The sequence below is a fragment of the Lontra canadensis genome, unplaced genomic scaffold, assembly GCF_010015895.1.
Source record: "Lontra canadensis isolate GAN:19392208 unplaced genomic scaffold, GSC_riverotter_1.0 scaffold33, whole genome shotgun sequence".
Taxonomy (NCBI): domain Eukaryota; kingdom Metazoa; phylum Chordata; class Mammalia; order Carnivora; family Mustelidae; genus Lontra; species Lontra canadensis.
In genome coordinates, this window is record NW_022631027.1 from 3,719,935 (window position 1) to 3,827,326 (window position 107,392).

A 107,392-nucleotide genomic window follows, 5' to 3' on the forward strand; every position below is an offset into this window, starting at 1 on the left:
ATATATATATATATATATATATATATATATATATATATATATATATAGATATATATATAGTTATATATATATTTATATATATAATAATATATATAACTAATAACTAATATATATATTAGTACCTAATATAAAATTAGTATACAATATAAAAATATAAATGTATTAATATATAAAGTGACTACATTCATATCTGGAAATAAGTACATTTGTTATGTACCTACTAAAAGCACAAAGACTAATAACCCAGGGTTCTTGTCCTTAAGAAGAAGTGAACTAAGATTCATGGAGTCCTGCTATGACCCAGGCCCTGGGTAACCTTGCAAACAAGATATTATAATTATGATTTTCACTATACAGCTTGACTCCAGCTTCCCAGTTCTCTTTATTTGGGGGCCAGAAAGTTTGTTCAAACTGAGATGAGCATAGGTACCGTGATCTTCTCTACATCCTTAGTCATAAATACCCTCCTTCCAACTCTGGCCTGTATGTCTTAGTCATTTGGGATACTATAACAAAATCCCACAACCTGCGTAGCTTCTTGCTGTGTCCTCACATGGTGGAAGGTGCAGGAAGCTCTGTGGGAGCTCTTTTTTTAAATATATATATATATATTTTTTTAACACATATTATTTGTTTCAGGGGTACAGGTATGTGATTCATCAGTCTTGCACAATTCGCAGCACTCACCATAGCACATACCCTCCCCAATATCCATCACTCAGCTTCTCCATCCCTCCCAACCCCCTCCCCTCCAGCAACCCTCCATTTGTTTCCTGAGATTAAAAGTCCCTTATGGTTTTTCTCCCTCTCTGGTTTCATCTTATTTCATTTTTCCCTCCCTTCCCCTATGATCCTCTGTCTTGTTTCTCAAATTCCTCTTAGCAGTGAAATCATATGATAATTATCTTTCTCTGATTGACTTATTTCACTTAGCATTCCATCCATGTCACTGCAAATGGCAAGATTTCATTTTTTTAAGATTTTTTTTGATGACTGCATAATATTCCATTGTACATATACACCACATCTTCTTTATCTATTCATCTGTAGATGGATATCTAGGTTCTTTCCATAGTTCGGCCATTGTGGACATTGCTGCTATAAACATTGGGGTGCATGTGCCCCTTTGGATCACTACGTTTGTATCTTTAGGGTAAATACCCAGTAGTGCAATTGCTGGGTCGTAGGGTAGCTCTATTTTTAACTTTCTGAGGAAACTTCATACTATTTTCCAGAGTGGCTGCACCAGCTTGCATTCCCACCAACAGTGTAGGAGGGTTCCCCCTTCTCCACATCCTCACCAACATCTGTCATTTCCTGACTTGTTAATTTTAGCCATTCTGACTGTTGTGAGGTGGTATCTTATTGTGGATTTGATTTGTATTTCCCTGATGCTGAGTGATGCGGAGCCCTTTTTCATGTGTCTGTTGGCCATCTGGATGTCTTCTTTGCAGAAATGTCTGTTTGTGTCCTCTGCCCATTTCTTGACTGGATTATTTGTTCTTTAGGTGTTGAGTTTGGTAAGTCCTTTTGTGGGAGCTCTTTTATAAGGGCACGAATCCCATGTATGAGGTCTCCCCCCTTATGACTTAACCAACTTCCAAAGGCTCCACCTCCTAATACTATCACATTGGGAGTTAGGATTTCAGCATATCCATTTGGCTAGGGTGTGTGTGGAGGGAGGGGGAGTGGAGATACAAACATTCAGATTATATAGCACCATGTAACTTTCATAAACCAAATGAATGGGTGGGTGGATGGGTGCTTTCTCTCTCTCTCTCTCTTTTTTTTTATTAGAGAGAGAGGGAAGGACAGAGGACATGAGAGAGAGAGACTCTCAAGCAGGCTCCACACCCAGCATAGAGACTGATGTGGGGCTTGATCTCACGACTCTGAGATCATGACCTGAGCTAAAATCATGAGTCAGACGTTTAACCCACTGAGCCACGCAGGCACCCTGGATGTGTGCTTTCTTTATTGTATGTTCCCATGACAAGAGCTTCCTTTACCTTTAAATTTGTGAACCTTTGGAATCCCTTTAGATAATTAACTGCAAGGAGATAACGATAATAGTGACCATGCTAGGAAAGCACAGAAGCTTCATTTCTCAAAATGACTTACTTCTCAGGCATCTTGACTTCTCACCACACAGTGAGAAGACGTTGCTCTTTTTTTTTTTTCTTGAAGACAAAAGCAGTCATTCTTTCAGATCTAATTCATTTGATTAAGTTTTACTGTGTGTTGAGCAGCATGTTTTCGTTGTATCCATTTGGATTACCTATTGGCCATTCACACTTCCCATGCCCGCAGCTGAATTCCAGATGTGCCATGCCTCCCCGCTTGTCCCCCTAAACTACTGTCAGTCGCAGAAAATGAACACTCCTTTCTTCCTGGTAACCAGGCTAAAAACCATGGAGTTGGCCTTCCCTCCCTTATTTCTTTCCAACCCATCTCTCCTCTGGCAGCCCCAGCAGCTCTACCTTTGAAATAACATATAGGCTACAGTTCAAGTGCTTCTCACCACCAGATGCCAAGTCCCCGGGTCCCGCCCATCACGGGGCCTCCCTTCAGTTGTGGCGATGGCAGCCCGACCCCGTCACTGAAGCGGGACAGCCACAGTTACCTTGACACAACTTAGAGCATAGCTCCCCTGCTCAGAACCCTCAGAGAGCGACCACAGGCAAACCCTCGTCGGTGGCCTCTGAAACCCCACCCTCACAGATTCTAGCCATTTTGGACTTCTTGCCATTTCTCAAAAACAGAGGTAGTCCCCGACTTGAGGGCCTCCCCTGCAAAATGCTCTTCCTCTGCCATCCCCCTGGTGCACCTCATACCTGCTTTCGGCCTTTCGTCAGCGGCCTCCTCTCTTAGGAGGACTTCCTACCCCAGTGTATTTCTCATTTGCAATCATCCTGCACAAACACTCCCTTGCCCTGTTCTGTGTTACTCCATGACCCCTATTGTCAGCTAATGTATTATGCCTTTTACTCATTTGCATCGCTCCCCCACAAGGGTTTTAAACTGCACAAAGGTGGGGATGCTATTTTATTCATTGTTTCCTTCCCAGTGCTTAGAACAGTGCCTGCCACAAAATAGATGTTCAGTAAATATTTGGTAGGTGACTGAATGACATTTTCACAATGAGGAAAATGAGGACTGCGAGCTGTTTTAGCCCAAGGTTACAGAACTTGTGAGTGCAAGGGTCACACCCAGGACTAGGCTGGGGCACCTTCCACTCTCTCCATCTGGGTCAGGAGGTAAAGGGGGCAGCTGCTCTGGAAGAGAGGCACCCACCAAAGTTCAAATGTGTATCTTGCTGGAAGCACGGAGCTGCAATAGAAACAATGATTCTGGAAGCATTTTGGACAGTCTCTGAGATTAGAGAAAGTCATTTGAAGGCATATGCGGAAGCTTTCCAGTTTTAAGACTGGCTTTAACTATTTTTCTTTCAGCTGTAGCTTTCTGGGGTAATGAATGTACCATATGTCGATATCTCCAGGTTCTCATACAAATTAGGGAACTAAAAAAATGCCAGATGACTAAAACAGATTTCTGCTTGTTTCCATGGGAAATCAACTGCTGGGGAACCTTAGGAAATGGGAGGGAGAATTTGTTCAGTTCAAGGTGTTCGTTCTCTGGTGAGTGGTGACCCTCTACCTGCTGCCCAGGCTCCAGCCCCCGGGTCTGTTCAAAATTTTGGACAGGCAAGACACTGTCCTAGGCTGCTGCTGTGCTGGTGGCCAAGTAACACCGAGAAGGTCAGCCAGCATGTCTTGTGTGTCTCAAAGTGTCCTTTGAGCGTCCACTACCAGAGTCTGGCGCTACACTCCAGGCCCCCAAGTGTCAGGGCCTGGCCAACCACGCTACAAAGGCACCTGCTAATGACTCATAGACTCTTGATAATGTAGGTCCTCTAGCCTCAACCTCCCAGGGTGGTTTCAGCATGTTTCGAGCCTTCTAGAGAATTTTCTGGCAGTCAGAGTGATGCACCATCAAGGATTCTTGCTGAAAGAGTCACTGTTTGCTACTTGCAAGTAGATGGAGCTAATTCAGGGGAATGGGGGGAGCACTCTGGAAACACGGCCAAGTATGCCCTGGGAGGCTGTGCCAGCAATGTCTCCAGGAGGCTGTGAAGAGGACTCGTTCCCGCCTGCCCAGAATTAGCACCAATTACTTCAGTGAGAGAATGCTGAGAGAAAAGACTGCAAAAGATTTCAGTATTTTTTTGCCAGTGGCAATCTCTGGCTTGTCTGGGGGAAACTGGTTCAGGAGCATACTCTTGACTAAGCTGAAAGGGAAAAGGTAACATTTCTCTGCTTTCTTCACCCAGAGTGTAAGTCAAGCCTGCCAAGTAGTGGCCCAAAGCTGACACGTCCTCTGTCATCTGTAACAGAGAATGGGGGGTTTAGATTTGGGTTCAGACAACGCTGAATTCTCCTGCTTCTTCTCTTACGAGTTGGGAGACCTCCAGAAACTCACAGATACATTTTGGGTCTCTGTGAGGTGGGATGATCAAGCCTCCTCCTCCTCCCCAGGGAGGTTATGAGGATAAAATCACCTAATTCAAGTCAAAGCACTCACTGGTAGGCAAGAGGGGTGCAGTGCATTGGACCTTCTCTTTTCCTTCCCTCTGCCACCATGTTTTACTGCCAAAACTGGAAACAGATACCTTGGCGAGCAACAAATAGACAGTGGCCTCTCTCTTGCCATAACCACTCTCACTAGCACCAGCAGCTCGATTCTTCTCAGAAGTGCTACTAGGATGTAGACAGCCCAGAAGACTCCAGATCTTCACACAGAACATACCCATTGACTTATAACTTGTCAGCCAGGCTCAGTTGTCTTGCCAAAGTGGAATGTTCCTCAGAGAAACTAATGGAATCAAGACCATAGATCATAATGCATTTCAAACGCCTTCCCCTAGGCTAGTCAAAATATTTTGATTCTTCTTTCTTCAAATGACTCACAGGCATGGTTCCTCAGCATGAGGCCAACCTAACTTCCGGGTTCTGCTTAACCCAGAGCACAGGAAGTGGTATTATCATTTTGTGGCCCCAGGAGCCTTTTAGTAAATCAATCTTTCCATTACAGCTATGATATCCAAAGTCATGCTCTGGTTCCATGGTCTATTTCTGTAGATTCCAGTAATAGCTACTTAATACTGGATTTTGTTTCTACCCAACCCAGTTCTGACACCAACTATCTGGAGTTGGTGCAGACTCCACAAGTTCAGGGCAGAGCCCTCCACAGGACTGCCCTCCCATTAGATGATAGTCACAAGTTTCAGGGAGTCCCCGGGCCACCAAAACTTCTGCCCAACTGCCCAATGTGAGGGTTCCGTGACTCCTTCAGGTTTGATAATTCACCAGAATGACTCATAGAACTCAAGAAAATGCTATACTTATTACAGTTGTATTTGAAAGGTTACAGCTCAAGAAGAGCCAAATGAGGAGAGCCTAGGACAGAACTCAGCTTATGTGCCCTCTCCCCATGGACTGAGAGAGAATGTGTCACCCTCCAGGCACTTCTTTGAGTTCACCAACTGGGAAGCTCCAATGAGCCTTGATGTCAGAGTTTTTATTGGTGTTTCATTATGAAGACATGACTGATCTCAAACTCGCCCCTCTCCAACTCCCCGTCCCTACAACTTTCCCTCACCCCATGTGAGGCTGGGCCAAAACTGCAACACTCTAATCACATGGCTGGCCTCTCTGATGTCCAACCCCCATCCTGAAGCTATCTGAAGGCCCAGGCTGATGAGTCATCTCATTAGCTTAACAAAGACACTTCTATCATTTGGGAAATTCCAAGAGTTTTAGGAGCTCTTTTACCAGGAACCCGGGGCAAAGGCCAAATATATTCTTTATTATATCATAGTCTCTTATTATTATTTACAAAACATTAGGGCTTTGAGTTTAAGCTTTTTCCTTTGGGCAATGTGGAATCACTTAAAGCAAGTGATTTACTGAGCAGCTACTATGGGCGGCTCATAATATACATGCTGAGAGCTATACTTTTGGAAGATAGATGATTGTATGGAGGGTGGTCTGCATGAAGTGAAGACAAAAGACTAGGAAGGAGCCAGTAGCCCCCATGTACACATAAAGCGATGAGAGCTAACTAACCTAGGGGGTACAAGTGGAAACGAAAAATTTTGGAGGCATTTGAGAGAGGTTTTGAAGATTTCAACTCGCAATCTTTTTTGTTTTTGTTTCTATAGAACATCCATCAATCTTTGTTAGATTGGATAAAAATTTGCATTATTAAAAGACAGGTAATACAATTTAAGCTTATGTTGAACCTAACATACTAAGTTCTGTAGTATTTAGAATAATACATAAGAAATGTTAGCTGGGGAAACGGGTAAAAGCATCACTATATCTGCAGGTGTTGTCCATAGTGTGCAACCACATAAAAATAATCCCAGGGACAATGCAACGGACTTGCATTGTAACGTGTTTTTCCTTTTGGGGTGAAGAAGGGTGGCAAAGAGGAGCAGGAAATGAAAGGCATAAGCAGAATGGCTTCTCCCATTTCAAAATGATAATAAAAATATTTAGATCGTGGCACTAGGATACCTTTGAGGAAAAAAAAAAAAAAACACCTTGATCAGAGTAGGCTCATTGCATAATTCTTTAGTAATATCTATAATTTTTGTGTAATGGAGAGGGCTTAAAGAACAACTTTAACTGTGTGCTATCTACTTTTCTTCTCACTCTCTGGGGCTTGATCTATTTCAGCATCACACAGATACTTCTCCACACACTTTCTAGAAAAGCAGACTCTTATTCTTGAAACACCTTCTATCAAAGGAATCATCAAGAATTTTACCTCTAAGCAATCAGTATCATAACCATCTCGTGGCTGAAAAGAACTCCCCTTTCTATATCTTTATTTGAAGCTCTTCAGTAAAGGGGCTTGTGAAGAAGGTTTTCATTCCTTTTGATTCCTTTAGTCAAAGGATAGCAAGTACCCCTAGAATCTTCTACTGCTTTATACTGAAGGCTTCTTCTTCTTCCTTTTTTTTTTTTTTTTTTTTTCCCTAGAGTCCATGGTGGGGAGCAGGGAAGGAGAAAGAATCTTAATCAGGCTCCACACCCTATGCAGAGCCCAACCTGGGGCTCAGTCTCATGACCCTGAGATCATGACCTGAGTGGAAATCACAGGTCTGATGCTTAACCAGCTGAGCCACGCAGGCTCCCCCAATTCTGACTCTTTTATCTGTTTTTTGTCTCAATTGTTCTACTGTTAAGTTCTACTGGTGACAGCCTTCTGTAATTGGCCACTCTAGCCCATCTCCTTCAGGGACCCTGACCATGTAAATACCCATTTAAAGTTCTTCCATCTACTTCCATATCGTAAGGTAAAACCTCATCTAGTTGGTAATATTGAATTTAATCTTTAGCCTTTTCTTCAACCTAGGATTCAACAGTTTTGTTTGTGAAAATTGTTTTCATCTGGTTACAAAATAACATCCCAACAGCAATGGTTGTTCCTAAAGCTAATCTCAAGGCAAACAAGGTGACCACAAATGCTGCTAACTCGAAGGGAATAATTGGAGAGGATCCTTGGAGAGGATCTCTCCAAGCTGCATTCATATCAATCTTCAGCGTATTTCTCCCAAAGGAGAGCCAACTATAAAGCTGTGTAAACATAGTCATAACAAAAAATGAAGGCAGCATGAATACAACCCAGGGGTGCTCAAGGAGAAACAGTGTGGAGGAAGCATGATTTTGGGAACTATAGCAGTTGTTCATCCAAGGAAACCAATGGTACATCTTTATCACACACCTGTTAGATCTTCGGCAGTGACGCAATGATAGTGCCTTATATCCTTGGCGGGCTTTACTATCCTGAGAATTTTCTGGTTTCCACCCCAAAGGGACAAATCCAGGACCCATAAACATAGCACTGGAGTAATTAAAAATAATTTTATAATTTATAACTCATCAACATGATGAAATAAAGTCACACTTCCTCCAGTGATATGCAAAGGCCAGGACCACGATGCAGGGTCAATCATGGCCATGGTAGAATGTGTTGCTATATCCCTAAGGGCTCTGATGGGACTCCAGGAACACAGTCTTCTCCTTAGAAATTTTCAGATTTGATAACCAAGCAGAATGTAGACATTTTGGTGGGAAAGAATGAATGTCCTCCTATGTTTAGAAAATCATAGGTCTCCTTTTCCTGTGCACACATTTTCCATGTGCCAGAAATCTGTGTGTTCTTTCATCATCATGCCTTCAAACTATGGGATGTTAACACAGATTATGCCATTTTCACTTTTAACATGCACAGAGCTCTTTATCTTGACCAGAGGAGTCCAGGATCTTGACTTAAAACCCAATCTCTGGTCCCTGGTGCCTGTCCCTCAGCCATTGCATTTCCTGTTCCACCAGGAACAAGTTTTCCCCTTCTCAGATAACTCCATCTGGGTACCTCAGACCAGTGCAAGCCAAAAGCAAATCCTTGTTGCAAGAGGGCAGAATGTGGAAACTGCCCCGCCAATCTCGTCTTCCCTCCAGTTTGCTCCCCAATTCAAAGTTTTGTCTCTATTACAAACTACTATGTGAAGACTAGAGGAGACAAGTTGAAGGGTTAAACTACTTTCTAAAGAAATCCAAGTAATACTGATAAACTAGCTCCTTTGTGATTCACAGAGCTTTGTGTTCTAAACATTGAAAATTCAACTAGCAGAAAAGATCTTAGTATTTTAGCTCCTGAGCAACCTTCAGCACCTCTGTCCTGGTTTTTAATGCCGTATTTCCATTATTCTTCTGAACAAAAATGTTGACTCCTCTTGTCTTCAAATGGCTGAACTATTTCTGTTTTAAAATTAACGTGGTCAGTTTTTACCCTTCAAACGGACTTTTGAAATTGTGTTCTCTTTGGAGCACAAGGCCCTCCATCCCCCTGCAGATCACAAATTCCTGAAGCGGCTGTGGGAATGTTGGAATGCACCCCTGTGGAAATCAGGTACAACAAGAACCTGTAACATTGATATGTTAAAACTGGCTATTTCTTCCTACATGCAGATTTCGGTTAACAATAAATGTAATATTTCAAAATGTTCAGTGAATACTTTTTTTTTTACATAACATTAACAAAAGACACTGAATCACTTATATTCACAGAAGTTCTGCAACATGATATTTTACACAAGAATTTCTCAAAAAAATAATTTCATGGGTTTCGATTGGGGAAAGAGAACTAATTATTATTTTATATATCATGGGTGTTATGTTGAAATAGAAACAAAAGTATAAAAAATATACTTTATTATGTTTACTTTTTAAAAAAATTTATATATCAAGCATCAAGATTTTGGCTTTTAAGAAAACTGGCAACTGGCAGTTCTTCATGTTTATCAGTTCATAATTTTCTTTTTTTAAGTAGACTCCACACCCAACATAAAGCCCAACATGGGGCTTGAACTCACGACCCTCAGACAGAGAACTGAGTGGAGATCAAGAGTCAGACGCTGCTCAACAGAGCAATTTATTTATTTTTTATTTTCTTTTTTAATTTTTTTAAATATGTGGTTTATTATTTTAAATAATTTTTTATTTTTTATTTTTTAATTTTTAATTATTTTTTAATTTTTAAAATTATTTTAAAATTTAATTTATTTTTTTAAATTTATTTTTTTAATGTGAATTTATTTTTTAAAAAATGTGAAGGAAATACTCCCCCTTTGACTCAATGTTAAAATAATTAACTCAACAAATAAGTTTTGAACCTCAACTATGTGGGAAACGAAAAAAATATAAAGTGTCAAAAAAGAGAAGATATAATTAACTGTTGAATATTAATAAAAATTGACACATTGCATATTTATGATCAGGCGCACATATTAAATCACCTCATCCTCTCAACACACTATAAAGTACTGTAATTATCCCCATTTATCTATGGAGAAACTGAGGCTCAGAGAAGCTAAGCAACTTATCTAAGTTTTCACAGCTGTGGAAGCTAAAAAAATGATTAATTACTATAAGAGTTTTCAGAAAATAAAGTGTTAGAAACACTTCACGGAGCTAGGATTTGGATAGGGCATTTAAAGACCAATACAATTTGGAGGGGAGGAGAAAGAGGAGAGAAGAAAAGTGAGAGAAATTAAAAGGGGGAGTAAAGATACATACAAAATCAAGGAGGTGGTGAAGAGCTGTGAAGCCACGGAAGGCACATGCAAATCTGATGGCGGGGTTCCCTCAGAGTAATCCAACTGTAACATTTGGGAACTTGATTTTGCCAAAAAAAAATTGGGTTTGTAAGAATTCGGTTATATGGGTTTTTTGTTTGTTTGGGGTTTTTTTTTTGTTTGTTTGTTTGTTTTTGTTGTTGTTGTTGTTGTGTTTTTTTAAGCAGTGCTAGTTAAAATCAAGATAGATCCAAATCCTTTTAGTTAAGGAATTACAATACTTCTGTGCAGCTGCTTGGGGTCCCAGAAAGATTGGAAGATGGATTCATCTGTGCTTCTCTTGAACCTCTAGCTTCACTCTATTTATCAGAAGCAGACAGGCAGGAATCTCCACTCAACTCTTGGCTTTTCAAGGCCTTGACAGGAAGAGGGAAAAATCTCCACAAAAGTTGTTCCGCAAAGACCATGCTGACTCCCTCATTTTCCTCTGAAAATGTTGGCAGGGTGCACAGAAGCGTATTTCCCTCTCACATTTGAAATTTGTACCATGCCATTTGTCTTCAGAACTCTGAACAGATCTAATCGTGCAGAAAGTTCTGCCTAACTTTGCTATCACTAGTTTTCAGAAATATTTTGGAATTTCAGAGGCTGGGCAGCAATCTATAAAGGCTGTCCTCACCATTCTAAGAAGCAGTCCTCCAAGATTTTGAAAATTCCGTTCCCCTTCAAGCGTGCCAAAGTCCCCTAGTCTTCCCACCTCCATGCTCCTTGGGAGATTGGAGGGGATAAGGCCAGTCTGATTTGAGGAAAAGCATTGTGATGCTATTGCTGGTCTAGACAGAGTCACAATGTGCCCATCTGGGGACTGTGGCAGTTGTGGTTGATTTGGTATTACCTACCACTCCTGATCATGAAAGATTAAAGCTTACCCAAATAAAGAACTGATAACCTTTAATATATTGTTGCTTTTTTCTTCTTCTCTCAATACAGACTTAAAGAGAAAACTCTCTTTTAGATTATTAAATCTATAGTCTTTTAGATTGTTAAAAGATTTTTCAAGGAATTCAAGATAAATCAAAATCTTGGTTTGGAAATTGGAGAAGATTTCAGAAGATTTCAAGGTGGCTTAACTGTAGTGTCTCCCCACTCAAGTGGGCTACATAGTATCTCCTTTCTCTGTCCACATGGGCTGATGACAGACATAATTCACCCTTAGTGGTCCTGAGGTATATTCCTCATAGAAAAATGAAGCATTATATCTGAGAAAATAATAATCTAGAGATAAAAATCAGAAGAAGTAAGAAAATTGATGTTGATTTCTTTTAAGAATTCTAAGGGGGAAAAATCACTTTCCAGCAGTTTAAAACATTGTGATGTTATAGTAAAAAGGGAGTAGTTAGAGTATAGGCTTTGGAGTCAGGTTGCCTAGATTCTGTTTTTGGCTCTGCCACTTACTAGCCACGTGACCTTAGGCAAATGACATTACCCATCTGTGCCCCATCCTTTCCATCTGTGAAATGGGGACAGTGACAGTACCTATTTTATGGTATTATTACATGGGTTGAGTGAAATAATACATGTGAAATGCTTAAATGGTGCCTGGCATAGAGTATTAAACAAAGCTTACTTTATACCCTATCTGTGGCATTCAGATCACTGTAGCACGTTATCAGATTACCACTTATGATTTCTAGACTGGGTTTCCAAACCAATTTCTAAAGTCCCTGCAAACATTTTCTGATTGTTTCAAAGCAGCTGATCGGAAGCGTTGTTATAGAAAGCACAATTTTGACTTCTGGTTTAGCCAATGAGCTCAACAGTTAATGTGAAATGACATCAGATCAGACTGTTGTCAGGAGCATTTTATAAGCTGAAGAATATTGAGGACGTTCAAGAAAATCTGGATATTTTCAGTCTCCTAAATAAGACCATGATTATTTTCATGTTGTGGTAAAATGATCCTCCCTTTGGTCACGTAAAGCAATTTATCTTATCTGAACTCGTCTTTTTCTACATTGTTTTTGGAAGCAATCAGTGCAATTAACTCGGAAGTTTCCCTGACACCCCCTACCCCCACCCCGCCCTGTGCTCACACACACACACACACACACACACACACACACACACACACACGTCCATTCTTTACTATAAGATGGTACTTCCTTTTCATTGAGGACTAATTTTTCAATTTCTTTTGAAAAACGAGATCACATGTAAAATAATTTCTAATCATTTTAATGAAATGTTATCATGCTGAGCAGAATTCCTAGTGTCTTTCTTTGAAATTTCATGATCAGAGCATATCACTTCTAATAGCCCTCTACTGAAAGGACCTCAGAAACAAGGAGAGACAACCATAAATGTTACAACAGGCCTAGAAAGGCAGTCAGAGAAGAGAATAGTCACAAGACTGGGGATGATTCGGAGAGGGAGAACACCTAAGGATATAAACTTATTCTATCAATGTCCAATTCATAGGGGGAGGGAAAAGCCAGTTATTGTCAGAACTGTGGAGGATCTGAGACTTTATCCCTTGCAAGCTTAAAAAAAAAAAAAAAAGGCCACCACAGTTTCTTGGATGGTGATAGAAGACAGGAAACTCCTGGATCAGATGAAAGTTCATTACTCAGCAAAAGCAGAAGCCAGAGTATTAGCATTTTTGTGTCGGTTACTGGAGTCCCAATACAGTAATAGGTTGTGCTATAGGAGTATTAGCATTTTTGTGTTGGTTACTTGGGTCCCAACACAGTAATAGGTTGTGCTATAGGAAAGGAACTATGAGCTTAGGGAATGTGAATGTTTTATAACAAGTGTGAGTACACCTGCCTCTTCCTCTGAAAAGAAACATTATTATACTGGACAGTAGGTTTGATTGCCTTTTGCTCCAGAGGGAGACGTTTTCTTTATCTTCAAAGGCTATTCACTCTGTAAGTATCCCTGAATTTTACAGTCTGGAAGAAAGGGCCTTGCTTACAAGACGGGCAGTGCCTTGTTCATAAGATGTGTGAAAGTACTAGAAACCGATGGAGAACTGTCTTCCAAGACATTAATAGATAAACTATTCCACGCCATGCTATTTGTTATGCTCCACAAATAAGTGAAACCATATGATAACTGACTCTCTCTGCTTGACTTATTTCACTCAGCATAATCTCCTCCAGTCCCATTCATGTTGCTGCAAAAGTTGGGTATTCATCCTTTCTGATGGAGGCATAATACTCCAGTGTATGGAGGACATGGGGAGATGGAGAGAAGGGAGTTGAGGGAAATTGGAAGGGGAGGTGAACCATGAGAGACTATGGACTCTGAAAAACAATCTGAGGGTTTTGAAGGGGCAGGGGTTGGGAGGTTGGGGGAGCCAGGTGGTGGGTATTAAGGAGGGCGCGTATTGCATGGAGCACTGGGTGTGGTGCAAAAAACAATGAATACTGTTACGCTGAAAAGAAATAAAACAAACAAACAAACAAAAACTAGATAAAACTAAAAAAAAAAAACACAAAAAAACAAAACAAAACAAAACAAAAAAACTATTCCACGCCAGCCCTTTAAGTACTCAGAATGTTTGTGTTTGTCTTAAACCAGTTTCAGATTTCTAAAAGGTGTCAAAGAACCCAGGGACTAATAAGAATATGTAAAGGCAAGGAAATATTCCTCAGTGTAAAGGAGGAAGGCCACACTTACTGGTGAGAATGGGTGCTCTTTGTCCTATTAGAGATGAAAGGCACTCTATTTAGGGCTGATGTTTGGAAGGAAAGTAGCTATGGAAAACATCTACCAAGAGGGCTTATATTGGTAAGCATTCATTAAATGAATTAATAGGGCTGATAATTTCCTGTGCTTTCCAAAGAAAAAAGGTCACACAAAGGTTCTGCAGTCTTCAACTCTGGAATAACAGTTCAAATGTTCTATTCTGAGAGATTTTGTTCTTCCTGGAATGTTGGTAGTTGTGACAAAGGAAACAGCTCCATTATCAAATAAAGCTAGAGAAATGCTAGGGTCAGCAAAATTAAACAAGTATTTTTAACTCAGGACTACTCAGAGTGCTAAGCGTGTTAGCACACATTGTGAATCTCCAAAAGGGAGATAGTATCTTCCAAGGGAATTTGACTATGGACACCCTATTTCTCCAGAAGCTCAAAGGTGAGAGTTCTAAGGAGAGCTGCTTGGAAATGCCTCAGCAGAGGAATGGCCCTAGCTCACTGGCCATGGATGGTGAATGACAACAGTGCTTTGGGAAGATGTTGCCTGATGGGTCTGCCATGCTCCAGGCAGATTTCCTATGGAGAGCAATGGGAGACCTTCCCCTTTCCTTGATCAAATGTTGGTGATTATATCCATTACTGACTGAAATCTAGGGAGGATAAATATGTTTCATTTTAAGATAGATCTGAAAAGTTTTGGCACTGAATAAGCCCTAAGAAATTACCTATTCCAACCCCTTCAGTGCAAGTAAGGACACTGAGGATTCAGAGACATTAAGAGACCTGACCCAAGTCCCAGAGTTAGTTAATGGCAGATCCACACCTGGAATCTAGGTCTCATTAATCCCGATTTACGCTCTCTTCACTAATAGCAATAAAAATGGCCATTAATGACCACTACCATTGATACTGAGAAGGAAAACCAGGCTTTCTTAGTTTTTTGTTTTGATTTTGTTTTTTTTCCCAGAGAGGTAAACAACATGGGTAAATTCAGGAAATTGTTAAATGAACTCGGGAAAATGCATCATATATCAGTATGAGTGATGGCTTTAAGAAGAGATCATCTGGGCGTGGTTTTTAACATTTTCTAAATACACAAAGCACCTTTCATGATCGTTTTCCTTTTTTTTAAGATTTATTTTTATTTATTTATTTATTTATTTTAGAGAGTGAAAGGGAGGAAGAGCCCATAAGTGGGGGGAAGAGCAGAGGGAAAGGGAGGGAGAGAATTTCAAGCAGACTCCAAAGTCAGCACAGAGCCCGACACAGAGCTTGATCTCACAACCCTGAGATCATGACCTGAGCCAAAATCAAGAGTGGAGTGATTAACTGAGTCACCCTGGGTGTCCCCATGATAATTTTCCAAAGAGAGTCATGTTTATATGAGTAACAAGAGCATCTTCAATTTCACTACCCTGGTAAGGTTTCTTGAGCCATCGATAGCCATGCCTCAGGGAGCAAGCAGCTTCTTAGTGAAAGGGAAGAAGCAATTCCTTAGGCTTGAAATTAGGTGCTTTGTCAGGGCTGATGTCACTGAAATTTGAAACAAGTCAGTGTTAAACTGTGATCTGAGATGTTCTATAGTACATTCTATATGCACAATAAGATATGGAGTTGAAAGACTGGAAATGTGGAGTCCTGGGAAAATTGAGTTACCTTCCTTAGGAGGTACAGCTTAGTGTTTTGTTCTGTTTTAATAAATAAGGATGTTCCAAACCCCTTAAGGATGTTTCATTACCTTCAGAATAATTCACTGCATGGCTACAGCTAGTCATTTCAGATTTAATTAATGAGTTCACACATGTAAAGTTCTTCAAGCAGTGGCTGCACGTGCTTCATAAATAGTAGCAGGAAGGTATTATTTAATATTAGAATTATAGCAGTGAGATTCAGATGCAAAAAATAAAAGCCACCATTGAGAATGTCAAACTCATTTTTTACTGTAAGCTTTTATCATATATGTATTACATGAAAGTTACTTACTTATCACTGGCCCATATGAATAATAATTGTAAGAATGAGTTTCTCTAGCTGGTATATTTCATATTGCCTAAACTCAAAGCCACAGACACTTTATGATCTTTCATTAAGAAGTTTGTTTTCAGTCATAAAATGCTTTTCAGTTAGAGTAAGCTGAAAAAATCTCATGAAGACACATTTGGGATGTGGGTAGGCTATTGGGAAAAGCACAAACTAATGCCATTTCAAAAACTCCTTGAAAAGTACCTTATCGAATATACTTGATGTATTCAATTTTAAAATATTCATTTTCCATCTGATTGAGCAGTGGTTAAGCAGAAGAACTCTGAAATTGGACTTGCCTGGGCCCAAATCCTAATTCTTCTACTCAGTGGTCATCTGACCTCTGATTAGTGACTTGCTTATAATGTGCTTCAGTTTCCCCCTCTGTCAGTAGGAGGAAATAACACTGCTTGGATAGCGAGGTTAAATAAATCAGACAATACGTATAAAGCTAGTACCTAGCACACAGTATGTACCTAGCAAGTGTTTATTATTATTATTTCCAAACTATATCACAGATTAGTGGGGCTGACCACTTCAATCTTATGTGTCTGTGTGTGTTGACGGTGGGTGGGGGTTGGAGGAGTGATGGTAAATAAACAAGACTGATTTTAGAAGAATTTGGCCCATAATTTTGTAGTATTTTATTTTTAAATCCTCAGCACCAACAGCCTCTCCTCTGGCACACATTCAACTGCCATTTTAGGGTCAAGACCACATTTGACCACATTACCTCTTGGGCAACTTCCTGCTCACACGACATTTTCTAGGGGATGTTTTATTCTCCCGGTCTTCACATTTTTAATGGCACAGAGTCAAGGATTTCACAACTGTTGCTAAAGGTGGATTTTAACTGGCAACCATTAATTCAGAAACTGTTAATTGTTGCAACAGTGCTATAAGAGCTGAAACTTAAAACAACAATGCTTTCTGTTAGCTCAGGACCTTCCCACAAAAACTCAGAACCGCTCTGGGGAACAGATGTGCATAGGGTGGGTAGAGAATGCTGGGTTAAACCCTGCTGGTGGTTTTGGTTTAGAATTTAGATTTTACTTTCACTATTACTAGGCAGGATCAACTGACATCAAACATAAAACAAAACAAGCATAGCAGGTTGGTCTTCAAGAACAGGCCCAGCACTGAAAAAGCAAGGTTTAAGCACATGCATATACATAATACATAATGTCAGTATAAATTCTATGAGCTAGAGGATTTCGCATTCTAGAGCCTGATGTTTAATACAAATTACTGTATACTGAAAGTCAGAACCAGTAAAAAATTTCTGAAAATTTAAAAAACACATTCTTTCAACATTTAATTCCAAGCTCTGTGCTAGGTGTTGACAAAGAGATTGAAAAAAAAAAAAAAAAGTACCGTAGTGAAACAAAAATGCAAAGAGATAAATAGTACCACATCATGGTAAGTGCTAGGGGAACACAAAGAATGGAGAATTACACTCGCCTGGAACCTATAGAAGCTTCACAGAGAAAGCAACTTTTGAAATATGCCTTCATGGAATGTTATATAGCCCAGCCTGCATTTTACTGTAGCTAACAGCAAAACGATATAATTACCACTTCCGTACTCTTTCTAAGTCTCACCAGAACCTTAAAAAAAAGTAGGTACTGATGTTCAAATAGACAGATGGAGAAACTGGGGTTCAAAAATTAAGGTCAGGGCCACATAGTTAGTAAGAGTGGACTGAGGACTTGAGCCCAGATCCGTATTACCCCAAATCTGTTACCATGCCCCCACACTACCCAGAAAGATCCACTTCAGCTCCCTACTGCCAACCAGTGCACAGTGAACTTGTAGCTGTGTGGAATCTTGGTGTGGGAACTCACTTTTTTTTTTTTAATTTCTTTTCAGCATAACAGAATTCATTGTTTTTGCACCACACCCAGTGCTCCATGCAATGCGTGCCCTCCATAATACCCACCACCTGGCTCCCCCCACCTCCCATCCCCTGCCCCTTCAAAACCCTCAGGTTGTTTTTCAGAGTCCATAGTCTCTCATGGTTCATCTCCCCCTCCAATTTCCCTCAACTCCCTTCTCCTCTCCATCTCCCCATGTCCTCCGTGTTATTTGTTATGCTCCACAAATAAGTGAAACCATATGATAATTGACTCTCTCTGCTTGACTTATTTCACTCAGCATAATCTCTTCCAGTCCCATCCATGTTGCTACAAAAGTTGGGTATTCATCCTTTCTGATGGAGGCATAATACTCCATAGTGTATATGGACCACATCTTCCTTATCCATTCGTCCATTGAAGGGCATCTTGGTTCTTTCCACAGTTTGGTGACCGTGGCCTTTGCTGCTATAAACATTGGGGTACAGATGGCCCTTCTTTTCACTACATCTGTATCTTTGGGATAAATACCCAGTAGTACAATTGCAGGGTCATAGGGAAGCTCTATTTTCAATTTCTTAAGGAATCTCCACACTGTTCTCCAAAGTGGCTGCACCAGCTTACATTCCCACCAAGAGTGTAAGGGGGTTCCTCTTTCTCCACATCCTCTCCAACACACGTTGTTTCCTGTCTTGCTAATGTTGGCCATTCTAACTGGTGTAGGGTGGTATCTCAATGTGGGAACTCACTCTTGAAAACCCATTGAGAATGTCAAATTTTGATCTAAAGAATTGGGTGAGTGAAAGGTGAAGATGGTGGGTCTATATACATAGTTCACCGAGGTATAGTGCCCTCTCCTTACTCTGAAAAGCAATCACATTTAGTTTGAAACTGTTTGCTCTGACTCATGGGCTGCCAGATTCTGTCTCTCAAGCTCTGTGAATACCCTGAAGTCAGGGAATAAGCCTCATACAGCAGTACCCCCCTTATCTGAGGTTTTTTTCCATGGTTTCAGATGCCCAGTGAACTGTGGTCCAGAAGGAGATGATCCTTCCTCTGACAAACTGTCAGAAGGCTAACATTACATCATAACACTTATGTCCTTCACATTACTTTATCTCGTCACGTAGGTATTTTATCGCCTCACATCATCACAAGAGGAAGAAGGGAGAGTACAATACAATATGATATTTTGAGAGAAAGGCCATATTTACATAACTTTATTAAAGTATATTGTTATAATTATTTTATTACTGTTGACTCTTACTATGTCTAATTTATAAATAAAACTTTATTATAAGTATGTATGTACAGGCAAAAAAACAGCATCTATAAGGTTTGGGACTATCTGCAGATTCAGCTATCCACTGGTGTATTGGTGCTTCTTTCCCACAGATCAGGGCCTCTGTGGTGCTTCTTTGAGACCCTCAGAGGTCAGCACTCATAGGAGTCGGCTGTGGATTTACCGGATGGTTTTCCAAGGGCTTGATAAGTGTGGATGTTGGTTTAAGTTAGGTTGACTGAGGTGAGGTGACTAGACTTTGGGTGTACATGCTCTAAAATAAGAAGACATGATCTAAGCAGTATAACCGTGGTTTTCAGATTAGTGCCTCTCAGACTTTACAGTGCATGTCAATCTCATGACTACGTGTAGCCCTACCCAATACACCCTATTTAAAAAGAAAGAAAGGAAGGAAGGAAGGAAGAAAGAAAGAAAGGTCATGTCCAGACAAAAGTATTGCAATTAAACATGAGACGGAGGCAGGAGACTCAGTTTTCAGGGTTCATATCCCATTTCCAAACCTTGTTGCCATTGCTCATCCTTTTGCTTTCAGGTCTATGAAGAGTAGATTAAGTCCATAACAGCTACCATTTATTGTGTACTTACAAAGCGTTTGGCATTGTTCTTGCTGCTTTAAGCATGTTATCTAATTCACACAGCATCCTAGAGTACTATCCTTATATTGCTGATGATGGGGAAAAAAATAAAATTAGCAGTAACTCCCTTACATTTACACAGGAAGAGTAGGGATTTATTCCTGATTCACCTGAGTCCAAAGTCTAGTCTAATAGTTCCTTGCCACTGGGTAATGAGGAAGCATTTCAGGGATGTGTAGGCTTGAAGTCAGGATGGGATGGTACAGAAGGATGGAGATGCTCAGAAAGCGCTTGCATAACAAAGCCCCTGACAGGAGGTTTGTGCCCTTAGTATTTGCCTCATTAGAGCGTTTAAATCCACGGGGGGGGGGGGGGCAGGGGGGTTGCTTAAGAGCGGGAGCTACCTCAGATAGTATCTGGTAGCTTGCAAGGTGCTTGCAATTTTAGCACATTGCTGAAGCCAACCTCTCCCTTTCCCCAGGAACTCTCCACGAATTTTTCCTCTTGCTATCTAGGAGGGAAGCTCCACCCTAGATTTTTGTGAGGATCTATGGAAGTTAAGGCTGGTGGAGTTAGAGTCAGAGGATTTAAGGTTGACTTCCACAACATACTGGATTGGAAAAAAGTGTGCTAGTTTGCCCAGCGAGCGGGGGCGGGGGGGGGGGGGGAAACACCAGAAAAACAGTTGAAAGCTTAAGAGAACAACCTCTAGACAAATTGTCTTTTCATTTTGACTTGGAACTAGAAATGGGGTTAAAGGAGGTGCCTGCTTTGTTAAGGCTTGCTTGTAAGCACCAGTCAACTAGTGAAAGAGGATTAGGAATATCAGCCTTTTCCTGACTGCCAGGACAGAGCAGTAGGTTCATTTTCAGTACTCTTGGAATAACTAACATTGAGAAGGCATCCCAGGAGACTTTATATAACCTAGTAATGTTGTCTGCACATTTTTCACTGGGAAGAAGATTTTCCATAGGAATAGCTGTCAGCTTTCAAGAACATAGTTTGCTTTTTCATCCTGAAATTGGGTAGGAGACTGTGGAGAAGAAAATCATGCTTCAGCTCAATCAATAGGGAGAGCCCCTCCCCCCATACTCTTAATAACAGGTGGTTTTGATGAGGACGGTCAACTCCTTTATGCACAGTTCACAATTGTAGGCGGAGCGTTCAATTTCAGCTTCTCTGAACCTGTTGCTGAGAGACGAGGGAGCCCAGCTCTCAGGGTCCGGGAACATGGGGTTTCCTGCTGGAGAGGAGACGGAGGTGTCCGGGGAGATTGGTTTTAACCATTCTCCTCCGTCTCCCTCAATGCCTTACCACTCCACCCCAGCCCCGACTCATTTTTGTGTTCCTCTGGGGTCCTTCTGTTCTCCTGAGGAGCGGGAAATGAGGAGGAGGGATGATCTCCATCCTGACCCCAGTCCTGCAGGGGAGTTGCCAGAAGGGCTATTTTTAGTGGTAGCTGCTCCCCTCTAACACCCGGGGGAGGAGCTGCGGCAGTGGAGCGGCCGCAGAGCGCAGAGGAGGCTCGGTTTTCCGCGTCCTGTTGGGGATGGGGGAGGTATTAGGCGCAGCCCGTTCCCCAGGCAGAGGCAGCCAGGTGGCCGCCTCAGAGGCCCGGGCGGCCCCGCCGGGAAGCGCAGGAGGGTTCGTTTTCCACATCCAGGGGAAAGCCTCCGGCGGCCAGCGGCAGCCTCGCCGGCCAGTCCGGGCGCGGGGTGGTCTCCGCAGAGGAGGAAGTTCCCGGGCACGGCGGCCTGCGTCACAGCGGGGCTGGGACCGCGGGGCGGGCGGGCGGCGGCGGCGGCGACCCCGGGGCCGGGCGCTGGGCGGCGCTGGCTGCCGCTGGCCCCGCTGCGCGCGGGGCGGCGCTGGAGGCGGCTCCGTCCGCGGCCGGGGAGGCGGAGAGGAGGAGGGCTGCGGGGCTGGGGCGGTAGCTGCGTCCCGGCTCGGAGCCCGCGAAGAGGACGAGGAGGAAGGCGCCGCGGTGGCCGCGGCCGCAGTGCTCCGGGAGCCACACGCCATGAGCAGCGGCCCCGCCGACGACCCCGCTGTCGCTGGCCGCCGCTGAGCCGGACCAGGAGACAGCTCGCCGCTCCCCAGCACCCTTCCCGCCGGCACCCTCGCGCCCAGAGGTAAGGGCGGGGACCGCCGAGGGATGGAGAGGGGTGGCCCGCCGAGGACCGCCGGGCTGGGTCCGCTAGGTGCGCGGGAGCCACTGCTCGCCCCGCCTCGCTCGCGCCCTGCCTGCTCCCGCTCTCGCGCGGGCGGAAGGTGGTCGCCTGCCCGGTGTTTGGTCCTTGCAGCCCCCCGCTATTGGGGCTTTGGGACCCGCCAGCCTCTACCCCACCCATCCCAAGCCAGCCCCAGCGTCGGGGCCGGGGACCCCAGCCTGGCGCGCAGCACCGCGCGGCAGCCGCAGGTTCTGCGGACTTGGTGGGGGGTGGGAGGGATTGGGGGGTGGAGGACGAGGAGAAAAGGCGGCCACCGCCGGGGCTCTCGTCCTTCTTCCCTACCTGATAACCCGGTGAGACCCCATGGCCTGTCCCTCCTGGTCTGCTCTCCCTTTGTACCCCCGACTCCCTGAAGTTAGCAGTTTCGGGGGGAGAGGAATTTGATGGTCTCCGACGGGAACCGGAGCGCCGTGTCTGCCCCCTTTGCAGGACCCGAGGGGAGAGAGTGTTTAGCCGGGTCGGGAGAGCCCCAGAAGCCAGGTGTCTAGGCCGGCGGTTGAGACCAGGACTGCCGCCTTCAACCCAAACCCAGGGTCGCCGGTCTTTCCCTTTCCAGCTGGTTCCAAGCAGCGAGATGCCTAGGGATGGAGTTAGCAACTCCGGAACCTTGCTTGGGATGTGCTCCTGTAGACGCTAATTCTATTCTTTTCTCCCCAGACAGTTCTTCCCTCCCCCACCCCACTCTTGCCGGTTTACATCAGATTACAGTTCCTTCAAAAGCTCGCACGGTACCTAGCTCTGAATAACCACAGACACCTAGCCCACATCCCAGGACGGGTATTTCAGAGTGTGAAGATCAAACTTCACTTGGTTTCAAATTCTTTTTAAACATTTGAAACTCAGCAAACCCGTTAGGTAAACACTTGCAAGTCCCCATCCTCCTTAAAGTAAAAAATAAGAACCAGTCATATTTGTGGGAGTGCTGGCGTTGGGCAAAGGGAGGGTTGAGTGGCCCTATTTATTGTAGCTTTATGGGGGAGGAATAGATCAAAGAAATGGCAGTCTTATTTTATTCACATACTTCTTATAATGTAAGAAATGGAGGTTCGCCCACGGGCACATTTACGGACAGGTATGGAGGGCTTTCCTAAGGCATCTGTGAGGCTTCTTCATGGACAAGTAAATAAGATGCCATCTAGATGGGAAAGGAGGCAAAGTGATGGTAACCCCCTTGCTTGGGCCAACACTGCAAAATCGCTAGAACCAAGGAACTTTATACGTGTGTACGTTTTTAAATTTTCTAACGATTTGTGTAAACCCAAAATGTAGATTTAACTTCCCCAAATTTGCTCAGATTCATAAACCGTGTGTTGGGCATGTGGATATAGATAACCCATTAGGTGTATACAGCTCTAATCTATGATATTTGTATTTCTTCTGAATTGCTTAATTAGGAAAGACCAGGGGGTGTAACCCTGACTTACTTTACTTTTGAGTGATTAATTTAAATACAGTGTTGAGATCAGCTTGTTTGTTTGCTTTTGAGGGGCAGTTAGGGACCAGCTTTGCAAGAACAGCTACTTTTCATGGTTCACATAATAGATTGACCACAGATGGTTCCTACCACTTCAACAGTGCTATCAGAGACAGCAAGCATGTTTAACAATTTTCTTAGTAATAAAATTATCAAAGCCTTTGTTAATGGTACTAATCTTTTATTTCTCAGATTGACTAAGCACTTTGTTTAATGGAATGCTTTTAGAAGAAAATGCTTTTAGTGGAAAAAAAAATATGAGGGAGTATAAAAGAATGAATAATTTTCCATTTATGTAAATTTTAACTTTTAAAAACAATACAAGGTTAGCAATTTTTAAAATGCCTAAGGTGTCTAATTTTTACCAAATTGCTGTTACGATTTTCCAATAGTCTGTAGTATTTTTAAGTTATAGTCACCAGGAACATTGTAATAGAGCCCAAGTGTAAAACAAATGGGATGGAAAGTTATACAAATTTTGCCAAGCATTGTGTTAATGATTTAATATGGTGAGTACATTGTTATATAGTCGAGCACTGTAGGTACCTAACCTACATTACACTTAGATTCATAAAACAAATTCTTTTTTTTTTAAGATTTTATTTATTTATTTGACAGAGAGATCACAACTAGGCAGAGTGAGAGGGAAACAGGCTCCCTGCTGAGCAGAATGCCAATGCGAGGCTCCATCCCAGGACCCTGAGATCATGACCTGAGCCAAAGGCAGAGGCTTTAACCCACTGAGCCACCCAGGCGCCCCCATAAAACAAATCCTTAAAGTAGATGGTGCCATCAACTTTTTACAGAAGAAAGAGGGTCAGAGTTTGTGACTTGCCCAAGACAAGATAGCTAGCTTAATGCCTGAATGAGGCCAAGCCTCTTTAGCCTTATTGATGTATTTTTTGTTATCCAAAGCTGCCCATCTTTTTTTCTACAAAAATGTATTGTTAGCTTGCTGTAATGACTCTGTGAAGAAGCTGAGATTGAAGAAATAGAATCACCTGTCCAAGGTTTTCCATGGAACTAGTATATAGCAGAATTCACATCTGGAATCAGGACCATCGATTTCCTAAACCCCTCTTCTTGCCACTGATCTCCATTAAATGACAGATTAAGAACTTAACCTAATGGACATTTCACTTTTTTTCATCAGCTGTTCTCATCCACATGACAGTGACGGTCTCATAGGCTCCAATACACTCGTAAGGTTTTATACTCAGTCCCTGGAGTGCTGGCTGTATCTCCAGCCCGATATCAATGATGAAAGCATATTTGCAACCAATGAGGGTGACATGACTATAAAGGTATCTTTGAATGGACTTCATTTCTCTTAAAATATAAATCAGGCTATGTTGGCATGGGGGAAAGAGCATGGTCTCAAGATGGGAAAAGCTGGTATCAGATTTTGGCTTTACTGTCCAGTAGGAGTGTAAACTAATTCCTGCCGTGGAACTTTCCTGAGCCCATTTCCTGACATATAATGGAGTTAATAAAACCTACTTAGTTGGAGTGTTATCCGGACTAAATAACAATCCATATAAAGGACAGCTCCTGTCACCTACTAGGTGCTCTGTAAATGGTAGGGATTAGCACCCCTGTATCCCAGTACTGAAGAAAATTGCTGCTGGATTTTGTTCCATCTATATTTTACATGCATATAGTGATTAGTCATTGCTATCAGTGATTCATTCTTCATATGGCTAGACAAAGGTCTAATCTGGTCTCTAGCATCTTTAACTTTTGAATCACGTCCTTTTTTTGTAGTCCTGACTTACAAACATTTACTCACCTTACATAGTTTTTCATTTGCTCCACTCTGCATTTTTTTAGAACTTTATTAGCCATACTTCAGTGAGTTGGAATTTGTAATTTTTGGCAAGCACACTTTCCTGTTTTCTGTGTCTTCTGATTTCTCAGCCTTGCTTATCACCCAAGGCACCATGACAATCCCACTATCTTCCCACCACATACCTCACCCCTGACCAGATCACCACTAGCAGAAAAATTCCCTTGCCCTCAAAGAGTGTACAGACTCTTTGAGGGCAAGGGAATTTTTCTGAGCTGAAATCAAGAGTCTGTTGCTTAACTGACTGAGCAACTCAGACATCCCTGGAAGACCATACTTCTTAAAGCCTTGGCCATTTGGGACCAGATAAGATAGCTATGTTTCATTAATAAATGGCTCCTGTGGTGGTATAGAAAACTCATTAACTTTGCAAGTACTGAGCCCATCAACAGTATTTGAGTAGTTTGGTATTTCCAGTGGTCCAGATGGATTTCTTTAATTAGGAGTAGGATTTACCGAGGGAAAAGAATACCTACCTTGAGAGAAGGTTGAGGTAATGAGCAAGGAGGATTTCAAATCCCTTTGGTTGGTAATAGGACTAACCATGGCACAGTGCAGAGACTGCAACCAGAAGTGACCTTCATGAGAGAATCAGCACAGGGTGAAGACGCAGACCATTTCCCACCAATATGAGAGGTGGGAAAAATGGAAGTGGTGACAGAAATGAAGCACAACTACAATAGTATATGACTGAGGCCTGCTAGATAGATAGTATTCCTGGAGTGTAGAAATAGGAAAGACACTGTGAGGCAAGATAGGCAGGAGACGAGAGGAACTATGGTGGCCTCAAACGCCCAGTACCTTAATATATTCTCATTTGCTGCCTGGGCTGGCCCAGAAAGACAAGAGAATAATCTCAGAAGTTTGCTTACAGTAGATAGTTTGGCAGGAACATATTGAAAGTTTCCTAATATCAGGAATAGAGAATGACTGAACTCTTCAATAGAGAATCTGGGCTATCTGCTTAGAAGTGTAACACACTCACAAGTTCTGGGAGTGAAAATAGGATCACTTTATGGTGTTGGATGGGTATTCCTCTAAAATATGGTTCTATAGGGGCTCCTGGGTAGCTCAGTTGATTAGGCATCTGCCTTCGGCTCAGCTCATGATCCAAGGGTCCTGCATCAGGTTCTCTGCTCAATGGGGAGTCTGCTTCTCCCTCTCCCTCTGCTCTCGTGCTCCTACTCATGCGCTTTCTCTCTCTTTCTCTCTCTCAAATGAATAAAAATTAAAAATAAATAGAATAAAATAAAATATGGTTCTGTAGTATGTGGTGTATCAAATTGTGAATGGCAGCTGGTAGAGAAATGGTAATGTGGATTCAGAAAATGAATAGGATTTCGAAAAGGGGCAACCGGCAAAATTCAGAAATCATTTTTAAGAAAGATGCCTTAAAGCTTAGGGAAGTATCTGAAGATGTTTCAGATGACTGAAGTATTTTGAGTCAAAGGAATCCAGAAATATATGTTGTTTGAAGAACTCTTCTAAGAACTGGGAAGAACCAGAGCTATTCTGTTGGAGAAGGGCCGGAAGGTAGAGCAAAGAGGAGCTATTTTGGCTAAGCCATAAAACTGCCTGAATGCTTGAAACACTGGGGAGAACATAATGGAGCTCATAGAAAAGTGTTTCCAACCTTTTTTTTTTTTTTTTCATTATTACTCTCCCTCCATGAGTTTTTTTTTTTTAGATAAATTGTAATATTGCAGATATGCTGTATATCTGTTCATGAACTGTGGCCTTTTGGCAGGCTACAAACAATTATTTAAGATTTTTTTTTTACCCTGCCTTTCAAAACTGATTTTTGACAGCGACTAGATTCCCCCCCAGTTGAGAACACCTGCTGTGGCATGGTTCTATATTATGCCCGAAAATCACAAAAGGGCCAGAACTAAAGACATAAAGAAAAGTCAATATATGTATTTGTATGACTGTGTATGGTAACTTAATTCACAAATTCTCTGGAATTAGATTGTTCTTTTCTTTTTTTGCCTTTATAAAGAGAAGCAAACTCTATCAGCTCTTAAGCTGAAATATACTTGTAAAAAAAATAAGGCTTCTTGTTGTCCCAGTTCTCCCTTGGTAAAATTATTAAATTTATAAAGTTATCTTCCAAAGCCCCCTCTACCTGCACTCTTTTCTTTCCTGGATAGGAAGCCCTCCCCAGACTTTAAATGCTCAATACTCTTTATTTACTTATGTTATGCTGGGAAAGCTCTGCTATTAACTATTCATTCTTGTAACCGGTCATTTATACATGAGCATAAATTAGTTTGTCTTTAATAGAGCATTTGTATTTTAAGCCATTTATTTATACTTAAGAAATACTACGTTCCCTTCCAAAGAGATTTCAGTTTGTAACAAGTAGATATTTGCAGGGGAGTGGGGCTGTGATGTCATTCTTTGCTTTTTCATGTTCTGTTCCTTACTCCAGTTCCCTAGGGAGCATAAGGCTGGGCTTCTGGTGTCCAGTCTCAGGAGCTGCAAGCATTAGAAGAGCTTGGCTTTTTTGTATATTGACTTCTTTCAGCATTTGGAGCCCATCAGCCCTGGCACGGTCCCTTCCCTGCAAAGAGCTCATCCTCATCTCCTCCAGCTTTTGTTTTAACTATATTGTTCTTTTTTCCTTTCCTTCACCGTCAAACCTCCAGTAATTGTTTTTCAGCATCTTTTCTTTATCATTTTTGGAGCTGCACTGAAACCTCCCTGAGGGCAGAGACTATATCTGTCTTGTTCAGTTCTGTACCCACAGTACTTACACGGAGTCTGGACATAGCTGCTCAAGACAGTTGTGGGATAAATATTTACTGATAGATGTTACAGTAACATTTCTAAGCTACCAGTTTGGAGTGTATCCTTCTCCCTTTCTGTTATTTTAAATTCTGATTATGAAATTTGATAGTGTAACTAGAAGTTATCCTTCTTAATAGGGTCATGAAATATGTACAGGGTAATATTTCTATATGTGATTGGAAATGAGGGGCTAGCATTACATAAAATATATCTGAGGCAAAAGTCACTAAATAAGCTAAATGAATGAAAACTCAGGAGTCCTGTGATTTCATTCTGTGTTCTTGAAGAACTTATCAAACCAACAAAAATTAAGTACTCTTTCTCAAATATTGTTGAGGTTTATGAAAATTAGGAAAAGGTTCAGGGGGTTCCTGGGTGGCTCAGTCAGTTAAGCATCTGTCTGCCTTCAGCTCAGGTCATGATCTCAGGGTCCTGGGATTGAGCACTGCATCAGGCTCCCTGCTTGGTAAGGAAACTGCTTCTCCTTCTCCCTCTGCCCTATTCCCTGCCCATGCTCTCTCTCTCTCTCTGAAATAAATAAATAGTTTTTTTTTTTTAAGGTTTAACTATTTTTTTTTAAATGGGAAATATAACCAATAAATCCAACTTCCGGAAAAGTATTATAGAAGATTCTTAAGCTAATAACACCTTGATTTTTCTAAATAACTATGAAAATAGCTTCATTAGAAAAACACTCCAAGGCTAATTTGTATTATCTCCCTTGACATTAGCTCTAGGATAATGTTCTTATCAGCAAAGTTGGGAAATACTGTCCAGCACACACAACTTTCTAGTTTGTTTGAATATGTTCATTTCTGTATCACTAGTATTTAGAATAGTGCCTCACATGTAGCAAAGGATCAATAAATATTTGTTGAATGAGTAAATGAATGAAATCCAAGATGGAGAAAGACTAACCAGCATGAGGGCAAAAGCAAATTCATTCCTAAGGAAATGGTGCCGGATGACTAGTAGACTGAATAGACTGTTAGAAAAACTTTCTAGACAAATGATTTATTTATGAGCATACGTTAAAGTTCTATTCCAGTCTGACATATAAGAGAAAAGTTTTCTGGTAAGACAGTTTGAAAATTCATTCTTACTAGGGACATCTTATAAAAGTAATGGATGGTTAGACATCATTATGAGACTAGATAAAGAATGTGGGTTGAAGGTTATTAGACTGTGGAGTAACAGTTGGCAGTTAACTGGGTGGCTTGGTAGCTGGTTTCCAAGGACAAGCCTAATCCCTATTCCACATTATACAGGAGGCTAGCCTGTGCAGTAAGGATGAAAAAATTAAGACATAAAGATGAGAAAGGGTGAAATAAAAGTGTCTCTCCTTATAAACTTTGTGATTAGAAATTAGGATTTCATATACTAAGGAATCTACAAAGCAGCAATTAATAATAAGTGCCTCACTAATCTCTAACTGACCTGCAGGTATTTAAAATTTACCCCAAAAAACTTAGAAGTAAATATGTTGACAGTCATTATTTCAGTCAATCCTTGTACATAAACGTGTAGAAGATTTTACTTGTCCCAAGAGTGTATCCTAAAAATGTAATCACATTAATAACATTTTGTCTAGTAGCTTTTTTCCCCCCACATGACAGCTTTCCCCATAATGTGATTATAATAAACAGAGCAGCCTACTATTGACCTAATTAAGGAATTAGGGAGCAAATCAATTAAAACTAATGATCTCTAGCCTTCTCTTTTACTTATGAATGCCATGTTCTGGATTGTAGGAGAGGTAGGAAACCTTTGATGCTACCTAGAGACTGTCTAGTGTATATCAGATATATTCTGAGTATAAAAAAATCTCCTATCTTTATTGCTCTAAATTTAGAACATAATCTTAAGACAACATTGTAAAATGTTGTCAGAGAAAAATATAGATGTCCAATGATAAGATAAGGCCATATTGTTGGTTGTTACATTAACTACTAACCACTTAAATACTAACCACTTAAATAAACCACTTAAACTACTAACCACTTAAATAAGTCTATTTTAAAAAGTCAGAATTCTAATTTCTCTAGAGGTCAGGAATCTCTAATTATTCTGCTTGTTGACTTTCATATATTTACAATTTCAATTCCGAAAAACAGTATAAAAGCAAAAAAGCTGGGGCACCTGGGTGGCTCATTCAGTTATGCATCTGCCTTTGGCTCAGGTCATCCTGGGATGGAGCCCCACATGGGGCTCCCTGCTCAGCGGGGAGCCTGCTTCTCCTTCTCCTTCTGTCGTTCCCCCTGTTTGTGCTCTCTTGCTTTCTCTCTCTCTCTCAAATAAATAAAATTTATTTAAAAAAGCACAAAACCTAATTGCTTCTTTTGAAAGAACACATTGGGTTGGGTAAAGACAAAAATAACTTTTGCTACCTGGGTAGGATATATAAGTAAATAATTTTACAGCCTCATATTGATAAAAGTCCATCTCAAAAGTTATTTTGAGTTATTTATTCTATTAAGTTATTTATTTTATTAGTTATTTATTCTATTAAGATACTTTAAAAAGTAATTTTATCTCAGTATGTGTTATTTTTTGGATAAATCACATAAGCTAAGCTAAGCCATAGTGGATGACAGTATTTAAAATGTTAGACTTTACTTTTTCAGATAAAATTAATTTTATAGACCATGTTATAAAATGATTATGACCTTCTTTGAGTGTTATGAAGAACAGATAATGTTTGTATTTATGATATGTAAATTTAAACTATCCCTTGATAGTATTTTGTCAAAGATTATTCATTCATTATCTAATTTTAATATTAGTCCCAAGCTTTAAAATTAATTATCTTGAATTACAATTTACACTGCCATTTAAAAATAGTATAAGGGTGTCTGGGTGGCTCAGTCAGTTAAGCATCCAACTCTTGATTTCAGCTCAGGTCATGATCTTGGGGTTGTGAGATCGAGCCCCAAGTGGAGCTCCATTCTCAGCCCAGAGTCTGCATGAGATTCTCTCTCTCTCTCCCCCTTTGCCCATCCCCGCATGTGTATACAGGCTCTCTCTCTTTAAATAAAGAGATAGGAGCGCCTGGGTGGCTCAGTGGGTTAAAGCCTCTGCCTTCGGCTCAGGTCATGATCCCAGGGTCCTGGGATTGAGCCCCACATCGGGCTCTCAGCTCAGCAGGGAGCCTGCTTCGCTTCCTCTCTCTCTGCCTGCCTCTCTGCCTAGTTGTGATCTCTGTCTGTCAAATGAATAGATAAAATCTTTAAAATTAAATAGATAAATAAAGAGATAAAATCTTTAAGAATAGTATGATTCCTATTCATATTAAAAATCTATCAAATAAATATGACATTCCACAGTTTCACTTTACTGCAGCATTGCCTAAAATTTATAACCACCATTAAAAAAACATACTAGCTGTAATTCAATTTTGTTGAACATATCTACAAACACTTAGATTTTTAGTGTAAATAATGATCTGACCTATGATATAAATACAAGGAATTTAGTAACTTCCAATTAAATATGCATCTTATCAGAGAACAGATCAGTCATGCATAAGCTAAAATACCTTTTAACCGCTTTACTGAGATATAATTTCCATACTATAACACTTAGTTTAAAGGATACAATTCAGTGTCTGTTAGTATAATTACAGAATTCCTCACCATAATCTAATTTACATTTTTGTCACCCCAAAAAAGAAACCTGTACCCATTAGCTGTCCCTCCCCACCAGGCCCCCCCACTCTCCCTCCTCCCAAGCTCTAGGCAGCCACCAATCTGTTTTCTGTATCTATAGATTTGCCTATTCCAGACATTTCATGTGAATGGTATCCTACAGTACATGGTCTTTTGTGACTGGCTTCTTTCACTTGGCATCCATTTGAGGTTTATCCATGTTGTGGTATGTATCAGTACTCCATGCCTTTTTATTGCCAAATAATGTTTTATTGTATGGATATACCATATTTTCTTTACCCATTTATCAGTTGATGAATGTTTAGGTTGTTATAAGGAATAATGGTCTCATGAATGTTTGAATACAAGTTTTTGGGTGGACATATGTTTTCATTTCTCTGTTGGATAGATTTATGTAGAAATGGAATTGCTGGGTCATGTATAACTTTGTGTTTCAAATTTTGAGGTGAGTTTGATGTAAATGAGGTATAATTTTTGCATCATGTCCCAAACTAGAATAAAATCAGGGCTGAGATATTAAACTCACTAATTTTCATTTAAAAAAATAGTTTAACTTGTCCAAGTATTCATCTTTAGGAATATCCATTGAACTTTGAATTTTAGTATACTTCAACCACAGTTTGCAAAGTACTATTAAAGCACCGCTAGCTCTCTTTAAATTTTGGATTAAAAATTCTGGTTAAGAAATATAGAAAAGGAGGCACCTATGTGGCTCAGCTGGTTGAGCATCCAACTCTTGATTCTGGCTCAGATCACAGTCTCATGGTCCTGGGATCAAGCCCCACATTGGGCTCTGTGCTCAGAAGAGAGTCTGCTTGGGATTCTCTCTACCCCGCCCCCTGCTCATGTTCTCCATCTTTCTCTAAAATAAATAAAATCTTAGGAAAGAAAAAAGAAATATAGAAAGCACGACTGAGGGCTAACTCTATAGCTATTTTTATATTTTTGGATCCCTGATCCTTAGGAACTGAACACCACCGGTTAATGCCAAACTTCTGTGCATTTTCCCCCTTTTTGTTGTATGGTGTAGGAGGGATATTTTTCATACCCCTTACTCTAGAAATAAGTGTGTATTAGCTTCTGCCTAGAAAATGTGAACTCCATTCATTTGAAAGTCTACTGTCTTGTTAATTTCCCTCTGGAAAGGGGTAAAGTCACCTATAAAATTAAAATTTTTCTTATTGGTTAAAATTTCTTTCAGATACTGCTCTTTTGCCTGGGATGGTGATAGAGAGGCTGTCTTGATAAATTGGATCTGTTTCAGTCTATTTCACACTATTCTTCTAATTCACTGTCAGACCAAGAGCTGGCAGAAATTTCCCTTAACCCTTTCTCCCCACACCCTTGTAAAATCACCTAGACAGATTTCCCTTTTCCCTTCTTTTCAAAGTGAATCTGTTTGTTTAAGGAAGTATTCTCCTAACACACAAGAGACAAACTCCTGCAACCACTTAACCTTCATTCTTAGAGGTGTCCTAGCAAGTGGGAAGGAAGCTAAAGGTCTAGTAGGGGCTCAAGGGACTCACTCACCATAAAAACAGAATACTATAAATAACTGCTTCCAAACACAAGCGAATGAACAGAAAACCTCTGAAAAAAAATTCCTATGTACAATTTTCACTGTTAGACAGATGCAAATATCTGCACATTCCGACCTCAAGCAAAACACAGAAAACTTAAGACTTCTATGAATGTTGTCAAAGGATAATTTTCAAAAAGTTGAATGTGACTCTTAATATAGAATGAACATGTTAAGGATTTATTCAAGCTCTTAATAAAGAATCCATCTGGTTCAAAGAGCATTCAAGGAACTATCTGAAAAAAGAATCTTAGAATAACATTGCTAGATGAGATAGAAAAACTAGGTAATGTCCTTCAGGGCCATGAAAAATAAACAATATTTGGGATTTTCTTTTATACTGGGAAAAAATCTACAAGTCTGGAATTTAATCAGCAATATTTAGCAAGTCCAAGAAAGTTATATTTCTCTAAATTTTTGGGTGAGCCTATCAAACAGGTCTTTAGTATTACATCAAAATGGTGTACTGCCTTCCCTTTGTCTCGTTTCCAAGTTTTGGTACTTTTTTCTTAATAATGCATACTTTTGCTCACCCTAAATTTTCTTTTTAAGGGCTTTGACTGTTTCTTAGTAAAGTAACAGACATTTAGCCATGGAATGTGTCAAATACAAAACGCTAGCCATGGAAATCCTTAAAACATGGGACAGAAACTTTGGGTACTACACTTGACTCCTTGGGAGTCCTTTATGTCTCTCAGATGTCAGTGAACCTCTTTAACCTCGTTCTGGGAAGGAGTTCTATTTGAACTTCAACCCCATGTTCAACCACTTCATAGGGCCTAGACTGCTCTCCAAGCTCTCAACTTGGATGGCAAGTCATCTAAGCCCAGTAGAATGAGAATCCATTCAGATGGTCAGTAGACTTGGGCATTCAAGTGCTCAAATTGCCATAAACCAGCAAAAACTCCAAGGCTCAGGAAGAGAAACACAAAGCATGTCAATAGCATGCATGTCATGAAGTCTCTTAATCCAGAGGCCACTTGCAGCTCTGCCTCTTCTGAGCTGAGTGAGTCTCCATTGAACCTTCAAGAATCATTACACTAGGCATTGGCAAACTGATCCACATAGTTTGGGTCTGCAACCTGTTTTTTATCTGGCCCACTTGCTGAAATTGGTTTTACGTTTGTGAAGGGTTGTTTAAATTTTTTTTTAAAAGAATATGCAACATAGACTATATGTGACCTGTAAATCCTAAATATTTACTATCTCTCCCTTTTTAGAACAAGATACTTATACCTGCACTTTAAAAAAAAAATACAACTTTGTTGTTAGTATGTATCAAAGTTCTATAACCAACTTCCTGTAAAAGAAAAGCTTTCTCATTGGCTAATTTAAAGATTTGCTCTTGATAGGGACATTTTGTGGGAAAACAGAATGGTTAGAAAAGCATTAGATTTAACATCAAAAGAAAATAATATTTGTTAAAGGGCACTAAACTTGGTTGACAGTTGGTCAACTGTGTGGGTGGTAACTTCCCAGAACAAGTCTTAATGTCATTAAAGTTCATGAGAATCAGTTACTTGAGGTTGTATTGAGAGCACATTTCTTTCTGGAAAGAGGTTGCAATTTATATCATAGAAACAGATTAGGAACAGTTTTTCTTTTACAAGGCAATGTATTGTGTATTTTAAAAGCATACACTGGGATGCAGTAAAAGAAAAGTAGGCTCTAGGAACCTTTGACGCCACACTAACTCTTACAGTTTAATTTAGGGCTACATAAATAAATAGGAAGATGAAAAATTTGGAAGGGAGTCAGAAGACCATCACAAAGAGGATTAAAGCATTGAAAAACTGAATCTATGTGGAAAAAATGAAAGGAATTGGATGTTCCAGCTAAGATGAGGATGACAAGGAGAAATCTAACAATTACTTCCACTGGTATAAAGGGGACTCCAACTGAACATGAAGAGCAATTATACATCTCTTCTTAAAAGAGGTAAAAATTTAGGGCACGTGGGTGGCACAGTCAGTTAAGCTTCTGATTCTTGGTTTCAGCTTGAGTTATGATCTCAGGGTTGTAAGATTGAGCCCTACACTGAGCTCCGTGCTGAGCATGGAGTCTACTGGAGATTCTCTCTCCCATTCCCTCTGCACGTCCCACTCATGCTCTCTCTTTCTAAAACAAATAAATCTTAAAATAAAAAAAGAAAAGAGGTAAAAAAAATTAACTTGCAGCATGAAGATGACATCAAGACATCATCCTTTACACAAATTTTCATAGAGCCTGGGTCTTTAAGACACTTTAAAAATAGAGTAGAGTTGGGGCTCTCTGCCATGGGTCGAATATGGTCTTGCCTAAAGGCTTAGTCAGATAACCCCTTGAGTTCATGTATTTTTCATTTAAGACCATACTGGATACAAGTCATCAGGTCTGCTATCCTTTGAGGAGATTAAAACCAGCATTGTCCCTGAGGACTTACTCTGTGCTGGAGAGGGTAAGGTAAACAAATATATGAGTGGCAAAGGTAAGGGGTAGCACTGCCACAGGGGACAAGGAAATATTTGCAAGTATTTTAAATATCTGGAAAGAGAACCAATGAAAAATATGGCTTAGAAGGCAAAGACCTGAACTCAGGGAGAGAGCCATCCCTATCAGAAGAAAGAGCAATCCAGGCAGAGGGAATAGTGAATCTAAAGGTGTATCCTTGGCATGATGAAGAACAGTAAGAGGGTCAGGGTGAGGGAAGGGCACTGAGGGGGAGAATAGCAGTAATTAAGAGAGGATATTGTAAAAAGAAAAAAAAGAGAGAGAGAGAGGATATTGTAGGCTCATGAGTGTCTTGCCCACTTTTTTTTTTTTTTTTTAAATAAGAGTTTATTTTTAGGTAATCTCAACACTCAATGTGAGGCTCGAACTCACAACCCAGAGATCAAAAGTCAAATGCTCTACTGATTGAGGCAGCCAGGTGCCCCCCTACCCTTTTTAAAAGATTTTATTTTTGTCCACTTCCAGTCTGAGTGAACTGAGGAGCTGTTAGAGGATGGCGAACAAATGAGAGGGAAAATCTAACTTAACTTTTCAAAAGATCATTCTGGCTGCAGTGTAGAGAAGCCCTTAGCCAATTTTTTTTGGCCTTGGGGCCCTTCACTCTTACAAAATTATTGAAGACCCCAAAAGAGCTTTGTGTGTCTTATATCTGTAGATATTTCACCATATTAGGAATTTAAAACTAAGTATTTATTTTAAAATGACAATAATGAAGCCACCACAAGTTAACACAGATAATGTATTTTAATGAAAATAACTGTATCTTCTTCCAAAAAATAGGTAATAACATTGTTTACGTTTTTATAGTTTCATCAGGGTCTGTTCAGCCTCTACACTGTCAGATGTCATGTAGCTTCTAGAAAACTCCACTGTATACTCAGGAGAAAATGAGAATTAAAAGGCAAATAATGTGTAGTAGTCACCTTACTGGTCCCCTGAAAAGGCACCCTTTGAGAAAAAGAGGCAGAGAATGGACCAGACTAGAAGAGGCAAGTGGAAGCAGGGACTAGTTAGGAAGCTGTTGCAATAAACCACGAGATATCCACTGGTGGCTTGGGTTGTAGCAGTCAATGTAGTAAGAAATAGTCCTATTCTGGAGATAATGTAAAGGTTGACCCCAGTAGGCTTTGTGGACAGAATGGACCTGGTTGTGAGAGAATAAAGTCAAAATTCCAGGTTTCGAACCAGAAGAACTGAAATGTGGAAGATTGCAGGAAGAGCAGATTTGGGGGTGAAAGGAAGAGTTCTGATTTGGACTTAATAATTTTGAAGTATCTATTAAACATCCAATTATAAATATGAAGTCTGCAGCTGGAGATTTAAAGCTGGGATTTAGAAGGATTTTTAAAAATTGCCTTTAGATCCCTCAGTACTTTTTATTTATTTTATTTTTATTTATTCATTTATTTGTTTGTTTGTTTTTATTAACATATACTTTATTATTTGCCCCAGGGATACAGGCCTGTGAATTGTCAGGCTTACACACTTCACAGCACTCACCATAGCACATACCCTTCACAATGTCTATAACACAACCACCCTCTCCATACCCCACTCCCATGGCAACCCTCAGTTTGTTTTGTGAGATTAAGAGTCTCTTCTGGTTTGTCTCCCTCCCAATCCCATCTTGTTTCATTTTTTCCTTCTCTACCCCCCAAACTCCCCATGTTGCCTCTCAAATTCCTCATATCAGGGAGATCTTATGATAATTGTCTTTCTCTAATTGACTTATTTTGCTAAGCATAATACCCTCTAGTTCCATCCATGTCATTGCAAAAGACAAGATTTCATTTCTTTTGATGGCTGCATAGTATTCCATTGTATATATACACCATCTCTTCTTTATCCATTCATCTGTTGATGGACATCTAGGTTCTTCCCATAGTTTGGCTATTGTGGACATTGCTGCTATAACCATTCAGGTGCACATGCCCCTTTGAATCCCTACATTTGTATCTTTAGGGTAAATACCCAGTAGTGCAATTGCTGGGTCATACAGTAGCTCTATTTTCAACTTTTTGAGGAACCTCCATGCTGTTTTTCAGATTGGCTGCACCAGCTTGCATTCCCACCAACAGTGGGTTTCCCTTTCTCTGCATCCTCGCCAGCATCTGTCATTTCCTAACTACCATTCTGACTGACATTAGGTGGTATCTCATTGTGGTTTTGATTTGTATTTCCTTGATGCCGAGTGTTGTGGAGCACTTTTTCATGTGTCTGTTGGCCATCTGGATGTCTTCTTTGCAGAAATGTCTGTTCGTTTCCTCTGCCCATTTCTTGATTGGATTATTTGTTCTTTGGGTGTTGAGTTTGATAAGGTCTTTATAGATTTTGGATACTAGCACTTTATCTGATATGTTGTTTGCAAATATCTTCTCTCATTCTGTCAGTTGTATTTTGGTTTTGTTGACTGTTCCCTTTGCTGTGCAAAAGCTTTTGATCTTGATGAAGTCCCAATAGTTCATTTTTGCCCTTGCTTCCCTTGCCTTTGGTGATGTTTCTAGGAAGAAGTTGCTGTGGATGAGGTCAAAGAGGTTGCTGGCTGTGTTCTCCTCAAGGATTATGATGGGTTCCTTTCTCACATTGAGGTCCTTCATCCATTTTGAGTCTATTTTTGTGTGTGGTGTAAGGATAAGGTCCAGTTTCATTTTTCTGTATGTGACTGTCCAGTTTTCCCAACATCATTTGTTGAAGACTGTCTTTTTTCCATTGGACATTCTTTCCTGCTTTGTCAAAGATTAGTTGACCGTAGCAGTGAGGGTCCATTTCTGGGTTCTCTATTCCATTCCATTGATCTATGTGTATGTTTTTGTCCTCAGTACCTTTTAAAGAAAGAATGCATAAAAGTAAGTTTTCTGAGCCTTTCAGTGTTAAAAATCTATTATTTATTCTACTCTCAGACTTGAAAGTTAGTTTGGCTGGATATTGAACTCTAAATTAACAATTACTTTCACTAAGAATTCTAAAGGTTTTCTTTTTTACCATTATCTTTTGGTATGTAGTATTGTCACTGAAAAGTCTCATGCTGGTCTGGGTTTTGTTTCTTTGTGTGTATCCTCTAACTTCTCTCCCACAGAGACTTTTAGGATTCACCTCTTTATCCCTGAGTTCTGAAACCTCATGATGGCACAGGTATTTATATCCATTCATTGTGCTGGACACTTTGGTCAGCCTTTTTTAATATTGAGTCTCATATCCTGCAGTTTGGGAAAATTTTGCAATGTTTCCCTGGTAGGTTCTGCATTCATTTTATCTTTTTACTCTATGAACTTTCTGTCTTTTAGCTGTCAGATCTGGAATCTATATATCTATTTGTTCTTCCCCTTTGCCTTTTTATTTGACTTTAAGATGAATTTCTTCAGCATTATAATCTAACCCATATATTGACTTTTTAATTATCTTATTTTTAATTTCCAAGTTTTTTCTGATATGTTTGTTTTATGGACACAATATCTTCTACTAGTACCCTGAGAATATTAGTTATTAATTTAAATGGGGTCTGTTTGTGTGTTTCTCCTGCTTTTGGTTTTTCTGTGCATTCATTCACTCTTGATTATGTGTTTATATCTGAATTTCAGGTTGGAAGCATTCCCCAAATGGCTGGTAATCTATAATAGTGTTTTCACATTTAATAATGAAGTATAGAAAGCTGTTTGGGAGTATTGTGTGAATTGTAGAATTTATCCACCGAAGAGCTTCCCAGTGGTTGTTGAGATGGTAAGCAGCCTTTTGAGGAAAGCTTCCACTTAGACAACATTGTTCCAGGATTATAACCTAGCATCTCATTGCCTTTCAAGGTCATGTCTACATCATCTTTATCCCATACACAACCCAGGTGTGTGTGTGTGTGTATAATAGTGTATATTAACTGGACACATAGGGGTGAGACTCTTTTTATTGATGAGAAAATACCAGGCCTGTAGGACTTGTCTAATATAGTGTGGTCAGAGGTGGAGTTTGGTCTTGAAACTTGAACTTCCAGCCTACTGTTCTTTCTACAACTAACGCTCTTCACACTTTCCATCAGAGCCTCCCACAGGATAGAAGAGATTTTCAGAAATCAGACTTTCAGAATTTCAGCTTATTTCAGAAATCTAGAGTAGAGCTAGAAGCATTCTGTTGAAGGACCAATTTTCATTTGCTATCTTGTATTTTAATTTTAAAAAGTACATTTAACTACACCCTTGTTGGTTTCAATATAATACTTTCTTTTAATCCAAAATCTTTGAGTAACATCAGTGTGCCTATAAAATCTACCATGTGTATCCCATGGCTTCTCATCCTCCCCATCTGGCATGCATTCACCTCCTCCACCGTGAGCACTGGCCCATGCGACTAGAGAGTTAGAATATTATTGCAAATACTCTTAGAGTCTCTGCTTTCTCCATCCCTAACAGTGACTGAAATAAGAAAGGACATTCTTTCTTTCTCTCTCACACCAGCGGGAACATAATCCTCTGGGTATATGATGTCAAGGTTCAGCCTCCTTGTCTTGACATTCCAGCATTGGTATCATGTATCCCTCACTGGTCTGATTGAAGATTATGAATACGAAGCCTTCTTCCCAACTCGCAAGTGGGGAGGAGGATACTTAGAGTGTATGCTCCTTGCCTTGAAGGGCACAACTCAGAGTTGGTTATATTTTTTTCTCTTTCTATTTCACTGGCCAGTACTAAGTCACATGGTCACCCCTGGAGGATTGGCACATGTACTTACCTATTATCATGTAAAAAGGAGAGACTGGATGTTGGGAGACAATAAGTGATCTTCTCTCCCACCATGATATTGCTGTCCTATAGCTGAAGGCACAAAAAGCATAGGCGCACACATTGTTGACCATCCCATAGGCCCCAGAAAGGCAGCTATGTTGGTAGATGGCAGTAGTCAGAGGAATAGCCTTTCTGAAGTTGTGTGTTCTTCACAGAAGCAGGTCTAGGCACCTGACGGTGTGCAGTGGGAAAGGATTTGTCCTTAGGTCAACTGCTCGGTTAACCTTATCATCCATCACTTTATCATTATCTTTAAAATTTCCTTCTACTCAAGAGTTTCCTAAAACTCCAGGTCATACTCTGGACATGCTTGGTGCTGAGTGAGTAAGCTCCAGGAGCCAATAAGCTGTGTATGACCTGGCAGATTTGCACATCTGAGGCCTCAGGGTTTGCAGACACCTGGTTCAAGAATTGAGGCGGGGCGGCATTTTCATGGGGTTTGTTTCAATATACCCATGCAACAAGGACAGGTAACACTTGGAATTGGGATGGTTGATTGGAGGAAACTGGCCCATCTTGAAAAAAATTCACAAACATTTCAAGAAGGACACCACAATTTTGGGGTACTTTTTGGACCCTCTCCATAAGCAGTAAATATAGAGAAACATACAGTAAATAGGATTGTTGAAGACCCAAAATCTTCCAAAGAGAGAAGCCTAGCTCATATTTTCTTAATTAAATAATGAGGTTGATAATTGTCATATTTACTGCCAGGCACTTTTCAAACTGTGCATAATTTAAAGATGTTGACACAGGGCTAAATTTTAAACCCAGGTCTTCTGGCTGTAAAATTTGCATTGTAACCACTACATTAGGTTGAACAAAATGATGAGTGGGGATGACTTTTTATTTTTGTAGATGAATGTGGCTGTTCATGACTAAACTTCGTGTTCTGGGAATGTCAGTGTTCAGTGTTGTAATATATACATATAAGGTTAATAACAGGGGTGTCATTTATTAGTTTTATTGTGGGCATATAGTTGTTTGGGACTAAGGACTTTAGATCACCCTAGATACACACAACAGTTGTAATCACTTCACAGAGAAGGAAATTTGCACAAACTACCTTTACATTTTATATTAAGATGCTCTGAAATTCATGCCAGTGTCCTAAGTAGGAGCACATCCTTTCTTTGTAGGTTCACCTAAGGATGGTTGTGGGCTCAGTAAGCAGCGGCCCCTGGGGTTAGAAGAAGGATGCTGAATTTGATGAGAGCATGCCTCTGCAGAAATTTTCAGGGGATTCGTTCTGCCATAGAAGAGAAAAAAAACGTTAGACCCAAACTGGAACCACACACAAAGGACCATGTCACATTAGAATATTTTATATACATACCCAAAAATGGTGTAAGGGAGGCGAGGTGTGTTCTCAATGTCAAGCAACAAACATATTTATAGAGAACCTTGGGAACATGAGAGTGTGACTTCGAGCATCTTTACACTGACTCAGCTGTATTGAGATTTTTTTGTAATCGAAATACACACCGTGCTTTTCAAAAGCCCCCCTGTGCCACATCCAAATACGAGCAGAATAGGTCCCTTATAAGAAGAAACCACAAATCTTGAAAACAGTGGTGTTCCTTGATGTGCTTTGGCCACACTACTGTTTGGCTTAACTAACATTTCTGGTAATGGAATTGCTTGAGTCTCAAAATTAGTTTGCTTAGAATTTTTATGTTTCTGCCAGACCTCTTCCTGTTGATATATACAAACTGAATCAAAATTATTTGCATGACATCATAAGTAGTGTAAGTATAGCATCTGAAAACAGCCTAAGGCTTTGATAGATTGATTAATCTATTTGGGTGTGTTTGCTTGGAAACCTGGAGCAAAGCCTGTTGTAAAAATATATTTGTTTTTAGAATATAATCTGAAAAAGAGTTAGAAAGTTTGTAACCTCCATAACATTTTAAAAATAGTCCTTCCCGGGAGCCTGGGTAGCTCAGTCAGTTAAGCAGCTGCCATTGGCTCAGGTCATGATCCCTGGGGTCCTGGGATGGAGGCCTGGCATTGGGTTCCCCACTCAGTGGGAAGTCTGCTTCTCCCTCTTCCTCTGCCCTTCTGCCTGCTTGTGCTCGCTCTCTCTTTTGCAAATAAATAAATAAAATCTTTTAAAAAATTAAAATAAAATAGTCCTTCCCCATCTCTCAACATCTTGTACTCCAACAAAGACATTTATTTTGTGGAAGTGGGGAAGGTAAAGAAACACAATATTTTAAAAATAGACAACTATGTCCTCACTTTAAAAAAGATTTTACCTAAGCACCATCGCTGTTTTCATATTAGAATCACCTCTGAACAGGATTGAAGAAATCTTCCTTGCGTTTTTTTTTTAAGATGTTATTTATTTATTTACTTACTTAGAGAGAGCGTGAGTGGGGTGAGGAGCAGGGGCAGAGGCAGAGGGAAAGAGAGAATCGCAAGTAGACTCCACACTGAGCGTGGAGCCTGAGGCAGGGCTCAGTATCAGGACTTTGAGATCATGACCTGAGCTGAAATCAAGAGTCAAATGCTTAAACGACTGAGCCATGCAGGTGCCCCTTCATTGTCTTTCTAAAACTAAGCAATTGGTATAAAAACTGAACCTGTATCTTATTCTTCATTATCAAGTGATAAACTATGTTTGTTAATAATATGGACGTTCAGTATGCTGAAAATGGACAGTTTTCTCACAGGAAAATGGACTCTTCATACTCTCATTTAGCTATTGGATGAAGTAGATTCTACCCTTTTAGTTCTTTACAGTTATTAAGTGTTTGACCAAGAGACTGAAGAGCTAAGAGATTGAATGCCAGAGCGTTAGGAGCCACTGCCAATAGAAAAGCAAACAGAAATTTAAAAGAAAACACACACTAGTGTAATACACACACACAGAGTAGGTATTATCCCCTGAGTATAATATAAATTTAAAAGAAAGCGTCTCCAATATGATAATGTAAGCTAATAGGAAATTTTAAGTAGCACCACTCCCGTTTTTTAAAGAAATTCTGTAGGGAAAACACCCTTTCTTGTTAACGGTTTCCTAAATTAAATCTCAAAGGAATTCAGTCTTCAATTCTGTTGTTTCTATTCTCTGTGGAATGTTAGGTTTAGTGACTGAGAACAGCCGGCTGTAAAAACAGATTCGCTTGCTGTAGTCAGGCTTCTCTGCTTACCATTGTGTGACTCTGGGCAGGACATTTAAACCTTCCACAGACGTGATCTCTTCTGTAAGCGTGGGCTCACGATACCTGGAGCCTGGGGATGTGTGGGGATGAAGTAATATGTTACATGCCAAGGTCCAGACCCTGACCGGGTACACAGCCAACCATAGGTCACGTTGTGTTAGAAATGCGTTTTCCTTTATACGTGAAGAGATCTTTGCTAAGTAAGCTCAATACTCACTGTCATTCTAAAATAAAATGACTGTAAAATTAAAATGGATTGCAGTTCTAACATTGACAAGCATCGTCTGCATTTCAAGAATGTTCTGGAAGGGTAAATCATTGCTGCCTGCGTGGAGCTTCTTGTCTACGTCCGACCGTGACTGCTCAAACTAGGGCAGAGGCTCAGAGTGCCAACGTGAGCAATGCTCTGCCCTTGCAGAGCTTTTGGGGATGAAGTCCTATGTTACATGCCAAGGTCCAGACCCTAGCTAGGTACACAGCCAACCACATGGAGTTCCCGTGTGGGAGGGGCAATAGATGGTGTGTAAATAACCCAGGGAGGGGAGTGAAGGATGAACAGAGCAGGTAGGGAAAGTGTTGATCCTGGGCTGCATATGAAAAGACTCAGCCACAGGCTTCCAAAATAGGACTCTGCCCTTATGGTCGAAGACCCTCGCAGATGTCCTCCAGCAGCATGCATTTCGCATGGAAAGGGGGCCACAGGGAGAACCTGTCTTGAAGTGCTGTTCTGGGGAAAGAGAGGGTTAGAGGTACACAGGAACTGAAGACGTGATTAACCTATTCCTTATAGCTATAAAATATACATGTATAGAGTGCTGAAGTCCTTCTAAATAAGCAAGTTCTGTTTTGATAGGCCCAGATGAAGCTCTGGTTTTTCCTTCAGATTTCATCTAATGTTTTATCACAGGAAGAGGAATTAAGGTGTTTGTAGGGAAATAGGTCTCAACCTCAGCTGCATGTTAGAATCACCTGAGAAACGTCCTGCCAAGGGGCCACCCCAGCTCTTCTGACTTCCTGGACCCAAGCATCAGTATTTTTAGCGCTTTCTAGCTCATCCCAGTGTGCAGCCAACAGTGAGAGCCGCCCTGGGTAGCTCTACCGACCATGGGTTTTGTTTTCCCCAAGATGTTCTAGTAAGTTTCAGAAGACTGGCTCAGCCCAGATTCTGTCAACAGGTTTTCCAATTGACAGTTCATAATTTCCTATCTGGTCACGTGTTTTCCCTTTGGAAACACATGCCACTTTCTGTCGTTTCGTAAGTGACTCTGGCTCCCAGGGAAAGATTTATCTTAGGCTCTGACTGGAGTGGCAGGGGGCTTTTCTCAGCTGGCGTTCTGCCTTCAGATAGAGAGTCTTGCCTATTTTTTCACATTTCCAAGGCACGACCAACTGACAGGTTTTGTTCTAGAGCCTTCTATTCAGTCTTTTAATAACGGGTTCTTCCTGTCTACCATAAACTTCTCACCTAGCGGTTTGAAGTCTATTTTTGTACCCAAAGTTGAAGCATTTTGTATCTGGTACCTTAGTCTGTCCATGCACTTAAATAAAGGTTCTTGACTCACCTGCTATACGTCTGTATTCCTTTGTTTATCTCAATGTATATGACATTCCTGTATGGGTTCTGTTTCTACTACCTTTTCACTTAGCAAATATCTATTGAATGACAAATATGAGCCAGACCCTCTCCTAGATGTTACAGACAAAAGAGTGTCCAAAGTAGGCAAAAATTCCTGCCCCTGTGGGACTTACATTCAAGTGAGAGGGAACAGAAGAGGAATATATGGGTAAAATATGTGGTGTGTTCAAGGTACTAAATGCTATAAAGAAAAATAAGGCAGGGCAGGAGGCACAGAGTGCTGGGGCTCGGTGTGGTTTGTGGTATGAAATCAGCTTTGCCGTGTTATCCAAGCAAAAGCTGGTAAAGTCTTGGACCAGAGCATTGGTGACAGAGATGGTGAAAACTGGTTAGAATCTGTATATGTTTCAGCGAGGCCTTCAGAAAGCAAGGGATTGAACCAGACAGATATCATGAAGGGGAGAATTCCAGGCAGAGGGTACTGCAAATGTCCTGAGGCAGGAGTGAGCCTGGAATGTTTAAGAACCTGTAAGAAGGACCAGTGCCCTGGAACAAAGTGAGAGTGAAGGAGAGGGCTAGGAAACTGATATTGGAGGGAGGAGTGATGTAGACTGCATGGGGCCTTATAGAATTTTGGTAAAGCTTATGGCTTTTTTTTCCTCTAAGTGAGATGAGCAGAGGAGATATCTAGGAGAGTGTCTGGCCCAACATTTTAATACGATCATCTGGCCGCTCTGTTGAGACTTAATCTGCATGGGTCAGTGGTAGAAGCAGGGAGATCTGTTCTAATAGCAATAATCTAGTTGAGAGATGATGGCTTGAACCAGGGTAATAGCAACAGAGATGAGTCAGAAACAGTTCGATCTGGATAGAATTTGTAGAATTTGTTGCTCTTAAGTGTCTGATGTTTTTCCACATTCCTCTTAAGAGAGTCTCAAACTCTAGTAACAGACCCAAATCATTATAGTTATAGGAAAAGATTAACTTTCTGGCTCTTGAATACCCCAAATTCAGTATCCTGTTGTTTTTTTTAAAGAGCAGCTTATTTGCTGATTTGTTCTACTTTTGATCCACCTTAACTTCTCACCTTTTCCTGCTCTCGGGCATTACTGGTTCTGTTGCCAGCAGACTATATTGACACAAATAATCAGTGATCACTGTTGCATTGCTGTTGCCTAGTAAACACCTGTTCTTCCTTTCTTGTGGCCTTTACCTGATTCCGTGGTAGGTCCCTGGAAGGTGGCTTAGGCAGGCAATGGGAATAGAGGAAAGAACATAATCCTACTAATATTTTTATAAAGGAACCTTGGGTTCAAAATAAACCAGGCTGAGAACACCTCTTTTCCCACTCCCATCTTCCTTCTCCCAACTCCTTGAACAAGACAAAAAAAAAAAGTCTCCTTTTCAGCCTCTTCATAAATCTCTCAGGGGGCTTTGGATGCATTCTTTGCATCCCCTTTGCCTCTATGTGGAGTGCAGGTTGCATGAGAAATGCAGTGTGTTGTAAGCCATCTGGGGTTCTCCTCCCCAAAACTAAGTGCACTTAACTCTAAATCCTGGTATTCACAGAAATATATCTGTTACACATTTTTAACCACTGGGAGAATTTCAAAATAAGTATATGTTTGTCTTTCATTCCATAACTATTTATTGAGTACGTTCTATGTGCCAGGCACTGTTTTGCACACTGGGAGATAGGAATGAACAAAATAAAGTTCCTGTTTCTTATAGAACTGAGCTTATAACTCAAGAGACAGACAACACAAGTAAACAAGGGAGTGCATATGTAGGACATCTGTCAAAGATAATGCTGTTGAGAAAAGTCCCTTAGAATGAAAAAGGGAATGCTGGACTGGTGTGCTACTGGCCCTAGCAAGTTAGTATTCATATTTTAAATAGGGTGACCAGAGAGGCACATGGGTGGCTCAGTTGGTTAAGTGGGTATCTCTTGATTTCAGCTCAGGTCATGATCTCAGGGTCATGGAATCGAGCCCCACATGCAGCTCTATGTTCAGCAGGGAGTCTGCTTGAGATTCTCTCTCTGCCCATCCCACTTGCACTCACTTGTGCTCTCTCTCTTTCTCTGTCTCAAATAAATCTTAAAATAAAATAAAATAGCGTGACCAGAGAAGGCATCTGATAATATGACATTTGCACAGAAACGTAAGGAAATGAGAGTGACTCAGTCCCACATCTGGTGGGAAAATGCTCCTTGCTACAGGAAGTCCTTAGACAGCTTTCCTCTCGCTATGCACTTCCTAAGTGACTTCATCCTGCCCCATGGCTTTACCTACTTCCTGTAGGGTGATGACTCCCACATTTGTATCTCCTGCCCAGATCTTCCTAGCTCCAGCCTACTGTATCCAGCTGTGAGTGGAGCCCCTGATAGGTGGCTCAGACTCAACAGGTCTCTAACCAAGCTTATCACTCCCCAAACCCACTCTTGCTGAGGCATCCCTCTCCTCTTAGCAGATGGCAAACCTATCCTTTCTCTTTTGCAAGTCAAAAATCTTGGTGTCATCTTCCTCTCTGAAACCCCATATCTCATGCATCAGGTTGATCAGGATTACTTATATTGGGGAAAACTGGAAAAAGTGGAAACTTGGAGAGCTGGGACAAAGCAAGTGAGATAAAGCAGAAAGCTTACCAGTAATGGAAGGATCTGCAGGGCACTATTTGATGGTGTGAAGAAAACTGAAGCTAAGGGAATGTGCGTCCTGGAACTCAGTTGATGTGAAGCTATGTCATAAGCCAGATGTGTCCCTAAAAGAGCTACAACTTTGGAGTGGTCCACTATATTTGGATATATCTTAACATCAAAAATTAGCTGGCACAACTAAGGCTATAGCCCCAGGGATTGGAAGGAGACTTTAGGTACCCATGAGAGTATTCACATGAAATTCACCTGAAGTATTTTTGTAAAGTTTATTTATTTGAGAGAGAGCCAGGGAGGGGAGATGTGGAAGGGGGGTGAGAGAGACAGAGTCTTAAGCCAGCTCCACACTGAGCGGGGAACCCTACACTGGGCTCGATCTCGTGACCCTGAAATCACGACCCCAAGCTCAAACCAAGAGTTGGACTTTCAACCGACTGCACCACCCAGTCACTCCCACCTGAAGTATTTTTCTATTCCCTGCCTCTGGAAATTTTGTGGACCTGTATGGGGAAGCCAAAAATGCAGAGTCATAATTTTAAAAAGATGGTGAACATTAGAACCATTTTGTAGAAAAACCAGTCCCCTTTGTGGGCATATCTGTACTAAAGCAAAACACTTTGCTGGGGCATCAGGGAAGGGAAATTCTGATAATTTTCTAGGGGCAAGAGATGGTTAAGAGTTAAGTGTGTTGGCCAAAATTAATTTGAAAAAGAACAATGAAAAGGAAGTAAGTAGTCGCTGTCCTTCTATTTTAATTTTGTATACATTTCCCAGTATTCAAGTTTTCAGTACAGAAGGTTCTTGCTGTTTTGCTACTCTGAGTTCCTGGAAATCACATGGGGATTCCCCCAAAAAGAGATTGGAACAGTATTAAATTTGAGTATGGCCTTCTCCAACCAAGGGTTTAGTATCAAATGAAAAATAGGTATAACCAAAGTATAATATTAAGGACTCTCTGTGCCTCTGGTAAAATTCTGTTTTTCTAGCTATTTATGATAGAATAATAAGTCTCATACCAGTTCCTCCTTTCCAGAGAGAAGCTGAGCCCTTTATAACCTTTAAGAAGATCTTACCTCAGACTGGATTTATTTCTCAGTGCCAGAATTTAGACTAGAGTGAGCAAATTGCAAATATGATTGCCCTGAATTCAGTCCTCAGAGAGCTAACTCCTCAAATAGGTGTTGTTGCCCATGGATGACACGGCTGAATTTCCCGTAAAGGAAGTTGTTAGAGACTGAAATAATTTCTCTAATGAACTACAATGAGCTTGGACATTGGAATTTGACAGACCCAAGTGGGAAGCTTTGCTATGCCATTAACAGTCTTTGAAACTTTGGAGAAATTATTTAATCTCTCTTTGCACACTTCCTCTTCTGTAGAGCAAAGATAATACTACCTCATGGGTTTAATGTGGAAGCCCCACAGAAAGCGTGTTTAACGCCTGGCAGTTAGGAGACACAAAAATATTAAATAGTCATTACTATTATGCTTTTCTTTTTCCATCTAACAAAAATGATTCAAAGTTTGTTTCTTCTGATTTTATAAAGAATTGCTCTGTAGTGTGATACCCCAAGTTAGAACTGAAGGCTCCAAACACCAAGGAACTCTTATTCTTGCTAGTAAACACCCTATCACACTTAACATATTTGATTGCTAGCTTTATCGATAGTATAGTAGCTGTCATATGTTGAGTGCTCTAGTATTGCAATTAGTGTTTGCTGCAGTTCTCCCATTAGTCCTGTGAAGAAAGATTCTATCCTTTTCTCCATTTTAAAGAAGAAACAGATTAAGTAAAAACTGCTCATTGTCACCCAGCTCACAAGTAGGCAGAACCAAGATTCACACTCAGGTGCTTTGACTTGCGTGCTGTGCCCCCTCATCTCTGTAATTCTAGAGGAATATGTTAAAACCCTCGTACTACATTAATAATGACTGTCTATTCTTTCCTTCATCACTAGGGACATATCACCTCCCAAAATGCAGAGCTTGGGCTTGGAAAATGTAACCTATTCCTTACATTTGTTTCTTTCTTTTGTCTTTTCCTAAAGCCAGCACCCTAGAATGTGTGGAGGTGCCATGCCATTTGGGGAAAAAGGAGTGGGTTGGAATAATACATAAAGCTGAACTTCTAAAGTCATTTAAGATCACACATTACCGAAGAAAGTCTCATCTGATCCCTGTAGACCCTTTGCCTTCCCCCCGTTTAATTCTGGAAGTTAAAAGAAAGGTACAGAATGTTTATTAGATTAGCTTAGTCCTTATTACTATGGTTCTACTCCCTTGGATATTCTCTTTCTTTAATCTGTTTACATGTTTTTTGCCTGTTGCCATGGTAAAGCTCATTCCATGAGTGAGAAACCTTAGTGCTAAAGGAGGTTTTCTTAATGTTAAATCTTGCATTTTCACTTCCACATTTTATCTTGGTGTTACTAGGGCAACCCAAATAATTTCATTTTCTCTTTGAAGTTGATGCCTTTAAAGCTGTTATACCCTCATGCTGACTCATTCATGTTCTTACTTCTTTTCTAGTTTAATTCCCATTGCTACTTTCTTTACACAGATGTTTTCTGCTTTTCTGTAGCCACAATGGCTGAGGTAGTGTTGGTATAGGAGTTAAGTATATGGGGGAATTACAGATCCTACTGAGGATTAGAAAAGGGCTATGGACCTTCTCAGCAGAGGAAAAAATAAATGCCAGATTAAGAAATAATGGGTGAATATACAATGGGGAAAAGACAGGCTCTTCAATAAATGGTGTTGGGAAAACTGGACAGTTACCTGCAAAAGAATGAAACTGGACCACTACCTTATACCCCACAAAAAGGTAAACTCAAAATGGATTAAAGACTTGAATGTAAGGCTAAAGCCATAAAACTCCTAGAAGAAACATAGGGGATATGCTCCTTGACATCAGTCTTGGCAATAGATTTTTTTGGATTTGACACCAAAAGCAAAAATAAACAAGTGGAGTCTACATCAACCTAAAAAGCTTCTATGTGGGAAAGGAAACCATCAATGAAATGAAAAGACAACCTAGGGAATAGGAGAAAATACTTGCAAATCATATTTCTGATAAGGGATTAATATCTAAAATATGTGAAGAACTCATATAATTCAGTAGGTGGAAAAAAAAGCAGTTCTATTAAAAATGGGCAGAGGATCTGAATAGTTCTTTTTCCAAAGAAAACATACAAATGGGCAACAAGTATATGAAAAGTGCTCAACATCAGGGAAATGCAAACCAAAACCACAATGAGATATCACTTATTGTTATCTATCAACCACTTACTTGTTAGAATAGTTACTATCAAAACAACAAGAAATAACAAGTGTTGGGAAGATGTAGAGAAAAGGGAACCCTTGTGCACTATTGGTAGAAATGTAAATTGGTGTAGACACAAATGAAAACAGTACGAGAAAACAGTACGAGGTTCCGGAAAAAATTAAAATAAAACTACTGTATAATCCAGCAGTTCCACTTCCGGGTATTTATCTGAAAGAAACAAACAAACAAAAAAAACTAACTCGAAAAGATAGCAGTACCCACCATGTGCATTGCAGCATTGTTTACAATAGTCAAAACATGGAAAGAACCTAAGCATCTATCGATGGGCCAGTGCATAAAGCAAATGTGGTGTGTGTATTTATGTACAGTAGAATATTATTCAGCCATAAAAAGAAGAAAATTCTGCCATTTATGAACATGCATGGACCTTGAGGGCATTATGTAATGTGAAATTAGGAAGACAGAGAAAGACAAGTACTGTGTGATCTCACTTAAATGAGAAATCTTAAAAAATAAAACAAAATTTGTAGATACAAAGAAGAGACGGGTGGTTACCAGAGGCAAGGGTAGGCAAAATGGGAGAAGGGGATCAAAAGAAATGAACTTCCAGTTACAAAATAAGTCTTGAGGATGTAATGAACAGCATGGAAACTATAGTTAACAATACTGTATTATATATTTGAAACTTGCTAAAAGAATCCATCTTAAAAGTCCTCATCATAAGAAAAAAGTTTTAACTATAGGTGGCTGGTGTATATTAACTAAACTGATCTGGGTAATCATTTAACAATATATACACATATATCAAATCATAGTATACACCTACAGAAATACAGTGTTATATGTCAATTATACCTTGATCTAAAAAAGACATGATGAGGTGTCTATGTGGCTCAGTCCGTTCAGTATCTGACTCTTGATTTCACTTCAGGTCATGATCTCAAGGTCCTGGACTCAAGCCCTGCATCAAGGCTCCCCACTCAGTGGGGAATCTGCTTATCTCCCTCCCCCTCTACCCCTCCCCCTATGCACACATGCACGTGCTCTCTCCAAAATAAATAAATCTTTTTAAAAAGACATAAAAATATGGAACAAATATTATTTTTCATTATCCAAATTTATTTGGGTCTTGGGTTTTGAATAGCAAGTTGCAAGGGTTTGTATAGCAAGGGATTCATCAAAAAATCTGTCCCACTCTATTCTAAGTTCAAATTGTGAAACGTTAAGGCCTCTGTTCACTTCTGCTTTTGTTTTTCCTTCATCCCAGGGCAATCTTCTGTTTGGCTTTATATCTCTGTCCTTCTGTGGCACGTCCCTTGGCACACTATACCTGCAGGAGTTAAATGGCTAGCTGGCGTGCATGTTTCCCAGTGCTGGTCTGGCTCATAAACCTTTTGAGTTTGAATTCATGCAAAAAACTGAGGAGCAAAGAGAAAAGTTTAACAGATCTGTGGCCCACCTCTTTGACTATAGCTTCTTATTTATCTTTTATCCCCAGTTCTTGACATACAGTAGTTGGATAACAAATGTTGAAAGAGGGAGGGAAGGAGAAAAGATGGAAGGAAGGGGGAAGAAAGTAAAGGAAAGAAGAGGAATATATTCAAGGGAATTAAGAAAAGGAGAAAATTTAAAAATAATAATAATAAACCACCTGTGTTTAGTCCCAGGAAGTTACTGAACAGCCCCTCCCTGGGCATGACTGATCTGCTGAGATTCCAAACAATGTTCACTGTTTGTGGTGAGCATTTCGTGAATTCAGTACCAAACATGGCCTCCCCACCCAGAACTTTGGGGCATCTTTAGCCAATTAACAAGAGAGTGAAGGCACTGTGTGGGGGATAATTCCAGAGATCCGGTGGAGGTTGGCTCATGTGTTTTAGAAGGAAGTTCACCAACAAAGTACAAGGTGAAGCTGATAAGGTCTCCATACTTCTACAAAAAGGTTGCTTTGCATAAACTTTTAGGAAACTAGAAAAAGACTCTTGGTGAGTCTTGGTGCCTTTGGCATTTCCGTCTAAGAACGTGTAACTTGTTGCCCTCTTTGTCTCACAATCTGGACTAGCTTGGGCTACCCTATGTCTCCAGGATTGAAAATATCAGATCTAACCTTATTCAAAGTACACAGAAATGAAACGGTTATGGCAGAGTGATGGAGGGCAAAATGATACATCTTAAAGGGGAAAAAAAGAGTCATCATATTACAGACTTTTCATTTTACCTGGAATGTTCTTCTGGTCCTGGCTTCCAGCTTTACCTAGATAACTATTCCTACCTCTGCTCCCATGCAGACATCACTTCTTGAGCCCCCAGTAGCTCAGGTATCTCAGTATGTGTCAGTGTCCTAAACTTTTACTTCATCATACCTATCACAACTGTGATTAGATGGTTGTCATTATTTACTGTCTCTCCACCATAATGTAAGGTTCATACGGACAAAGGTTATGTCTGGCTTACTCGCTGGTATATCCACACAGGTGAGCTCAATACCTTGCAGTTTAAAGCTACTCTAGGGCTTGTAGAAAGAAGGAATAAGGGGCACCTGGGTGGCTCAGTCGGTTAAGTGTCCAACTCTTGATTTTGGCTCAGGTCATGATCTTGGGGTTCTGGGATCAATCCCTGCTTTGGGCTCCACTCTTAGCAGGGAGTCTGCTTGAGATTCTCTCTTGCTTTCCCTCTGCCTACTCCCTTCCCTCCTCCCCTGCACCAAAATTAAGTAAATCTTGGGGGGGTGGGGAATGAATGAATAAAGCTGCCAGGTGCTGTGGTAGGTGCTAGGGATACAAAGCTCTTAAAGACACTGTGTCTATCCTTGAGAAACTGTGCTCCTGAAATCAGTATCTCCAAAGATAATTTATCCCTTTCTCAGCTTCCAGCGGGCAGAGAGCAAGGGTGAATCACGATGGCATGGCTTTCTCCACCTCATCTTCCCAAATCCAACTTCTTTCCCACAAGAATCCCAACATGGACTCTTTGTATCTAAGGACATGGAGTAGAAATGAACCATCCTATCTTTCCAATATCTGGTTCTTTGTTAAGTGGATATTTATTTTGGTTTTGCCAGAACAATTTAAATTTATGTCTAGAGAGACATTTTTTTTTGGTCCTTAAAACATTAGTCTATTAACATGGGTCATCTGAAAATAGAATCAAACATTACAGAACAAATAAAAACAAATCCCCACGGTTGTTGTTCCGTAAACCTTGATTTTCCCCTTGGACCTGAGCCACCCAAAAGAGCATCTACACATTCCTAAATCCCATTTTACTTCAGAACTTCCAGAGTCTCTTAGCTTTGAAATGTTTGACTTTAAAAAGTTAGGGTTTTTTGTTTGTTTGTTTGTTTGTTTCTTCCTTACTTTTTCCAACTAAATCTAAGGTTTTAGATAAATTCCTGTGACCTTTCTATACAATTTTACATTTTTCAGTCTTTTGATTAATACATAAAACCTCCCAATTTGGGATGCTGGGTGGCTTGGTCAGTTGTGCATCTGCCTTCATCTCAGGTCATGATCCCAGGGTCCTGAGATGGAGTCCCACATTGGGGTCCCTGCTCAATGGGCAGCCTGCTTCTCCCTCTGCCTCTGCCTGCCACTCCCCTGTTTGTGCTCTCCCTCTCTCCAGCAAATAAATAAATAACAATCTTAAAAAAAAAAAAAAACAACCCTCCCAATTTAACAACTACTGAACTAGTTGTGCTCCTTTCAAGCCTCCCTAGCCCACCCACTTTTTCATCCTACTGATGAAATTGTGAACCAAAACAGCTTTTGATACCAAAAGGCACCATGCAAGTTGATAGATTACGGGGCTTCGGTATCTGGTTTTCTAGGTCTTTCAACCATTTTTAAAAAATATATTTAGCAGGGCCCTCCATGTTTTTGAGATAGTTTTCTCAGGAAGGGACTCCACTGGCCCTGAGCCATCTTTCTTACTAATAATAGCAACTGCAAGTCAATAATTTCATAATACGATACTGTTTGTCTATAAAGATGGCACTGCTTTGGGTCTTATTCCATGTTAACTGATGGGTTCTATGTTTTTTCCTCTATTTTCTTTTTGCTGACAAAGTATTTCAATGAATAAGCCTGAGATTTCACTCTTAAATGGTCTTGTAGCTCTGTTTTTAATTATTCATTTATTCGACGAATATACGTCGAGCACCTGTTACATGCCAAAGACTTAGGTAATGGGAATAGAATGGAGAGCAACATTCATCCAAGAGCCACACAAATGAGTGGACAATGGGGTCTGTGGTAGAGGCCACCTTGGGAGTCCAGGGTGCTGCTGACCATGCGAGCTGGGTTGGACCCTGCTGGGGAGATCAGGGGTGGCTTGCCTCGGCAAGTGCTGATAGAGCCAAGGTCTGTAGGCTGCATAGGAATCTGCAGAGCCAAGGGGGTAGGGGGTGGGGGTTGCAAGGACATTTATTTTAGTCCTAGGATGAACCATAAGGCCCTGCTACTATGGCTTCAATCTCCCTCATATGACTTTTCAAGAGCCACACAGATCACCGGACCTTTGCAGTCATGTCATGTGTGTCACCTCCTTTCACTATTTCTTTTGGGGGTGAGAGTAGTTTATTTGTTTTTGTGGGGTTTTTTTTTAACACAAAAGAATCTATTATCTTCAGAAACAGATATACTTTAACTGGTTGATTCATATCTTCCAAGTTTTTCTTTCATTTAGATTTTTGGTACATTCTAGGTCTGAGAGGCAAGGAGCCTTTGACCATACTCTCCTAGAACCTTCATCCAAAGAAACTGTTAATTCCCTCTCTCAGCTTCTAGAATGCAAGCCTCTTGGAGTATCAGATATCATCATGTTAGAATTCATTTAGCTTTGCTGTGAGAAAATAAGAGAAGAGGGAACTCATATAATATCTAACTCAGAGAAGATGGACCATTAAATCAATATGTTAAATTTAGAGCCAAACCCAACAAATATTTTTCCTGTAGGTGAAAAGCCTTGCATTAAATATTTATTAGTTGGATGAACAAAAACTAATATTCTAGTTTTTAGGTGCATCCACATCCATTTTAATATTCTGACAGTCAATATGGTAGTTGTTAATTTTCTTACAAAGAGTCATGTCTTCCTGGGGCCTGGAGGACTTGGACTTCCTTCCATCAGGGATTTTACTGATCACATCCAACAGGAAAGACAAACCAAGAGCTGATTTCTTGAAAACAACCTTTTGAAAAGCTCCAAAGAGGATTATTTAGCAGTTAATATTTTTCTGCTATTATCAAACCTTCAGTGTAGCTCCCTGTAAAGGGTTTAATAAAAAGGGCAATCAAAAGGTTATACTATAAATCCATTAGTCTTCTAGTCTCTCACTTTAAACGCCAATATCTGGTTTCCTGAGTAGTGTGACTTTGTTTCCTAGTTGTTATATTGAACATAGCTAGAAATTTTTAAATCTTACCACACTTAAAACAAAACAAAAACAGCTTATCAGGAAAGTTCTTAGTAATGAGTTACTTTAGCTGCCTATCACACTTCTGGTTGACTCTGTTTTTTTAGGTTTCAGTCTATCCATGGTTGTCAAAAGTATTTATAAAACATGGCAAACTGGGACGCCTGGGTGGCTCAGTGGGTTAAGCTGCTGCCTTCGGCTCAGGTCATGATCCCAGATTCCTGGGATCGAGTCCCGCATCGGGCTCCTTGCTCAGTGGGAAGCCTGCCTCTCTCTCTGCCTCTGCCTGCCTCTCTGCCTGCTTGTGTTGCTTTCTCTCGCTCTCTTTCTGACAAATAAATAAATAAAATCTTTTAAAAAAAAAACATGGCAAACTGCCTACTGGAACAGATGAGACAACTACCCCCCCCCCCCCACCGCCCCAGACTCATTAGGAATTCAACTTAAACAATGGAGCATGGTAGGCCCTGGAGCTAACAATATGAAACCGGAGGCTACTTCTGGCTTTCAGACCACTTTAAACTCCAAAAATCTAAAAAATGAGTAAGAACTTTCAGTGTTGATGTTCTGAAGGACGGGGTCTCCATGTCTCCCCACCATCCTCTGCTGGCTGTCCTTCTGTCAGAAAGGAAGCAGACTCCCAGGTGGACTGACCTCTTGGCCAGGCTTGTTTTGTCTGCATTTTCTGACCCGCTCAGAATGTTCACGGTGCATCTGCCACTTAGGACTGCTATGTTTTCTTTGCTCAGGCAGACAAAACTGGACGGGCGATTAATGTTTCTCTTTGTCCATTAAAGGAAGAGATAGTCTTCAAAGCAGTCATTACGCATCTACTCAAATGAACCCTAAACTTAGGTTTTAGAAGTCAAGACTGGTAAGATGAACTGAAATCTTGTCTCCATCATATTTAAATGATATCAAGGGTTGGAAGGGAAACACACAATCTTTTCAAGGGTTTAGAATCCCGTTAGGGAAGGGGTGGAGGTTTGTGCATACACGGTGCCTCCTGCAAGACTGTTCCTGCTTTAAAGGAAAGAGAAACAGCAGGAAACGAAGAGGTGACCAGGAAGGCCAGTGGGATGCCTGAGAGCCAAAGCCATATTTTCTCAGAGAGACTTTCCATAAATTTGCAATGACAGAGAGGAAGGCAGTGAGTAACATTTGATGATAATCCTTTATGATCACTTTTTAAGACTATTAGATCACAATGTAGCCTCATTTTAGAAAAAATTTGTGAATTCACATTTACTTGAAATATACACCATAAGCATTAAATAGTAACTAGTGTCATACAGATGGAGCTGAAGCTCTTTGACGAAAATTCTAAAGAAAGCAAAGCCTTCTTTTAAGATCTCGCCAAGATTTAGAAGTGCACTGTTCCAAACCATTATTATCATAAACAAGACTGTTATGTATGGATCTGTTTTCTGTCTCTTGTTTCTTAATAGAGCAATGTTCTGATAAGGGAGTTACAGAAGTTGGCCATTGGGTACATGCTGGACCTTAGAAGTCATTATTGATCTACAAATCCCCTTTAGCATTCATGACAGAACATTGTGCATTAAAATTTCAGTGATCCTTAACTTTGAAATTATAAATTATTCCTGACTCTTTTCTTCTTCTCACTCTTTCCAGTAGTGCATGCTCTTTGAATAATCATTATTTACAGTGTGAAGCTGTATGGTAATAGTCACTCTATACTTTATAACAGAGGATAATAACAGAAACGAGAGCTTGGTCCTTACTACAAAATGCTCCAATGGGTGTGCATATCTGTGTGTGAGTGTGTGTGTATATGGAGGCCTAGTTTGATTTAACAAATGTGAATTGTGGTCCATTCTAAGTCTTTGTATTGTTTTCTAGAAGACACAGAGATAAACAAGATTTAAACCCTATCTTCAGTGAAATAAAAATAACCTTTTTAAATGCAACATTGGCATAGGAAACACTAATCAGTCACATTTACAAAGCAGACCAATTATAATTCATGCTTTCATAGGAATTTCTTTAACACAGCGGTGAGGACAGGCACCTTGTCTTCTGTTTTTCTCACTTCCATTCCCCTAGCACCTAGCTCAATACCTGACCTAGCTTACACACTCATGATTCTATAGCAAGTACATGAGCCCATGCTTGTGAGAAAAAAAAGTTCAGCTGTGGATCATCAATATAACAAATTTTTAGTGGATTCAAAAGCTTCTGACTACAATAGAGATAACTGTGGAACCACCATGTAAAGTCAAGTCCTTGAGATGTGGGACCTGAAGTAGAATTATGAAAGGGATTTTTCTTTAGGTATGTGAAAGGTATAATGAGGAAGAGGTTTATCTTTTTTTTAAGAAAGAGAACTGCTAAGTAAGAGTAATTTTTGCTTCCCACCACCACTACCACTCTCAGAAAAACAGGTGAAGCTCAATTTGAATATTTTCCAAATGACGTGACTGGAACATTAATTTAACATATGGTGTCATGGAAATATGCAAGGAGATAACAACACAGATGTATCCATTGGGTTGCAACTTTCAGTTGCCTCTTCTCACTCTGCCTTAGTCAAATTCTTGCTTTTTGGGACTGTAAGGCCAGGAGAGCTCAAGAATCATTTAAATGTACTAATAATAGCTTTTTAAAATTTCATACCATCAAATAGGGATATGAAAAGAAAAACTGAATGCAGAAGAAATTCTGCTTAAACTCTTTGTTTCTTAGGATATTTAAAACTCTTTACATTCGAATCATCTCGATGCAGTATTCACTAAGAACTATAAAAGGTGAGATTTGGTTAGAAGTTATGGCTCACCACTGGCTGTGTTCCTTGGGCAAGTCACCTAATCTCTCCGGTCAAGTTCTTCACTCCTAAAAGGAGAGTTCTTGACGAGATCATCTCTGAAGTGCCATTCGGGTTCTAAAATTTTATAACTCGTTTATGGTTTTCTTTTAATGGCATATAGAACCATGGAATTATGATCTTCTTTGGTGGATTTTTCTAGAGCTATTTTGTCATGTGTACCACAACTACAGAGTAAAACACAATCTAGAGTCACGTTCTCCCAAGAGAGAAAGTTATCATTTTAGGAACTGGAAAATTTGGCATTTTCTCCTGTTTTTTATCTCCATCGTTGCACTGCCAGAAGAAAAGCAGTTTGTTTTATTTTTGTAATTGATGTTTTGAGCATATCCTGATGACTTTGTTTGGATTTATGGAGCCTTTGGGTACAGCTAGAAAGAACCCCGAAATAAATCATGGTATCTCTGTGTTTTTCCTCACTTGCACTCCTTCTCCACACGAGCGTCAGGACACCAGCTGATGTTCTGGCCCTGCACTGGGGATCTTCCTCCCAGGACATTACTCAGAGACACGCTTTGCCTTTATAATGATTATTTCTAAAGCTAAAGTCAACTGCACCCCTGTTCCTCATTAAAATGACTACATATCCACTAATTTATTCAGCAAATATTGAGTGTCTCCTATATGTCAAGCATTATTTTCTGGGTAGTTGGGATACATCAATGTACAAAATAGAATTGAAAAGTACCTACATTTCGTGAATGTAAGTTCATAAAACTTACATTCTTGCAGGAGACAGACAAAAAATTAAGGAACACAATATATTTTGGCAGATTGGATGTGATGTAAGAGACAAAGAACAGTCAGGGATGACCCCAAGGTTTTTAGCCTAAGCAACTGGAAAGGGAGTTCTATCAACTGAGATAAGAGAGTTACAAGAGAAACAGGACTTTGTTGGAGTTCGGAGGAGGTAGGAATAAGGGAATAGAACTGGAATCAGTTTGCATTTAATGTGTCTGGTGGATATCCACAGGGAGATGTCAAGTAGACAGTTGGGTCCATGACTCTGGATGAAGAGATAAATTTGTGTTTAGTACGGATCCTCTTTAAAGCAATGTGACTAGATGCAATCACCAGATGATGAATGACTTTGGGAAGAGAAGAGGACCAAAGACTGAGCACTGAGCACTCCAGAGTCAGAGGTCAGGAAGAAGAGGAGGAAACAGCAAGGAGTTAAAGAAGGGGCAACCAAGGAAAGAGGAGGAAAACCTAAAGGCTGTGGCATCCTGAGAGTGAAATAAAGAATGGTCAAATTATGCCTATTCTGCTGATATCCTGATAGAGTGAATAGGAGAGGACTGAGAATTGGCCATTTGATTTAGTAACATAGATGAACAATGTATGTGGATTTCTTTTCTGTAGAATTCATATTCTGTGTGCTTACATTCATTTTTAATACCTGTTTTCATTTGGAATTGGCTCTTGTTCCTTTGAGTGGTGTATGGTTGTACTGTCTAAAGCTGATGCCACTTTCCAGCTGCCAGGAAAATGTGGAACAAAGCAAATGCTGGCCGTACCTGCCAGTAGGCATTGGAGAACAATGTTAGCAATCAGGTTTGAATCAAAGTAGAATAAGTTTCATATTCTTAAAGTTAAGGATTAGTGAGCAGAATTTGTTCTGTGTAATTAATTCTGGAGAAGATGATACTAAGATTCTCCTGAGAGGGAAGAAGACAGATTATTCAGGAAGAGCCAAATAAATGAAAGAAATAAGAAACTCTAGGTTTGCAACTAACCTTACCGATATTCTTTACCAAAGGATTATATGATACAATCTTTTGGAGAAGTAAATTTTGTAGAGCCATTAAAAGGACTTTTGGAAATAAGTATTTTTAATAAGGAAATGCACATGGATTTCTCCAAAGGGACATGGGGCAGATATTTAACATAATGTAAAAATTATATAATTTTAATTAAAACACCAGAATCTCATGACTGAATTGAAAGCTGTATTTCCAAAGACATTATTTAATTAGGTAAACTAAACTCTTACATAATATGTTGGAAATCCACGTTGGAAGAAATATAGAGATAATCATTTACATTTCTGAAATAGAAAAAAAAAAAAAAGAAATAAAATTATGCTGATTGATGTTTAGGGGGAAAAAGAAACATTTAAACCCAAGCAGTTTATTTTCAGAAGTGACTCCTTCAGCTTGAAACACTAACTCTTGAAATGGTAACAAATCAATCGGAAGCTAAAATAATAAAGAAAGAGAAATCAAGTGTAGTCCGGGTTATACATGTGTGTCATCAGAGGTGCTGACATTCGTGAAAGAATACAAAAAAATTTTTTTCAACCAGTGAGCATAAGGTCCATCTGTCCTCTCTTTAATTAGTTTTTTTTTTTTAAAGATTTTATTTATTTATTTGACAGAGACCACAAGTAGATGGAGAGGCAGGCAGAGAGAGAGAGAGAGAGAGGGAAGCAGGCTCCCTGCCGAGCAGAGAGCCCGACGCGGAACTCGATCCCAGGACCCCGAGATCATGACCTGAGCCGAAGGCAGTGGCTCAACCCACTGAGCCACCCAGGCGCCCTAATTACTGTTTTTTAATCAACTTCTTTTTCCTACCCTTTTTTTGCATCAGAAATAATTCCAAGGATTATTGCTATGCTGGATATCACCTTTGAGTGAGATTATGATATGTTAAAATTATAAAGTCTATGTGTGTGTATGTATTCTACATCTGTCTACATACCATTCATATGTAGTATATATGTGCACACATATGTGGTATGTACATAAGCATGTCCATATACATAAACTTACCCAAAAGAGGTGAAGCGTGTTGGGGACTTGAACACTAAAAGGCTGTGTCATTTTGACCAGCTATTTCTCTAATAACCCACCTTTTTTAAAAAATTATTTAAATTCAGTTAGTTAACATACAGTATATTATTAGTTTCAGAGGTGAAGTCAGTGATGCACCAGTTGCATATAACACCTGGTGCTCATTACATCACATGCCCTCCATAATGTCCATAACCCAGCCACCCCATCCCTCCCCCAACACCCCCCAGCAACCCTCAGTTTGTTTCCTGAGATTAAGAGTCTCTTGTGGTTTGTCTCCCTCTCTGATCTCACCTTGTTTTATTTTTCCCTCTCTTACCCTATGCTCTCTGTTTTTTTTCTTAAATTCCACATCTGTGTGAGATCCTGTGATAATTGTCTTTCTCTGATGGATTTATTTCGCTCAGCATAATACCCTCTAGTTCCATCCATGACTTTGCAAATGGCAAGATTTCTTTTTTTTTTTTTTTATGGCTGAGTAATATCCCATTTTATTTATATATATGTACATGCTTATGTACATACCACATATGTGTGCACATATATACTACATATGAATGGTATGTAGACAGATGTAGAATACACACACACACATACATACACACACACCCCGCATGTTCTTTATCCATTCATCTGTTGTTGGAAGTCTGGGCTCTTTCCATAGTTTGACTATTTTGGACATTACTGTTTATAAAAACTGGGATACAGGTGCCCCTTCAGATCACTACATTTGTATCTTTGGGGTAAATACCCAGTAGTGCAACTGCTGGGTTGTAGGGTAGCTCTATTTTCAACTTTTTTTTTTTTTTTTTAAGATTTTATTTATTTATGAGAGAGAGAGAGAGAGAGCGAGCACAGGCAGACAGAATGGCAGGCAGAGGCAGAGGGAGAAGCAGGCTCCCTGCAGAGCAAGGAGCCCGATGTGGGACTCGATCCCAGGACGCTGGGATCATGACCTGAGCCGAAGGCAGCTGCTTAACCAACTGAGCCACCCAGGCGTCCCTATTTTCAACTTTTTGAGGAACCTCCATGCTGTTTCCAGAGTGGCTGCACCAGCTTGCATTCTCACCAACAGTGTAGGAGGGTTCCCCTTTCTCCGCATCCTCGCCAGCATCTGTCATTTCCTGACTTGTTAATTTTAGCCATTCTGACTAGTGTGAGGTAGAACCTCACTGTGGTTTTGATTTGTATTTCCCTGATGCCGAGTGATGTGGAGCATTTTTTTCATGTGCTGTTGGCCATGTGTTATGTCTTCTTTCTAATGACCCATCTTAATTAGGCTGTGCCAGTAGTAGGAGGCAGTGTATAATACTTAGGTTTCTTAGAATCCTTAGTTTGTCTAATCACCACTGAAAAGTTTGAATTTCATTTCAGGCAGCAAATAGCATCAGTGGCTTTTCTTGAAGCATTAGGCTCACTTTTTTCATTTCTATAAATTATCTTCCACATGCTAAAGTCTGAAAAACCAGTTATTTTATTCAAATAAAAGTGGCATACTATGATAAAGTAGCTAATTCAGCTTTCAATTCAAATAAGGACTTTTTGGGGCACCTGGGTGGCTCAGTGGGTTAAACCTCTGCCTTCGGCTCAGGTCATGATCTCAGGGTCCTGGGATCGAGCCCCACATCAGGCTCTCTGCTCAGCGGTGAGCCTGCTTCCCCCTCTCTCTGCCTTCCTCTCTGCCTACTTGTGATCTCTCTCTCTCTCTCTCTGTCAAATAAATAAATAAAATCTTAAAAAAAAAACACAAATAAGGACTTTCCTTTGAGACAACCATCGTACTGTGGAATGCAGCAGAAATGCTTTATGTATTCTTCTCCATCATATAGTGCATTAATACAATATGTAGTCATGGGTTGTGAGTTATTGAAGTAATTTTTATTAGGTCAATAAGGACATTAAATGAAACTGGTATTTTTTTCAAAGTTGTAAGTGTATGCCAATGAAGAATACAATCACCCCAGTACAGTCTGAAATCTCTATCTTGATTCATGCTAAGGTGCCTTACCCACCATTGCTTTTGCACCACGAGTTAAAAGAGGCAAAAACAAAAACAAAACTTAACAAATAGTTTTGACTGTGTGGACTCCCTAAAAAGGTTTAGGCCACTAGGGTTCCATGAACCACACTTTGAGAAGCTTTGAGGTAGAGGCTTACTGTTCTTTTCTCTATCTGCAGCTCACATTAAAAAAGCAAACCCTGGGCACTCAAAATAAGCGAGGTTCTCTGAGTCCTTGACCAAGTTGCCTTCACAGGCATTAGTCTCTTAATATGGAAAATAGACAAGATAAGCCCAGGTCCCCCTAAGTATACAGGCCTTACTGTGAAGGAAACAACCAAAAAATCCGTCTGAGAATGTAGACCAGAGCACCAGTGCCGTCCTTGTTAGCGTTGCCACAGCGGCTGGATCGACTCACCCCAGATCTGATTTGGAGGAGCACTGCTCCACGCACAAGCATCGGAATCCACGTATTCAACAATACTGGTTTAGGGCCTCCTCCTGTTTGCCAGATACTGTGGTAAGTGATGGGAATGCAAAATAAAATAAGACAGCAGCTTCTGAAGCAGAACTTGGAGGCTAAGATTAGTGAGAGCCTCTGACTGTCCCTGAAACCTTCAGGACTAGGAAACATTTGGGGCAGTGAGGTTGTAATGATTCACTGAGAAGCAAAGAGGTCATGAAGTGTCGGGATATCAAACTTTGGACTAGTCTGAAATGTCAAAGACTCGAGGAATCTGCAAAGTTCTTTATTTAGCTTGTGCGGCTTGCCGGTAACATATGTTTTGAGAACACACATGTATGATTTATAGGATCTCCCTTCAAGAAGCTTGCAGCCTAGTGGTAGTAACAGAATGGAGTTAGGCAAGTTGGGTTTCAATAAAATGAGAAAATCATTAAAAAAAAAAAAAAAAAAAGTCAAGGGGTGCCTGGGTGGCTCAGTGGGTTAAAGCCTCTGCCTTCAGCTCAGGTCATGATCCCAGGGTCCTGGGATCGAGCCCCGCATCTGGCTCTCTGCTTAGCAGGGAGCCTGCTTCCCCCTCTCTCTATTTGCTTCTCTGCCTACTTGTGATCTCTGTCTGTCAAATAAATAAAATCTTTAAAAAAAAAAAGTCATCAAATGCTACACAGATGTCAAGCAGGTAGGTCCTAGGTGAGAGTGGCACTGGGCAGTTGAAATTTTCAACCTTGTGTTAAGGCATAAATCCAAAAAGAAGATGTATCTCTGCTTAAGGAAGTCAGCTAAAGCAGCAAGACAGAATGGGTAACGTAGTTTCCAAAGATAAACCACCTGTGAACTCAAAGAGGCTTGGCTTGGCTTGGCTTGGCTTGGCTTGGCTTGGCTTGGGACTGTTTACTATATAGCTGTTAATTCAGTATTCAGGAAGGAAAGATCCAAAACACAAGCAAAGCTTGGGAAATTGTCTGCCAATGTAGCCTTGCCCTTGCTCTTTAATGAGTACTGAGTAACAAGGACAGATGCAGAGAGCTAGATTACTGATTCCAAAGGTGCCAAACAGGAGAGAAATGTTATTTTTGTCTTTCATTGGCTACCCTTATTTGTTACCATAAGAAAAGAACATTCCTTCTCACAGTAGCAGGATGATAAACTTCGAGTCCCGGATCACAGTAAAGGCAGTGGGGTTGAGCCATGAGAAAGTACAACACAGACTAGAAGAGGATGGGCGTCTTTCCCCTTCTCCCCCAGAGCCTCAGGTGCTCTTATTCTTTTATCTTCTGTTATTTCGCTAGAGATAGACATTTCCAGGAGCAACTGATTTCTCATAGGAGAAAATCAGGATGAATTTGAGGTTCATGGTGAAAGATGAGAATACAGAAAATAGAAAAGTAGTCAAAAGCACAGGGACAAAAATGGGAGGCAAGAAAAAATGAAGTCCTTTCCAAAGTATCCCCTCCCCCTACAGCAACCACGACCAGGGAGATCTTCCCTCTTACATGACAAGGACTATGTGGCAAAGTGCTTAGCCTTCCCAGGGAGCAAGCGCTTTTCTTTTACAAAGAGAGATCAGTAAATAACACAAACCAGTGCTGAGATTGTACATAAGAGTTTAAGCAGCAACCCAGGATGGTAAGGTAAATAACAGAAACGTTTCAAAAGTTGGACTCTTTTCCCTCTAGCACCTTCCCCTTTTGTTTAGGGGGAGGGAGAGTCCAGGAAATAATGCTCTGTCCTGGCCATGGTCTCTCCGGTCCACATGCAGCCAAAAGGAACCCACTTATGGGGTAATAGTCAGTAAAGGACTTGCCTTTTCCATGAGGAAACCACGCTACTGGTGGTTTGTTTGTTGGTTTAATAAAACACTCAGACGCTATCACAACTCCTGGACAGATGCGGACTGTTTCTCACGGTTGAAGCGGCATCTCCAAGGCTGTCAGTGCAGTGTGTTGTGCACGCAGATGAACTAACCCACAACCTCTCCTTTCTCAGAAACATGATTCCGGTGACAGAGTTCCGGCAGTTCTCTGAGCAGCAGCCTGCCTTCCGGGTGCTGAAACCGTGGTGGGACGTGTTTACCGACTATCTTTCGGTGGCTATGCTGATGATCGGTGTGTTCGGATGTACTCTCCAGGTAGGTGCCCAGACTCAGGTCCCAGCGGAAGCCAGAGCAAGACGCTCAGCTATCGAAACCTCTAAAAAGAGCTGGCAGTGTGATTTTGAACCACGTAAGTACTAGTTGCCCTTCTCTACCTGTATATGGTGTTTGTAGTCACGGCAGGAAGCCCAAAACACATATTTATTGAATGTTCCTAATCAGGTAAATGGGGTACTTGTAAGATTTCACTGAGCCCAGATCGCCGTTGCCTGTGATCAAGTAATACTTGATGCCACTGACATCAAAGGGAATCCCTTGTCTTTCAGAGTTGGCTTTATAGGAAAATATAGTATGTACAGCCACAGTGTCACTTATATTGCCCGAATGGAAGCTTTTTCTTTACCTCTTATACTAATTCCTGATAGGATTTTCTGAAAGAACTAGCATTTTGAGAAGATAAAATTTTACCTACTGTTTAATTATTTTCAAAATATGTATTTACTTACTCGTTTTAGAGAGGAGAGAGAGAATGTGCACATGTGTGCACGTGTTTCGGGGGAAGGGGGAGAGGAAGAGGGAGAAAATCCCAAACAGGCTCCATGCTCAGTGCAGAGCCCAATGTGGGGCTCGATGTCATGACCCTGAGATCATGATCTGAGCCAAAATCAAGGCAGATGCTTAACTGACTGAGCCACCCAGGCACCACCCCCCAGATTTATTTCTGAATTAAAATGTAACCCAATCAAAATTTATTCTGTGTAGATGCTATATATTCATATATTGAATCCAGATGCTTTTGCTTACCTGTTATGTGCCAGGCACTGTACTTTAAGGAGATGCACACACACACACATATACATACACATACACAGTTAATGTCTCAGGTAAAACTAAACCAGCAGTTAAGTGTTTTACTATGATAGAGGGATATAAAACAGTAAGGGATTGCAGAGATGGGGCACTGGGCTTGGAGAAAAGAGAAAAGGGGATAATTGTATTAAAACTTGGAAAACCAGGGAGCATGGATGGCTCAGTCAGGTAAGCATCTGCCTTCAGCTCAGGTCTTGATCCCAGAGTCCTGGGGTCGAGCCCCACATTGGGCTCCCTGCTCAGCAGGGAGTGTGCTTCTCCCTCTCTTTCCTGCTCTTTCTTGCTCTCTCTCAAGTAAATGAGTAAAATCTTAAAAAAAAAAAACCTTGAAGAATCAGCGATAGTCAGGGGGAGGGAAGTGGGGGTTGAAAAAGGTGCCAAGAAGGACAAAGAAAGTTCTAAGTCATGGATGTTGGGAAGAACGTGATTTCTTTGGGAAATTGTCAGTAGGACTGACACCTGTTGGGTGTCATGAGTGTGAGAGTTGAAGCTATCTCTGCCTGTGAATGGAATCACCAAGGAGAATGTGGCAGGTGACATGATGTCAGCAGTATCAAAGCGAGAGTGAAGGAAAAAGGGGTGCCCCTGCAGGAGACTGAGAAGGGGCATCCACACAGATAGGTGGAAACCAAGAGAGAGGAGGGGCTCAAAAGTCAGGAAGATCGTGATGGTAGGCATACAGCTAACTCATGGACTAAGGAGAGAAAAGTGGCACATAGGTCATTCGAAATCATAATTTGAGTGGTTGGAAAAGTGAATAGAAATTAAAGACTGTGGGGTAGATGTGACTTTCAAGTAGATTAGCTGAGAAGAAGATAAACTTGGAAGAAAGGAAAATAACTAGAAGTGGTGCAGAATAGAAATAAAGGCCTTTTAAGTGTTGACTTTTAAGAGGTGTCTGGGTGGCTCAGTTGGTTAAGAAACCAACTCTTGATTTCGGCTCAGGTCATGATCTCAGGGTCATGAACTAAGCCTTCATCAGGCTCTGTGCTAGGTGTGGAGCCTGCTTAGCATTCTTTCTCTCCCTTTCCTTCTGCCCCCCACTTCTCCACCAACCTCTTTTAAAAAAAAGTTGATTTCAATAATAGTTACCACATAGTGTTTCCCAATTGTCAGGAGAGTTTCTGAATACTTCATACATATTTTAACTCATTTCATCCTCATGGCAACTGTAAGATGTAGGTACTATTATTATCCTCATTTCCAGTGAGATAACAAAGGCTCAGAGAGCTTAGGGAAACTTCCAAGGTAAATGGCAAAAACCCAGGCAGTTTGGCCCCAAAGTCTCTGCTTTTAATCTCTAAGCCCATGCTGCTTTTTATTTGTAGCCTAAAAACATTTTGCCCTTCCTCTGCCCCCCAGAAAGGATGCCAGTGAAAAACTAGAACTTGAGAGAAAGAACATATGTTCACTAGTAAATAAAACAAATGGTTGTTGAAGAAACCACGGTGTCCCAGGCACTGTCCTCGGTGCTCAGAATTACCAAGGCAGGAGGAAAAAGTAAAAGACAAATATCCCCGCCTTATGGAGTTTAAATTCTGTGGGAAAGCCAATAAGAAAAACCAGTTAGTGGATTATATGTTAGAATATTATATCATATCATATCATATTATATCATATTATATTATTATAATATTATATATTAGAAGGTAATAAGGACAGTGGAAAAGAAACGAGAGCATACGAGGATGGTCTCAGCAGGTAATGTTAGGAGTTGCAATTCTCAAGCAGGAAGCCTTCATTGGGAAGGTGACGTCTGATAAAGGAACTGGAAGAAGTGAAGGAGGAGGCCGGGCCAATGTCCAGGGAGGAGCCTCCCTGGAAGAGGGAAGAGCAAAAATAAGAGACGCGTGGACAAAGTGTTCACAGATCCCTTCCCCTTCTCCAGGAGAATTTGACATTTGACTTTCTCAACTTTCTAGCTCTGTTTCCCTGGAGACCTGATAAAAGTAGAATGTTAGCCGTGTTACTAGGCAACGGTGCTGATGGTAGAAATGACTGCTGTTTGGTCAGTTGCAGCTAGGCTGGAAGAATGACAGATGCCTGGGAGGAAGCCACACCACGGGACTTCTGTGATTGTGGGGACACCTATAACTGGGCAGGCACATCCCTTGATGCACCGAAAGGGTATCTATTGAGTTACAACAGATTATCAGTCCCTTTGGAGCATAAGGCTTTTAAGACAGGGTAAAGGCAGACCCCCACCTCCAGCGGATCTTTTTTCCTTGTGCCTGAGATGATCTGGGGAAGAGGGGCTTGCAATGAGGTCCTGGGCAGGGCGTGGACCATACACAGATGTGAAGGTTCTTCCAAAGGTAGGAAGCCTGATGCTGCTTTGCTGGCAAGCTGTGACTTACCTCCTGGATCTTGCTAGGTGATTCCATAGCCAGATGAGTGTTAGGCTCATCTTAGAGTCTGAATGTTGAGATGAACCTAGAAAGACCCCTGCTGATCCAGGCCTGAAGCAAGGGTGTCCGTGGAATGCTGAAGGAAGAGCCGCGAGGCCAGGGTCTGGAGCAGAGGGAGGGAGGGGCAGGGTAGAAGAATAAGGCCCGAGAGGCACCAGCTGTGATTCACGTAGGACTTTGTTGTCCCCTATGAAGGGTTAAGCCTTGCTCGGAGTGAGATGGGATATGTTTGGAGGTTCAAGCAGAAGGTTGTCAGATTCTGACTTGTGTTTCAACAAGACCGCTCTAGCTATTAAGAATACAGTATAAGGGGCAAGGGTGGAAGCCGGGGGATTATTTAGAAGGCCAGAGCAGTAATTCGGGCAGAACAAGAATCCGATGGCTTGTACAAGGATTGAAGCTGTGGTTCTGGATACATTTTAAAGGATAAGCACTAAGATTTGATGAAAGATGGAATGTGATATATGAGAGAAAAAGAATCATGACTAAGTTTTTTTAGGCCTGAGCATCTGAGAAAAATTTGTTTTTGAGCATAACTAGATATCCATAACTAGATATCCTATAAGACCGAGGAGTTCAGGGTGGGTGAAGAAGGATGGTCCTCTTCACGAAGAAGGAGGTGATGGATTCTGGTCCAGGTGGCAGGATAACCCTTGATTTGTGGAGAGGGTCTTCCACCCGATCTATGAGGAATGACGGCTACAGATGCGTTTTGCGGGGGGAGAGAGAGAGGCTTAGGATGATGAAAGCCTCATGGCTTCTGTGAGGTAGAAAGTGACACATCTGCAGGGACCTGGTGAGGTCAGGGGGGTGGCGGCATGTGGCAACAGGGAAGGCATGGAGTAGGGTCCTCCAGGAGAAGGGCAAATATTTCAAGTGGCCGGTTTGGGAAATAGGGAGGTGACATGGCCAGGAGGACTCCCATCTGTTTTACTTTATTACTATGTCACGGCGCCTCGCCCGGCCACAAGACCTACTTACAGAGCGCAGGAATCGTTTCTCTCATTTGTGTCCCCTTGGCAGGATGAAATGCAGGAAAGAGAAATCACACAGAGGGTCTATAAACACTAGTAGTTTGGGGCACCTGGGTGGCTCAGTTGGTTAAGTGTCTGCCTTTGGTTCAGGTCATGATCCCACGGTCCTGGGATCCAGCCCCACATCAGGCTCCCTGCTCAATGGGAAGCCGGCTTCTTCCTCTCCCACTCCCCCTGGTTGCGCTATCTCTCTCAAATAAATAAATAAAATCTTAAAACAACAACAACAACAACAACAACTATTAGTTTACTTGGAACAACATGAAAACAAGAGCATGAACCTATGAAAATGTCTATAATGAACATCATTTAAGAAGTGTGCCCAGGGACGCCTAGGTGGCTCAGTTGGTTAAGCAGCTGCCTTCGGCTCAGGTCATAATCCCAGCATCTTGGGATCGAGTCCCACATCGGGCTTCTTGCTCAGTGGGGAGCCTGCTTCTCCCTCTGACTCTGCCTGCCACTCTGCCTGCCTGTGCTCGCTCTCGCTCTTGCGCGCGCTCTCTCTGACAAATAAATAAATAAAAATCTTTAAAAAAAAAAAAAAAGAAGAAGTGTGCCCATAGGGGCGCCTGGGTGGCTCAGTTGTTAAGCATCTGCCTTCGGCTCAGGTCATGATCTCAGGGTCCTGGGATCAAGCCCCACATCGGGCTCTCTGCTCAGCAGGGAGCTTCCTCCTCTCTCTCTCTGCCTGCCTCTCTGTCTACTTGTGATCTCTCTGTGTGTGTCAAATAAATAAAATCTTAAAAAAAAAAAAAAAGATATAAATAAATAAAATCTTAAAAAAAAACCAACTATTATTTTACTTGGAACAACATGAAAACAAGAGCATGAACCTATGAAAATGTCTATAATGAACATCATTTAAGAAGTGTGCCCATAGGGGCACCTGGGTGGCTTAGTTGTTAAGCATCTGCCTTCAGCTCAGGTCATGATCCCAGCATCCTGGGATCGAGCCCCACATCAGGCTCCCTGCTCAGCAGGAAGCCTGCTTCTCCCTCTCCCTCTCCCCCTGCTTGTATTCCTTCCCTCACTCTCTCCCTCCCTCTCTGTGTCAAATAAATCTTTAAAAAAAAAAAAAAAATGAAGTGTGCCCATAGTGGGCTCAGAAGGGGCAAGCGAAGGAGTTCAAGCGAGTTCAAGCACAACTTGGTCATCTCTTCCTGTGCTGCAATCACAGTCATATTCCTGGAGCACAGCCCTGTCATGTCTCTCTATTGTGCAGTGGCTCTTGGTGCTCCCCAAGGAGCACCCCACCCAGCGCCACCACCACGCCTCAGAGAGTGACCTACCCTAGGCCCTTCACTCACAGGCCTGTTTCATCCTCACAGCCTTTAAAACAGACCTCAGTTAACTAGATCCAGGGAGTATAGTCTGAGATGTCAAGGCTCTGAACAGTGGGAAATGCCTCAAAGGAAGATTGTGTCAGAATATGAAGGCTTCCAGGCTCCAGATTCAGACAGAGTAGACCATTCGATCCAACAAACATCCCTACGTACCCACAATATGCCAAGCATGGTGTGGGGTGCTAGGCGCTAGAAGAGAACTACAGAACAGCCCCTGCCCTCAGTGCTAAGAGTCTAGAGACCAGAGAATATCTATGTACTTTGGCTCTTTAGAGGGAAACTGTAGAGGTGGATTAGTCCCATTTTTCGGATGAGAATTTTCATCTGAAAGGTTAGGTAATCTGTCCCAAAGCCAAAAGGAATGCAACGGACATTCAAATCTGCTGATTCACCCCTGTGCACTTGCACAAATCATAGGGCCAAATACTACTTGTAAAACAGGATCTTCAGTATAAAAACAAATACAAAATGACTAAAAGGGAAAATAGAAAGAGAAAGAATTAATTTCCCCAATTCCGTCTTAGATTTTCTAAAAGATTATTCACTGTACACCCGCCGTAAAAAAAAGAATAACTTTCAATCTATAGTAAACATTGAAGAAACAAAAAAATAAAATATGGTATAAATTACCTAAGAAAGTAAAAACATCCCATATAGCCGCATTACAAATGAAAGTAATGTTCCTTAGGGGAAGATTTTGAGCTCTTATTTTAGTTCTCCTATAATCCTCTGAAATTGGCTTAATGACTGGTAATTTCATAAACAAAAGCTTCTCTTTGAAACTAAAATTCCTTTCCCATTTCCAAGGCAATCGTTTAAATACTTAAATAGGGGTGCTTGGGTGGCTCAGTCCTTGTGTCTGCTTTTGGCTCAGGTCATGATCCCGGGTTCCTGGGATCGAGCCCCGCATCAAGCTCCCTACTCAGTGGGAAGCCTGCTAAGTGAGAATCCCTCTGCTATTCCCCCTGCTTGTGTTTCCTTTCTTGCTGTCTCTCTCTCTGTCAAATAAATAAATAAAATCTTAAAAATAAATAAATACTTAAATAATCATTAAAATCATATCATAAAATAGGTTTTTATGCCTTGGGTTTCCCTTTGTAAAATGAAAGTGTGATCTTTCTTTCTGATCTTATTTACAAAACAAGTTATTCCTATGGTTCAAACACATGACAAAGCAAATCTAAGGTAGGGTTACAAGAACACTCAGTGGTGATAAAACAGTAGTCTGATAGCTTTTTGACTTTTTGAAATGACTTCTTCCAATAGCAAGTAAAACTTGATTGTTTATTCCTAAAATATTGTGTTCAGCGGTGCCTGGGTGGCTCAGCTGGTTGTGGGTCTGGCCCTTGGTTTCAGCTCAGGTCTTGATCTCAAGGTCAGTCATGGGATCAGGCCGCACTCAGCTGGGAGCTCAGCATGGAATATGCTTGGGATTCTGTCTCTTCCTCTCCCAACCCGTCTCTCCCCTGTGCATGTATGCTCTCTCTCTCTCTCTCATTAAAATAAATAAATAAAATCTTTAAAAAATATATTGTGTTCATAGAGGTTTAACACTTTGTATTCTGAGGATACTGGGGAAAGGAGGAAGTTATTACCTATGAATCAGTTGTTATCAGTGTCCTTTTTTATTTTGTCCTGATGTAAAGGGTTACAGTCAACATGCGGGTCTTACTCTTTGGACAAATATTTGTCCATTTCCAAGCAAGTAGCTATTTTCAAGACTGCCATGCAATAAGAGCATGTATAAAAAGCATTCCTTAGATTACATCAGTGCACATTAGAAGCAAATGTAAACTCATTGTAAACCAGGAGACTGTATGTATCCTATTCCTGCACAGTCACACACCCTTGAGGACCAATTGTGTAAACACCCAACTTTGTGCTATAAACAACACTATTCAAAACTCAACACACTCAATAAAATGGAACAAATCCTGAAAGGTCAACACATTGCTTCCTGGAAAAATAAGATTGCTTTAGATCTCTGCTCCGTGACTCCAGGTTATCTTATTATGACCAAATCCAAAACAGCCCACAGGCAGGCTGTTACCAAATATAGAGTTAGTAGTTAGAAACCAGAAACAGGAACTGGACGAAACAAGCCCCCTGGAAGTCCAAAGGGACTGCATTGTGACTGTTACACAAGAAAGACATTTCCTGCTTTCTGAATTAGGAAAGAAAGCCAAGAGAATGATTTCAGTGACTTGAGAGCACCTACCAAAAACTCCTTGGGGATGTAACCCAGTACTCGGGCTCAGTCTGGCCAGCAGGGTCACCCTGGAGAAGAGTTTGGTACATCTGAGTTTGTTGTTCAGAGTCGATCCCCACCTTGATTTTTGGTGCTTATTGAAGGTAACTTCTGCTTCTCTGAGAGCCATCAGTGTCAGCTTCACAGCAAATGGCCTGCAGGTGAAGAGACTCACAGACGGTTCCCTGGAAAGTAGAGGTGAAAAAATAAGAGACTCCAGAACGATTCTGGAGGAGTTCATTTTGATCACGTGCCCTGAATTCCAGCTTTTGTCTCCTTCCCCCACCCTCTGTCCTATCCTGCCTGGATTTCTAGTAGATCTTTGTCTTTAATCAATTTTTTTTTAAAGATTTTATTTATTTGACAGAGAGAGAGAGAGCACAAGTAGGCAGAGAGGCAGGCCGAGAGAGCCAGGGAAGCAGGCTCCCTGCTGAGCAGAGAGCCCAACACGGGGCTTGATCCCAGGACCCTGAGGCTTGACCCACTAAGCCACCCAGGCGCCCCATGTCTTTCATCAAATTTGAATTTAGAGATAGAGAGTCAGAAACTCCTACTTAGATGAACCTCGTGTTTTAGGTGAAACTCAGAATTCTGATGAAAGAGCAGATGGCCCCAGTGGGGAGGCTGAAAATGAAGCCCTGATCTAAGATCTGTTTTATAAAGTTTCTGTGTACCCTCATATCACCATTCTACTTTAGGTCTTTGAGGAATGTAAAACAGAAATCATCTGATGGTGAAAATAAATTTAAAGAGCAACCTTTCCTATCTCTCTAGGATGGTGGTGGGTGCTGTAAGGGAAACACTATTTCAAAGTCCTTGTTACATCTAAGTAACTAAAATATGCCTTAGTTAGGACTTCTTGTTACGCTGGTTTATTCAAACTGATACTTTTGATCTTCCCTAGAACTTAACTCTTGTCATCTATCACCTTGACAATTTAATGTGCAGTGAATTCCTGGCCATGAGAATAATATATGAGTGCCTTTCACCTCATCCTCTTGGGTTTAACATGGGCATGAATTTAAATGCTTTTCTTAGATCATCTGATGCCGTCCAATGCCAGTTAATGAATGAAGAACATTTCCTTTTATCTTACTATTATGTATTGTTATGATCATGTTACCTATTGATTGTTTAATAATGCATCTTTTCCCTCAAATAACATAGCACTGATAGACTTTAGGGGTGTGTGTGTGTGTGTGTGTGTGTGTTTGTATATGAAGCAAATGAGATTTACCATATATTTAGTCTCTGTTGTTCATCCTGAGTTATAAGTCACCAAGACCTGTGTTTAAAGGTCTCTGTCAAGTAGGTTTGCTCTGATATGAAGGGCATGGTCTTGTGTTTCTGATCAGGGCACTGCACTTGGAGACCCTCTCCAGTCCTCTAATCCTATCAGCCAAACAGACCCACTAGTCCTCCTTTGCTTTCACTTGGTTTCTCTCGAAGTCCTCCTTCCCATTTCACTGAGGACACTGACAGCATATGGGTCCTCTCATCCACACAGTGACTCTGAGGTAAAGATTTGGCTAACACCGAGACTACATTTTAATTGTAAGGCTAATAAATTTCTAGGTTATATCTGGAGTCTTCTGCTTAATATAAAGAGTGCTGTTCTTTCTTCCTCCACTGTACTGTTTTTCTGTATAAACACTTGCATTTTTGTTATGTTTACTTTATAATTTCTATTGTTTTGGAACATCTAACCTTAGTATAGTTTAAAAAAAAATTAACCCAGTATTGTTTTGTGTTCATTTTTTAAAATATGTAATAAAACACTCCCAACTAGAAGATACATACCAACTGGAAGATTTAACAAAAAATAAGATACCATTCAAAATAGCCACTATCACATGTATAGGAATTAAGCTAACCAAGAATGCACAGGAACTTCACAGAAAACTTTAAAATGTCTGTGAATGACATATAAGACAATTCAAATTAATGGAGAGCTATTATATGTCCTCAGATAGTACAGAATTGATATTGCAAAGGGTCTAGTTCCCACAAATTATTTTATAAATTTAAAGCAATAATAATAAAAATCTAATTTGATTTTTTAAGAGACTTGATAAATTTATACCAAAGTTTATAAGACAAGTGCTCACTTAATAGCAGTGATGGGGAATAGAATGGCATAAAGGGAGAAAAAGAAAGAAAGAGAGAAAGAAAGAAAGAAAGAAAGAAAGAAAGAAAGAAGATAGAGGAAGGAAGAGGCACTGTAGGAATGATAATTACTATGCACTGAGGAATATGGATAATTCAGCCCTCTGTCCTTGAGCCTCCCCTCTCCCTGTCCCCCTCCACACACACCACCCCAACTATATAACTAATTTATTTAACTATTCTTTATAGAGTCAGGTGCTCCATTTAAATCTTATCCTTTTTTTCAGTTATAAACTTCTAAATCTCTGTGCAAATATTTCTGTTGTATTTTACAAGCTGGAAATTTCTTTTTTCTTTTCCAAGCTGGAAATTTCTTAACTCCAAATTCCACAAGTAGAAGAGTCATTAGCTAGAAGATCCATCATACTTTTGTTTCAAAAGCAAAAATCGGCTGGAAGAAATACCTCTAAGTGATCTAAACTCCATAAGGTCATGCCTCATGTCAGGTTCATCCTCTATCCCCAGGACCAAGGGTAGTAGCATGCCGGTGTAAGCACTCACTAGAATTCATTCTGTGGAATGAAGGGATGAGTGAACAAGGAAGAGTAGATAAGACACTTTTTGCCAAGCGGTAAGTTGCAGTGAGAATAACAGCTGTAGAAGGGGGCTGAGACCTTTGAATCACAAAGATAGGTATATCCATTTGTGGGTATCTCACATCATAACTTCAGAGACTGTGACTAGTGCAAGAGAAAAACCCACACCCCCTGAGGCCTGGTGGAAGGTATGCTTGGCCTAAAGTTGAGAAGATTGATGGGAACATGAGAATAGACAGCAAATATGTGTGGAAAGTTGAAATGTCTTAAACTTATGCCCTGTGTCCTCGAACACCAAATAGAACCAATAACAAGTTTTAGGAAGGAAGATTTTGGCTCAGTACCAACCCAGACTCTCAAAAAGTCTAGAACTTTCTGAAAATGTCATGTGAAGTAAGGAGTTTTCTTTCCTTGGAGATGCCCTTCCACATGGCCCAAGAATCCGTGTGTCATGCAAACAGTGTTCCTTTGTTCTCTGTAATAAATAATGCTAAGCAGTGAGGTCAGGCAGTGATAAAAAATGACAAATAATCAACTTAAAATACATTAGATAGAAGTGCTTTGTGAAAAGTAAAGCCAGGAGTGCCTGGGTGGCTCAGCGGGTTTAAAGCCTCTGCCTTTGGCTCAGGTCATGATCCCTGGGCCCTGGGATCAAGCCCCACATCGGGCTCTCTGCTCAGCAGGGAGCCTGCTTCCCCCTCCTCCCCACCCCCGCCTGCCTCTGCCGACTTATGATCTCTGTCTGCCAAATAAATAAAAATTTATTTATTTAACAAATAAATAAAAATCTTATAAAAAAATAAAAATAAATTTTAAAAATTCCAAAAATTAAAAAAAAAGTAAAGCCATATAAGGAGAGAAAGTGACAAGCATTCTACTGTATAGAGGGTAGTCAAGGAAGTCCTCTCTGTAAAGGTGACATTTGAGCAGAATTAAAGGAACTGAGAGAGGGAGGGCTATGGGTATCTAGAGGAAGAGAATGCTACAAACTATAAAACAGAAGAGGCCAGTGTGCCAGGTCCAGAGAGAGCATAAGGGAGTGCCGCCCCTTGCAATTTTCCTTGTTTGCATCCTTTTCATCGGGTTTGACATCAGCATTAACCTACCTTGAGCATCACCACCAGTACTTGGGAGCACTGCGCTCCCACAAATATCAGAAGTCTTAGAGTGAAGCTTTCAGATTTAAGTCTGACTCGTGAGATTTAGGACAAAGAACTTAATCCTACAGCTTTGGGGACCTAGGACCTTATGAATTGTCAAAGCAATTAGCAGGACCCTTGGTCGACACTTTAGCCGGAGTGTATGGCAGAAAATGTCAAGAGCGTACCTCATTGTCCCTACAAGATTTGAAGTTGCTAAAAGGCAGGATGCGTGTCTGATTCATCTTTGTGCCCACTTGCATGTCTAAGACTTGCCCCGGACTCAAGAAATGTGTGGGGTGGACACATTAATATGCTTCAGCAGCCCGAAGAATTCAGTGACTATCTTAATAAAAACAATTATGTGAACGTGCAGCTTAAAACTGAATCATAAACTGACAGAGGAAAACTTGTGTGGGGTAATTAATTGAGGAGGTAATAAAAATCAGATCTTCCCCCAAAAGTAGAAAAAGCAGCCAGTAGCAAGTAATCTTCCTTTAGAAATACCAGAGATTAAACGCAGCCTTCTAGAACTGGGTAAGCACGGAAGAAGCATCATTCTTAGAATAATCAGCATAAGCCTAGTGACAAAGAAGTGAGATAAGCCCTACGTTTGAGCAACAGACTTGGAAAAAAAAGTTATTTGAAGATGTATTATAGCAATGTGCTACAGATCAACACAGCCTGACTTATATGTGGTTATATGCCCTCGTGTGCTAGAAAAGTACAGCCAAAATTTGTGTAGGAAAAAATCATGCTCTTTTAGCAAAGAAACTTCAGAAATTGAGATACCTACACAGAAGAAGTTATAAAGTCAGCTCTGCGAGACCAGTGGGATATATTTTACAGAACTGAGAATTTGTTATGTTTTGACCATATGTGGTTGTTTTATAATAAAATCGTAGTTGACTGCCGTGGTGAAAACCAGGTTTTTCTTATCCAGACGGTTGCCCATTTATTCAGATGTTGTGCAGAGAAGTATACTGCCAATATCCCGAAGTAAACCATATTATGGGCACTGATTAAGTTCTAGAACAGTATTAATACTTCACCTTGTACCCAGGGATGTGATTTTATGAGCTTCCCTAGAAGTCTGAAAACCTCCATGTTGTTTTGTGGGAAAATGATTTTTTCATTCTAAACAACCAGTCCAAACATTCTAAACAACAAAAGTCCAAAAATGGACTTTTGAGGGTTGTTGTTGTTTTTTTTTTTTTTTAATGTTCATTAACTCTTTATTATACTTTAGTCTTTCAGGGATCTTTAAAAATTAACTTAAAATTTAGTGGTTCTTGAGTAATGGTCATACTTTCATAATACTTGGTTATTTTATTCTTTAAAGTTTATAGTTCCGCACTAATTAAATTTCCTTAAAAAATAAACACAACAGAATTTCAGAATTGCCAGGGAATTTAGAGGTGACTTACTATAGGTTCCCATCCAATAGACAAATCTCTTCTATAACATCCTTGACAGATTAATATCTAGTTTCTATTTGAGTATATGTAGTGATAGGGAGAAGTATTCTGTTCAATGAAATTTTTGCGAATTTCAACAAAATCACTATGTATTTATTGAATGATGACTAGGTGCCGAGGACTATGTTTGGCTTTATGGGGATAACAAAATAATTAAGGGTCCATCTCTGCCCCAGGGAGCTTAAGGAATAGTTGGAAAGGCAAAATAACATATTCTTTCATTCATTATACCATTTTATTTCACATGCTCTGTTATATGCTAAGTTCTAACAACACAAAACTTGGTCTTGGCTCTGAAGCTGTTTGCACTGTTACAAAGATAAACATTCATACACATCCATCTAAAGTGTAAGATAATTGTAGCATGTGTGTACGTTCATGCTCACATGTGGTCATGTTTCAATGACCATTGTTTGCAATGACTACGAAAGATGGAGAACAGTTAAGTCTACCTGGGGAAATCAAGTTTGTCAATACTCATTATTCGATGATTTTTAAATTACATTCCTGGGGAAGAAAGGGTTATGGTGTGTTACAAGGAATACGATTTGTGAGGCAAAGTAAAATTTAATATATGTTCACTTGGAAGATTCTATAGCAAATGAAGACTCAGGGTTTTTTTTCTTTTTTCTTTTTCTTTTAATGTTAACAGGGTTTCTTCTCCCTAAAGAATAAAGAAATAAAGGCTCTTAAATATGCATAGTGACTTTTCATCATATAATAGCAAGTCCTAAACATTAGCTTTCCTAAGAAGTAAACTATGCTAACTGGCAATATTAGGGTCAGCTATTTTAAAATTGAGCTCCAAGCATATTAGTCCTTCAGACTGGTGAGAGTCTTTGCACTGATACTTAAAGCTAAGGCTCTGTAGCTTTAAGTTCAAACATGTTAGCTTATGTTTTGGGATAATGATGTTAACTTTTAAAATATAGGTGCTACATAGAACACTTTATGTTAACTGAAATTAAAATAAAAATTTAAAGGGTGCCTGGTTGGCTAGTTGGGTGAGGGATGGCTTTTGGTTTCAGCTCAGGTCATGATTTCAGGGTCGTGGGATCAAGCCCTGCATCGGCCTCCGTGGTCAGCATGGAGTCTGCTTGGGATTCTCTCTCTCCTCTCCCTCGGCCCCTCCCCTGCTTGTGTGTGCTCTCTCAAATAAATAAATCTTTAAAAAATAAAAACTTAATTTAAAAAAAGAAGAAAATAAAATGTAGGTGCTACATATTGGACTCAGAAATGCTTAATGCATGATGAGAAAATGTAGAGATATCTCCTTCTGGATCACTTTTGTGTATGACTATATTGGTTAGTCACTTAATTTTATATTTTTAGAAATTCTACACCACCAACCGCAAGGCTTTTGTCTATTAAACAGACCATCAATTACATCATCATTTACCTTGTAAGAAGCCTCATGCTCACTGGAAATGTAAAACCTGAGTTGATTTTTATAATTTCAGCTACATCAAGTAAATTTAAAGAGAAAAGTGAAGTCTTTCCCCCAGATTTCAAACAGAAAATATGAATTCTCCCATAGATGGGTTTTTAGGTAAAACACATGGCTTTTCTGAACCTCAGTGTTATTAAATGAGCAGGATAGTCATCATCTTCATTTCACAATTTATTGTGAAAAAGTGGTGATAAAATAGAAATGTATTATTTTTAGTCTCTTTAACTATATACTTCAAATGCCTTTATCTGGTGCATTTCCTTATAGCCCAAAGTGTGATTAGTTGGGTTCTCTGTGAAGCAGATTGAGAAAGGTCTAAGATAAAGGCCAGATGCTCAATTCTTTTCTCTCCCAGAGCACCACACAGGAGCTTGGTAAACAAAGGATAGGACCAGTCAAAAGAACATTTGATGAAAGCTCAGCTCTGGCCCCAAAAAGTCACTATATCCATCTTCTGCTGAGCTAAGGCAGACTTCAGATAAGTCACAAGGCCTTCCTTTGCCTAAGCACTGAAGGCTATGTGATCTGGATGAAGAGGGGCTGAGGGGCAGCTCAAAAAGCCTCATTATCCTCTTTCCTTGCACTTTAATCTCTGCCTGCCCAGAGCGAGAAAGGGGACACTCAGGCAAGGAAGAGACTGAGGGGAGAAGGGAGGGTTAGGAGAGGGGAAGAGATTGCTGATTCACTCTAAAGCCAAGGGGAGAGCTTCTCTGATCTACCTTCCCCAGGCGCTCCTTGGATATGGTCTACTTCCAAGAGAGAGGTAGCTCCAGACCCATCATATCACACCACCTTCAAGGAAGAAAAGAGACTTCAGAGTGGTGACCCCCAGGGGCACCTGGGTGGCTCAGTCATTAAGTGTCTGCCTTAGGTTCAGGTCATGGTCTCAGGGTCCTGGGATCCAGCCCTGCACCGGGCTCCCTGCTCAGCAGGAAGCCTGCTTCTCCCTCTGCCCCTGCTTGTGTTCCCTCTCTCGCCATGTTTCTCTGTCAAATAAATAAAATCTTAAAAAAGAAAAAGTGACTCCCAAGGGAAGCTCTAAAGAAAGAGTCCAAATGAACTAATCTTAAGAGCCTGCCACTCTTATGAACAGCAAGCTTCCCTACTTTTCCTTGAATGTTACTATCACTACTAGCCCCAACTCTCCTAGAAAGTAGGGAGGAACAAAGAAGAGTCTTGCGTTCTGCCCAGAGGTCAACTATCTAGATAAGTCAGAAAAATATCGGTAACTGAAATTCACCCTGCATGGTAAAAGCTATATTTACCTGGAAGGTGTGGAATCCTTCTTATCCAAGTTAATGATATTTCTGGAGTCCAGATAGGTTAGCTTCCAAAAAGCATGATGATTTCCTACTATCCAACAAACCTAATAACTAAGAATTGCCGTCTCTTGCCTTACCTGCTAGTCTTCCGTGACGTCATAACAAGGTACAGGAATTCTCTCATAAACGATAACCTCTGTCCCTTCTCATAAGATTGACCACAGCCTTGACATCATTCACTTGCTGAGTACTGTAGCAATTTTTCTTGGATTATTAGAGTAAATTTCTAAAATAAATGACCATATTTTTAAAAAATCCCTTCAGTACAATTTTTTTGTTTGTATGCTTGCATTGTTTAGAATTATGCATTTTTGTGCTGGTTTACAGCACTGTTGTCTAGATAGCCCAGAGGATTTATGTTTCTCTTTGTACTCCTCTAATTTCTTTCATCTTAGTCCTGTTCACACATTTATCTGTGAACTACAGGGTGTCCAGGGATAAGTCAGTTGATTGCAGAACTAGGATTTCAGTTCCTGGAGATTGCTTCAAAAAGATCTTTCCCTTCATTATTTCAAGAGCATAACTATAAATATTTTAAATTCCACAGACAACTGAAACAAACTCTCTCTATTGTGAACCATTTACTGTAGTTTCCTAATGTTTACCCATAGTTTCTTTTAAATCCTCTAAATTCTTTCATGTGGTTTTAACTTTGAAATGCTTTCCACTTAAATCTTAAATTGCCAAGAATCAAATAATTCACTAGTCCACTTGGCTTATGGAAAAATGCCATGAAGCAAAAACAGTTTTGAATCTGATCCACTCCCTCATTTTTAAATTTTTTTTCCCCTAATTCCTTTTGCATCTCAGTGCAGCCAACCTCAAATGGAGAAGAAAACACAATGTAGATACCACTAAGATACAGGAAATGAGAGCATCCTTGATGACTGGAAAGTCTCAGACTCACCAAAGGTTTAAAAAATTAATATTTGGGGCACTGGGTGGCTCAGTCGGTTAAGCAACCTCTGGATTTTGGCTCATGATCTCAGTGTCGTGAGATCAAGCTCTGCATTGGGGCTCTGCGCTGGGCACAGAGTCTGCTTAGGGTTTTCTCTCTCCTTTTCCCCCTCCCCCACCACACTCACAAAATTGTACCCATGCTCTCTCTAAAAATAGTCAATTAAAATAACATTTATAATATGTGTAGTCGTCCTCACCCTGGAAAAGTCCGTGTATTTACAGTGGTAGGAGAATCACCTTTATTAAGGGAAGTGTCAAATGTAGACGTGATTCTAAGGTAGATGAGATTGTTTCTTTCTGACTGAGGAATAAATGAATGTTGCTTCCCAATTCTGGCCCCCTCTTCGTGTATCATAAATGAGTAAGCACTCAGCTCCGGCTTTAGGAATCACGAGGCAGTCATCATTTGGCAATTTGGAAGATGTGTGAAATGAATTGTTTCATCTCAGAGGAGCGTAGCTCGAACACATATTTCCAGATGTTCGCTGGCATCCGATTTTATAAGTGTGTGTGCTTACCATTGTGGTTTGTTTCCCTTTGGTGGGAAAATGTGTTTGCTTATTCACCTCTTATTTATTGCATACCTAATTTCTACCAGGCAGTATTAGTTAAGGATGGAGTCAAGGTTTAGAGAGCTTGCTGGTCTGGGAGGTAAAATGATGACAATTACGCTGTTTCCTCATCTGCTGTGATGGGGGCAAACCAGGGCTTGAAAGACTCTTCAGGTTTTTTTGTTGTTGTTAAGATTTTATTTATTTGAAAGAGACCGTGGATGAACAAACTAGCAGTGGGAGGGACAGAGGGAGAGGGAGCAGCAGACTCCTGATGGAGCAGGGAGTCTGACTATTGGGGGGCTCAATCCCAGAACCCTGGGATCATGACCTGAGCTGAAGGCAGCTGCCTAACCATTTAACCGACTGAGCCACTCAGGCTCCCTCTTCCTGTTCTGTTTAGCTATATGTCCTTATTCTATATGGTAACAACTCCAGAAACTATAACTTTTTCAGTGTTTAATTCTTCTCCCAGACTAATGGCATTCAAATCCCTCAAGCACAGAAGTTTCTGATAATGCAGGGCTGAGAAGAAGTGCTTGATGCCTGGGTTTTAGTCAGTACAGATGAACCCTGTAGCAAGTGAACTATTGCTATACCTTACTACCAAGAGAATTCATGAATTCAAAAATTCACATTTTAATCAGTTCATCCCTCCATTCCCTGGAATTTGGCTTCGAGGACACCGACCCTGCACATCAGAAGTGCCAGGGTATGACTTTTTTTCTTTTTCTCCATTTCCCGTTGCTGTCGATGAAATGAGCAACCAATAAAAACAGACATTTTACTCGGCCTTTGTGTTTGTTAATAAACACCTTAAAATGGACAGTTTGCTTAAGACTGGTGTTTTCTTCTCTCTTCCTTGTTACTCTCTGGCTATAGGTACCCTTCCTCTGTACAGTGTCTTATTACCTGTCCATCACATAAGATTTAAGCGCCATCCTTAAAGAGAAGGCAGATGCAATGCACACGGCACACAGGGAACCCCACACCTCACAGTTATGCATTCCCATTTCCCCTGGAGACAGGTGCTGGTTTGTGCTGGTGAGAGGGATGCCAGGTGCGGTGCTTGGAGATGTGTCTGTGCTTCCGCGGTGACTGCCCCCAAATGTACACACAAATGTACACACACCAGCCTTGGAGAATAGGAAGACATATGAATCAGACATTTGCTGAGAAATCGCTCTAGAACCACCTTTCCTACCTTTTCAGTTCCTTCTCTTTCTCACCAAGATGTGTTTGTGCCTAAAATATTTCCACCGGTTAGCCCTAAAGTGAAATCTGCATTTTCAGAGTGAATCCTGTCACTGATGGAGGCAAATATTGTCTCTTGAGAATAGGTGCTTTCTTTATCTTCTAGCACCTTGTTTCTGGGAGAGTTAAATTTGTACATTAACTGATAACTTAGAGACATGAACGTTAACTTCCTTCCCTTGTATCTCTCCCTTCTCCCTGGAGAATTGAGTCTACCTCAGAGAGAAAGAGCCACACTCCATCTTTCCCTTCTTTTCTCTGGCTCTTCCCATGCAACTCTTTGTTCCTGCCTCTGGACCCATGAGGTTCTGACCTTAACCCTCCCATAACCTATCCAAGTCCTGTAGCTTCAAGGTCCAAGTGAAGGTGCTCCAACCCCATGAAGCCTACCCCCCTCACTCCAAGCCTGAGTGCTCATTGTACTTACCACACCATTCACTTGGTGTATACATGCCTCGTTTGCACCCGTGTGACTTTTCATGTGACTCTTTGTCTCTCCAATAGAGCTGAAGTGCTTTTAGAAGAGTAAACCTTGGTTATGCCTCCTTGATTTTGCTATGTTACTTAACATAGAGTGGATATTCAAGAAGTTCTAGCTGAGGGGCGCCTGGGTGGCTCAGTGGGTTAAGCCTCTGCCTTCAGCTCAGGTCATGATCCCAGGGTCCTGGGATCAAGCCACGCATCTGGCTCTCTGCTCAGCAGGGAGCCTGCTTCCTCCTCTCTCTCTGCCTGCCTACTTGTGATCCGTCTGTCAAGTAAATAAATAAAATCTTTAAAAATTAAAAAAAGAAGAAGAAGTTCTAGCTGATAAAACTGAAACTACTCCTCCTTAATATCTCTGAACAAGTCCTGGGAAAGAGGTCTTTAGGATCTGTTTCTTGCTAGGTCATTCTGGGTTAGGAGAGGGTTTTTTGTTGTTGTTTTGTTTTTTGTTTTTTGTTTTTTTAATGTCAGATTGGGGGCAAATCTAGATGATTAGCTATGGGATATAACCCTTTGGAATCAGCTGTATTTGAATCTATGGGGTGGGAAAAGGACAGGGTTTATCACCTTCATATTGGCCCATCTGCCTCTTTGTGGCTACCATCTACCTGATTGTAACTAGACCATAACCAAGTTAAAGTTCTACCTCTTTGGGACGTCTGGGTGGCTCAGTCAGTTAAGCATCTGCCTTTGGCTCTGGTCCAAGTCCCGCCTCAGTCTCCCTGCTCAGCGGGAAGCCTACTTCTTCTGCTGCCTGCTGCTCTCTTGCTCTAGCTCTCACTCTGACAAGTAAATAGAATCTTAAAAAAATAAATAAACCACTACCTCTTTAAAGAATCAACCCCAATCTAAAGAATATGCCTGGATCACAACTTAGCATGTTGAAATGACACCTGCCGTTTTATCATACACAGCAAAGAAGTTCTCATTTCTTTTAGTGGTAATATAGTCATAATTGTGGCTTAAAGTCTAGATGAGAGAAATAATCTTGGGGTTCTAATGTATAGAAAAAGAGTAATGGACTTAATTGTTGAGGTTGTAGGACAATACGTACTCTCGTGCTGTTATTGGGAGACACAAAAAGAAATTCAACATTAGTGTGGTAGGGAGAGGGATTCGGCGTGACAGGTGTACCTTGTCTGGTACTACCCAAGTAATGCTGATTCTTCATAGTCTTGAGACTAAATTTTCATATTAAAACACACACACACACACACACACACACGCAGATTTTTCTTCTGGAAAAGATCCTAAAGCAAGTGTTGTACTTGAAAACGCTTGCTCTGTTCAATGTAGGTAGCCACGATAAAGTGTAGGAAGAGGTTTTTTAAAAATGCCTACATGGACTTGAAAACAAGAGAGCATTTCTGTGGAGTAGGAATGGACTACTGAGCGGGGCTGAGCTGAAGTGACTGCCAGGCTGTGAGCCAAGGACAGGCAGTAGCAGCCAGGGGTTGCGCTCCCGCCAGCAAGGGGAGCTAAAAATGCACAAAACAAGATAAGAGACCAGAGCCTGGTCACTGTTTGAAGCCAAAGGCCCCTGCTTCCCAAAAGGAAGCTGAAAAGAATGACAAGTAACTGGGTGGTGGACTGGTGCTTCTGAGGAAACCGAGCCTCCCAACCAGGAACGGAGCCAGCCTGCCTGCTGTTTCCCAGCCGGATCTGTGAGACCCTGACATGGGAGCAGAACACCAGAAGGCCATGATAAGAGCCAGTGGTGGCTTGGGGGGCTGGGGGTTGGGTGCAGGAAACCACAAAAGAACACACAGGAGATGGTGGGAGACAATCTCCACCTCAGAACCAGCATCCCACTGAGGCCACAGGAAGAAAACTACTCTCAGAGAAGGCTCTCAGCAAAATTAGCCGATGGTCCATTGATTTACTTGAGACCAAACTACATTTTGAACCAAATAATGAAGTTCAAGTAAATATACTTACAGTGGTCAGAGAGATAAAGATATACCATTAAAAACTGGGGAGCTGTGACAGAAGATCAAATGGATAGAAAACATTTAGAAATTTTAAAAAGTCACTGAATTTGAAATATGAAAAATAAGACTATGAATTCACTAAGATTCCAGAGTTTACCCAGATTAAAATTAAATTAAAAAAGCACCCACACCCATGGGTGATCCCTGAGAGGCTCTAACATCCATCTAATAGGAATGATGGGGGAAAAAATGGAAGAAATGATAGAGCAAGTGTGTAAGCAATATTTAAGGAAATTTTGGTGAAGTTTTCCAAAACTGAAGAAAGTTGAGTCCTGAGCTACAGATATTGAGCAGGATTAATCCGTGTATATTCAAATTAAAGTGAAATTGTAGAGGATCTGGGATTAAAGGCAAGATCTGAAAAGCTACCGTAGAGAAAGCTAGATTGCCCACGAAAGAACAAACTCGATCTGACAGAAGGCTTCCCAGCAGTGAAAATAGAGGCCAGAAGAAGATGGACTCGTATTCTAAAGTGTGGAAGGGAAACTGCTATCAAGAGAGAATTTTATAGAATGAAAGCAGTAGAGACACATTCAGATACACAGGGCATATGAACTTTCAGTCCACAGACCCTTATTAAAAGAATTATTAAGGAATTTACTTAGAGAAGATGCAGGAACTAAGAAAACTGATGAGCTCATGATTTGATAAACCTACAAATAACCTCAACCAACTAGAGGTCATTTTTTTTTTTTTAATGTGTGTTTCAGGAGAAAACAAACAAAACCCAAGAACAGCGCAGTGGGGTAGTTCATGGGGTAGTTCAAACATGCTTGGGGACAGGGTTGCAATACTGAGAACTTAAAATGAGTACGTTTTAAGAAATTATAGGTAGCTTCTTCCTAGAAATACCATCTACACCTTACTAACCAGGTGAGGCAGGATGGGAACTAGCTAGTGGTATGATCAGTGCAGCAGAAGGCAGGAAGAAGGAAAGGGATATATAAAAATAAAAAAAATACAGAAATAAGTCCAAATACTAGTAAATATCCAAATAGGAGTGAGCAAAATAATGTAATGAGTTAAATTCACTATAAAAAGGGCAATTAGTTTGGATTTTTCTTTTTTTAAGATCCGTAAGAGAGACACCTAAAAAATAAAACAAAATCACAGACAGGTGCAAAGTCTGAAAGAACAATATATTTTTTTTTAAAGCTGGTGGGGTATTGTTATTAGATCTCATTTAACCCTGCCATCTTCAAGAATGCACTCTATCAAAACAAGGTCTACATCTGAATTTTGTTTTGTTTTGTTTTGTTTTGTTTTGTTGGTAAAGATTTTTATTTATTTGACAGAGAGAGATCACAAGCAGGCAGAGCGGCAGGCAGAAAGAGAGGAAAGGAAGCAGGCTCCCTGCTGAGCAGAGAGCCCGATGTGGGGCTCGATCCCAGGACCCCGGGATCATGACCTGAGCCGAAGACAGAGGCTTAACCCATTGAGCCACCCAGGTGCCCTACATCTGAGTTTTAAAACATGCATAAAACTTGTAACGACCACCACAAATAGGATACAGAAGATCTCAATCGCCCAAGGCATTCTGGTGCCAAAACTTTGCCGAGAACCTCTGGTGACTGCCCATCATTCTCTGTCCCATTTTGTAGAATTCCATATAAAGTGAGATGGTGTGTCATTTTTTGACATTGACATTGGTTTCAGTAGAAAAATTACCTAAATGTCATCATTGAAATGTCATCATTGAAATGTTTTTAGTAAATTAAAGCATACCCACCCTAGGAATTCTTTGGTCCTCAAAATGAAATAGAGCCCTGTGTGCCAACGCATTAGGGTCTTCAGGACATAAAAGCTCAAGGTGGAGGAACAGTGATATAGTGAGATTCCATGCATTTATATGTCATATATCTGCAAAGGCACAGATAGAGATCTGGAAGAGTGTCCACCAGACTCACCAGGCTTTCTAAGGAATGGCACAAAGGTAGGAAAGGAGGAAAGAAGGACTCTACCATCTGTGTTTAAAAAAAAAAAAAAGTTTATGATAGCAAATAATAAAAATATTTAGGCATAACATTAAGTGTCCTAAATCTATGTAAGGAAAGCTATAGAACACTCTTGGAAGTCTTAAAATTGAATGGGAACAAATGGAAACACACCGTGGAGAAGAAGAATCAACGCATAAAGATGTTAGTTCTTCCTAAACTAATTTATAAGTAATTTAATTCCAATAAAAATACCACCAAGGTGGTTTTGTTTTGTTTTTTTTTTCCCCCTTCTGGGTCTAGGCAAGTTGATTATAAAGTTCATTGTGAAAGACGAGCAGGGGTTTGAGCAGTTGTCACACTGATTGCTGATTAGCTGTCTTTCTCGCGTGCTTGACCTTGAAGACCTTATTGCTCTTGGTAACCCTAACATATTATCTGACATAGAGCAGAGAGGCCAAAATGCTTGCCTTCTCCGGAGGGCACACGCAGAACTACTCCGCTCTCCTGTTCTGCCCCTCCCGTCAGTGTCCTCTCTATCTCCGGAGCGTTAGAGATTAGCTGGCACTTACTTCTGTTGCTCTGTCTTTGTTGTTTCAAGCAGCTTCTCTGAAGCTAAGTGGCTTGGTTTTGTTCTGTTTTAGCCTCCTCTCTTTGGTGTCTCATTCAAGCAAATGTGATACTTTTTTGTTACCACAGGTGGGTTCTGCTTTTCACTGCACTGCGGTTTCTGGAAATTGTCTAAATTAAGCAGATCTTGTTTTTACATGATCATAGTGGTTGTTATAATTCTAACAAAGTACCGAGACTCAAATAACTGTCATCAAAGCTGCCTCCGACAATCTAAGACGGAGGCATGAGCACTAATGTTCTAAAATAACGACAGCTACCACCCAAAGGCTTGACCGTGTGAGGCATTTCAATAGGTGATGCACTACGCCCATATTCCACTTAAAAATTCATCTCTTTCCTGGTATAAATTTGATAATTATGATCTGAAATATTTCTTTTCCTAGATATGAGCAGCATTTCAAGCATGGTTTGGAAGGGCCGTTTTCCTTTTTTAAGGCAGCTTGAATTTTCGCTCTCTCGAAAACACATCGAGTTTCATTTTTCCCCCCTAAGCGCAGCTGTTAGGTTATCTCAAAATAATTTACAAATGAGAATTTATGAGTCCAAATTTTACTGAGCCCATTTCTGCAAACCCTGAAACCCTTGGGTTCCTCTTCCAGAAACATTACCTGGATATTATCACAGTGATGGAACAATTTTATCTGTATATTTTTATCCCTCCAGGCCTTTTGTTGTAAGGCCTTGAAAGAGCATTTTATACATGTTTGTCACCTAGACATTAGCTGCTCCTTATGATCCAGACCGTGATGGATCAAATTCCAGCCCCCGCACCCATGACCCTCTCCAAGTTCTACAGACTCCTGGAAGGATTTGGTTCTCATGGTCCTCATTCCTGCTGCCGTGGAAACAGTTTAGATCACAGATTTTTACCATCGCAGGCAAATTCTCCCTGTCTGTACAGATTTAATCCAAGCATGAAAGTTTGTTCCTTTTTGTTGATTTTTATAAAATTAACTCACAAAAGCTCTGTGTGTGTGTGCGTGTGTCTGTGTAGCAGATTTTACCAAAGTTTTGGGCAAGAGTGAAATGTATTTATATCTCAAAATAGAAATAATGAGTATACACTCCAGCCTCCCACCATGTTGCCTGACCCATTTTCTTTGATTCCAGCCCCTCTCTGCTCTGCTGACTCACCTCCTCCCACCTCCAAGCCTGTTCATCCCAATATAGTATAGGGTTGGCTTTGTTGCCATGGTGCATCTGACCTTTGCTCTCAGTGACTCACCTTATTCTGGATACCTCCCTTGCCAGTTCCCAAACCAACTCAGGTATTTTCCTTAACACAGATGATTTTTATTCAAGAATTATTCTTATATTTGCCTTTAGGATAATAACTTTCTCACCTTACTGTATTTTTGGATTGGATTCTCTGGTTTATCCTGCTTTTCCATTTTTTTCCTCTCCCCCCCACCCCATTTTCCTTACCCCTCCAGTCTCCCTTCACAAACACACATTGTAACTACCAGTCTCAAGCCCTTTTCCTCCAAAAGCATTCTGAGGGTTGCCTCTGGATGAAAATGGTGGAATTCCTCTGCCTTGTGATGTGTGTGCGTATGATCTGTGGATGAGCGAGGGGTGCGGGAGGCGTGGCTTTGTCCCTGCCCACCTCCCAGCCACTCTCCCTCAGTCCTGCACCAGCAGCCTAGAACCCTGAGGATCCATGTTGCTGCCTTTCTATAAGGTTTGTTTGGTGCCCTAATCTTTAAATGATTGATAAATGTACAAAGAAGTGAGGTATATAGGTTTAATTAACAAATTTCTCCAAAAAGCAGAAAAGAGGAAACAAAGAATTTCAAGTTCTTACAAGATACTCTTTTTTACAAAGATACCACAAAGCACCCTGTGCCGTTTGTTGTGGTGGTTGCGGCTGCTGTTTTAGGAAGCCTGGCTGCCTTATTTTGCCTGTCTTTCCCTTTTTTACCATGCCTTCAAAAACACAGATCCTTCACCTAGTTCTTCTCAATGCTACCATGTTCAGAAATACTGTGTCTCTTTAACATGGAGGAGGCAACTTCCTTCCTCCATCCCGTGGCCATTTTACTGTTTAAATCCTCACGCTGAACCCACCCTGTTACTTCTCGTAGTCCTGGATTAGGCAACCTACTGTCACATTTTTGGGGAGTTCTACTCTGAGCTGCGTCTCTGCTGGAGTCTTCCGACGAGATGTTCTCTCAGCCGCAGGAGCAGCTCTTGTCCTTAGCAACTGATTTCCAGCATTTTTTCTACCCTGTGCTCACTTCCGAACAGTTAGCAGCTGCTGGAAAGCAGATCACCGTCCTTCCCCTCCTGCGATTGAAGTAGGCACATTTTTAAAAATTGTCTTCGTGAAGACTGAAAAAGAATCTGGCATCAGAAGACTGAGAGGAACTTGGGGAGGTCAGCTCGGTCTCCCTCCCCTACTCTAGGCTGTTCTCTGTGAATCCTTCTCAGCAGAAGCTCAGTGAGATGAGAAGACAGGTTTAAATTCCTGCTATGTGAACTTGGACAAGTTACTGACATTCTCTGAACCTTAGCTGTTTTTTTCTTCTGTAGAATGGCGAAAATTTAACCTGCCTCCCTCCTTAGCATGGCAGATGCTAGCCAAACGGGTACCTTTATGCAGAATATTAAAAGGTAGCCCCACCGTGTAACCATAGATAGCCCGAAGAGGATGGGGCTTCCATCCCGCTGAGGGGAGCCCAGCCGAGCAGGAGCCCACCCTTGTCTGCCCCATTTGCTTAGCACCCTGGTGCAATGCCTATCCTGAGACCCTTTGCAAGCAAGCTCCACAGGTCTATCATCTTCCTCCATTAGGAACAAGCCTGGGGAAGTGCTGGGCAAGGGGCCAGGAACGGGGTCTGCCTGGCTGCTTGGCAGGGAGTTAGCAATTTAAGAAGGTGCCTGACTTTTTACCTTCTGATCTCGCTTCCACAAACCAAGTCTTCCATGTTTTTATCACAACACTAACAATGCCATATGAACACAGTAGCTCGAAGGTGTCACTCTTGGGCAAAGTGCTCAGGGAAACACTCCCTTTCCCTGCTCATCTCTCACCCCCACCTTCTGCTTACTACACAGACTGTAGGAGCATTAAATGAGACCACAAGCAGGAATGCATCCAGAACATGACCCCAAAGGCCGAATTGCTTATTTGTCTCCTTCCTACAGTCCTTAAGGCTAGTCTGCCATTTGTCTAGATGTCCTCCTGCTATTTTCTGTTCCAGGGGTTTCCAAGGTAGAGTGCTTCAACCCCCAGAAATGCAAAGGGTGTGCATTGAGATGTGAGATAGAAATGGAAACTCTTATTCAGGCACACCTCATTTTATCACACTTCGCAGATACTGTGTTTTTCACAAATGGAAGAGTTGTGGCAACCCTGTGTCGAGCAGGTCTGTTGGCCCCATTTTTCCAACAGCATTTACTCGCTTCCTGTCTCAGTGTCACATTTTGGTAATTCTTCCAATGTTTCAAACTTCTTCATTATTATCATATTTGCTATGATGATCCATGACCAGTGATTATAAATTGCTCAGATGATGGTGGACATTTTTTTAACATGACACTTTTTTGCCCTCTTAAGAGACTATAGTAGGGGCGCCTGGGTGGCTCAGCGGGTTAAGCCTCTGCCTTCAGCTCAGGTCATGATCCCAGGGTCCTGGGATAGAGCCACACGCATCGGGCTCTCTGCTCAGCAGGGAGCCTGCTTCCCCTCCCTTCTCTCTCTGCCTGCTTCTCTGCCTACTTATGATCTCTGTCTGTCAAATAAATAAATAAAGTATTTAAAAAAAAAAATAGACTATAGTATAGTGTAAATGTAACTCTTCTATGCCCTGGAAAACCAAAAAATTAATTTGACTCACTGTGTTGCAGTATTTGCTTTATTGTGGTAGTCTGGAACCAAACCTGCAGGATCTTCAAGGTATACCTGTATTTATTTTAAGCTTCAAGGGAAAGGAATTAAGGTTTTCTAATATTTCACATATGGCTCAACAGTGCTTTGTGGATATAATTATGAATAGACATACATATACTGAGTGGGCACGCTCAATTTTTCCTCTGACATAGGTAAGTGATAAAAATGCTTGAAGACCGGGGCGCCTGGGTGCCTCAGTGGGTTAATCCTCTGCCTTTGGCTCACATCATGGTCTCAGGGTCCTGGGATGGAGCCCCAAGACGGCCTCTCTGCTCAGCAGGGAGCCTGCTTCGCCCCTCTCTCTGCCTGCCTCTCTGCCTACTTGTGATCTCTCTCTCTCTCTCTTTCTGTTAAATAAATAATTTTTTTTTTTTTTTGCAAAAATGCTTGAAGATCACTGTTCAGTTCACATACCTCTGTGGCCACGAGATTCTAGAAATGCAGTCACATGTGTGAATTCTTCCTTGTATCTCCTGATTGACATAGTAAATAATTGCTCCCCACTTTATCTTCTTGGACAGAGCTTTTGTAACTCTTGTAGTGAGACTTCTTCTCTTCCCCTTAACCTCATTCTTTCATTTTTATCTGCATAGGGTCTTGAAGAAGTAAGCTCTTTTCCTGTAACATAATTTGCACATGCTAATTTATTATGATGAAGTCAAATTGACATCTTTTTGGTTTAATTTTAGAAATGCGGTACAGTAAAATAAAAATGTGGGCTCTGGGTCCAGGTGGCCTGAGCAAGATGACAGTAGCAAGTGACTTAACTTCTCTGTGCCTTGGTCTCCTCAATGGTGAGACTGTTCCTCCCAGTTGATTCAAACAGTATTTTGCCTCCTGCTCCCTCATCTGCAAGAAGATGCCCTCTCTCTTACCCAAATCGCAGTGGCAGGAGACTCCTGGACATTCTCAGGGCTTACTGTTTTATTTTTTTCCAACAAATTGTGGTATTGGTAGACAGATTAAAGTTTTCAATGTAATGTCTTGTGTGAAAAGCCAGCAAGTTTAAACCTAATTGTTTTACTATGGAGTGCTTCTGTATTCTTTCATACCTCTCTTCGGAGAGATGAAATGGTCTTTATAAAAGCTTAGTGAATTCCCATTATGAAGACCATTTGCATCCATCTATGCATGCAATCCAGGATATGGGTAGAAAGTAAAGGGGAGAGGATCAAGACAGGAATTTCTTCCACATTTCCTCCTGCCAATCCTGTTAATTCCCATACACAACCCCATCTAATCTGGGGAGCCATCCAGTCTGATAAGGAGATATACTTCCCACACCAATGACTGATTCTCCCAGGCTCCAGGGAGAGAAGAAATGCAAAATTTTAAAATACACAAATGTTCTCCAAATACTTTGTTGTAAGTTCTTCTGTGGCCTAAGAAAACCACTGTGTTCTATGTCAGAACTTAGACCTGACGAGCAAAGTCAAATAATTCATTTTCCCAGCACGTGGGCAGGGAATGAAATCCTGGTGCCAGAATCAAACATTGTATTCTCCAGGCAAAGGAAATGGACGTTTATTGGATGTTATTGCTGCTGTCTTCACACTAATGACATTATCAGAGCTCTTTGAATAATATAATTCAAAAATATTACTTCTGTGTTTCAGGTCATGCAAGACAAGATCATCTGCCTTCCGAAAAGAGTCCAGCCTTCTCAGAATCACTCTTCCGTGTCCAATGTCTCTCAAGCAGTTGCCAGCACCACCCCGCTGCCTCCCCCTAAGCCGTCGCCTACCAACCCCGCCACCGTGGAGATGAAAGGACTCAAGACAGACCTGGACCTCCAGCAGTACAGTTTTATAAACCAGATGTGTTACGAGCGAGCCCTCCACTGGTATGCCAAGTATTTCCCTTACCTAGTCCTCATCCATACCCTGGTCTTCATGCTCTGCAGCAACTTTTGGTTTAAGTTCCCCGGCTCCAGCTCCAAAATAGAGCATTTCATCTCGATCCTGGGGAAGTGTTTTGACTCCCCTTGGACCACACGGGCTTTATCAGAAGTGTCTGGGGAGGATTCAGAGGAGAAGGACAACAGGAAGAACAACATGAGCAGGTCCAACACCATCCAGTCTGGTCCGGAAGGCAGCCTGGTCAACTCTCAGTCATTAAAGTCCATCCCTGAGAAGTTCGTGGTTGACAAGTCCACAGCGGGGGCCCTGGATAAGAAGGAAGGTGAGCAAGCCAAGGCCTTGTTTGAGAAGGTGAAGAAGTTCAGGCTGCATGTCGAAGAAGGTGATATACTCTATGCTATGTACGTTCGCCAGACGGTGCTGAAGGTTATAAAATTCCTCATCATCATCGCGTACAACAGCGCCCTGGTTTCCAAAGTTCAGTTTACCGTGGACTGTAATGTTGACATTCAGGACATGACCGGATATAAAAATTTTTCTTGTAATCACACCATGGCCCACTTGTTCTCAAAACTGTCCTTTTGCTACCTGTGTTTTGTAAGCATCTACGGACTGACGTGCCTTTACACCTTATACTGGCTGTTCTACCGTTCTCTACGGGAATACTCTTTTGAGTATGTCCGCCAGGAGACCGGCATTGATGACATTCCGGATGTGAAAAATGACTTTGCTTTCATGCTTCATATGATAGACCAGTATGACCCGCTGTATTCCAAGAGATTTGCCGTGTTCCTGTCTGAAGTGAGCGAGAACAAATTAAAGCAGCTGAACTTAAATAACGAGTGGACTCCCGATAAACTGAGGCAAAAGCTGCAGATGAATGCCCACAACCGGCTGGAACTGCCTCTCATCATGCTCTCTGGCCTTCCGGACACAGTCTTTGAGATCACAGAGCTGCAGTCTCTAAAACTTGAAATCATCAAGAACGTGATGATCCCAGCCACCATCGCACAGCTCGACAATCTCCAGGAGCTCTCGCTCCACCAGTGCTCAGTCAAAATCCACAGTGCGGCACTCTCCTTCCTGAAGGAGAACCTCAAGGTCCTGAGCGTCAAGTTTGATGACATGAGGGAGCTGCCTCCCTGGATGTACGGGCTCCGGAATCTGGAAGAGCTCTACCTGGTCGGCTCTCTAAGTCACGATATCTCCAAAAACGTCACCCTCGAGTCTCTGCGGGATCTCAAAAGCCTTAAAATTCTCTCTATCAAAAGCAACGTTTCCAAGATCCCGCAGGCCGTGGTGGACGTGGCCAGCCATCTCCAGAAGATGTGCATCCATAACGACGGCAGCAAGCTGGTGATGCTCAACAACTTGAAGAAGATGACCAACCTGACGGAGCTGGAGCTGGTCCACTGCGACCTGGAGCGCATTCCCCACGCCGTGTTCAGTCTGCTCAGCCTCCAGGAACTGGACCTCAAAGAGAATAATCTGAAGTCCATAGAGGAAATCGTTAGCTTCCAGCACTTGAGAAAGCTGACGGTGCTCAAACTGTGGCACAACAGCATCACGTACATCCCGGAGCACATCAAGAAGCTCACCAGCCTGGAGCGCCTGGCCTTCAGTCACAACAAAATAGAGGTGCTGCCTTCACACCTCTTCCTGTGTAACAAAATCCGGTATTTGGACTTGTCCTACAATGACATCCGGTTCATCCCGCCCGAAATCGGAGTTCTGCAGAGTTTACAGTACTTCTCCATCACGTGTAACAAAGTGGAGAGCCTTCCCGACGAACTCTACTTCTGCAAGAAACTGAAAACCCTGAAGATCGGGAAAAACAGCCTCTCGGTACTTTCACCGAAAATCGGGAATTTGTTATTTCTTTCCTACTTAGACGTTAAAGGCAATCACTTTGAAATCCTCCCTCCCGAACTGGGAGACTGCCGGGCCCTGAAGAGAGCCGGGTTGGTTGTGGAAGACGCTCTGTTTGAAACTCTGCCTTCGGACGTCCGGGAGCAAATGAAAGCGGAATAACTTCTTTTTCTTTAAAGCTTCACTGAACCGTGCTTCTACCAAATACAGTATAAATAATTAGGTAGTCTTAATGCCTTTCCTATTTTATTTTTTTTCTTTTTCACACAACACAAACTGTACACAGAGATTGAGTAAGGAGTCTGTATTTTTTAATAAAAATTTAATTGTATTTTTTCAATATTAATATTTTAAAGTTTTATTTGTCCTGGAACCTAGTGTATCTATTATTGTTTTCTACTGACAGAAACAGGTGGTTCCATCTGGGTTTTTTTGTGTGTTTCATTTCATTCTCATGAAAGGGAGGGAATTTTAAGTTGCATGCTTTTTGGTCTTTTTTAAATAGATATTTTGCCAAGGTGATTATTTTGCTTGTTTACACCTGTCCAGGGTCCTTATATTTGTTTTCCTTGTGTATGTACCAAGGAGTCTGTACTAGTCATCGTCATACTGGCTGCCTTCTGCACTGGCCAAGTCCTCCGTCCTACAGAAGACTCTTCTCTGGAGGGTAAATTCACAGAAGTGCATTGCCACAGACCATTGTTTTCAAAATTTCTCCTCATCTCCAGCAGAACCCCACTTGCGTTATTTCCTCTACTTGACGGTCCATGTGATCGTTAGGCTGGGATTTTGTTACATGAGTGAAGACAGTAATCTCTTCCATGCTGAGCTGATCTGAATTGGTCATTTCCCATCTAACTGATTTGCGTTCTCACCAACATTTCAAAAATATCGTTTAAAAACAAAGTACAGAGGCTCTCCTCCCCCCACCTCACCCTGCCCTCCATCTGAATATTGCTATGTAGTACTGGTGAACCACCTTAGAGGAGCTAAATTTATTTTAATTAAAATAGGTAATTAAATTTAAAAATCAGAATCAGAAGCCTGGTTTTTAAGTAATGTAATAATCTTTGATATCTTGATATGTGGGTACATCAGATGGAAAAAATATTCCCCGCTGAAGCACTCTTTGATAGAGCTGGGGCCCTGTAGCCAGGAGTGCTGGTGGCCCCAGGCGGCGGTGGGGCCGACCACTGCCTCCCATTCTGCCTGTGCCACCGAATAACCCACATCCCCATAAACTGAGCTCCCGTAACCCTGCCCGTGCTGCGGATTCGAGTGATGCAAGCACAGGAACTCCTTCTGCTTTTTGGCTTAAAATAAGCATCTCATCTAAAATGGTCCTGTTACTTTTTTTTTTTTTAAGGGGTGAACAAATTGCTAAGTGGATGTCACTTAGAAAATAATTTTTGCTTGATGGTCAGCAGGGCTTTTCCTTATCTTTGTATTTAATCTAGTAGATGCATCTTGGGCAAAATCTGTTCCTGATTCTTCTGCTGTGTAGAACAGGAAAATGAAAACACTTTTTTGTGCCCTCAGTCCAAGACTGGTATTGCTGATTGTGGGAATTTTGTTTTATGTAGTAAATTCACACTTGACTGTTTTCAGAACTCTAATCTCATCTAAGAGAGTTTTGTGACTTAACAATGAAAGGAACTAGGAAGATGATTTGGGGTTTCAAAATAACTGCTTTTAAATTTTACGCCTCGATCCCAGTGACTTTGCACAGTGCTGCTCCGAGTCACATACAGAACACAACTTCTAGGAACTACACAGCAGACACACGTACCTCAGTCGTGTTTAAGATGCAGAGAGCTGTCATGGAGGGAAGATTTGGGAAAGAGATGCTTTTCATTTGTTTAATAATGAAATCAAGAAGTCTGGGATGCTTTATGGCTTCTGCTCTTGTCCATGTGTCAGAATGGTGATTTTGTATAACTTAGTTCCCACCTAGAATTGAAATTATATGTTTAAAAGAGTACATGGCTATATTTCTTGTGGGAGAGAATATTTGATTCCAGAACATAGTTAGGATCCTGATTATGAACAATGTGTTGTATTTAGAAACACAGACCTCTTTGTTTTAAGCAAACAAACTAAAGACTTGGAAGATTCTCCATGACTGAGCACGACAAAAACACCCTCTTGAAAGGTAAGCTTAAATAACTACTGGTAAAACACTGGGTGCACTACTTTTCTGGATAAAATTTATAGTTATTTTCTATATCACCCTTCAAAAGGGATCTATTCAGGTTAAAAATCATTTGTGCTGACGTCTTTATCTGGTATTAATTCATAATCTCACATGGGCTTCACAACTGAAGTAAGGGACTAGTAAGTAGTTTTATAACTTGTAATAATTTGCTCCCAATTCTAAAAGACTCTGATTTGCTTGCTTAATGAGGTCACAGGCTGACCCCTAACCTAAATTCTAAATAACAGTCTGTTAATCAGTATTTTCTGTGACTTTATGCTTTAATGAAGAAGGAAAATTCATAGATGCTTCTATTGGATTTTATAAAAATTCCAAAGTCTCAAACTTCATCTGGAGTCTCAATTTTCTGACTCTGGCCCTTTTTAATGTCATGAGTTTTGGTTCACATTTATAAGCAAAAAGTATTCAATTGCATTTAGCCTTTAAATGGGAAACTCAGGTAAATGAACTGCTGACTTTTCTAAAGTCCTTTAATGGATCAACTCAGTGTAAAAGGGGTATTTACCTAATCCCTTTCTGTATTTTACAAGTGCTCTTGCTAAAAAGGAACAACTAGCTCTATTTCTCCAACCTCTATAGGATTCATGAGACACTGCTTCTGTCAGTGGAAAAGCACCATAGGTGCTCATCACGCCTATGGCTGCTTGAAGCCCATGATGGGCACGCTTTCTGGTCGGTTTTCATGGTTAAGCGGAGAACAGGTATCTGTCTGGTGAGGGGCTGCTTGAAGCAGAGCATAGAAGTATATCCCAGTGGAACTCCCCTAAGAAGACCACACCTCAGAAAACTGGTTATGTGATAGGTTCTTTTTTTGTTGTTTTATTTTGTTCCTTGAACACTCTTAACATAAGTGTTCTAGATACAGTGAAACAATTGTAGATTTTTCTTGTTCACCCACCTTTTCCCTGCCATTACATTTCCCCCGAAGCTGCTGTAAAGAGTTCCAACAACTTACGTGGCATCCTGTTTGGCAGGAAGGCCTGGAAATTCGCCTTCTAGGAGTATTTGTCCATTCAGAGGTGCCTCCGTATCTGCCTCTTAAGCCATCTTCTTAGAGAGGGTCTGAAACAAGCTGGCATCTTTCTCAGGCTATGTGGGATGAGGAAGGTCCAAGTTCTTGCAATATGCTGTCTTATGATTTCTGATATTAAGAAAGAAGAAGAGAGATTCTTTATATCTCTTCTTACTATCTCCCCCAAGAAGATTTTTGCTGTTGTTTATTTTTCCAAGTCTATCATTAAAAAAAAAAGAGTCCATTTTTAAGTAGTTTATTCTACTCTCTAATTTCCTACCAAATACCTGATCAATAGTAATGCTATACTTAAACAGTGGACATCCATGATCCATCGTGATGAAAATGGTCAGCAATACTTAGTAGTGACTAGATAAGATAAATTTTCACAGAATTTCAGTTTGTGTTCTCCCGTTAATTCTGAATGTGATAATGCTCGTCAAGCAATTGACATTTTTGGTAGGATCTCAGTAACTCACAGTAGGGCCCCACGGTAACCTTAAGTTAGTAAAACAAGTAAACAAAACAGCACAGTTATGAGTGAGGGAATGCCTCAAAGGGTCTGTAAGAGATTCTCATCCTTTCTTGTCAAATCAGACACGTTGTAAGAAAACTTGGACAGTCTCGCCCAGACCTGCCATTGATTTTTCAGATTTAGGCCTCAGTGACATGCTTTGGATACAATTTCACGCCAGCCTTTCAAACAAGGTGTCCCCGCTCATTGCGTCTTCCCAGAGCCACGTACGACAAAGGTAACATCCTGAGGTTCATTCTGGGGAGAGGGAAGAATAGACTCCCGCCCCAGGGAATTTTTTCTTTATCCGAAGACTGTGAAAAGGGGTACTTTGAACAACGTGTTGGCCATGTGAAGTAACAGTTCCTGTGCACGGTTTTTAATGTAGTTATACAGTTGCTCTCTCCTGAGTACTAGTCCCTCTCCCACCTGACTCTGCCTCTTGAATGAATATTTTTACTGGGTTGAAACGCAATGCCTTATGTGCTCCCTTCGTCGGTCTTCCTGCCACTTGTTTTCTCCCACTCTGCTCAGACTGTGTCAAATGCTCTTAAAACCTCTAAGACTGTCCAGAAAATGCTTGAAAGTTGATTCATTGTAGTGCAAATTCCCAATAAAATGTCTTCATGTTATTTGGTTATGCAGTACACAGGAAGAGAAAATAACTTAAATAAAGTCATTTTTGTAATTTAAAGTTGAGATTCGTGCTTTCTTGGATTACAAAAGTCATGTTTATCCTTTGCATTTCTCTCAGGCATTTGCATCTGCCCTTGCAAAGGCTCTCTGGGCTGCGCAGGAAACTGGCCCACGTGCCTTCTTTCACTTCATGTCGAGCTAGTTTCTGCAACCGTGACTAATTATTTCCTCCCTTAATTCCGTGTGCTGCTGCATCTACCTCAGGTGCCCCTGGAGTTCCGTTTGAGTAATTAGCACTCGAATATGTAGTCTGGAGGGCAATGGCGCTGCCGTTGCCAGATCAGATTATGCGATTGCTTTCTCACTGTGGCTTTCACCAAACACTGTTACCGTAATGACTGTGGTTACTTAAAGGAATCAGAATGGTTCTGCTCAGCTAGGAATCGTTTATCACACACACTCCGGACTTACGGAAGCCCTTTTTAAGAAAATCTCATATACCACTTATGCATAAGAAAATTGTGATTGGTGACTTTTGAAGCTCAATTGTCACTTACCGTATTTTTCTGTAGTCCTTTGTGACCCCATCGTTTTACTGATCATCAACTGATAGCCCTTGGGAGAAAGTCTACAGGAGACAAGGAAGGATTCTGAGAGTGGCAAGAGGCCCTGCAAATGTGTGCATCAGAATCTCACACAGGCGGGCCCCTGGGTGACTCAGGGGGTTAAGCATCTGGCTTTGGCTCAGGTCCCGTGGGCTCCTTGCTCAGTGGGGATCCTGCTTTTCCCTCTGCCTGCTGCTTCCCCTGCTGTGAGTGCTCGCTCTCTCTCTCTCTCTCTCTGACAAATAAAATCTTTTTTTAAAAGTTTTTTTAAAAAGAAGCACAGAATTGTGTGGCAGCTGGAGAAATTTTGGAGACGTTAGCTGAGAAATGCAATAGAATGGAGACAGCTGATGATTTGTTGCAATTGCGATATGGAGAAGACTGTCTCCTGGTACCTTCCAATGTCCCATCTTCCAGTCCTTTCATTTATATACAACATTGAGGCAAACACTGATGTTGAATGAATCAAGTCCATCGCTCAGGCTAGTGAGATAGCAGCATTTCTGTTTGGGTCCAGAAATACACAGGAGGGAAGTCACTAAAGACAATTTTAGACTCAGTGGGGGTACTCACCTGGCCCCAGGCCTGCAGGTTTCAGAATGAAAGTTTGAATGTTATCCTCAGTACCCAAGTAGGAAAAAAGTGAGAGGCTGTACTATTTTTGTATGTAAATCTTTGAATACAAGCTATATACTTAAGATTTCATATTTGAGCAAAGCAAGGTACAAACATTTATATGATACCATAGATGGGAGATTATTTTCCTAGTTTAAAGATTTTACATAAAAGACACAGCATTAGGCAAAGATGTTATTACCAAATATAACTGGCCATTCTGATAATTTTGATTTAGGAAATCCTGTTAGAAAGTTTGCAAACAAGTAGAAAATGGGCTTTTTTTTAATCTTTCGAGGAATTTACTTCAATTCAAGTTACATTTAGACATCACCATTTAAAAAGTGTTTATTTGGGGCGCCTGGGTGGCTCAGTGGGTTAAGCCGCTGCCTTCGGCTCAGGTCATGATCCCAGGGTCCTGGGATCGAGCCCCGCATCGGGCTCTCTGCACAGCAGGGAGCCTGCTTCCCTTCCTCTCTCTGCCTGCCTCTCTGCCTGCTTGTGATCTCTGCCTGTCAAATAAACAAATAAAATCTTTAAAAAAAAATAAAAAATAAAAAATAAAAAGTGTTTATTCACTTTTTAGTAATAGTTTCAACTAATATAGTTCTTGGGAACAGTGACACAAAAGAGGCAGCATGTAATTCTTGTGTTTTATATCTCCTTTATAGTCTAAGAAAAAAATAATAAATTTCCAGCAGTGATTTTAATATAAAAAGTTGTATTTCTTCAATCTTAATTACAAAGGTTCTTGGGATTCCTTTATGATTTCATATAGCCTTTGTGGAGTAATTTTGTTAAAAATCATACTCTAACATTTGGACAGCCTAATTCTATTAACTCATAGCCCTGGGGCTATGAGGGCCATCATCCCTGTCCAAACTGGTTCTGGGAAGCATTGTTGTCCTAGGGCTGCCATAACTACCACTCGCAGGGTGGCTTCCACAGACAATGTTATCATCTCTCAGTGCTAGCTAGCTCAAGTTGTCCACAGGGCTGGTGGCATACAAGGGCTGTAAGAGAAGAATCTGCTCCACGCCCCTCCTGTCTTTTGGTGGTTTGTCGGCAATCTCTGGGAATCCTTGACTTAAAGATGCGTCATCATCACACAATTTCTGCCTTCATCTTCATTTGGCATCCTCCCTGTGTGTCCTCTGTGTTCAAACATCCCCCCCACACCCCGATTGTATTTATTTATTTGTGAGAGAGAGCACGAGCAGAGGGGGAGGGGCTGATGGACAGGGAGAAACACTCCCCACTGAGCAGAGAGCCCGATGCTGCGCTTGATCCCAGGACCCCAAAATCATGACCTGAGCCAAAGGCAGACACTTAACCAAAAATGAGCCGCCTAGACGCCTCGGAAGTTCCCCCTTTTTATAAAAACTCCGTCATATTGGATTAGGGCCCGGCCTAATAATTTCCTCTTAATTTGATAATCTGCAGAGAGACCCTATTTTCAAATAAGGCCACATTCACAGGTACTGGGGGTTAGGACTTCATCATTTTGAGAGTGTTGGAGAGCAGGAATTTGTGTCCTCTTCAAGATCCCTCTAGGTGGACTAAGAATCAAATTGATATGAGACAGATTAAGAGGAGAAAATTTTAAGAGCGTACCTAGGGGGAATCCACACAGACTGGAAATTCTAAAAACAGGAAAAAGGAGGTCAATATATCATCCTGAACTAAGGAGAAGGGGGTTGAGGTCTTCAAAGGGAAGGAATGCAATTTACAAAGTAATAAGAGAAAGATCAGGGGAGCTCAGTGGGTTAAGCCTCTGCCTTCTGCTGGGGTCCTGACCTCAGGGTCCCGGGATTGAGCCCCGCATCAGGCTCTCTGCTCAGCAGGGAGCCTGCTTCCTCCTCTCTCTCTGCCTGCCTCTCTGCCTACTTGTGTTCTCTGTCTGTCAAAAAAATAAATAAAATCTTAAAAAATAAGAAGAAGAAGAAGAAGATCAGATATTTGGTAATTAGATGTTTGCCCAGCCATAGAGATAGGTCAGATAAAATTTATTTCTGCTAAAAACACTCATTCTGGGAGAGACCCCAATTTAGATCTTTCTATGTAGTTAAGGGAGAGACAAAAAATTTCTCTTGAGCCTGCAGGTCTCAACTGCCTTCAGCTCAAAATAATCTTCATGCCAACATGGCCCATCTTGGGACAGCTTATCCTTGGCCACTACAGGAGACACAATTCAATCCATAACACTAGGCAAGATGCTTCTCTTAATAAAACTATTATTACATTCCAGGTTTATTAGAAACATAGGATTTGGGGCCCTTAAAGGTTGGTTCATTCAGAGTTTTCAAATAGTGCTCCAAGAAGTTCTAATGCTCCAACAAAGTATCTCAGGAGGACTCAGAGACCAGATAGTGCTCCCAGTTTCATATCTGTTCCAATTACTGTCGCCATGTAACAAACCACCCCAAAACTTTGTAGGTAAAAACTACTTACTTTCTCACACTCCCAGATTCTGTGGATATGGACTTTGGAGGGCATAGCAAAAACAGCTTCTTTCTGCTCCACAGCATCTGGGACCTCATCTGGGAAGACTCAATGGCTGGGAGCTAGAATCATCTGCAGTCATCAACACTCCTACATCTGGCATTTGATTCTGGCTGAGCGTCAGCTGAGCCTCTCGATTCAGCCTGAGCTTCCACACAGCATGTCAGCTTCTCAGAAATCAGAGCTCTTATGTAAACCATTATGGCTCCTAAAAAGCTCAAAGGATGCTGTATCACCTTTTATGACCTCACTTTTGTGACATCACTTCTGCCATAGTCTATTGTTTGAAACAGTTGTAAATCTGGCCCCAGTTAGGGGCAGGGGAGAGGGGATACAGACCTCACCTTTCAGTGGGAGAGTGTCAATGTCACTATTATAGAAAACCAGAAAATTGAGCCGACAAATATTCTCTTCACCCCTTTCCTTTGTTTCTAATTTCTTTGGGCCAGATGGGAGAGCCTGGCAGAATTTGTAACGGAATAACTGTAAGAGAGTGATCATTTCGTTGTGTTGGATTGTATCTTCAAAATCATCAACTTTGGGAGCACCTGGCTGATACATGCAACTCTTGATCTGGGGGTCCTGAGTTGGAGCCCTGCTTGGGGATAGAGTTTACTAAAATAATGCACAACTTGAAAAAAAAAAAAACAATTTTTTTTAAATCTTTAACCTTTTGACAGGGCTTAAGCGAGAGGTTCTTTCACAAATTTTATTTGACTGTCTTGTGTTTCTCCAGGGACAGCCAGAGTTTCCTGCAGGGCTCGGAGACGCATGTGGACACAGGGCGTGCACAGCCCTGGTCTATGACTTAGAGTAACCAGAGGAAAAGTCTCATCAGTGTCTGTGCTGAAAGGTGGGGAGAGCTGGAGCAGCCCATCAGCCGGCTCCCTCAGCTGAAGCTCTTCTCCAAGCCCCAGACGTGGTCCGGTGCCCAGCTCCCTGCCCTCCCCGGCCTCCCACAAGAGCAGAGCTCAGCAGTCGCCCACCCCCTGCTTCTCTGCAGCCTTCTCTATTAGATCCCCCCCTTTCGGCTCAGAAGGAAGATTTGGGGTTAGGAAAAGTTTTCTAGGAAACAATTACTCACAAGCAAAGAGACCAGAAAAGTCCCAGAGATGTTCTCCAGCAGACAGTTTAAACTAATG

At 41.0% G+C, this 107,392-nt stretch overlaps 1 protein-coding gene and 1 pseudogene across 4 annotated transcripts; one reads left to right on the top strand and one right to left on the bottom strand.

The window, feature by feature from the left end:
* Positions 1-6,696: 6,696 nt before the first annotated feature.
* On the bottom strand, positions 6,697-8,133 carry LOC116873469 (annotated as a pseudogene).
* Positions 8,134-21,510: 13,377 nt separating this feature from the next.
* LRRC8C (leucine rich repeat containing 8 VRAC subunit C) lies at positions 21,511-99,520 on the top strand. 4 transcript variants are annotated; one of them, XM_032867073.1, is made up of 3 exons: positions 21,511-21,730; positions 66,626-66,767; positions 96,040-99,520. In XM_032867073.1, exons 2-3 carry the CDS (start codon positions 66,630-66,632, stop codon positions 98,311-98,313), a joined length of 2,412 nt encoding a protein of 803 aa, XP_032722964.1. In that variant the 5' UTR covers positions 21,511-21,730; positions 66,626-66,629; the 3' UTR covers positions 98,314-99,520. The 4 variants fall into 4 exon arrangements, with proteins under 4 accessions (XP_032722964.1, XP_032722965.1, XP_032722967.1 ...); XM_032867074.1 differs by lacking the exon at positions 21,511-21,730 and adding an exon at positions 35,567-35,620; XM_032867076.1 differs by lacking the exons at positions 21,511-21,730; positions 66,626-66,767 and adding an exon at positions 66,801-66,861.
* The last annotated feature ends 7,872 nt before the right edge of the window (positions 99,521-107,392 follow it).

What these genes read in the sequence shown, in the direction of transcription:
- LRRC8C (XM_032867073.1), top strand. Translation starts at nt 66,630, where the DNA reads ATGATTCCGGTGACAGAGTTCCGGCAGTTCTCTGAGCAGCAGCCTGCC. An exon ending in TGTTCGGATGTACTCTCCAG is followed by an intron (nt 66,768 to 96,039) that starts GTAGGTGCCCAG and finishes TCTGTGTTTCAG; the next exon opens with GTCATGCAAGACAAGATCAT.